General features: G+C 44.8%; 1 long non-coding RNA gene and 8 other non-coding genes across 9 annotated transcripts; 3 read left to right on the top strand and 6 right to left on the bottom strand.

Moving 5' to 3' along the window:
- Nucleotides 1-60,097: 60,097 nt before the first annotated feature.
- trnar-ucg (transfer RNA arginine (anticodon UCG)) lies at nucleotides 60,098-60,186 on the bottom strand. The gene is given in 2 exon segments: nucleotides 60,098-60,133; nucleotides 60,150-60,186. It is a non-coding gene; the product is annotated as a tRNA-Arg (tRNA).
- A 10,152-nt stretch (nucleotides 60,187-70,338) lies between these two features.
- Nucleotides 70,339-70,410, bottom strand: trnag-ucc (transfer RNA glycine (anticodon UCC)). Its single transcript has one exon. It is a non-coding gene; the product is annotated as a tRNA-Gly (tRNA).
- A 1,853-nt stretch (nucleotides 70,411-72,263) lies between these two features.
- On the bottom strand, nucleotides 72,264-72,345 carry trnas-gcu (transfer RNA serine (anticodon GCU)). The gene has a single exon. It is a non-coding gene; the product is annotated as a tRNA-Ser (tRNA).
- Nucleotides 72,346-84,396: 12,051 nt separating this feature from the next.
- trnam-cau (transfer RNA methionine (anticodon CAU)) lies at nucleotides 84,397-84,468 on the top strand. Its single transcript has one exon. It is a non-coding gene; the product is annotated as a tRNA-Met (tRNA).
- Nucleotides 84,469-90,903: 6,435 nt separating this feature from the next.
- LOC144486285 (uncharacterized) lies at nucleotides 90,904-97,702 on the top strand. Its single transcript, XR_013496241.1, has 3 exons — nucleotides 90,904-90,955; nucleotides 91,609-91,770; nucleotides 96,436-97,702. It is a non-coding gene; the product is annotated as an uncharacterized LOC144486285 (long non-coding RNA).
- A 3,808-nt stretch (nucleotides 97,703-101,510) lies between these two features.
- On the bottom strand, nucleotides 101,511-101,592 carry trnas-uga (transfer RNA serine (anticodon UGA)). The gene has a single exon. It is a non-coding gene; the product is annotated as a tRNA-Ser (tRNA).
- Nucleotides 101,593-110,954: 9,362 nt separating this feature from the next.
- On the bottom strand, nucleotides 110,955-111,036 carry trnas-gcu (transfer RNA serine (anticodon GCU)). Its single transcript has one exon. It is a non-coding gene; the product is annotated as a tRNA-Ser (tRNA).
- A 337-nt stretch (nucleotides 111,037-111,373) lies between these two features.
- On the top strand, nucleotides 111,374-111,445 carry trnaw-cca (transfer RNA tryptophan (anticodon CCA)). Its single transcript has one exon. It is a non-coding gene; the product is annotated as a tRNA-Trp (tRNA).
- Nucleotides 111,446-123,948: 12,503 nt separating this feature from the next.
- On the bottom strand, nucleotides 123,949-124,020 carry trnad-guc (transfer RNA aspartic acid (anticodon GUC)). Its single transcript has one exon. It is a non-coding gene; the product is annotated as a tRNA-Asp (tRNA).
- Between the last annotated feature and the right edge of the window lie 11,754 nt (nucleotides 124,021-135,774).

Genomic DNA, 135,774 nt, shown 5'->3' with positions numbered 1-135,774 from the left:
TGTTCTCTACTTTTCGACTGGAATCTTGAATTTAATGGAACAGTTGCCGTGAAAACTAACTTTGGGGCTCAGCAGGGGGATTACGGGGACTGTTTAATTGAAAAAATCGTTTTATTTTACACAAGAGAGACTCGGAGATCCCATGATCAGAACAGACACACTGACACAGTTAGAATAGTCTGACTCGCCCACCCCGTTCATACACTGTCTCTTACACAATATTCACACCGACACATTCACAGGACAAAACTTTCACCAAATGTAAGGCCCCAGACGGAATTTCTCCTCCTTTTAGCCTTTGAAATCATAGAAATAGAAATCATAAAAACCTTACAGCGCAGAAAGAGGCCATTCGGTCCATCGAGTCTGCACCGACCACAATCTCACCCAGGCCCTACCCCCATATCCCTACATATTTTACCCGCTAATCCGTCTAATCTACGCATCCCAAGACACTAAGGTGCAATTTTAGCATGGCCAATCAACCTAACCCGCACACCTTTGGACTGTGGGAGGGAACCGCAGCACCCAGAGGAAACCCACACAGACTCGAGGAGAATATGCAAACTCCACACAGACAGTGACCCAAGCGGGGAATCGAACCCAGGTCCACGGAGCTGTGAAGCAGCAGTGCTAAGCACTATGCTACCGTGTGGCCTGGTCCCACATTGTACCCACATAACCTTTGCTCCGGATTCCAGGGTGTTAGTTACAGTTCTTCACCTCAGTAACTGTTCTTCACCTCAGTGACACTCTGAGGCCCGCTTCCCGCAGATTGCCTTTGAATTCATTCATGGAATGTGGGCGTCGCTGTCTGGGTCAGCATTTATTGCCCATCCATAATTGCCCTTGGGAAGGTGGCCGTGAGCTGCCTTCTGTAACCGCTGGAGTCCATGTGGTGCAGGCCCCATCTGTTCACCAGATTCCGCGGCAAGAGCCAGTCATATCTGTTTTTTTTCCCAGTTATTATAGTGATTACAGATGTCATTGCGTTTCTTTCGGGTGAAAATATAAATTATCTGCTCTCGGAATCTCTGGATTTCCTGTTTTATTTGTTTCTCCTGCACTGACAGATAACAGTAAATCACACCCTCAACAACCAATGACAGCCAGTTAAATAATCATCCCACAGTCGCTGATAATGGAGTTTCTGACAGTGACAGACAGTTTCTGACCACCCTCCGATTGGGCCTGGAGGAAACCAGATTCACTGTCAGAGCTGAACTTTCTGCAAATTAACAGATACAGTGAAAAAAACACAGAAACGTAACATCGCAGCTGGAGGAGGCCATTCGGCCCTTCGAGCCTGCTCCGCCTTTCATTATGATCATGGCTGATCATCCAACTTAATCGCCTGGTCCCACATTGTACCCACATATCCTTTGCGCCAGTTTGCCTCAAGTGCTATATCTAACTGCTTTGAAAACATTCAATATTTTGACCTCAGAAATATCCATCTGTGTCCAAGGTAAAATTCAGTTTGAAGTTGCTGTCAGTGGAAACTTTCTTTCAATCAAAGAACATGCCTCAAAGCTAATCAATGAGTTCTCAGTCTGAAGCAACAGTAAACAGGTGGCAGCCGTCCTGAAAAATGAGACAAGCCAAGTTTAGTTTATAAACTGTACAATGGACACACCTGGAGCCTGATGAAATCAGCAACTAAGGTAGTTCTGTAATTATAACGAATGAAAATAAGGGCTGTTTGAGCAAAGTGAGTGATGGTGGTATAGTGGTGAGTCTCGCTGCTTTTCCTAAAGAGTTGATCAGGGTTCGATTCACGACCATCGAATTGGTAATTTATTTAGAACCTTATCCGCGGCATCTTGTGTTTTAAACCGAGTGGACAGAAACAGGACGAACGCAACATTTGACAGTCATGAAATAAAATGATGATTTCTCTTTTTCAGTTTTTATTCGGATGTAATTCGTTTCTGATGAAAAATTATTGAAATAGAAATACAAGTCTCTGACCTAATAAATGAATTCTCAGTCGGAGACAAAGATACAAAGTACAGGAACAAATTTTACCTCACACACTGTGCTCTGCACATTCCTGGTGCCGAAGGAAGTTAATATGAACGTTACTGAGGTGGAATCCAATAGGGTTTCCCCACGCAGGTTCGAACCTTGCTCGCAGCGATTATGATTGGAAATGTTTACGTCGGCTGCTTCACAGAGCCGCAAATCCCAGTGAATGTTTGGTATGAAGGTTTTGGATCTCCATCATGCTTTCAGCTGCATGTTTCCGGGCTGGGTGCAGCTGAGTGAACTTGGAAATGACACCTTAGTATCCCCGGGCTGGCATGGACAAGCTAGGCCGAATGGGTTCCTTGTGTGGCTGTTACCTTTCTTTGGTCCTTTCTATGGTTCCATGAGGAAAATAGCATGAACAGAATTTTTTACAAATCAGCATCAGGGGCACAAGGGCATGTCAGGGGAAGATTATTATGCAATGACACACAGAACATAAGAAATACATTTCATCAGAATATATTGAATGAATGAGAATTTCAAAATGCTGCTTCGATGATATGACATCGTGTTCATTCAAACACATTGCAACAAGCTGGTCATTACTGGGCGTTCTGTATTCCTGGTGACAACAGTTTGGGAATGGAAGGAGTCGGTTCACATCTGCACATTGTCAGGCCAATCTGTGTCTCAGATTGAGAGCTCCCATGACAGGCTTTCCTGTCCTCTCGCTCTGTGCTGTGGATTCTCCAGGATTAGTTGGAGTTTCCCAGTTCAGTAACGGTTAAAGTCTCTGAGGACGGTAATGCTCAGTGTCTGCTCCCGAGATTCAGGGGGCTGTCTCCAATCAGAGCTGTGCCGAGGTTAACCCAGAACTGGTTGAAATTATGATGTTGTTCACAAGCTGAATTCTATTTGATCAGATGAAGATACGGATTGTGTGCACTCAGTTACGAAGCAACAATATCCCGCCTTTATATTGAGTTAATGAGAGGGGTTCGAGTGATAGACAGACAGAGTGAGTTCGAGTAGTGAGATACCGACGGCTAGACAATGTATCAGTGACTGAAATCCTTGTAAATTCCGGCTTTATACAGAAAGATTCTCTTGGAGAAACAGAAGCTGCAGTCTCAGCTCTCACTGATATTGTCGCAGAGACACATTATTAATTCCACACTCAGGGACAGTGCTGCATTTTGACAGAAGAGATGGGGAGATTTTAGAAAGTGTGTCAGGGTCCTTGGGAGGGTGTAAATGTGATTTAGTGCATTGGACACAGCGATGAGGGATTTTAGCTGCAAGGTTTGGTGGAGAATCCAGAGTTCCTCTCGTTGAAGCAAACTCAATTGAGTGCGGCTCCAAGAGATGTGTAAAAGTGTATAACATATTGAACTAAGACGTGGAGATGCCGGCGTCAGTATTGAGTACTGAGGCTGTTGTAGCAATGTCGTCGTCGCGGGGGATGCTGGTGTAGAGCGCCATTGTCCATTGTGACGAGGAGTATTCCTCGTTCAACTACTCCATGGGTGTTGAGTTTCTGTAAGAAGTTCGTGGTGTCGCTTCAAAAGCTGGGGGTCCTTTTTCGATGGGTTTCAGGATGCCCTCGACTTAGCCAGAGAGGATCTCACACATAATCCTATTGCCTAATATTGAACTAAAGTACTCAGGCGGAAATTGTTGCTGTAACAGCTAGCAGAAAGATTTGGGAACAGTGAAGATTTAAAATGTATGGAACGCATAGGGGCATCGCACTTCAGAAGGAAGCATTCGGTCGATTGAGTGTGTATCGGCTCTCTGACAGAGCATCCCACTCTATCCCCAGGTAATTACCCCGATATTCCCCCTAACCCAAACATCCTGGGACATTGTACGACAATTTAGCATGGCCAATTCACCAACGCTGCACATCTTTGAGGAAACCCATGGGGACACTGGAAGAATGTGCAAACTCCACACAGACAGTGAATCACGGACAGATTTAAAAGCGGGTCACTGGCCCTGTGAGGCAACAGTGAAAGTGGTTGTGGATAAGGTAAGTTTATTTATTTGTCACAATAGGCTTACATTCACACTGCAATGAAATTACTGTGAAAATCTCCTCGTCGCCACATTCCGGCGACTGTTCGGGTACACTAAGGGAGAATTTACCGATTCACCGAACCTGCACATCTTTGGAGTGTTGGAGGAAACTGGAGCACTCAGAGGAAACCCACGCAGACATGAGGTGAAGGTGCAAACTCCACACAGACAGTGACCCCAGCCAGGAATCGAACCTGAGGCTCCGGCGCTGTGAGGGAGCAGTGCTAACCACTGTGCCGTCCCAAATAAATTAAACCAATGCGATAGCCGGGAGTCGAACTCGGGTCAACTGCTTGGGAAGCAGCTGCGTCACCACTACAGCAACATCACTCGGCCAGAAGAGCCGAGGAATGGATCAATCAAGTTCTCTACGAGGATGGTGGAAGCAGAGACGATCAATGATTTCAATGAAATAGTTTATCCATATTTGCTGCGGTGTGTCTGATCTATAGGACACCCTGCAGTAAGTCACCATGCTGATTTGGACAGCAGCGTCCTCCTTGTGACATGTACCACCAAGAAGGACGAGAGAGTCAGCAAAGTGGAAACGGCACCACGTTAAAGACAGAGTTTTTACCTTAAGGTAAAAATTACATAAGGTAAAAATTACAGCATTTGAGTGATTTTGCCCTGCCTCAAACAGTCATTTCTGAATGTTTCGCTGCTGTCAGAATATTAATTAATTATTTCTTGATACTTATTACTGAATTTAGCATTAATATTTCTCTTCTGGTTTCAAAGCATCGTTGAGGGCAGGAGACATTAAATGACAAAGGAGTTGATGGTATGATGCTAAGGTAAATGCACTAGTACTGAGACTATAAATGTGCATAATATTCCAAGAAATGTTCAAAATTGGGACAGAGATTCCACACTCAAAGAAATGCAACAATTTCAAAGGAGAATCATATAACCCCTGCAATGCAGAAGGAGGCCGTTTCGCCCATCAAGCCTGCACAGAAGACAACCCACCGAGTTTCTATGCCCGTAACCCCATGTATTTATCTTGCTTGTCCCCCTGACACGAAGGGACAATTATAACATGGCCAATCAACCGAAGGCACACATCCTTGGAGTGTGGGGGGAAACAGGAGCACTCAAAGGAAAGCCACGAGGACACAGGGAGAACATGTAAACTATACACAGACAGTCACCCTAGGCTGGAATTGAACCCGGGTCGCTGACGTTCTGAGGCAACAGTGCTAAACATTGTGCTACTCACCTGCCTTAAATTTGATTTTATTTGATGTTTGGTTTGATTTATTATTGTTACATGTATTAGTATATTGTGAAAAATATTTTTCTTTTATGCTATACACACAACTAATACCAATCATAGAAAAGGAAAGGAGAATGCAGTATTCCAGTCATGGCCAGGATGTAGAAAAAGATCAGTTAAATATAAGGTAGGTCGATTCAAGAGTTTGATGGTAGCAAGAAAGAAGCTGTTCTTGAGTCAGTTGACACGTGATCACAGACTTTTGCATCTTTTTCCCAACAGAATGTCGAAGACAGTATGTCAGGAGTTTGTGAGGTCCTTGATTATGATGGCTGCTTTTCTGAGGCAGCGGGATGTGTAGACAGAGTCAATGGATGGAAGGCTGGTGTGTGTGATGGACTGGGCTTCGTTCATGACCCTTTGTAGTTGCTTCCAATCTTGGTCAGAGCAGGAGCCTGTGATGCAACAGGAAATAATGTTTTCTATGGTGCATCTGTAAAAGTTGCTGAGCGTCGTAGTGGACATGCAGCATTTCCTTAGCCTGCTGAGAATATAGAAGTGTTGGGGGGCTTTGTTATAGCGTTGGCCTGGACGGACCAGGACAGGTTGTTCTTGATCTGCACACCTAAAAATTTGAACCTCTCGACCAAAAGAAAATGGCAGATTGATAACGGCAGAAAAAAGGGGACAAAATAGAAGGTCTGTGATTGTGTAGAGTACAAGAGAGATGAAATGCAAGAACTGGTGGTGCAAAACTACCATGAATAGAAAAAGAACGAGTGAAGATATCAAAGTAGTGCGTTGAGGAATTGTGCACCGAGGTTCATTGGAACACGAGAGAAGACGAAGGACAGAGAGATCAGAGTGAAAAAAAGCGAAGAATTAAAAAGATAGTGGACCAGAGTTCTGATCAGAAGTGGAGCCACAATTTTGGACTGAATGGAGGAATCCCACAGGGTTATTACACAATCTTTGTTTGGTCTCCACAATCCAGAGCAGAGCATGATGTAAACAGCAAATACGATTAATTTGAGAGACGAAACTGGCCTTTCATCTGGAAGTAATGTTCAAGGCGTTTACTATGAGCAGATTGGATCGGATGAAGGGGGGGGGGGGCGGGGAGTGGGGGGGGGGGGGGGGAAGGGGGGGGCGTGGGGGGGGGGCGGAATTGCCTTAACTGATGGGAAATGGGTGAAGGTGTAAAGAGGAAAATCTCCACTCAGAAAATTGAAAGGACTGCAGAGGGGTGTGGAATTCTAGTGGTGGCAACGATCTAGAGTTGGCAGAAATGACAAAGGATGATGCATTAAATGAGAAGAATATTGGGGAACAAGGTAAAGTGAAGTTTGTTTATTTATTGGTGTCACAAGTAGGCAGACATTAACACTGCAATGAAGCTATGGTGAAAGTCCCCCAGTCGCTTCAGTCCAACACGTGTTTGAGTACACTGAGGGAGAAGTTAGCATGGCCAATGCACCTAACCAGCACATCTTTCGGACTGTTGGAGGAAACTGGAGCACCCAGAAGGAATTCACGCAGCCATGGGGAGAACGGAGTAACTTCAAACAGACAGAGACCCAAGTCAGCAATCGAACCCAGGTTCCTGGCGCTGTCAGGCAGCAATGTTAATCATTGCCCCACTGTGTCGCCGTGAGGACAAGGGGAAAACATCCATAGTTTTAGAGGCGAAGGGATGGGGATGAAAAACAGGAAGTGGGACAGAAAATCTTGAAATCCCTGTCAACCTCAGTGGGAGCAGATCATCTGGTGAGGAAACAGGAAAATGGATTACAATTGCTGGTGTGATAAGTTCCATATTCTCTCCTCACTGTTCAGATCCCTAAACTCAAATTCCACATGTAAGATTGATTTCTATAATTCTTTTTTCCAACATGTTATTTTGCTTATAAAGCTGACTGTCATATTGGGCAGAGTATTTATTTATTATTTATTATTTGATTTATTATTGACATAAGTATTAACATACAGTGAAAAGTATTGTTTCTTATGCGCTATAGAGACACAACATACCGTTCATAGAGAAGGAAACGAGAGAGTGCAGCATGTAGTGTTACAGTCATAGCTGGGGTGCAGAGAAAGATCAACTTAATGCAAGGCAAGTCCATTCAAAAGTCTGATGTCAGCAGGGAAGAAGCTGTTCTTGAGTTGGTTGGTGCGTGACCTCAGACTTTTGTGTCTTTTTCCCGATGGAAGAAGATGGAAGGGTCCAGGGTGCGTGCGGTCCTTAATTATGCTGGCTGCTTTGCCGAGGCAGCGGGAAGTGTAGACAGAGCCAATGGATGGGAGGCTGGTTTGCGTGATGGATTGGGTTACATTCATGACCTTTTGTAGTTCCTTGCGGTCTTGGGCAGAGCAGGAGCCATACCAAGCTGAGATACAACCAGAAATAATGCTTTCTTTGGTGCATCTGTAAAAGTTGGTGAGAGTCGTAGCTGACATGCCAAATTTCCTTCGTCTTCTGAGAAAGTAGAGGCATTGTTGGGCTTGCTTAACTATAGTGTCGGCATGGGGGGAACCGGGCCAGGTTGTTGGTGATCTGGACACCTAAATACTTGAAGCTCTCGACCCTTTCTACTTCGTCCTCGTTGATGTAGACAGGCGTATGTTCTCCTTTACGCTTCCTGAAGTAGATGACAATCTCTCATTTTGTTGACATTGAGGGAGAGATTGTTGTTGCCGCAACAGTTCACCAGATTCTCTCTCTCATCATTGTTTGAGATCCGACCCACTACGGTGGTGTCGTCAGCAAACTTGAAAATAGAATTGGAGGGGAATTTGGCCACACAGTCATGGGTGTATAAGCAGTATAGTAGGGGGCTGAGAACACAACCTTGTGGGGCAGCGGTGCTGAGGATGATCGTGGCGAAGGTGTTGTTGTCTATCCTTTCTTATTGTGGTCTGTAATTTCGGAAGTTCAGGATCCAGTCGCAGAGGCAGTGACTGCTTCGTGAAACACCTCTGTTCAGTTAATAAACATCACTCGGATTTCACAGTCTCCTGTCATTTTAATTTTCTACCTTGCTTTCTACTGCTCTTTCCATTCAGCCTCCTGCAATGTTCCGATGAAGCTTAATGTAATTTGCAGGAACAGAAACTCATCTCTCAATGAAACATTTTACAGCCTTCCAGACTCAGCACCGAGTCAAACAATTTCAGACATTAAACACAGCTCCATTTTGCTTCCATTTTTCTTTGCAGGTTTTGGTTTTTACCCTCATGTTTATTCTTGTTTTTGTTTTCACTTCCTTTTCAACACAAACTTGGTTTCTTTCCCTCCCGTTTAGACTTACCCCACCAACTTTTTTGTCATTTAAACATTGCTGTACTTCACCGTGTTTAGAAACAACAAGAGAACAGTTCATTCTCGATTCAGTGATGAGTGACGAATGAGAATTTATTGATGTTCTGACCGAAAATTAACATCTCCACCTTCTCCCTGTAATCCTGCACATTTGTCTTTTTCATGTCACAGCCTAATTCTTTTTAAAATGCTTCATTTGAACTTACCTTCATCACTCTCTCCGGCAGTGCATTCCACACATTAAGCATTCACTGTGTGAGAAAGGTTCTGTTTGTATTTCTATTCCATCCTTTGCTAATGGTGTTACATCTGCTTTCTCATCCTTGATCATTCCAAGAGTAGTTACAGTTTGTCCCTATCCACTCTATCCAGACGATTCGTGACATTTAATACCTCCATTAAATCTCCTTCAATTTTCACTTCTCCAAGGAAAACAATTCCAACGTCTTTGATCCATTTCATTAGTGAAGTTTCTCAGTCTCACAAACAATCTCATGAACCTTTTATGCACTCTCTCCAATGCCTTCGCATTCTTCCTAAAGTGTGGCTTCGAGACATGCTACAATACTCCAGCTGGATGTTTTAGTGTCTTACACCATTTGAACACAACCTCCTTGTTCTTGTACTCTATGACCCTGTTAATAAAGGGTAGAATTCAATATGCCTTATTAAACGTATCTTAACCTGTCCTGACCTGTTCAGTGACATATACACATGCACAACCAGCTCCGTCTGCTCCTGCACCTCATTGAGAGTTGTACCCTTTATTTTGTATCTCTATAATCTTCCCACCAGAATGAATCCCTTCACAATTCTCTGCTTTAAATTCCACCGGCGTCTTTCCCATTCATTCGAACAACTTAACTATGTCCTTTTTGAAGATTTGCACGATCTTCCTCAGAGTTCGCAACACTTCTAAGTTTCACATTATCCACAAATTCAGGAACTCTGCCCTGTACAACATTACCTAGATCACTAATATATGCTGATGCATTTTCATAGTATTTCTAGCTTGTGTGAATATACAAGAGATTCGCTGCAGGTTGAAGCGTTTAACGAAAAAATGAAGCGAATGTAAATATCTGTCTATATACTCCACGTAAAAGTCACAAATGCATTGGTGTTGATTTCAAGAGATTTTATTATCAGTATTAAGAGAAATTAGCAGAAAGTGATTTAGATCCAAGGACCTCTGGGCTATGGGCCCAGCACACTTCTGCTGTGCCACTCTGCTACAGCACTCTGACCTTTTGCTGCCTATTAATGTAGCGAGAGAAATATTCATTGCTGTATTGTTATTTAACCCAACACCAGTGTATCGTGCATTGTTGACCTTGAGAATGACTGCTGCAGTCCCTGAGGTGTAGGTACCGCCACAGTGCTCGTAACCTAATAGTTTTCGGGAGGTTGTTCCAGGATTTTGCGACAGTGAAGGTAGTGACATTTTTCCAAGCCAGGATGGTGAATGCCTTGCAGGACAATTTCTAGGTGCTGGTGTTCCCATGTATCTGCTGCCACTGACCTTCTAGACGGTAGCAGTCGTGGGTTTGATTGTGCTGTCCAAGGAGAGTAGATGAAGAAAAACTGTTCCCATTGGCAGATTGGAGAAGGATCGTTTTTAATATGCTGAGAGTTTAGGACCTGGAATGCACTGCCTGAGCGTGTGGCAGAGACAGCATCAAATCAGGATTGTCAAAGGGGAAAGGAATTAGCACCTGAAGAGAAAGGATTTGCAGGTTTTTGATACAATGACTGGGAAAGGGTCGAGATGAGTTGTTCTTGTCCAGGACAGCACACAGACAAAGGGTGTAATGGTCTCTCTCCCTCTCTTTTGTATCTATTCTAAGATTCTACAGGTGCTGGACGCATTCTGTCTCCGATACAAAATAAGTGTGTGATATTCATTATAAATCCATCTGAGACACTTTGCAAATCTGTACTCATTCTACCCGGAAGATATCGAATTGAAATTGGACCTTTTGGTGCACTTAGTACATGATTCCACACGATCCTCTGCTCAAATCTTTAATGTAACATCATCTGCTTATCTCTGAATTTCATTCTCCATCGTCTCATTACCTAGATTTTCCTTCAATACAGCTGAACTAATCGAGTCAACTGCTCCAGCCTATAACAAGTTCCAAATTAAACCGACTACATGGGAAAGTACATTAATATTGAATTCTTTATGGGATTTTATGCTGACATCCAATCATTAATTCCTGTTTGATCTGCCTCTGCAACAGGGACAGTTCATGTAAATATCTTCCTCTCGTTTGCAGTTCCGGGTTGCGGCCAGTAGATGGCAGCACACACTGGTAGACCGAAGTTGAATGAGAAGTTTCACAACACCAGGTTCAAGTCCAACAGGTTTATTTGGTGGCAAATGCCACTAGCTTTTGGAGCGTGCTGCTCCTTCGTCAGGTGGAGTGGGAGATGTGCTCACAAACAGGGCATACAGAGACACAAACTCAATTTACAGAATAATGATTGGAATGCTAATCAAGCTAATCAATGCTAATACAGCTTCATAGATAGAAACCCTACAGTGCAGAAAGAGGCCATTTGGCCCATCGAGTCTGCACCAAACACAATCCCACCCAGGCCCTACTCCCATATCCCTACTAATCAAGTCTTAAAGGTACAGACAATGCGAGTGGAGAGGGCATTAAGCACAGGTTAAAGAGATGTGCATTGTCTCCAGACAGGACAGCTAGTGAGATTTTGCAAGTCCAGGCAAGTTGTGGGGGTCACAGATAATGTGACATGAACCCAACGTCCCGGTTGAGGCCATCCTCATGTGTTCGGAACTTGGCTATCGGTTTCTGTTGGAGGGATAGACAGAGACAAAGTCTGCTCGGCCAGATAATGCATCAGTGTCAAAAATCCTTGTAAATTCCGGCTTGGACAAACAGAAGCTGCAGTCTTAGCTCTCACTGATATTGTAGCAGAGACACATTATTTATCCCACAATCAGGAACAGTGCTGCTTTCTGCCAGAAGGGATGGGGAGCGGCGACAGAACATAGAAACGCTGTAGTTCCGAAGGAGGAAATTTAGCCCACTGAGTCTGGTCTGACTGCAATCCCACCCAGGCCCTATTCCCACAACCCCACACATTTACCCGGATCATCCCCCTGACACTATGCATTCAATCCCTCTGACATTTAGCGTGGTCAATCAACCTAACCCACACATATTTGGGCTGTGGGAGGAAACCAGTGCACCCGGAGGAAAGCCACGCAACGCGGGAGAAAATGCAAACTCCACACAGACAGTGATCCGTTGGCCGGAATGGAACCTGGGACTCTGGTACTGTGAAGCAGCAGCGCTAACCACTGTGTCAACCACTTTGCCGCAGTGGCATTCTGAATGGTCCAGTTCTAAACAGTGCGCAGGATCAGAGGGACCTGAGGGTCAGTGAGATCTTTGAACGTGAGAGGAGATTTTGAGAGATTCGATCGGAAACTGCACTGAATCCTTGGCTTCATCAATCGAGAAACTGAGTATAAAAACAGGGAAGTTATGCTCAATCTTTATAAAGCTCTGATCAACTGCAGCTGTTTTAGGATTGCACCCAGACCCGGGAACCACATTCTCGAAAGAGTGTGAGGGTCCATGGGAGGGAGAAAAGGAGATTTACCATTTTAGATCCAGCGATGAGGGATTTTAGATACAAGGTTTGGTTGAAGATTTCGAAGTTTCTCTCTTTGCAACAAAGAAGATTGAGTGGTGCAGTAAGTGACGTGTAAAAGAGTACAACATATTGAACTAAGGTACACAGGGGATGTTGCTGCGTTAGCTGCGAGCAGAGGGATTCTGGGGATCAGTAGTGAATGTTTAAGACAGGATGTGTCGGAGATATAGGATCCCTATAGTGCTGTATGAGGCCATTCTGCCCAGTGATTCTGCACCGACTCTCCGTCAGAGAATCCCTCTCCAACCGTGTCGCCACAAGTAATTACCCTACTAATCCCCCTGACACTAAGGGTCAATTTATTCTGGCCTATCCATCTAACCTGCATTGTTGAAGCTGGGAGGAAACCGGAGCACCCGAAGGAAACACAGGCAGACACGGGGAGAACATGCAAACTCCACACAAAGGGTCACCTGGATTCGAAACATCAGCTCCTTCTCTCCTTACAGACGCTGCCAGACGAGCTGAGATTTTCCAGCATTTTCTCTTTTGGTTTCAAACTCCACAAAGGCAGGCACCCAAGAATGTAAGAAGTGGACTTTAGTTTTCGCTGGTTACAGCAGCTGGAGATTTCCCTTCAATTTTCTGGTATCCGGAAACCAGCGGAGCATCCAAAAATAGAACTGACAATTAATATCACCACAGTAGTTATTCACATGGCGCTGGGACCCGCCGCTTTCATGCGTGTGCTAATGCCGTGGGCTAATGGATAAGGTGTTTGACTTCGGCGATCATGATGACGATAATATCAGAAGATTGCCGGTTTGTGTCCTGCCGCCGTCGCTTTATGCAGAAATTTTTTGGTGGTATTTCCGGAAAACCGTGATATGCCTCGTCAGCTGAAAGTTCTGCATTTATTGCCAACATTGCAGGGCGCCTTTTCAGAAAGTACTCCCTTGTTGTTCTGTTCATTCAATTTTCTCAGATCATTAATTTTTTGAGTTCCGAAAAATCAATCTTACCTGTGTGATCCTAATAAATTATTGATGCTCCAGAATAGAGCAACAGGCTTTGCAGCAATCGGTTTAGTAGAACTCTGTGGGGGGAATTCTAATCTCCTCAGGAAGAGGTTTAATAAGGACCTGAACGAACTGTTTTTGTTTACAGGGATGAAAGACTGCGCTGGTAATCCAGGGGCCCGCACTAATATTTGCGGACATGGAGTGAATTCTACCATGGCAGCTGGTGAAATTTAAATTCACTGATTTGATCAAAGGGGAATTGAAAACTGGTTTCAGTAATGGCCGCCTCGAAACTACCGTCGATTGTTGTAAAACCTCATCTGGTTCACCAGTGCACTTTAGATAAAGAAGTCTGACCGCCTTACCTGGTCTGGCCTACATGTGTCTCCAGACACAGAGCAATGTGGGTGACTCTTACCTGCCCTCTGAAATGGCCGAGTGAGCCACTCTCAGTTGAAGGCCAATTAGGGAAGGGCAACAAATGTTGGTCCTGCAGGTGACACCCACAGCCCATAAAAAGTAGTGTCATTGAGAACAAAGGAAAGACCTGGTAAAGTTTTGACTGCTTGCATCTTTCTTTTCTTGTAATCACAAGGCTGAGGTGTGGCCTGATGCTGGGCTTTAAATTAGTGAAAGCTTATTTAAAAAATCATTTCGATAAAATGGACCAGAGAAGGGCAGATAAGAATGTACCTTACCCTTTCATACATGTCGTTGATAGTTGGTATGTTCCTGGACTGCGTGGTTAGGGCTCTGAATAGTGAGGACGGATAATGGAACACATCACACCAACACTTCTGATCCATTTTCCTATTTCCTCAACAGATGATCTGCTCGCAATCGTGCTGATGTGGAGGTGCCGGCGTTGAACTGAGGTGGGCACAATAAGAATTCTCACAATACAAGGTAAAGTTGGAATCACAAGCTTTCGGAGATGTGCTCTTTCATCAGATGAGTTGAGGAGGTTGACAAACACGGCATCGATAGACACAAATACAATAGTACGATAATTACAGATTGGAGTGTGGACAATGGTTAGAATGCGAGTCTTTTCAGGTAAAGATATAGACAGCAAGGGTGGAGAGAGGGATAACCACCGGTTAAAGAGGTGTGAATTCTCTCAAATCAGGAGAGTTAGAAGGATTTTGCAAACTCAGAGAGTATGGTGAGGGTTGTGTGTCCTGTGGCTTGAACCCAGGATCCCGGTTGAGGCTTTCATCATGCATGTGGAAGTTGCCTGTCAGTTTCTTGCTCGGCGATTCTGCTTTGTCGTGTGCCATGAAGATACCCGAAGATCGGAGGCTGAGTGCCCTTGACTGCGGAAGTGTTGCCCGATTGGAAGGCAATACTGCAGCCTGGTGAGGCCGCACGCACTTTCCGATGGTCTAGTGATAAGGATTCGGCGCTTTTCACCGCCGTGGCCTGTATTCGATTCCCAGCCAGGCAAGCTACTTTCCATGCCCAAAACAAAGGAATTTCATTCCCAAAAGAAATTTGGTATGTAAGCTATGATTCTCACCAGCGTTTACAGATGCACCAAAGAAGCATTCTTCCTGAGTCTATCACAGTTTGGTATGGATCCTGCTCTGCCTAATACCGCAAGGAACTACAAAATGTTATAAATGTAGCCCAATCCATCACGCAAACCAGCCTCCCATCAATTGACTCTGTCGACACTCCCCGCTGCCTCGGCAAAACAGCCAGCATAATTAAGGACCCCACGCACCACGGACATACTCTCTTCCACCTTCTTCCGTCGGGAAAAAGATACCAAAGCCAGAGGTCACGTACCAACCGACTCAAGAACAGCTTCTTCCCTGCGGCTATCAGACTTCTGAATGGACTTATCTTGCATTAATTTGATCTTTCTCTCCACTCTATCTATGACTGTAACACTACGTTCTGCACTCTCTCCTTTCCTTCCCTGTGAACGGAATGTTTTATCTGTCGAGCGCGCAAGAAGCAATAATTTTCACTGAAGGCGAAAACATGTGACAAAAATAAATCAAATCAAGTGAAATGAAACAACTGATCAGATCACACCAGACTCTGGCGAAAGGCGTGTTTTTGCGCTGCAGGGATTACGTGGTTCTATGTTGCAGACACTGCTTGGAAATCTGTTTGGTTTTCGAATCCGTGGCCGAACCATGGACAGTAGAGCTTTAATTGAGCTTCTTAAAATTATCATCGGAGACAGAGAATAATTAACTTCAACTTCATGAGTTCAGAAACGGGTTGGAAACTTCGCTCATTTTCCGGTGGCTCACAGAAATATGCACCAATAAGATTTTAACTGAGGCAGCTTTGAGCAAATGTATCTATATCAAACAACTGATGAGATGGCCAAAGCCACAGAAATAATTTTTCCATGATCCTGTGAGATTGGGGGTGATATTTTCTGTTTTTGCTCAATCCGCACCTACCTCGGGCAATACAACAGACAATAGAATTAAAGAAAAGCATCTGAGCTGTAAAGCACTTTGGAAGTTCCAGCAGTTTGGAGAAAAAAAACGCATTTCAAGACAAGATAAAAGCAAAATACTGCCGCTGCTGGAATCTGAAACAACAAATGAAAATGCTGGAACATCTCAGCATGTCTGACATCATCTGTGGAGAGAGACGAGCTGAGATTGTCCAGATTGTTCAGATTTCAACACAGGCCGTCTTTCCTCCAGAATTAATAAGAACATGCAGTTTGAAATGAACGGCAAACGCACCTTTCTGTCTCCGCTTGATTCTTGTTTTTTTCATGCATCCATCTCATTCTCTTTCTTGCTAATCCAAAAGTCGGTTGGTGAAAGCCGCTGTTTGCTGCATTAAATGGGACTCTGTATTGGAGAAACGAACTGATCTCGTCCGAACTCAGTTGTCGCCCTAAAAGTGTAAGTGGCAAGTGTACAGTACGCAAAGCATCGCTTCTTCGTTAGTATAGTGGTTAGTATCCCCGCCTGTCACGCGGGAGACCGGGGTCCAATTCCCCGACGGGGAGCTTGTTGCATTTTTATTATGTCAAATTGTACACTCTGGTCGACTGAAGTTTGGACATCAGAGAGGGACACAACAGACAAAAATTGTTCACATTATATTGAACCTGGGACGGTGGAATTTCGAAATACTACATCTGTTGGCCATATCATTTTGAAATCTAGCCGTACCCTGCTTTCCTCTGTAATTAAATTGAATCATTTAAATTATGATAAATCAGCAAGGCTATGTTTTTTAAGTGAATGTATTAGTGCCGGTTGGCATTTTATTTTGAACCAAGTGGCATTTTGAATCACTGTTGTTTAGGATAGTAAGGATTGAATATCCAGCCTGCAGTCTGCATTGCACCTTTTGCTTGTACAGTGAGCATTAAACGCTTAGCACTCCCAGTTTCCTATGTGCCTTCACCCGACAACGTCTCCCTGCTCCGTCTCACAAGGCAGCCAACGTCGCACCTCCACTTTGTCTTTTGCCCATGGGAGGCTTATCGTGCCCAGTCCCCATTGTGTTTCACTTTGCTCAGTTATATTGCCCAGATTGCATCCAAAGAACAGTACAGTACAGCACAGGAAACAGGCCCTTCGGCCCTCCAAGCCTGTGCCGCTCCTTGGTCCAACTGGACCAATCGTTTGTATCCCTCCATTCCCAGGCTGCTCATGTGACTATCCAGGTAAGTCTTAAACGACGTCAGCGTGCCTGCCTCCACCACCCTACTTGGCAGTGCATTCCAGGCCCCCACCACCCTCTGTGTAAAAAAACGTCCCTCTGATGTCTGAGTTATACTTCGTCCCTCTCAGCTTGAGCCCGTGACCCCTCGTGATCGTCACCTCCGACCTGGGAAAAAGCTTCCCACTGTTCACCCTATCTATACCCTTCATAATCTTGTATACCTCTGTTAGATCTCCCCTCATTCTCCGTCTTTCCAAGGAGAACAACCCCAGTTTACCCAATCTCTCCTCATAGCTAAGACCCTCCATGCCAGGCAACATCCTGGTAAACCTTCTCTGCACTCTCTCCAGTGCCTCCACGTCCTTCTGGTAGTGCGGCGACCAGAACTGGACGCAGTACTCCAAATGTGGCCTAACCAGCGTTCTATACAGCTGCATCATCAGACTCCAGCTTTTATACTCTATACCCCGTCCTATAAAGGCAAGCATACCATATGCCTTCTTCACCACCTTCTCCACCTGTGTTGCCACCTTCAAGGATTTGTGGACTTGCACACCTAGGTCCCTCTGTGTTTCTATACTCCTGATGACTCTGCCATTTATTGTATAACTCCTCCCTACATTATTTCTTCCAAAATGCATCACTTCGCATTTATCCGGATTAAACTCCATCTGCCACCTCTCCGCCCAATTTTCCAGCCTATCTATATCCTGCTGTATTGCCCGACAATGCTCTTCACTATCCGCAATTCCAGCCATGTTCGTGTCATCCGCAAACTTGCTGATTACACCAGTTACACCATCCAAATCATTTATATATATCACAAATAGCAGAGGTCCCAGTGCAGAGCCCTGAGGAACACCACTGGTCACAGACCTCCAGCTGGAAAAAGACCCTTCGACCACTACCCTCTGTCTCCTATGGCCAAGCCAGTTCTCCACCCATCTAGCCACTTCCCCTTGTATCCCATGAGCCTTAGCCTTCTTAACCAACCTGCCATGTGGGACTTTGTCAAATGCCTTACTGAAATCCATATAGACGACATCCACGGCCCTTCCTTCATCAACCGTTTTTGTCACTTCCTCAAAAAACTCCACCAAATTTGTAAGGCACAATCTCCCTCTTACAAAACCATGCTGTCTGTCACTAATGAGATTGTTCTGTTCTAAATGCGCATACATCCTGTCTCTAAGAATCCTCTCCAACAACTTCCCTACCACGGACGTCAAGCTCACTGGCCTATAATTTCCTGGGTTATCCCTGCTACCCTTCTTAAACAATGGGACCACGTTCGCTATCCTCCAATCCTCAGGGACCTCACCCGTGTCCAAAGAAGCATACAGTTCCAACTTTTCTATTCTCCATTAATAATAAATGAATAAATAGAACCATCCCTTGATTAAACACTGTCAGCTTTTAGCGGGTGAGTTTCATGAAGTGCTGTGTGTGATGCCCGCCTTTATGCTTCTGTACAAATTCAGTCAAAGGAAAATTACCCAAATATATATTTAATTCTGCTTCTCACTCACAAAGAACTGAATGGGTGACAGATACAGTTTCAATAGTAGCTTTAAAAGGTAGAGAATGGAATTACAAATTTAAAATCCAAGGGCGACATCAATGCCTGAAGTGGTTTTCAGGCTGTGGCGACGAGAATAACAATGCACATTCTCAAATTTGGATAGTTCAAAACCATAGAATGAAGCCTCCATTGTGGATGAAGGGAAACTTTAAACTGTGCAGCTGTGCTGTGCTTCAGGAGCTTGTTTTCCAGAAATCTCCATTAATCGAAAATGCTGCCTCATCCGCTGAGCATTTCCAGCATTTTCTGTTTTTGTTTCAGATTTCCAGCTTCCAGCTTTGCGTTGTGTTCTGTGCAGCTGTTTCACTGGAACAGGGAACAGGCTCTGATCAGCCCTGTGACAGATAGAGTAGAATGTGTCTCCCGACTATCAAGCCTGCGAGATTTGCTTCCAAGCTGTACAGGAGAATGAGGAAGAGAGAAAGGGAGGATCATTCTGTGATGGACACATTTCCTGTATAAAGCTATATATTTCCACAGCTGTCTCAACAGACATAAGATGTTCCAACACGAGTTGCAATCAATGAAGTTCCTCTTCACAGTTCTTGACGCTTTAACTATGAGATTATTGAACTTAAGAATCGTTTCTACATTGTCAAAAATCCATATATGGACAAGTAAAATACGCTCCTCGCATTCGGCTCTGTGGCGCAATGGATAACGCGTAAGACTTCAAAATAATGGTAAGTTAGGCATTTAAAGCTTGTGGGTTCGAATCCCACCAGAATCCGACTTTTGATCAGATTAGTGGCAAACAGTTTGCTGTTTCATTGATGTGATTCAGCTTCGGCACCGACATTTCCTGCTCTGCCATCTCTCCGTGCTGTTTCTGTTAACTCGGCTCCCAGGGAAACACTGACTCGAGAATAAATCGCAAACGCCGGGGGCTTTCTTTAAGTTTGATACAACGTTCGCTGGTTGGGTAGAAATAGTAACTTCTTTTTCAATTAGATATTTCACTTCTTTTGGAAGATAAAAAAGATTAAAGAACACACACGCAACAACACAATTTATAAATAGCTGCAATCAATAAATAAATATCAGTGCCCTGCAACAACATTCTGATGTATCTGCTGCGCTTGTCCTTCCAGGCTGTCGTAGTCGTGGGTTTGGAAGCTGCTGGCAAAGGAGCCTTGCTGAGTTGCTGCAGTGCATCGTGGAGATGGTGCCCACTGCTGTAGTGGAGGGCGTGAATCTTTATGCGTGGGAAGCGAAAGAAGTGGGAAGCTTTGTCCTGGATGGTGCCAAACGTCTGCAGTGCTGTTCAAACCGCACTCACCCAGGCAAGTTATCTCAGGAAACCAAATGCTCCTCTTTACTCCCACAGTCCAAGGATGAGCAGGTGGGTGGATTGGCCATGCGAGATTGCTCCTTGGTCTTCAAGGTGCTTGTATAGGTAGATTAGCAGGGTGGATGTGTGGCGCCGCGGGGATAGGTCCTGTGTGCGATTCTCTGTTGGAGAGTCGATACAGACTCGATGGGAAAAATGGTCTCCTTCAGCACTGTTGAGATTGTATGATTGTAAGGCCATTCGACTGTGTTAGAAATTCCCTGAGGAAAAAAAATGGAAAGCTGTATTTGTAGAATTTACAACATTGGGTTTATTGCAGGTTATTGTTTTCTCTGCAAGATGATGAAAATACCTGAATCATGTAAATAAATAGTAGACATATTTGTGGGGAGTCTTGAAATATGTATTTGTTTCATCTTTGTAGATCATCCACTGTAAAGGTAAAGACAATATTGACGAGCAAGGGTGGGACATTGTGACTTGCACAATTGCACTGATCACTTGAAAGGACTCAAGGTTCTCGCTGGGATTTGAAACCGGGATCTACCTGTTTACGAGGCTGGTGCATTGCTCTATTTGCTCAAGTCAACAAAGAGCCAATTCCCACCCTTCGTGTTCCTTGCAAGAAGGCGCTATGATTGAGAGGTCTGAGCAACATGAACTATGCAATTGGAGGGTTTCATCCTGGTGACAGGAATATTTCTCCACAGCTGCTTTCGGAGCTGCTGAATATTTCCAGCATTTCCTGTTTCTGATTTTGTACCTTCATTACAGGAGTTCATTTACTGACAACCCAAAACTTGTCTCTTGGACGCAGCACCAGAGAGAGCTTTTCTGTGATCTTCACGCAGACAAGTTCACCCTTCACTTTCCTACACACGTGCTTTAAAATCGACTGTTTTTACACTGAACACCCTGCGGCATTGATTACAGAATCATAGAAGCCCGATAGTGCAGAAAGAGGCCATTTGGCCCATTTGCCTCCAAATCTCACCCCACCCTCCATCCGCACACCAGAGTCTCAGTGGTACAAGTGTATCGGAGGAATTCACAAAGACAAGGGATCACCGTGTTTATGAGGGAATATAAAGGATTAATCCAAACTCACAAACAGACTGATTATGTGCGAATCTCTCTCTCTCTCTCTCTCTCTCTCTCACACACACACACACACACACACACACACAGCCATGGCAGTTGGTGAAATTTGACATCAATGAAAACATCTGGATTTAAAAGTCCAATGACCACGAATCGATATTCATAAAATAACACAGCTGGTTCACTAATGTCCTTTAAGGAATGATCTGTTACCTGGTCTGGACCTAAATGTGGCTCCCCGACCCACAGCAATGTGGTTGACCCTGAGCTGCCCTCTGAGGCCACCTATCAAGCTGCTCAGTTCAAGGACAATTTAGGATGGGCAATAATTGCGGGCCCAGCCAGCGACACCCACATCCCAGGAATCAATAAAGAAAATTAATCAGTGATTTAAAATGAGGGGATACAGAAAGTCAGTGTCAAAAATTGACAGATACAGAATTAATTTATAAACTATTTGACAGTTCCGGAAGCTGACAGTCAGAACAAGTCACTTGTACACGCACAGTTCAGCTGACAGAATCAGAAAGATCCCAATCCTCATTGAGCAGCAAACAATGCGAAGCACAGTCTGAATACAGACAGGCGCACCACAGAAAGCATTAATTCTGGTTGCATCACAGCTTGCTGTGGCTCCTGCTCTGTCCAAGACCGCAAAAAAACCACAAAGTGTCGTGAAAGAAACCAGTCCATCACGCAAACCAGCCTCCCATCTATTGACACTTCCCGCTGCCTTGGAAAAGCAGCCAGTTTTATCATGGAGTGACGCACCCTGGTGCCCATCGAGGAAAAACTACAAAAGTCTGAGGACAGGCACTAACCAACTAAAGAACAGTTTCTTCCCTGCTGCCATCAGAATTTTGATTGGACTTATCTTGTAGTAATTTGTTTTTTCTCGACACGTTGCTATGACTGTAACACTACATTGTGCACTCTCTCCTTTCCTTTTATATGTATGGTATGCTTTGTCTGCACAGCTTGCAGTAAACATTACTTTTTACTGTCTATTATGTGACAATAATAAATCAAATCAAATAAAATCAAAGATTATGACACAGAAATAAAGGTAAAGCCGCCGTAGTTGCCAATGACCAGAGGCTGCTTTCCCCCTCAATGGGGAGAGCTTACTGGTGGTGATTTAGCCCAAGGGTTACCACACCTCATGCGAGGGGCAATGCTGGGAATATCTAACGTGCGATCTAATAGTACATCTGGATTTTGTTTGCAATAAATTTGTATCAACATCTTGATTTTGTTTTTAAATCCGAGGATAGTGTCCGACTCTAACAACCTGTCCTGCCACCTTCAATGATTTATACACAGGTTCACACATTTCCCGCTGTCCCTGCATCCCCATTTGGAATTATACCCTTTATTTTATATTGTCTCTTTGCGTTCTTCCAACCAAAATGAATCACTTCATTCTTCTTGCCACGTGCCCTCCCATTCCACCAGCATGTCTGTGTACTTTCGGAGTTCTATTGGAATTTCTGCAGCTCTTTTAACAACCACAGGACTCCTCAAAACATTTCACTGACAATGAAGTATTTTCGAAATGTAATCATTGTTGAATTGCTGAGCTTTTGAACTGTCTGTTCGACGAGGTCAGAAATTCCCATGTGGGGATTCGGAATAACGGCTCATGGTGTGTCTCTGTGGCGCAACCTGTAGCGTGTCATGGTCTGGTGAGACATTCAAAGGTAAAGTTTAAAGAAATCAGCTGTTAATAAACTTGCTGGCGGTTACAGCTGCGATGGTCGAGTGGTTAAGGCATTTGAAACCCAATGGGGTTTCTTCGCGGAGGTTCAAACCCTACCTGCAGCGAATGTGTTTGAAGCTGTTTATTCTCTTTGATCACTTCCAGAGGACAGGTCACTGACTGAAAAATGGATCGTTATTCCTATTGGACTTCGCGAAGGTATCGAAGAAATATTGACTGAACTGTTGGAAAAGAAGACAATTACAATATCTGTTTGATTTCTATCATTTGAGAGCCAATCGTGGCTCTGGGAGAGGAAGGGGTGAGGGCAGAGGTGCGGGAGATGAATGGGACACGGTTGAGCGCCCAGTCAAACACCGAGGGTGGGGATGGAGTCACCCTGGTTTCAGGAAGCTGGAGTCCATGTCAGGAGCGCTGCTTTGGAAAGAAGCATTAGGGGAAAAGTTGCGACAGAGGTACAGAAGCCAGGAGAATGGGGATGGCGTCCTTACAGGGCGCGGGGAATGAAGATTTGTACTCGACGTGTGAGTCGGTAGGGTTTTAATTACTGGTGGTCAGTCTGTGTAGAATTGGAAACAGAGAGGTCAAGGAAGGGTAGGGAAGCGTCAGAGATGGACCATGTGAATGTGCGACGGTGGAAACTGGAAGGAAAGTAGCTTTTTTTTTGTCCAGGTGCAGACGAGAGCAGGACGCGGCACCGATACAGTCATCGATGCAGCCGATTAATTTCGCTACTTTCCATGCTGCTATGTAACAATTGCAGGTTCGAGTCCTTTCTCTTTATACAGAAATCTGGTGGAACCTCCTGAAAACCGAGCTCTCGCCCGTTAACTGAAATCCACCGTTAGTTCCAAACAGAATTACTTCCCTTGTAACTTTGTTCATTTAACTCTCACTTATCTTTGTATTTTTAGATTAGAACTATTCCACAATGTATGTTTGATCTGGATAAATTGTTAATGTTCCAAACTACAACAAAATGATTTGCATCAATCGGCGAATTGAAATTCTGCGGCGGGAATTCTAATCTCCTCAGGAAGAGATTTAATGCTGAGCTGAATGAACTGTTTTTGTTTGCAGGGATGAAAGGTGATGTCACTGGGCTGGTAATCCAGAGGCCCGCGCTAATCTTTGGGGACACAGAGTAAATCCCACCATGGCAGCTGGTGAAATTCAAATTCACTGATTTAACACATAGGCACATGGATAGAAAACAGAAACAGGAGAAGGCCATTCGGCCCAAACAAACCTGGAATTGAAAGCAAGCCTCAGAAATGGCGGCCTTGAAATTTCCGTCGATTCTTTTCCCACAGAAAACATTTGCACAGAACAACAGAGAAGATTTCACACAAAGGGAAAACTTCTGCTCAAGACGGATCATATTTACAAACCAGGAACACATTTACAGAACAGGGTAATTTGTCAGAACCACAGTGAAGATCTGTCAACGACAGATTCACAGTTCCAAACAGAGAGATCAGATACACAGCAGAGAGCACAGTTACACAACAGGAAAGATATTTCAAAACAGGGCCTATCTTTGTGTAACAGAAAATCCCTTTTCATATATAATCAGCTTTTCCATCTCAGTATCTTGCTGGTTTGCTCGAAGCTTTTCTGTCTCTCATTGTGTGTGTGTCCTAATAGTCTTTTACTGCTGTTCTGTCTGTCTTTCTCTGTCTCTTACATTCGGGGTGATGTTATGTGTTATTATCCAGCCATTGTGAACTTCCCAACACGTGGGCCTTGTTTGAAATAAAAAGAGACAGTGAATAGTTTCCTGGCTCGCGGGCAGCAGTAATAAGCAGAGTGGCGCAGTGGAAGCATGCTGGGCCCATAACCCGGAGGTCGATGGATCAAAACCGTCCTCTGCTATCACGTACTCACTGCATCAAGAAGAAGCGTTCTGCTGCTGCCCAAGGGCAAATCTGGGTTTTCTCGACAGTAAATTTACCTCATCACCTTGATTTCCATTAACGAGTAGCACAGCGTATTTGTCTCAGTTGGTTGGACAGTTTATTCAGCCAGCAGCGCGGGATCAATTCCAGTATCGGTTGAGATTGTTCATGAAGGCCGCGCCTTCTCAGCCTTGCTCTTCGCCTGAGGTGTGAATTCTCCGCTCAAATCACCACCAGTCAGCTCTACCCATTGATGGCTCCCAGAAACAACTGGGACTGTGTACCTTGCTTCAATTTTACAAACAATGGACGAATCATATCTCTGACACATTGTTTAAATATGAAAGCGTGCAAAAAATAAACTGAACATGCGAACTGGATCATCCCAAAAATTTCATTTGGATCATAGTTTTGGAATTTGTCGTTTCAGGAACAATCGCAAAGAACCAAAATCCAAAGACATGCGCAGAAAAGCTCCATCATTCGAACATGCAGCCCGTTACTCTGAAGTCAGACGCTCTACCGTTGCGCTACAAACTCACAGCATTGGCTGCTTTTTACATCAGGGTCATGTTCGGTGAATTCAAAACCAAACCGGGACCAGAGAGGTTAACTGCCTCTCTCTTTACGTTCTCTGGATTTACATCAAATGGAAAAGTAACAGCGAATCAAGATTAACGAGAAAGCAGAAATGCAACATTTTCCTGCGGGAGAAATGTGTTCTTTGTTACGGATGTTAAAACATTTGGGGAGCAATCACTGCATGACGAGGTAGCCGAGTGGTTAAGGCGATGAACAGAATCCATTGTGTTCTGTACGCGTGGGTTTGAATCCCATCCTCGTCGGTAGTGGATTTGTTCTATCGCCTTATTGCCTGTGAACTGATGATTCGTTCAGCGTATTGAGGATCACGGAACCAAATGAAGCTTGGACACACAGGCTTGAGGGGTGAATAGTCCAGAACAATTCGACGTTCCCATATTTCCAATCCGATGAGGAAGCTCGAGCTGACATTCAATTCAGGACACCAGTTTTGGACAGGAGTAAACTTGTGGTTTCAGAACCTCCAAAGCAGACGCCAGCTTCATTTGCGGCCCGAAAAGCAGATTTTGTCTTGCTCAGCCATGAGAACTAGTGCCGTATTAGCTGGGTTGGCCATGCTACAAAAGTCCCTCAGTGTCAGGGGACACTGTGAGGTTACGAGGATACAGGCTGGGCGGGATTGTTGTCGGTGCAGGCCCGATGGGCCGAATGTTCTCGTTCTGCCCTGTCGGCATTCTATGAAGTTCGAGGCGGCAGCTTCACTTCTCCGAGAGCATTGATACGCCAGTTCCTAATTTCTTCAAACTTTACCTAAAAAGCCAACTTCGATGAGATTCTGACCCACAACTTTTGAATGTTTCACCAGACAACCTTCTCTCTTCCACCTTCTTCCATCGGAAAAAGATACAACAGTCTGGGGTCACCTACCAACCGACTCAAGAACAGCTTCTGCCCTGCTGCCAGCAGACCTCTGAATGGACCTCCCTTGCATTAAGTTGATCTTTTTCGACACCCTAGCTATGACAGGATTTATTCCCACTTGGAAATAAGTGGACGTATCAGTGAGAGGCAACATGGTTTTGTGAAGGGGAGGTCGTGTCTCACGAACGTGATCGACTTTTTCGACGAAGTGACGAAGATGACTGATGAGGGTAGGGCAATGGATGTTGTCTACATGGACTTCAGTAAGGCCTTTGACAAGGTCCCTCATGGCAGAATGGTGCAGAAGGTGAAATCAGAGGTGAGTTGGCAAGGTGGATACAAAACTGGCTCGGTCATAAAAGACAGAGGTTTGCAGTGGAAGGGTACATTTCTGAATGGAGGGCTGTGAAAAGTGGTGTTCATGATGTGGAGATGCCGGCGTTGGACTGGGGTAAACACAGTAAGAGTTTTGTGGAGAGGGCGGCGTTGACCTGGGGTAAACACAGTAAGAGTGCAAGTGGTGTTCCTCACGGATCAGTGCTGGGACCTTTGCTTTTGTAATATATATATAAATGATTTGGAGGAAAATGTAATTGGATTGATTAGTAACTTTGCGGACGACACAAAGGTTGGTGGATTTGCGGATAGCAATGAGGACCATCAGAGGATACAGCAGGATATAGATCGGTTGGAGACTTGGGCGGAGAGATGGCAGATGGAGTTTAATCCGGACAAATGTGAGGTGATGCATTTTGGAAGGTCTAATACAGATAGGAAATATTACAGTAAATGGCAGAACCCTTAGGAGTATTGATAGGCAAAAGGATCTGGGTGAACAGGTACACAGTTCACTGAAAGTGGCAATGCAGGTGGAGAAGGTAGTCAAGAAGGCATACGGCATGTTTGCCTTCATCAGCTGGGGTATTGAGTTGAAAAACTGGCAAGTCTTGTTGCAGCTTTATAGAACCTGAGTTAGGCCCCACTTGGAATATAGTGTTCAATTCTGGTTGCCACTCTACCAGCAGGATGTGGAGGCTTTGGAGAGGGTACAGAAACGATTTACCAGGATGTTGCCTGGTATGGAGGGCATTAGCTATGAGGAGAGGTTGGAGAAACTTGGTTTGTTCTCACTGGAGCGACAGAGGTTGAGGGGCGACCTGATAGACGTCTACAAGATTATGAGAGGCATGGACAGAGTGGATAGTCAGAAGCTTTCTCCCAGGGTGGAATAGTCAATTATTAGAGGGCATAGGTTTAAGGTGCGAGGGGAAGGTTTAAAAGAGATGTACGAGCAGATTTTTTGCAGAGAGAGTGGAACTCGTTGCCGGGGGAGGTAGTGGAAGCAGATACGGTGGTGACTTTTAAGGGGCGTCTTGACAAGTACATGAATGAGATGGGAATGGAGGGATATGGTCCCCGGAAGGGTGGAGGTTTTCAGTTAAGTCGGGCAGCATGGTCGGTGCAGGCTTGGAGGGCCGAAGGGCCTGTTCCTTTGCTGTAATTTTCTTTGTTTGTTGTTTTTTATTATTTGTTCTATGATTCTTCATTCTGCATTCTCTCCTTTCCTTCTCTATGAACGGTATGCTTTGTCTCCACAGCGCACAAGAAAAATACTTTTCACTGTATACTAATACATGTGACAAGAAGAAATCAAATCAAATTAAATAAAACAATGATGAGAAGTCCTACATGGCATTCCTTGCGCCACAGATCCGCAGCTGCAGCGCTCATACTGCAACAAAGAGTGATCAGAGCAGAAAGTGGATCTTGCTGAAATAATAGGAAAATTCCAATTGGTTTCAGTTCAACATTTAAGCAAACGAGCAAATAAACGCGACACGTCCTGATAGGGAAAGGGTATCGTGGGGAAAAAAATCCGCCGTGGGGGCGGGGGGGGGGGGGGGGGGGGTGGCGGGGGGGGTGGGTGGCGGTGGGGTGGTGGATGCTGTTTTTGTGGTCTACATTGGGACAAACAACGTTATCTCTGTGAAATCGATTCTAAACATGAAATGTTCACTGATTTCTCATGATTAACTATAATCCTCTTTTACTAACATTGGCAAGACGAGGAAAAAGGACTAGGTTGGGGATTATCAGGAACGAGAAAATAAATTTAAGAACAGGTCCTCAAGGGTTATAATCTCTGGATTATTACCCGAGCCACATAAAAATTGGTATCGGGGTCATTGGCATAATGTAAGATTCACTGGACTGAAGCCTGGGGCTGATCATAGGTTCAAGGTGACGGGGTGGGGGGGGGGGGGGGGGGGTGGCGGCTGCGGGGGAGGTGTAACACGGGTATCAGAAGGACGTATTTTACGCAGAGGGTGGTGGGGGCCGGGAATGCGCTGCTGGGCAAGGTGGTGGAGGCGGACACACTGGGAACGTTTAAAACTTATCTAGATAGCCACATGAATGGAGTGGGAATGGAGGGATACAAAATAATGGTTTAGTTTCGACCAGGGAGTGGCGCGGGCTTGGAGGGCCGAAGGGCCTGTTCCTATGCTGTATTGTTCTTTGTTCTTTGTTCTTTTTTCTTTGTTACGAGGAGTGATTAGACAAATGAGGGCCTTTTTCTCTGGGGTTTGATTGCATTTTTCAGGATTTGATGGTGGGGGTCAATAGAACATAGAACAGTACAGCACAGAACAGGCCCTTCGGACCACGATGTTGTGCCGAGCTTTATCTGATACCAAGATCAAGCTATCCCACTTCCTATCATCCTGGTGTGCTCCATGTGCCTATCCAATAACTGCTTAAATGTTCCTAAAGTGTCTGACTCCACTATCACTGCAGGCAGTCCACTCCACACCCCAACCACTCTCTGCGTAAAGAACCTACCTCTGATATCCTTCCTATATCTCCCACCATGAACCCTATAGTTATGCCCCCTTGTAATAGCTCCATCCACCCGAGGAAATAGTCTTTGAACGTTCACTCTATCTATCCCCTTCATCATTTTGTAAACCTCTATTAAGTCTCCCCTCAGCCTCCTCCGCTCCAGAGAGAACAGCCCTAGCTCCCTCAACCTTTCCTCATAAGACCTACCCTCCAAACCAGGCAGCATCCTGGTAAATCTCCTCTGCACTCTTTCCAGCGCTTTCACATCCTTCTTATAGTGAGGTGACCAGAACTGCACACAATATTCCAAATGTGGTCTCACCAAGGTCCTGTACAGTTGCAGCATAACCCCACGGCTCTTAAACTCCAACCCCCTGTTAATAAAAGCTAACACACTATAGGTCTTCTTCACAGCTCTATCCACTTGAGTGGCAACCTTTAGAGATCTGTGGATATGGACCCCAAGATCTCTCTGTTCCTCCACAGTCTTCAGAACCCTACCTTTGACCCTTTAATCCACATTTAAATTAGAGAGGAATGATTTCTGCTGGTGGGGGCTGGGAGGACCCTGAGACCTGGTTTGCGGGGAGGATGGGTAGAGAGAGAGAGAGAGAGGGTCAGCGTTTAACACCGGGAGACAGACCGGACAGGAGAGAAGCTGGGTAACCCTTGAGGCCGCTCCAAGTTTGGGAATCTTGGCCTCCCCCAAAAGGGAATCAGTGAATTGTTCACCCAAGATCGATAGCTTCTTGTTAACAGTGGTTATTAAGGGTGAGGGGGTAAAGGGGTGAAGGTGGAGATTGGAAACCAAGCCGTCTTCACCTTCTTGAATAACACAGCTGGCTCGAGGGACTGAAAGGACTTATCCAGCTCCCATGCCTTGCGAGCAGATATCTCACAGCACTTTGGGGGCTGCAGAAGGTTACAGAGATAGGGAGGATTGTAGTGGTTGGTGGAGGTAGGAGAGAAAACAATTGTTGTACTGTCTAGAAGAGGTTACAGAAAGTTGGAGGGGTGTAGGAGCTGGAGGCGATTATAGAGATAGAGAGGGTTGTAGTGACTGGAAGGCATTACAGAGATAGGGTGGTTCGTAGAGGCTGGAGGAGGCTATAGATATAGGGAGGGGCATACGGCCTGGAGGAGGTTACAGACATAGGGTGGGATGTAGGGGGCTGGAGGAAGTTACCAAGATAGGGAAGGTGTATGAGCTGGAGGAGGCTACCCAGATAGGGCGGGTGTAGAATGTGGAGGAGGTTACAGAGATAGAGAGCGGTGTAGGCAGCTGGAGGACGTTACAGCCATAAAAAAGGTTGGTGGGGCTGCAAGATGTTACAAATATAGGGAGGGTTGTAGGGGCTGGAGGAGGTTACAGAGATATTGTGATATAGATATAAGAACAAAGAACAGTACAGCACAGGAAACAGGCCCTTCGGCCCTCCAATCCTGTGCCGCTCCTTGGTCCAACTAGACCAATCGTTTGTATCCCTCCATTCCCAGGCTGCTCATGTGACTATCCAGGTAAGTCTTAAACGATGTCAGCGTGCCTGCCTCCACCACCCTACTTGGCAGCGCATTCCAGGCCCCCACCACCCTCTGTGTAAAAAAACGTCCCTCTGATGTCTGAGTTATACTTCGCCCCTCTCAGCTTGAGCCCGTGACCCCTCGTGATCGTCACCTCCGACCTGGGAAAAAGCTTCCCACTGTTCACCCTATCTATACCCTTCATAATCTTGTACAGGGATATAGATATGCAGAAATGACGATATTTTATTTCCGATTTTTCAAACAACAAGAGGAAATAGATTAATTCGCGATAAATTCGCTGGCAGTATTCCGATGGATTTAAAGTTAATCCCGAGAGAGGTATTAATGGTGGCCGATGTAACCCAGGATGCAGCGCGTTAATGAATACGATCTATCTCGTTCCGAATGGTTCACACTGCGCAGGCGCTATTTGGCCTCGCCCCGGAAGATCGTCCGTCTACGTGGGGCATGCGCAGTGCGGCTCCCGGAAGCTGAGCGGAACTGTGCAGGAGCTCCAACAGCGAGTCTCAGCTGCTCTCAGAGTCCGAATCAAAGCCACCGGGTGCGGCATCGCGAGACGGATGGTGCAGCGAGGCCATCCTCACCGTCCCACATGGAATAGTGTGAGTGAGAGGAAACAGAGTAGTGGTTAATGGTTGTTTTTCAGACTGGAGGAAGGTTTCCAGTGGAGTTCCCCAGGGCTCGGTGTGAGGAGCCCTGCTCTTCCTGATATATATTAATGACACACAGCTTGGTGTACAGGACACAAGCTCAACATTTCCACACGCCACCAAACTTGGAGGCATTGGCAACTGTGAGGAGGAAAGTGGGAAACTTCAAAAGGACACAGGCAGCTTGGTGGAATAGGAGTGGTGCAGTGGTTAGCACTGCTGTCTCACAATGCCAGGTTCAATTCCTGGCTTGGGTCACTGCGGAGTCTGCACACAATCTCTCTGTGTCTGCATAGGTTTCCTCCCAGAGTCTGAAAAACGTGCTCGTTTGGTGCATTGGTCATGCTTAATCCTCCCTCAGTGTACCCAATCAAGCACCGGAGCGTGGTGGCCAGAGGATTTTCACAAAAGCTTCATTGCAGTGTTAATGTAAGCCTACTTCTAACACTAATAAATAAACAAACTTTAAAACTGGCAGTGAGGAAACTTCCAGCACCGATTGCCCTGTGGCTGCCCCTGGGGGGGTCATGTCCGCTCTCAGTGCCTGGGCAAGTCAGTGTGTTGGATAGAGCGCTTTCTGGGGTGCAGGGAATTGTTTTTGTTCATTCACGTACTGTGGGTGTCGCTGGCTTGTTAGGCCATTTCAGAGGGGATTTAAGAGTCAGCCACATTGCTGTGTGTCTGGAGTCACCTGTTGGCCAGGGCAGGTCATGTAGGCAGATTTCCTTCCCGAAAGGGACATCAATGAATCAAATGGGTTTTTTACAGCATGGCCATCATTAGGCTTTTGATTCCAGATTTTTATTGAGTTCATATTTCACTCTTTGCTGTGGTGATATTCAGGTCCCATTGCATTACACTGGATCTCTGGATCACTAGTCCAGCGACAATACCACTACGCCATCATGTGGGAACTGTGGCTGCCATTGGCAGATATCAATAAGTGTTTTATTGCAGGATGATTGTCAGTGAGCTGAAACATGAACTCTGTTTCTCTCTCCACAGATGCTGCCTGAGCCCATGTGTGTTCCCAGAATTTTCACCTTGTTTCAGATTTCCAGTGTCCACATAATTCTACCGGTGAATCATTGCAGCTGTTGCTCAGAAAACTGAAGCCAGAAATAGACAAATTAAAAACCATTTTTAATCAGGGTGGATGTTGGACGTGGCAGTCAGTCGCTCACTTTCTGTGAAGGTATGTTCTTGTTGGCTGATTTTGAACTGGATTGTAAATTGAGGAGATGCTGATGGATTTGTGATAAAAGATCACTAACTGTTTCCTACACAGTGACAGAGACATTGCATGCTCACATATGATGGACAGAGAATCAAATCCACGCAGATGCAATATCAGACTGAGTTAATTCCACACTGAAATACAGTAACAGAGACTGACAGACACAGAGTGAGTCCCACACTGACATAAAATCAGAAAAGAAAATGGAGCAGGAGAAGGCCATTCAGCCCATTAGGCCTGCTCTGCCATTCAATAAGATCATTGCTGATCTGATTGTGCCTCAACTCCTCTTTCCTGCCTGTCCCCACAATGCTTGACTATCTGATAAATCAAAACTATGAATAACTCAGACTTGAATCTATTCAATGACCCAACCTCCACTTTCTCAGTAACAGTGAATTATCAAGATCATAAAGATCTATTGTAATTATCAAGATCACTTTTAGAGAATAACTTCCTCCTCATCTCAGCTAGATTAATTGGCGTAGCTTCAGGCCCTTACTCTCAGGAGCATAGGATATATCTCCTCATTGCATGACATTGTTTGTGAAGCAGGTTCAGGGGACCGAATGGCCTGCTGCTAATTGATTAAAATGTTTAGTGATGGTGGTATAGTGGTGAGCATAGCTGCATTCCCAGCAGCTGACCCGGCTTCGAATACCGGTCATCACAGTCTGTTGATCTTAACTCAGGATGTGGAGATGCTGGTGTTGGACTGGGGTAAACACAGTAAGAAGTTTAATAACACCAGGTTAAAGTCCAACAGGTTTATTTGGTAGCAAAAGCCACACAAGCTTTCGGAGCTCCAAGCCCCTTCTTCAGGGGAGTGGGAATTCTGTTCAACACCTGAACAGAATTGTTCCTGGGAATTCTCACCTGAAGAAGTGAAATTTCTTCACCAGTGAAATTCTATAATCTCCATTTAAATAAGAAACACTTTATTTTAAACTGTTTCCTCTCGTTCTAGTTTCCCCCACAAATGGCAACATCCCTCTCAGCATCTGCCCTGTCAAGCCCCCTCAGGATCTGATATGTTTCAGTAAGATCATCTCTCATTCTTCCCAACTTGCTTCAACTTTCCTCATAAGATAACTCCTTCATCTCAGGAATCAGCCCAGTGAACCTTCACTGAATTGCCTCTAATGCAAGTATATCCCTCCTTAAATAAGCAGATGAAAACTTTACACCGGATTCTTACTTGTTGTTGCACCAATGTCCTGTAGTTGTAGCAAGATTTCCATAATTTTAGACTCCATCCCTCCTGGAATTAAGGTCAACATTCCATTTGACTTTCCAATTATTTGCCATATCTGCAAATTAACATCCTGTGATTCATGTACAAGGACAGCCAGATATTTCAGGATTGCCATTTCTCTCCACTTAAACAATGTTCTTTTTTCCTATTCTTCCCACTAAACTGGGAAACCTTTTCCTACATTGTATCTTGCCTGCTAAATTTGTGCCCACTCACTTAACCTGTCTGTATCCCCTTGCAGACTCTCTGTGCCCTTCTCACAATCTGTTTTCCCACCTATCTATTGTCTCAAAATTGGGTGATGGTCTGTCCTTCTTCTGAGTCACTCATATTGATTGTAAATAGCTGAGAACCCAGCACTGATCCAGGTGGCGCTCAATTCGCTGCAGTTTGCTAAGTTGACAGTGACCCACTTCCATACAGTAAGAGACTGACAGACAGAGATTTACTTACATTATTACAGATTGACAGAGTGAATTCAAAATACAGTAACACAAATTATCAGTGTGTTAATGCCACACTAAAATACAGTAATGGAAACTAAGGTATAGAAACACAGACTGACAGAGGGAGTTAATTACACATTCAATTCCACCAAGAGAGACTGGGAAAGAGCTAATGCTGCATTTATATACAGTAACAAAGACTGACGGTGAATTCCACTCTCGCATGCAAAACAGAGCTGAACAGAGAGTTAATACCCCATTCACAGACAGCAATAGAGAATAACAGATACAGAATTAATTCCATCCTCACGTACACTAATGAAGATGGACAGAGAAGTAATGGCTGAAGTTGCTTGAGTTCCAGATGACCAAGGCTGCTCTCCTCTTTCATGAATAACCTCATCCAGTACAGGAATTGAACCCATGCTGCTGGCATCACTCGACATCACAAACCAGCCATCCAGCCAACTGAGCTAACTAACCAACCGATCAGTTAGTCTCTGTTTCTCTGTTTCAGTGTGAAATTACCTCTGTCCTGTCACTGGGGTCGGTTTGCTCAGTTGGCTGGGTGGCGGGTTTGTGGTGTGGAGTGACCCCATTCCCCAGCAGCAGATCCAGCAATGCTTCCTTCCTCGTTTGACCAAGAACATTCCGGTCAAGCAAATTCTGTTGAACACAATTCACAAATTCCCAGATATATGAATGTGTGAATTAGGAGCAGGCATAGGCCACTTGGCCCCTCCAACCTGCTCCACTGTTCAATAAGATAATGGCTGATCTGATTGTAATATCAAACCTACATTCCTGCCTACCCCTGATAACCTTTCACCCCCTTGTTAAACAAGACTATATCGAGCTTTGCCTTAAAAATACTTAAATGTTGCTTCTGCTTCCTTTTGTGGAAGAGAATTCCAGAGATTCACGACCCTCTGAGAAAAAATACTCTCCTCATCTCCACCTTATGTTTCGCAGTGACTCCTAGTTCTAGATTCTCCGACAAGAGGAAACATCTTCTCCATATCCACCCTGTCAATACACCTCAGGATCTTAAAGGTTAAGATCAAGGCACCTCTTACTCTTCTTTACTCTCGTGGATCTAAACCCAACCTCTTCAACCTTTCTTCACAAGACAACCCGCTCATTCCTGGTATTAGTCCATTAAACCTTCTCTAAACTGTTTCTAGCACATTTACATTTTTCCTTAGATATGGAGAGCAGTACTGTACACAATACTCCTGATGTGGTCTCACCAATGCCCTTACAACTGAAGCGTAAACGCCTTACTTTTGTCATCAATTCCCTTCACAATAAACAATAACATCCTATTAGCTTTCCTACTTAATTGCTGGACCTCTATACTTGTCTTTTACGATTCATGCACGAGGACAACCAGATCCCTCTGCACATCAGAGCTCCATAATCTCCCACCATTTTGATAATGCACTTTTTATTCTTCCTGCCAAAATGGATGGTTTCATATTTGCCCACATTATGTTCCATTTGCCAGATTTTTGTGCGTTAACTTCACCTACAATGTCCCTTTGTAGCCCGCTTGTGTCATCTTCACAATTTATTTTCCCACCTATCCATTGTGTAATCAGCAAATTTATCAACCTTACCTTCAGTCCCTTCATCCAAGTCATTTATATAAATTGTAAAAAGTTGAGGCCCCGGCACTGATCCCTGTGGCACATCATTCATATCCTGCAAACAAAAAAATATCCACTGACGCCAATTCGATTTCCTGTTACCGAGCAAATCCTCATTCCATCCCAATATGATACCTGCTACACCATGAGCTTTTGTTTTTCACAACAACCTTTCATATGGCAAGTTACCAAATCACAGAATTTCTACGGTGCAGAAGGAGGTCATTTGGCCCATCATGTCTGTACCGGAGCTTCATAGAAATGAATCATAGAAACCCTACAGTGCAGAAGGAGGCCATTCGGCCCATCGAGTCTGCACCGACCACAATCCCATCCAGGCCCTACCCCCCACATATTTACCCGCTAATCCCTCTAACCTACGCATCTCAGGGGCAATTTTAACCTGGCCAATCAACCTAACCCGCACATCTTTGGACTGTGGGAGGAAACCGGAGCACCCGGAGGAAACCCACGCAAACACGAGGAGAATGTGCAAACTCCACACAGACAGTGACCCGAGCCGGGAATCGAACCCGGGACCCTGGAGCTGTGAAGCAGCAGTGCTAACCACTGTGCTACCGTGCCGCCCACTTCTGGAAATCTAAGTACAGTACATCCAGCTTCTGGAAATCTAAGTACAGTACATCCAGCAGTTCCCCTTTATCCACAGCACATGTGACTCCTTCAAAGAAATCCAATCAATTGGTCAAACATGATTTCCATTGCACAAAACCACAATGGTTAAACAAAAGCCTGAATACTTTGAATGTTTCCAAGTGCGTTACATTAACATCTTTAATAATGGCTTCTAACATTTTCGGTCTGAGAGATATTTGGCAAACTGGCCTGAAGTTTCCTGCTTTCTGTCTCCCTCCCTTTTTGTATAAAGGAGTTGCATTTCCTATCTTCTAATTTAATTGAATCTTGCCAAATGAAGGGAACTTTGAACAATTGATGCATCGACTATCTCATTCGCCACTTCTTTCAAGACCTCAGGGTGCAGTCCAACAGCCCATGGACCCAACAATTGGCTCATACACTTCCCTGGTGATTGTAATTTTTGTGAGCTACTCCCACCCTTCAGTTTCCTGATTTACAGCTATTTCTGGGATGTTACTTCTATCGTGAAGACTCGTAATTGTTTAATTCATGTGTCATAGTACAGCTTTCCATTCAGTTCCCAAGACACACTTTCTATGGGACCAACATTCACTTTGTTAAATCTTTCCTTATTTAAATATCAACAGAGAATCTGACTATCCATCTTTATATTACTAGTTAGCTTTCTCTCAAGTTTTTCCCTCCTTATCAATCTTTTTGTCATTCTTTGATGTTCTTTATATTCTTTCCAATCTTCTGACCTGCCTCTCCTCTTTGCGCAAAGATGTCTCCTTTTTCTTTAAGATTAATATTTTCTCCAAATATTCTTGCTAACCACAGCTGACAGAGCCTTCCCATGTAATTTATGTTGTTCTTTGGAATGTATCTTTTGTTTGTATTTTGAAGTATCCCCTTAAATGTCTGCCACTCAGCCTCTATTGATCATAGAATCATAGAAACCCTCCAGTGCAGAAGGAGGCCATTCGGCCCATCGAGTCTGCACCGACCACAATCCCACCCAGGCCCTACCCCCACATATTTACCCGCTAATCCCTCTAACCTACGCATCCCAGGACTCTAAGGGGCAATTTTTAACCTGGCCAATCAACCTAACCCGCACATCTTTGGACTGTGGGAGGAAACCAGAGCACCCGGAGGAAACCCACACAGACACGAAGAGAATGTGCAAACTCCACACAGACAGTGACCCAAGCCGGGAATCGAACCTGGGACCCTGGAGCTGTGAAGCAGCAGTGCTAACCACTGTGCTACCGTACCGTGATCTTTCCCTTAAGCAACTTGCCAGTTCACTTTAACTAGCTCCACTTTTATGTCCTCATAATTGCCCTTATTTAAGTGTAAATACTCATCTTGAACTCAATTCTCTTCCTCATCCTGAATGTAAAGTCAATCATTTTATGATTACTACTACTTCAGGATGCCTTCACAATGAGATTATCAATCAGTCCTGTCTCATTGCACAATCCCAGCTCCAGTACAGCACCACTCTATAGTTCTTGTACATCTGTAATCTCCTTGCAGATTTGCTCCTCTGTCACTTTATCAACATACCTCCCTTTTTTCCCTTCTCTATCATTTCTGATCACTTAGTATTGAATAGTAAGCATGCAGCCCCCTCCATTTCGACACTTCTATCTGAATGTCATTGAATTGTTGTAGCGCCTACCGCCACTGATTATGCATCTGTTACACAGACACTGAGGCCTGCAGTCACTGGGGTTCCTTTGTGGCTGTTCATTATGATTATATACTGAGATTTAATTGAAGGCCTGTGTATTGTTCCCTCATTGTACTTGGGTTACAAAGAATACATTATTCCTGACAGGCAAATCATTGAACCAATCAAGGTTAGTTTGAAGTTTCTTCCACCTGAGTTGCAATGAACAGTGCAGCGAGTTCCTCACATGCAGTATGCATGTTCTCTCTCTCAGTGCATCAGTTCCACAGTCTCAGGCAACGGAACTAGTTCCAGAGACACATTTTCAATCCAACAATCAATCAGAGCAGGAGAAACAGACATTGTCTCCATGTCTTCCCAAGTCAGTACCACTGACAGGTTGATAGATAAATCCCAGTCCGAATTCTCAGCCGCTATCAGATTGTCAGTGTGTCTGTCAGACAATATGACAGAATTAGCTGCAATTCAATTAAATACCAGATAGAACTGAATGATAGTATAACCTGAGACACCAACTGTGATTAAAATAAGAATTCATATAAATTTGATGAGTAAAGATTGAGATATAGATCACAAACCGAACTAATGCCTCATAGTCTATGGCAAATATTCTATTCTTGCAGTGAAAACTGAGCTCAACATTCGAGTATCAACTCCTTACAAACAGAATGAATAATGAAGGCATCAATTTGAGTAATAAAATTTGAATAACACTTTATTTCACTTTGCAATGATTGTGAGATGAAAAGATCCATGCTCCGTCCCAATTGTGTCCAAATAGAAAGTGATTTAAAACTGAGTGAAACTCTCAATTATTTCATTAAAACCCACAGCATTAATGGTCTGTTTCTGTGCTGAAATTTCAACATGGAATAAACTCAGATTGTTAAACAGTCCCAGATCCTGAGGTTATGTAATGAATCCCACACTGTCAAAGCAGCAGAGACGACAGATTCAGAATCATTGTCAAGCACTTGTCCATTACCAGACACTGACTGATGCAGACTGTTACTGAACTCACTGACACTCCCTGAGCCTGATCCTGAATGGCACTAATCAGTCTGACACACGTATATGGTGCCACTGATCGTCAGAAATCAACACAAACCCACATAAACTGATGAAGGTGACCACGCACTACACACCCCATATTAAAGAATGGGAGTTACAGACCCACATTTTCAGACAGGTTTTCCACATTCCCACAGAGGATCTCTGATTTATAATAAAATAATCCCACTCTTAAAACTCCCACCAGGTCCTGACAGAAACAGAATGAATTGCACATTCACATACAGCAGAAGAATCTGATGTGCGTAATCAACACAGTCAAACACACAGAGAGACATAGTTGTTACACCATTGAAATAGGATTTTGGGCCTGTCACGTTCTGGCTCTCCAAGTGAGAACACACCTCGGGCCATTCATCTACCTCCTCCCCACATCTCTGTACATTCTTCATTTTCAATTCTTTCTTGAATCCCTCAATTGAAGCTGCCTCTCGTGCACTGTCAGGCCCCACATCCCCAGATCATAACCACTCGCTGCATGGCAAAGTTTCTCCTCCTGTATCCATTCCTTCTTTCCCCAATTCCCTCAAACCTGTTCCCTCTGCTTCTCAATCCTTCCAGCAGTTTCTCTCTGTCAACTCTGTCCAGACTCCTCATGATTCTGAATACTGTTATCAAATCTCCTCTCAACCTGCTCTGCTCCAAGGAAAGTGGTCCCAACTTCCCCAGTGTATCTCAATAATTGAAGTTCCTCATCCTTCACAATGTGACACACTTACATATGTTAGAGGCTACATATATTCATATGCAGAGCCCTGACAATTGATCCCAATCTCACAGACAGCACCACTTTCAAAAACAGCACTGAAGATAAACAGATGCAGAATTGGTGTCAAAGATTCCCAGATTTTGAGAATGATTCCCACATTCCCATTCAGTGCCAGTAGCTGACAGATACAGACTGAATTCCACTATCATATTGAGCAGCAGAGCACACTCAATGCCACAGACTGAAAGATATCCAGTCAAAATCACACTGATTCACACTGCCAGAGACTGACAAATACAGGATGAATCTCTCAGACAGTTGCAGAGACTGATAGGTACAGAATAAACCCAGTTCCCCAAATTGTGGCCGAGAAGGACAGCTACAACATTAATCCAAAACTGGCATATCATCGCAGGGAGAGAATGAATCCCGCGCTCACTCTCAGCCCCCACTAACTGGCAAATACACAATGAGTCTCCATCTGTCACATGCAGTCCCTGGGACTGAAAGATACAGAATGAACCCCACCTTCACAAACCAACATAGTGAGTAAATCCCACACACTCTGTATCAGAGTGAGTAAATCCCACACTCTCACTGTATCAGAGAGTGAGTAAATCCCACACTCACACAAAGTATCAGAGAGTGAGTAAATCCCACACTCACACACTGTATCAGAGAGTGAGTAAATCCCACACTCTCACACTGTATCAGAGAGTGAGTAAATCCCACACTTCACACACTGTATCAGAGAGTGAGTAAATCCCACACTTCACACACTGTATCAGAGAGTGAGTAAATCCCACACTCACACTGTATCAGAGAGTGAGTAAATCCCACACTCTCACACTGTATCAGAGAGTGAGTAAATCCCATACTCACACACTGTATCAGAGTGAGTAAATCCCACACTCATACACTGTATCAGAGTGAGTAAATCCCACACTCACACACTGTATCAGAGAGTAAGTAAACCCCACACACACACACTGTGTCAGAGAGTGAGTAAATCCCACACTCACACTGTATCAGAGAGTGAGTAAATCCCACACTCTCACACTGTATCAGAGAGTGAGTAAATCCCACACTCTCACACTGTATCAGAGTGAGTAAATCCCACACTCTCACACTATCAGAGAGTGAGTAAATCCCACACACACTCACACACTGTATCAGAGAGTGAGTAAATCCCACACTCTCACTGTATCAGAGAGTGAGTAAATCTCACACACTGTATCAGAGAGTGAGTAAATCCCACACTCACACACTGCATCAGAGTGAGTAAATCCCACACTCTCACACTGTATCAGAGAGTGAGTAAATCCCACACACACTCACACACTGTATCAGAGAGTGAGTAAATCCCACACTCACACGCTGTATCAGAGAGTGAGGAAATCCCACACTCTCACGCTGTATCAGAGAGTGAGTAAATCCCACACTCTCTCACTGTATCAGAGTGAGTAAATCCCACACTCTCACACTGTATCAGAGAGTGAGTAAATCCCACACTCTCACAGTGTATCAGAGAGTGAGTAAATCCCACTCTCACACTGTATCAGAGAGTGAGTAAATCCCACACACACTCACACACTGTATCAGAGAGTGAGTAAATCCCACACTCACACGCTGTATCAGGGAGTGAGTAAATCCCACACTCTCACGCTGTATCAGAGAGTGAGTAAATCCCACACTCTCTCACTGTATCAGAGTGAGTAAATCCCACACTCACACACTGTATCAGAGAGTGAGTAAATCCCACACTCTCACACTGTATCAGAGAGTGAGTAAATCCCACACTCACACTGTATCAGAGAGTGAGTAAATCCCACACTCTCACACTGTATCAGAGAGTGAGTAAATCCCACACTCTCACACTGTATCAGAGAGTGAGTAAATCCCACACTCTCACACTGTATCAGAGTGAGTAAATCCCACACTCATACACTGTATCAGAGTGAGTAAATCCCACACTCACACACTGTATCAGAGAGTGAGTAAATCCCACACTCACACTCTATCAGAGAGTGAGTAAATCCCACACTCTCACACTGTATCAGAGTGAGTAAATCCCACACTCATACACTGTATCAGAGTGAGTAAATCCCACACTCACACACTGTGTCAGAGATTGGGTAAATCCCACACTCTCACTGTATCAGAGAGTGAGTAAATCCCACACTCACACTGTATCAGAGAGTGAGTAAATCCCACACTGTATCAGAGAGTGAGTAAATCCCACACTCTCACACTGTATCAGAGAGTGAGTAAATCCCACACTCACACACTGTATCAGAGTGTGAGTAAATCCCACACTCACACACTGTATCAGAGAGTGAGTAAATCCTACACTTCACACACTGTATCAGAGAGTGAGTAAATCCCACACACACTGTATCAGAGTGAGTAAATCCCTCACACACACACTGTGTCAGAGAGTGAGTAAATCCCACACACACTGTATCAGAGTGAGTAAATCCCTCACACATACTGTTTCAAAGTGCCAGGGACCCAGGTTCCATTCTACCTTGAGTGATTGTGTGCTGTTTGCACGTCCTCCCCTTGTTTGCGCTTCCTCGCATGCTCCAAACGTTGGGTGGATTGACCATGCTGAATTGCCTGTTCGTGTCCCAAATGTTTTGGTTCGGGGGATTAGCAGGATAAATATGTAGGTTATCAAGATAGGTTCTGGGTGGGATGCTGTGTCAGAGAGTCGGTGCAGACTCGATGGGCCAAATGGCCTCCATCTGCACAGTAGCGATTGTATGACAGTTAAGGCTGAAATAGACAAATTTTGGTTTCTCAGAGAATCAAGGAGTAAAGTGGAGATGAAACCCACGATCTGAAACTCTCCAAGCAGCTGGTACGCCCACATCTGGAGCCTGCACTGACAGTTTGGAATCCACACTTTCAAAGAGAAATACAGCTGATAGAGAGAGTGCAAAGATGTTACCAGGAAAAGGGGAGGCATTTGGGGAATATTCTATGAGGGATTTAAGAGTTATTGGATTGCAATCTTTAGAGAATGCTGATTAATGGTTCAGTTCAAGTTGATAAATTGATACATTTTAATTTGACATGGAAGTATTCTATGAAAGATCTGACACTGGGAAGTTTCGAAGAACGAAAGGACCTTGGCATGTTTGTCCATAAATCTGGGAAGGCGGAAAGGCAGGTTAATAGGGTGGTGAAAAAGGCATATGTCACACTCCCCTATATCAATCGGGGAATAGATTACAAAAGCAAAGAGGTCATGATGGAGTTGTATAGAACTGTGGTGAGGCCAAAGCTGGAGCACTGTGTGCGGTTCTGGTCGCCACATTATAGGAAGGACATTGAGCGGGTGCAGAGGAGATTTACCAGGATGTTGCCTGGGATGGAACATTTAAGTTATGTTGGATAGACTTGGGTTTTTTTCATTGGAGCAGAGAAGACTGAGGGGCGACCTGATTGAGGTGTTCAAGATTATTAGGGGCATGGATAGGGAGCAGCTGTTCCCCTTAGTTGCAGGGTCAGTTACGAGGGGAGACAAATTAAAAGCGAGGGGTGGGAGGTTTGGGGGGATGTGAGGAAAAACCTTTTTACTCAGAGGGTGGTGATGGTCAGGAATATGCTGCTTGGAGGTAAATAAATAAATGAGCCATGATCGAATTGAATGGTGGAACAGAGTCAATGTGCCATGTGGTCAATGTCTGTTCTGAATTGCTGTGTCCTTGTTACTGGAAGAGACGGATCCATGGATACTGAGGGAAATAAGGGTGGAAATTGCAGAGGCAATGGCTATTTTTTTTCTAACCTATCTAGTTATAGGGGTGGTGCCAAAGGACTGGAGAATTGCAAATGGTAAACACACCTCTTCAGAAAAGGCTATAAGAATTAGTCCAATCAGTTTAACATCAGCAATGTGGAATATTCTCCAAATAACAACCTGAGATAAAATTAACACTCACTTGTGCTAATGTACATTAATTAAGGAAAACCCCAATGTAATTACTAAGGATGAATTGTACTTGATGAACTTGCTCGAGATTTTCATGAGGGTGATGGAAAAGGCAAGGGTTCAAATCCCAGTCCTGACATTGTTTGGGGGAGGCAGTGGCGTCGTGGACAAGTAATCCAGAGATCCTGGGTAATGCTCTGGGGAGCTGGGTTCAAAACCCAAAAGGGCAAGTGGTGAAGTTTTAATTCAAGACAAATCTGGAATTAATTGTCGATTGTCATAAAACCCCATCTGGTTTACTAATGCCTTTTAGGGAATAAAATCTGCTGGGCAGGAGGAGTGTATTTGAATCAGCAAGTCTCGAGGTAACAAAAGCATGGATGAGGGTTTCAGGTACGGGTGAGTTCAGGTATTATCAACAATGTGTGAAGTTACACAGCTGGAAACAGGTGATCTTGATGCAGGTGTTCAGAATCTCATTTCTGTGTCTAATGATGTGCCAAGATTATGAAGGTTTGTTTCAGCCTCGACAGTGACCAGGGAGAGTGATGGAGTCATTGACTGGGAATGGAATTTGTGGTGGGACCTTTGGTCTTCTAGATATTTAATGGGGAATTCTCTGCTTATCTTGTACAGGATGTCGGATAAACAATCTAATAATTTAATAAGTGGGTTTGGTTCTGAGAGGTGATGGTGAGGTAGAACTGGTGATATCAGCATACATGTGAAAACTAGTACTGTTCTTCAGATAATGTCACCGAGGGGTAAGGTCTAGAAATAGGACGGAGCCAAGGATAGCTCCTTGGGGGATTCAGGAGGTAACAACACAGGAGTGGGAAGAGAAACCATTGCGGGTGATATTGTGCCTATGACCAGAAAGATAAGAATGGAACCAGGCGAGTGCAGTCTTACCCTGCTGCACAATCCCTCCTCATCCTTCTCAACCTGTCCATGCCTTTGACATGGTTGGCTGCACCATCCTGCTCCAATACCTTCCCACTGTCAGGTCAGTGTGCACAGCAGATGAAGATGTTAATGTACCTGACATCCTTGGGAAACGAATGATGAATGAAGGGCTGGGCCTCAGTAAACGGGTGTAGAGAAGGCCGAACTTCTCAATCATCTTCATCTCGGGCAGCAGCCCCTCCATCTCTGTGTGTGTGGTGAGATCAGTCCATTCTGCTCAGTCAGGAACACCCAGACTGACTGTAAGAGAGAGAGGCTGTAACGAGAACAAAACAATGGAGGAGATCCATTCAGAGTAACCAAGCCCTGGACCCAGACAGAGCACAGGAAGATCCCAGTATTTCTTCCTGGCCGATGCAGAGTGAGTTGTTCTAACCTGGTGTGGCACTGAGCCCCACACACACACCATAGGAGGAACCCAAGTCTCTCTGCTGATTGGTCTGACTACACGGGGTTTGCAGCGCCGCCACTGCTGAGATTGGGGAACTGCAGCGTGACATGTTTACATAGGAAGCCGCCATTTTTAACACTGAGCTGCGGATTGACAGCCGGGCAGGACAGGATTCCCGCTGCCAAAAGCCTTCACCCATCCGGAGTCCCCCCGCTGGCTCAGGATCCGGGCCCGGGGACTGAGGCCACTGGCCGGACATTTGCCGCCGCCCGGTGTCTGATGAGTCCAGTATAATCCCCACCCACTGTCCAATCACAGTCACCGGCCTGTGTCCGACAACTAAGGCAACTAATCAGCATTTGGGACATCCCTGTGATCCAATAGACGCTCTGCGCTGATTGAGTGACAGCTGCATTATCCAATCAGTGAGCTGCGTCTGTCTAATGTGCGCGAACAATGGAAATTACGCTTAATTCTGACTAATAGCAGAGTCATGATGTGGAGATGCCGGCGTTGGACTGGGGTAAACACAGTCAGAAGTCTCAACGTCAGGTTAAAGTCCCAACAGGTTTATTTGGTGGCAAACGCCACTAGCTTTTGGAGCGTTGCCCCTTCATTAGGTGAGTCGGAGTTCTGTTCACAAACATGGCATATAAAGACACAAACTTAATTTACAGAATAATGGTTGTAATGCGGGTCTTTACAGGTACTCGAGTCTTAAAGGTATAGACAATGTGAGTGGAGCGAGGGTTAAGCACAGGTTAAAGAGATGTATATTGTCTCCAGCCGGGACAGAGGACAAACACGGGACACGGCGGACAGAATACCCTTCGTCGTCCAGTACTTCCCCAGAGCGGAGAAGCTACGACATCTTCTCTGGAGCCTTCAACATGTCATTGATGAAGACGAACATCTCGCCAAGGCCATCCCCACACCCCCATTTCTTGCCTTCAAACAACCGCACAACCTCAAACAGACCATTGTCCGCAGCAAACTACCCAGCCTTCAGGAGAACAGTGACCACGACACCACACAACCCTGCCACAGCAACCTCTGCAAGATGTGCTGGATCATCGACACGGATGCCATAATCTCACATGAGAACACCATCTCCCAGGTACATACACTTGCAACTCGGCCAATGTTGTCTACCTGATATGCTACAGGAAAGGATGTCCCGAGGCATGGTACATTGGGGAGACCATGCAGGCACTACAACAATGGATGAATGAACACCGCTCGACAATCACCAGGCAAGTGTGTTCTCTTCCTATTGGGGAACACTTGAGCGGTCACGGGCCTTTGATCTTCGGGTAAACGTTCTCCAAGGTGGCCTTCACGACACACGACAGCGCAGAGTTGCTGAGCAGAGACTGATAGCCAAGTTCCGCGCACATGAGGACGGCCTCAGCCGGGATCTTGGGTTCATGTCACGCTATCTGGACCCCCTGCGACTTGCGTGGGCTTGCAAAATCTCACTAACTGTCCCGGCTGGAGACAATACACATCTCTTTAACCTGTGCTTAACCCTCTCTCCACTCACATTGTCTGTCCCTTTGAGACATGATTATCTGTAAAGACTCGCATTCCAACCATTATTTTGTAAATTGAGATTGTGTCTTTATATGCCCTGTTTGTGAACTTAAATGCCACTCACCTGACGAAGGAGCAGCGAGCGCTCCGAAAGCGAGTGGCTTTTGCTACCAAATAAACCTGTTGGACTTTAACCTGGTGTTGTGAGACTTCTTACTGTAATAGCAGAGAGACGTGCTTCGCTCAACACCCCACCACATTACAATTCACATCAGTCTGAGCCAATCGAAGAACGGCGCTGTAACACAGACACCAATCGCAATGCGGCGGTATTTTTCGACTCCAGCAGCATCCCTCCCAGCCCAGCGTCATTCAATTCAATCCGCGGCTGAAACCAATGAGAAATCAGAGAGCTGGAGGCAGGGAAAGAATCCTTAAACCAGGACCGCTATTAGAATTACCGTTGTACAACTCTAATTTACTGATGCTCGTTAAAGCAACAACAGGACTGGTGAAAGTCAGAGCGTGACAGAAATAGAACTCGGGGGAAAGGAAGGAGGAAATAAGTGGAGGAAACGCGATAGAAATGGAAGGGGAGGAAAACAAAATCGAGGCAGTGAGGTTTCGAGAGCAAATTTTCGAGCTGAGTCCCAGAGAACTGTGACACCCGGTTCAGTGTGAGACCCTGCAGACTTCAGGTGGGGAGGAATGAGCTCAGTAGTTATCAGATGCAGAGGGAAAACAAGGAGAGATGTCAAGCACAATGTGGGCGTGTGTTTAACTGAGCAGCCCGCTCTTCTATTGGTCGGGATCAGCGGCATCATTTCCATTGTTCGCTCCCATTCCAGAGGGACAGCGCTCACTGATTGGATAAAGTAGCTGTCACACAGTCAGCGCAGACCGTCCATTGGATAATGGAGCGGTCCCACAGTCCGATTGGTTTGTCCAGCTGTCAGTCACAGTCCGGTGGCTGTGATTGGTCAATAGGTCGGTAAAGAGGGCAGAGGTGACCCAGGGCCGATCAGACACCGCGCGGAGCGGCAGCAAATGTCCGGCAGGTGGCTTCAGTCCCCGGGCCCGGACCCTGAGCCCGCGGCGGGGCTCCGGATGGGGAAGGGTTTTGGTAGCGGGAATCCCGTCCCGCCCGGCTGTAAATCCGGAGCTCAGGGTTTCCAATGGCAGCTTCCTGTGTAAACATTTCACGCTGCAGTTCCCCAGCCTCAGCAGCACCGGCGCTGAAAACCTCCTGGAGGCAGACCATTCAGCACAGAGACTGGGATCTTCCTGTGCTCTGTGTGAGGGGCTCAGTGCCACACCGGGTTAGAACACCTCACTCTGCATAATCAGTCAGTCTGGATGTTCCTGACTGAGCAGAATGGCCTGATCTCGCCACACACATTGAGATGGAGGAGCTGCCACCGAGATGAAGGTAAATGAGAACTCCAGCCTTCTCCACACTTGTTTTCTGAGGCCCAGCCCTTCCTTCATCATTAGTTTCCCCAGGATGTCAGGTACTGACATCTTCATCTGCTGTGAACACTGACTTGACAGTGGGAAGGTATTGGAGCAGGATGGTGCAGTTAACCATGTTAAAGGTGTGGAGAGGTTCAGAACAATGAGAAGGGATTGTTCAGCTGTGTAAGACTGCACTCACCTGGTTTCGGTTTTATCTTTCTGATCAGAGGCAGAATATCAGCTGCAATGGTTTCTCTTCCCATTCCTGTTCTGTTAACTTCCGAATCCCACAGGGATCTATCCTTGTCTCCCTCCTATTTCTCATTTGCACCTTACCTTTTTGTGACATTATCTGAAAACACTGTTGCTTTTCACATGTATGCTGATAACACGCAGCTCACAATCACCACTTACAACCAATCTCATGTTATGAAATTATTAGACTGCTTATTCGACATCCAGTACTGGATAAGCAGAGAATTCCCCATCTGAATATTCGGAGGACAAAGTTCCCACCACAGATTCTGCTCCAAGTCACTGACTCCATCTCTCTCTCCCTGGTCACTGTTTGAGGCTGAAGTAAACCCTCATAACCTTGGCACCTCATTAGACTCGGAAATGAGATTCTGAGCACGTACCTACTCCTTCACCAAGATCACATATTTCCAGCTGTGTAACATCACACATAGTCGATAATGCCTCAACTCACCCGTATCTGAAACCCTCATCCATGCGTTTGTTCCCTCGTGACTTGTCCATTCAAGCATTCTCCTGGATAAACTCATATTCACCACCAATTAGTTGATTCACAACTCTGCTTCCCTTATCAGAATTCACTCTAAGTCCGGTTCAGTCTGCAACTCCTAATCGCTGCGTGGTCTCAATGTTAAAATTCTCCTCCTTGCTTTCAAAACCCTTTATGGCCTTACCCCTCCCAATCTCTGCCTCCATCTTTCTTTCTTCCTTCCACCTCTACTCCCTTCTTTTATTCAAGAAAAGGAGTAGAAATAGCCCTGGAAATTATAGACCAGTGAGTCTAACCTCAATGGTTGGTAAGTTGATGGAGAAGATCCTGAGAGGCAGGATTTATGAACATTTGGAGAGGTATAATATGATTAAGAATAGTCAGCATGGCTTTGTCAAAGGCAGATCATGCCTTACGAGCCTGGTTGAATTTTTTGAGGATGTGACTAAACACATTGATGAAGGAAGAACAGTAGATGTAGTAAATATGGACTTCAGCAAGGCAGTTGACAAGGTGCCCTATGCAAGGATTATTAAGAAAGTGAGGGGGCATGGGATCCAAGGGGACATTGCTTTGTGGATCCGGAACTGGCTTGCCCACAGAAGGCAAAGAGTGGTTATCGATGGGTCATATTCTGAATGGAGGTCAGTCACCAGTGGAGTGCCCCAGGGATCTGTTCTGGGACCCTTACTCTTTGTGATTTTTATAAATGACCTGGATGAGGAAGTGGAGGGATGGGTTGGTAAGTTTGCTGATGACACAAAGGTTGGAGGTGTCGTGGATAGTGTGGAGGGATGTCAGAAGTTGCAGCGAGACATTGATAGGATGCAAGACTAGGTGGAGAAGTGGCAGATGGAGTTTAACCCAGATAAGTGTGAGGTGAATCATTTTGTCAGGTCAAATCGGATGGCGGAATATAATATTAATGGTTGGACTCTTGGCAGTGTGGAAGATCAGAAGGATCTTGGGGTCCGAGTTCATAGGACGCTCAAAGCAGCTGTGCAGGTTGAGGCTGTGGTTAAGAAGGCGTATGGTGTACTGGCCTTCATCAATCGAGGAACTGAGTTTAGGAGTCGTGAGATAATGTTGCAGCTATATAGGACCCTGGTCAGATCCCACCTGGAGTACTGTGCTCTGTTCTGGTCGCCTCATTACAGGAAGGATGTGGAAGCCATAGAAAGGGTGCAGAGGAGATTTACAAGGATGTTGCCTGGATTGGAGGGCACGCCTTATGAAGGTAGGTTGGGTGAGCTCAGCCTTTTCTCCTTGGAGAGACGAAGGATGAGCGGTGACCTGATAGAGGTATATAAGATGTTGATAGGTATTAGAAATCATAGAAACCTTACAGTGCAGAAGGAGACCATTCGGCCCATCGAGTCTGCACCGACCACAATCCCACCCAGGCCCGACCTCCACATATTTACCCGCTAATCCCTCTAACCTACGCATCTAAGGACTCTAAGGGGCAATTTTTAACCTGGCCAATTAACCTCACCCGCACATCTTTGGACTGTGGGAGGAAACCGGAGCACCCAGAGGAAACCCATGCAGACACGAGGAGAATGTGCAAACTCCACACAGATGGTGACCCAAGCCGGGAATCGAACCCAGGTCCCTGGAGCTGTGAAGCAGCAGTGCTAACCACTGTGCTACCGTGCCGCCCCATGTTAAGGTCACTTGGTATTGATCGAGTATTGGTTCAGGTATTGGTCGAGTGGACGGTCAGAGGCTTTTTCCTCGGGCTGAAATGGGTGCCACAAGAGGACACAGGTTTAAGGTGCTGGGGAGTAGGTACAGAGGAGATGTCGGGGTAAGTTTTTCCACTGAGAGGGTGGTGGGTGCGTGGAATGGGCTGCCAGCAACGGTGGTGGTGGTGGATTCGATAGGGTCTTTTAAGAGACTTTTAGATAAGTACATGGAACTTAGTAAGATAGAGGGTTATAGGTAAGCCTAGTAATCGCTAAGGTAGGGACATGTTCGCCACAACTTTGTGGGCTGAAGGGCCTGTATTGTGTTGTAGTTTTTCTATGTTTCTATAGCTATCCCGTTCCTTTTTTTGCCTTCCCATTTCCACTCCTCCCAATTTCCGCAGCCCTGCTGTGGATTTAATTGACATCAGTGAAATGTAGTCGCTGAGTTTCCAACATCAGGAACTACATTTTGAAAGCACTGCATTGTCTGTGATATTCCTCTGCAAATGGTCAGAGTGCTGACCATTTGCAGCTCCACCAAGTCCCCCTCCCACCCCCCGGCCCCCTCTCCGACCCTTCCAGAATGGGTTGCTCTGAAATTTCAGAAATTCCCTGCGATGATTCTCGCTTCCCAATTCCTGAAATTCCCACCACTTCTCCCAGCCTCATCCTATCTCCAAACACCTTGTCCTGGAATACACTGACCCTTAAGAGAAAGAAGACACGATATGGAGTTGTGATAAATGCAATAAGTTTTATTTCAGAGTGCAGCCCATTTTTCAGACAGCAGTAAGTCAGGGTCAGGGATTAGTGGACAGAGCAAATCAAATAGGAGACTGTTTCCAAAGAAGGAAGATTTCATTCAGTGAGAACTTGGAGAGCTCGAGCTGCTGCGAATCCATCCCTGTATCTTTCACGATATTGGAACGCAACATAGTGGCTTGACGGATTTTGGGAAAAGAGACTCCTCCATTTCCTTACAGGCCTCTTCACGAATTTGTCCTCCAAACTGATCGCAATTCTCCTTGTCCACTACAATGCAAAATGAAAAGTGAATGGAGAGATGGTTTTGCACACAGAGGGAGAGAGAATAATGTGAAAGTCTCGTTACTGATCCTGTCACTGTGACTGGGCCTGGGCGGCACGGTAGCACAGTAGTTAGCACTGCTGCTTCACAGCTCCAGGGACCCGGGTTCGATTCCCGGCTTGGGTCATTGTCTGTGTGGAGTTTGCACATTCTCCTCGTGTCTGCGTGGGTTTCCTCCGGGTGCTCCGGTTTCCTCCCACAGTCCAGAGATGTGCGAGTTAGGTTGATTGGCCAGGTTAAAAATTGCCCCTTAGAGTCCTGAGATGCGTAGGTTAGTGGCATTAGGGGTTAAAATATGTGGCGGTAGGGCCTGGGTGGGATTGTGGTCGGTGCAGACTCGATGGGCCGAATGGCCTCCTTCTGCACTGTAGGGTTTCTGTGATTTCTGTGACTCCGGATCAGACATCAACCTTAACTCTTTTATATTTAATATAAGCCCACACTTCCCTTCCTCCCCTCGACTAGTACACACTCACTCTCTGCCCTGAAGGACAGTCCAAGGGATTTTCCTCAGAGCAGACCCCACCACACCCACAATCTAAGAGCAGAGGGAGACATAAAAGATCTGACATTAATAGAGAACCAGTCTCATAGGTAAATTCCTTGAATGTTCAGTCACTGAACATGTTTACCAGTAGGAGAGTCAAATTGAGCCCTTGAAGCCCTTGAAGTCAGAACGGGCGGGCTCAGCGACAGAAACACAATCAGCAAGAAAAGAGTTTTCATCATCTTCAGTGGAGTTCCTCAGAAAGCTGGAACAGAAATCTTCTGTACCTAATCTCGGGGAGTTTGCAGTTTTTATAGTCACACACATGGGGAGTGACTCTGCTGTCTGAATGTATTAGAGGACAAAACGCGTATCCCTTCCTGCCACATCCTCATTTCTACAAATGTAGCCTTTAAGCAAGAATTCTCCGTGCTATTAACACCTGCAAGCTGGCCAGCAGTTTTACATGGCTGGTAATCCAGCTGGTCTGCCTCTCTTAAAGGCGAGCTAGACTTATTGTCTGGAAGCTGTTACTGATTTGCAGAGATTGTGAAATGGAGGAACACAGGAGAGTGAGAGAGAGAGAGAGCTCCTGGCGTCGTGGATGCTGCAGTTCAGGGCTCGGCGGGAGGGGAGAGTTCACAACTCTGCGGATATGCTGGGGTGGGAGGCACTAAAATAGCACCATCAGAAGGCAGTTAGGGATGTCTAATTCATAGGAACCCTATAGTACAGAAAGAGGCCATTCAGCCCATCGAGTCTGCACCGACCACAATCCCACCCAGGCCCTATCCCCATATAGTTTACCCGCTAATCCATGCATCCCAGGTCACTAAGGGGCAATTTTAGCATAGCCAATCAACCTAACCCGCACATCTTTGGACTGGGAGGAAACCAGAGCACCCGGAGGAAACCACGCAGACACGAGGAGAATGTGCAAACTCCACACAGACAGTGACCCAAGCCGGGGATCGAACCCAGGTCCCTGGAGATGTAAAGCAGCAGTGCTAACCACTGTGCTACCATGCCGCCCTTGTGGTCTAAGCAGAGGTTTCTAAGTATTCATCATAATTTCCCTGTTTTTGTACCCGATGATCCCCTTTGTGAAGCCCCAAAAGCCCAATTGTTTTGCTGTTAACCCCCTCAATACATTCTGCCACCTTGAAAGACCATTGTACAGAAATCCGCTACGTCCCAAAGACCCTGAACACTCTTCTGAACTGACTTCCTCTCCTCTACATTCTTTCCATAATGCATCACCTCACATTCCTCTGTATTAAATATTTAGTGCAGACTTTTAAATGATTCCTTTCCCATTTACTCCTGCACAGCATTTCAATTATTGACTGGACTGTATTTCTTGAGTGAAATAGATTTTTCCTGAAGTCTATACATCTTCATTTAAATAATTCTCAATGTTGTTCTCTCTCTTTGTTTGTTAATATTATTTTCCAGTTCATCTTTCCAAGTTGGATTCCCAGCACCTAACAAGAAGTTTTTTCAATACATGACATTGTGCTTTCCCTGACTTCACTCTTTTTCAATCATTATAATCAATGGGTTTGCTTGTGAGTAATAATGCCTCGATTTTCAGTGAAACTTTAATGTTGTTCTCTGCTCTCCTCACTGGAAGCAGCTGGAGGCAGCCCTGAATTCTCTTTTAACCTTCAGAGGTTCTGGGGGAGAAATGCGGCTTGAACACAGGGTAAATCCCCAATTCCAGTTTTCAACTTCCCTTCCCTCTCCCTCACTCATTCCTTGCTTTGAAATCTCTACGGATTATCATACTGTGAATTTCACTCATTCCCTAGCTTTGTTGAAACAGTTTCCTCGAACGTCATTCTAATATTTGTTATCCTGCAGGACGTTTTTGTTCGTGTTATGTAACCAGGATGTGCTTTACCCTTCCCTGAGGCAATAGTGTGCTGTATGGGAAAAGCTCCACACATCTGAAGCAATTCCCTGCCAACCATTAAAATGTTTTTGATGAATTTGGAAAATTGATCATTTAATTCAGTTACAGAGATATGCAGTCAAAAATAAAGTTATAAAAAGCAAACTTTATAAGATACACCGGACAGAATACTTCACAGGTGTAAGGACATTCAAACACATCTGAAATGGGAACAGGAATAGGCCGTGAAGCCTCCGGAACCTGCGCTGATACTTAATATGATAATGACTGGTCTTCTATCTGAAGTCAACCTTCCAGATACACCCCTTATCCCTTTATCCTCTTGGTATCCAAACATCTATCATATTGTCTCCTAAATATACCCAATGCCTGAGCGTCTACAATCATCTGGGATAGGAAACGCCAAAGAGTCACAGTCATTTCAACAATAAATTTTCCTTGATCTTTGTTACTAATGACTGATCCTTAATATAAGAATGAGTCCTGTGGTTCTACATTCCCCATGCAGCACATATCCATAAGTGAGTGGCTATATCTCCCACATAGGATGGAATAGAGTTAGTTCTGGAGATCGGAAGGCAGAACTGCAGAAAAACATTGGAATGAAAAGCAAAGGTTCCTCTCGATTTCATCCCTATCTTGTTGTACTTGAAGCCATGGATGGAGCCTGGAACATTCAGGCAGCTCATTTCAAACAGGAAATGGAGAAGCTGGATTCATCAGAAAGCAATGTGTTAGACTGCAGGCTGGGTTCAAGTGGAAAGGTTTGTTTTCACACTGACCTGAAACAACATCAATTTTATTTTTTAGGGTAGACATGGGTAGAGAGGGGAAAGAAACAGATTGAAAGGAAACAGACATTGTGAAGACAGGATTACGGAGAGTGGAGAAGAAAGACAATGGGACAAAGAGAAAGGAAGAGAAATTCTTAATGAGAGAAGAGAGAATGAATGAGCGGGATGAGGTAGAGAAAATTAAGAGGGAAAGAGGAGGTAGCAGGGGATGCAGAAGCCAAAAGATGGAGAATGCAGAAGCAAGAAGGGAAAATGAGAATTGAATGAAAAGCAAGGGTCAGAGAATAGAAAGTGGGATGACTCGAGAATAAGCAGAGGGGGAGAAATGCTGGAAGGCTGAAAGGAAATGAACTAGGAGTGGCACAATCAGAAAGAGAGATAGAGCAGAGACAGAGATGAGGGGCTTCACCTTAACTTGAGGAAAATGTTTCCTTTAGGATTCATTCAGCTGAAGAATTAGTTTCTTTTTCTCTATCGAATTTCATCCTATATTCAGCTTATCATTACCAAAGATTGTCTCTTCATCTGCGAATGTTTAGAGGCGACAATACTCTTCGACACAATCGGTCCTCATAGAACCATAGAAAATTACAGCTCAGAAACAGGCCTTTTGGCCCTTCTTGTCTGTGCCGAACCATTTTATGCCTAGTCCCACTGACCTGCACTTGGACCATATCCCTCCACACCCCTCTCATCCATGAACCCGTCCAAGTTTTTCTTAAATGTTAAAAGTGACCCCGCATTTACCACTTTATCTGGCAGCTCATTCCACATTCCCACCACTCTCTGCGTGAAGAAGCCCCCCCTAATATTCCCTTTAAACTTTTCTCCTTTCACCCTTAACCCATGCCCTCTGGTTTTTTACTCCCCTAGCCTCAGCGGAAAAAGCCTGCTTGCATTCACTCTATCTATACCCATCAAAATGCCCTTCTCTGGCCCATTTTATCGAAATGAAATTTTTCAAAATCTTTCACTAATGTAAAGCCCAGAATCAGGCCACCCCTCAGCCTTGTTATTACAAGAAAAGAAAGATGCAAACAGTCAAAACTTTACCAGGCCTTTCCTTTGTTCTTAATGATTCTTCTTTTTATGGGCTGTGGATTTCATCTGCAGGACCAACATTTGTTGCCCTTCCCGAATTGCCCTTCAACTGAGAGTGGCTTGCTCGCCCATTTCAGAGGGCAGGTAAGAGTCACCCACATTGCTCTGTGTCTGGAGACACATGTGCCCAGACGAGGGAAGGAGGGCAGACTGACTTATCTAAAGTGCACTGGCGAACCAAATGAGGTTTTATAACAGTCGACGGTGGTTTCAAGGCGGCCATTACTGAGGCCAGTTTTTCAATTCCAGATTGATCAAATCAGTGAATTTAAATTTGACCAGCTGCCACGGTGGGATTCACTCCGTGTCCGCAAAAATTAGTGCGGGCCTCTGGATTACCAGCGCAGTGACATTGCCTTTCATCCCTGTAAACAAAAACAGTTCATTCAGTTCATTATTAAACCTCTTCCTGAGGAGAATAGAGTCCCCATCCCACAGAATTCTATTAAACCTATTGCTGCAAAGCCTGTTGCTCCATTCGGGAGCATCAATAATTTATTAAGATTACACAGATGAGATTGATTTCTTAGGAGCTCAATAAATTAATGATATGAGAAAATTGTATGAACCAAACAACAAGGAAATACTTCCTGAAAAGGCGCCCTGCAATGTTTGCAAGAAAATGCATAACTTACAGCTGATGAGTAACATGGTGGTTTTCCGGATCTTTTCAGTATAAAGTGATCGCCACAGGACTCTAACGTACAATCTTCTGATATCATCATCATGATCACCGAAGTCAGACGCCTTGTCCATTCGGCCACGCGATCAGCACATGCATTAATGCAGCGGGCGTTAGCGCCATGTGAATAACTACCATGGTTATATTCATTGTCAGTTCTATTTTTGGATGTTCCGCTGATTTCCAGATAGAACATAGAACATAGAAAGCCACAGCACAAACAGGCCCTTCGGCCCACAAGTTGCGCCGATCACATCCCCACCTCTAGGCCTATCTATAGCCCTCAATCCCATTAAATCCCATGTACTCATCCAGAAGTCTCTTAAAAGACCCCAACGAGTTTGCCTCCACCACCACCGACGTCAGCCGATTCCACTCACCCACCACCCTCTGAGTGAAAAACTTACCCCTGACATCCCCCCTGTACCTACCCCCCAGCACCTTAAACCTGTGTCCTCTCGTAGCAACCATTTCAGCCCTTGGAAATAGCCTCTGAGAGTCCACCCTATCCAGACCCCTCAACATCTTGTAAACCTCTATCAGGTCACCTCTCATCCTTCGTCTCTCCAGGGAGAAGAGACCAAGCTCCCTCAACCTATCCTCATAAGGCATGCCCCCCAATCCAGGCAACATCCTTGTAAATCTCCTCTGCACCCTTTCAATGGCTTCAACATCTTTCCTGTAATGAGGTGACCAGAACTGCGCGCAGTACTCCAAGTGGGGTCTAACCAGGGTCCTATAAAGCTGCAGCATTATCTCCCGACTCCTAAACTCAATCCCTCGATTAATGAAGGCTAGTACGCCATACGCCTTCTTGACCGCATCCTCCACCTGCGAGGCCGATTTAAGAGTCCTATGGACCCGGACCCCAAGGTCCTTCTGATCCTCTACACTGCTAAGAATGGTACCCTTCATTTTATACTGCTGCTCCATCCCATTGGATCTGCCAAAATGGATCACCACACACTTATCCGGGTTGAAGTCCATCTGCCACTTCTCCGCCCAGTCTTGCATTCTATCTATGTCTCGCTGCAACTTCTGACATCCCTCCAAACTATCCACAACACCACCTACCTTGGTGTCGTCAGCAAACTTACCAACCCATCCCTCCACTTCCTCATCCAGGTCATTTATGAAAATGACAAACAGCAAGGGTCCCAGAACAGATCCCTGGGGCACTCCACTGGTCACTGACCTCCATGCAGAGAAAGACCCCTCCACAGCCACTCTCTGCCTTCTGCAGGCAAGCCAGTTCTGGATCCACAAGGCAACAGCCCCTTGGATCCCATGCCCTCTCACTTTCTCAAGAAGTCTTGCATGGGGGACCTTATCGAACGCTTTGCTGAAGTCCATATAGACCACATCCACCGCTCTTCCTTCGTCAATGTGCTTGGTCACATTTTCAAAGAACTCAACCAGGCTCGTAAGGCACGACCTGCCCCTGACAAAGCCGTGCTGACTACTTTTGATCATACTAAACTTCTCTAGATGATCATAAATCCTGTCTCTCAGGATCCTCTCCATCAACTTACCAACCACTGAGGTTAGACTCACCGGTCGGTAATTTCCCGGGCTGTCCCTGTTCCCTTTCTTGAATATAGGGACCACATCCGCAATCCTCCAATCCTCCGGAACCTCTCCCGTCTCCATCGACGATGCAAAGATCATCGCCAAAGGCTCCGCAATCTCCTCCCTCGCCTCCCACAGTAACCTGGGGTACATCCCATCCGGTCCCGGCGACTTACCAACCTTGATGCCATTCAATAGTTCCAACACATCCTCTTTCTTTATGTCCACATGCTCGATCCTTTCTGTCCTCCGCAATCCAGCAGTACAACCACCCAGATCCCTTTCCACCGTGAATACCGAGGTAAAGTATTCATTAAGCAGCTCCGCCATTTCTAACGGTTCCGCACAAACTTTTCCCCCTTCACCTTTTAAGGGTCCTATGCCTTCACATCTCATCCTTTTACTCTTGACATATTTGTAGAAAGCCTTGGGATTCTCCTTAATCTTACCCGCCAAGGTCTTCTCATGACCCCTTCTCGCTCTCCTAATTTCCTTCTTAAGCTCCTTCCTACATCGCGTATACTCCTCTAAATCCTTAACACCTCCTAGCTCTCTGAACCTGCTGTACGCCTCTCTTTTCTTATTCACCAGGTTCATCACAACCTTCGTGCACCACGGTTCCCGTACCCTACCAACACCCCCCTGTCTCATCGGAACGTTGTCATGCAGAGCTCCAGACAAACATTCCTTGAAAATCCTCCACTTTCCTTCGGTACTTTTCCCCAAGAATGCCTCCTTCCAATTTACCCGTCTAATTTCCTCCCTGATGACACTGTATTTCCCTTTACTCCAGAGAAACACTTTCCTAGCCTGCCTGACCCTATCTCTTTCCAATGCTATCGTGAAGGAGATAGAATTATGATCGCTATCCCCAAGATGCTAACCCACCGAGAGATCCTCCACCTGTCCAGGTTCATTAGCCAGCACCAGATCAAGAACAGCCTCTCCTCTAGTAGGCTTATCCACATACTGTGTCAGGAAACTCTCCTGGACACACTGAACAAACTCCTCAGATACCAGAAACTTGAAGGGAAAACTCCAGCTTCTCTCACCTGCGGAAAACTAAAGTCCACTTCTAACATTCTTGGGTGCTGTCTGTGTGGAGTTTGAAATCAAAAGAGAAAATGCTGGAAAATCTCAGCAGGCCTGGCAGCATCTGTAAGGAGAGAAGGAGCTGACGTTTCGAATCCAGATGACACTTTGCATGGAGTTTGCACGTTCTCCCTGTTTCTGCCTGGGTTTCCTTCAGGTGTTCCGGTTTCCTCCCAGTTTCAACAACGTGCAGATGAGGTGGATTGGCCAGACTATATTGACCCTTAGTGTCAGGGGGATTAGCAGGGTAATTACGTTGTGGTTACAGGGTTGGGGAGGGATATTCTGTGAGAGAGCCGGCGCAGAATCAGTGGGCAGAATGGCCTCCTACCGCACTGTAGGGATCCTCTGCCTCCTACACAGCCTGCCTTAAACATTCAACACCTATTCCCGAATCTCCATGCTTGCAGTTAATAGAACCATAGAAAACCATAGAAAATTACAGCTCAGAAACAGGCCTTTTGGACCTTCTTGTCTGTGCCGAACCATTTTATGCCTAGTCCCACTGACCTGCACTTGGACCATATCCCTCCACACCCCTCTCATCCATGAACCCGTCCAAGTTTTTCTTAAATGTTAAAAGTGACCCCGCATATACCACTTTATCCGGCAGCTCATTCCACACTCCCACCACTCTCTGCGTGAAGAAGGCCCCCCTAATATTCCCTTTAAACTTTTCTCCTTTCACCCTTAACCCATGCCCTCTGGTTTTTTTCTCCCCTCGCCTCAGCGGAAAAAGCCTGCTTGCATTCACTCTATCTATACCCATCAAAATCTTATACAGCTCTATCAAATCTCCCCTCAATCTTAGAACCATAGAACCATAGAAAATTACAGCTCAGAAACAGGCCTTTTGGCCCTTCTTGTCTGTGCCGAACCATTTTATGCCTTGTCCCACTGACCTGCACTTGGACCATATCCCTCCACACCCCTCTCATCCATGAACCCGTCCAAGTTTTTCTTAAAATAGAACCATAGAAAAATAAAGCGACCGCGACAGGACTCGAACCTGCAATCTTCTGATATCATCATCATAACCACCGAAGTCAGACGCCTTATCCATTAGGCCACGCGGCCAACACGCTCCAAGGAATAAAGTCCCAACCTATTCAATCTCTCTCTGTAACTCAGCTTCTCAAGTCCCGGCAACATCCTTGTGAACCTTCTCTGCACTCTTTCAATCTTATTTACATCCTTCCTGTAACTAGGTGACCAAAACTGTACACAATACTCCAAATTCGGCCTCACCAATGCCTTATATAACCTTACCATAACACTCCAACTTTTATACTCGATACTCCGATTTATAAAGGCCAATGTACCAAAGGCACTCTTTCCGACCCTATCCACATGTGACGTCACTTTTAGGGAATTCTGTACCTGTATTCCCAGATCCCTCTGTTCAACTGCACTCTTCAGAGTCCTACCATTTACCCTGTACGTTCTTCTTTGGTTTGTCCTTCCAAAGTGCAATATCTCAGAATTGTCTGCGTTAAATTCCATTTGCCATTTCTCAGTCCATTTTTCTAGTTGGTCCAAATCCCTCTGCAAGCTTTGAAAACCTTCCTCACTGTCCACTACACCTCCAATCTTTGTATCATCAGCAAACTTGCTGATCGAATTGACCACATTGTCATCCAGATCATTGATATAGATGACAAACAACAATGGACCCAACACCGATCCCTGTGGCACACCACTAGTCACAGGCCTCCACTCAGAGAAGCAATCCTCCACAACCACTCTCTGGCTTCTTTCATTGAGCCACTGTCTTATCCAATTTACTACCTCCCCATGTATACCTAGCGACTGAACCTTCCTAACTAACCTCCCATGAGGGACCTTGTCAAAGGCCTTGCTGAAATCCAGGTAGACAACATCCACCGCCTTCCCTTCATCCACTTTCCTGGTAACCTCCTCGAAAAACTCTAATAGATTGGTCAAACATGACCTACCACGCACAAAGCCATGTTGACTCTCCCTAATAAGTCCCTGTGTGTCCAAATATTTGTAGATCCTATCCCGTATCACACCTTCGAATAACTTGCCCACCACCGACGTCAAACTTACTGGCCGATAATTTCCCGGATTTCTTTTGGAAGCTTTTTTAAACAACGGAACAACATGAGCCACCCTCCAATCATCCGGCACCTCCCCTGTGAATACTGACATTTTAAATATGTCTGCCAGGGCCCCTGCAAGGTCAACACTAGCTTCCCTCAAGGTCCGTGGGAATACCCTGTCCGGTCCTGGGGATTTATCCACTCTGATTTGCCTCAAGACAGCGAGCACCTCCTCCCCTTTAATCTGTAAAGGTTCCATGGCCTCCCTACCAGTTTGCCCTATTTCCGTAGACTCCATGCCCGTTTCCTCAGTAAATACGGATGCAAAAAAACCATTTAGTATCTCCCCCATCTCTTTTGGTTCCATACACAGTCTACCACTCTGGTCTTCAAGAGGACCAATTTTATCCCTCACTATCCTTTTGCTCCTAACATACCTATAGAAGCTCTTTGGATTTTCCTTCACTCTGTCTGCCAAAGCAACCTCATGTCTTCTTTTAGCCCTCCTGATTTCCCTCTTAAGTAGCTTCTTGCACTTTTTATACTCCTCGAGCATCTGATCTGTTCCTTGCTGCCTGTACATTTCATACAACTCTCTCTTCCTCTTAATCAGTGTTACAATCTCCCTCGAGAACCAAGGTTCCTTATTCCTATTTACTTTGCCTTTAATCCTGACAGGAACATACAAACTCTGCACTCTCAAAATTTCTCCTTTGAAGGCCTCCCACGTTCCATTTACATCCTTACCAGAGAACAGCCTGTGCCAATCCACACTTCCCAGATCCCTTCTCATTTCATCCAATTTGGCCTTTTTCCAGTTCAGAACTTCAACCCGAGGACCAGATCTATCCTTATCCACGATCAGGTTGAAACTAATGGCATTATGATCACTGGATCCAAAGTGTTCCCTCACACTCACATCCATCACCTGCCCTAATTCATTTCCCAATAGGAGATCCAATATCGCATCCTCTCTAGTTGGCCTCTATATACTGATGTAATAAATTCTCCTGAACACATTTTACAAACTCTACCCCGTCTAAACCTTTAACATTATGCGAGTCCCAATCTATATGTGGAAAATTAAAATCCCCTACTATCACAACTTTGTGTTTCTTGCAGTTGTCAGCTATCTCTCCGCTGATTTGCTCCTCCAATTCTCGCTGACTATTGGGTGGTCTATAATACAAGCCCATTAATGTGGTCATACCTTTCCTGTTTCTCAGCTCCACCCATAGGGCCTCTGTAGACAAGCTCCCTAATCTATCCTGCCTGAGTACCGCTGTAACATTTTCCCTGACCAACAATGCCACCCCCGCCCCCCCACCTTTTATCCCTCTGCCTCTATCCCACCTGAAACATTGGAACCCTCCTCTGCCTCTATCCCGCCTGAAACATTGGAACCCTAGGGGTTAATGTCGTAACTTCCCCTATGTACCTTAGTTCAATATGTTTTTTACATGTCTCTTACACCACTCAATCTCATGTGCTGCAAAGAGAATACACTCCAAATTATCCAACGAAACCTTGTAGCTAAAATCTCTCATCACTGGATCCAAACCAGTAAATCTCCTTTTCTCCCTCCGAAGGACCCTCACACAATTTCTAAAGTGTGGTTACCAGGTCTCGTTGTGATTCTAAAACAGCCGCAGTTGATCCGAGCTTTATAAAGATTGAGCATAGCTTCCCTGCTTTTATATTCAGTGTCCTCATCGATGAAGCCGAAGATCCAATCCACTTCCCGAACAACTCTCCCAAGATCTCCTCTCACGTTCAAAGATCTCTCTGAACCTCAGGTCCCTCTGATCCTGCAATCCTGTGTAGAACTGGACCATTCAGAGTGGCAGGGTGGCACAATGATTGACACAGTGGTTAGCATATTGCCTCACATAATTAGTCCCGGGTTCCATTCCAGTTCACTGTCTGCTTTGAATTTGCATTTTCTCCCCATGTTGCATGTGTTTCCTCCCTGGATTCCCACACACAGTCCAAATATGTGCGGGTTAGGCTGATTGACCATGGATTGAATGCATAGTGTCAGTGGGATGAGACGGGTAAATGTGTGGGGTTATTTGAATAGGGCCTGGATGGGATTGTAGTCAGTACAGACTCCTTCTGTACTGCAGGAGTTCTATGTTCTGTTGCCTCTTTCCATCCCTTCTATCAGAATGCAGCACTGTTCCTGACTGAGATGAATAATGTGTTAATGAATAATGCTCAGAATGCAGCTTCTGTTTCTCCAAACCGGAATTTACAAGGATTTTTGGTACTGATACATTATCTAGCCGAGCAGACTCTGTCTCTGTCTATCCCTCCACCCCCTCTCATCAACTCTATATGAAGGCTGAACATTGTTTAGCGTCTAAATGTACATAATGTGTATCTTCATCTGATCAAATAGAATTCAGCTTGTGAACAAGATCATCATTTCAACCAGTTCCGGGGTAACCCAGGCACAGCTCTGATTGGCTGCAACCCCCTGAATCTGGGGAACTGACACGTTGAACATCGCCGGCCTCAGAGGCTTTAACAGTTACTGAGCTGGGAAACTCCAACTAATCCCCGATAATCCACAGCACAGAGCGAGACAGGAAAGCCTGCCCTGGGAGCTGTCAATCTGAGACACAGTTTGACTTGTCAATGTGCAAATGTGAATATTGTGTCAGAGAGAGTGTGCTAAAGGGGCGGCTGGGTTAGACTAATGTTACTGTGTTTGTGTGTCCGCCCTCAGCGCCGCATTTCGCCGTCCTTCTTGTGTCAAATCGCAAGATTTCCTGGCATAGGATCGCGCTGTTCCCTTGCTCAGGTCTGAAGGGAAAATTTAATGGAAAATATTCGTCGACTGCAAGATTTCAGTTGGCAAACGGAGAATAAGTCAGCGCTGGACTGAGAGAGCGCGATCAATGCAGCAAAGAGACTGGTTGAAATGGAAATTGCTGCCCGGAATTCGGATGGAACTTTCTCAACAGGAAATATTCGGATTTCGGTCACAGAAATGATCAGTCAAAGAATGTGAAGTGTCAAGTTTTAATTGTAATGGGATAGATTGTGAGGAGAGACAAACACAGAGAGGCTGGAGAAGCGGAGAGCTGACAGCAGCTTGTCTCTGCTCCGTCCGCTCTCTGTCTTTAAATTGCTCTGTACCGCCACCACTGGTTTCATTTCGGATCCAGTTCAGGCTCTCACACACATTTTCCACACACTCTCGGATGTCATTGTTTAAAAAGGGCTGCAGGGAAAAGCCTAGGAATTGCAGGCCAGTGAGCCTCACATCTGTGGTGGGTAAGATGTTGGAAGGTATTTTGAGAGAAAGGATCTACAGGCATTTAGTGACGCAACGACTGATTAGGGACAGTCAGCATGGCTTTGTGAGTGGAAAATCATGTCCCACAAATTTGATTGAGTTTTTTGAAGGGGTAACAAAGGACAGTGAACTTGATGTTGCCTACATGAACTTTAGCAAGGCCTTGACAAGGTACCACATGATCGGTTGTTGCATCGGGTTCAATCTCACAGAATCCAGGGTCGCTAAATGGATACGAAATTGGCTCGATGACAGAAACCAGAGGGTGCTTGTAAAGAGCTGTTTTCAAACTGGAGACCTGTGGCCAGCGGTGTGCCTCTGCAATCGATGCTGGGTCCGCTGTTATTTGTTATTTATATTAATGATTTGGATGAGAATAGAGGAGGCACGGTTAGTCAGTTTGCAGATTACACCAAGATTGGTGGCATAGTGGAGAGTGAAGAAGGTTATCTCGGATTGCAACGGGATCTTGATCAATTGGGCCAGTGGGCTGACGAATGGTATATAGAGTTTAATTTAGATAAATGCGAAATGATGCATTTTGATAGAATGAACCAGGACAAGGCTTCCTCAGTTAATGGTAGGGCGTTGGGGAGAGTTACAGAACAAAGGGATCTCGGGGTACAGGTTCATATCTCCTTGAAACTGGAGTCACAGGTGGACAGATTGGTGAAGACGGCATTCAGCATGCTTGGTATCTTTGTCAGAACATGGAATACAAGCGTTGGGATGCCTTGTTGAAGTTGTACAAGACCTTGGTAAACCTACACTTGGAATACTGTGTACAGTTCTCGTTACCCTATTATAGAAAATATATCATTAATCTCGAAAGAGTGCAGAAGAATTTTACTAGCATCCTTGTAAATTTTACTAGCATCTTTACTAGCATCTAAGACTATTTCCTCGGGTGGATGGAGCTATTACAAGGGGGCATAACTATAGGGTTCGTGGTGGGAGATATAGGAAGGATATCAGAGGTAGGTTCTTTGCGCAGAGAGTGGTTGGGGTGTGGAATGGACTGCCTGCAGTGATAGTGGAGTCAGACACTTTAGGAACGTTTAAGCGGTTATTGGATACGCACAAGGAGCACACCAGGATGATAGGGAGTGGGATAGCTTGATCTTGGTTTCAGATAAAGCTTGGCACAACATCGTGGGCCGAAGGGCCTGTTCTGTGCTGTACTGTCCTATGTTCTATCTAACGGGACTTGATGGTTTGAATTATAAGGAAAGGCTGAATAGATTGGGACTTTTTTCTCTGGAGCGTAGAAGGCTGAGGTATGATCTTATAGGGGTCTGTAAAGTAATGAGGGGCATAGATTAGCTAGATAGTCAATACATTTTCCCAAAGCTCGGGGAGCCTAAAACTAGAGGGCATAGGTTTAAGTTGAGAGAGGAGAGATACCAAAGGGTCCAGAGGGGCATTTTTTTTCATACAGAGGTTGGTGACTGTCTGGAATAAGCTGCCAGAGGTAGTAGTAGAGGCGGGTATAATTTTGTCTTTTAAAAAGCGTTTAGACAGTTACAGGGGCAATATGGACATAGAGGGATATGGGCCAAATGCGGGCAATTGGGACTATCTTAGGTGTTTTAAAGAAAAGGGCGGCATGGACAAGTTGGACCGAAGGGCCTGTTTCCCTGCTGTAAACCTCTATGACTCTATGACCCTGTCATCTTGTCGGCTTGGTGCATATTGTACCAGAAATATATCATGTGCGTAAACAAGACAACAACTGGTTTCTGAACGAGCTGTCCAGCTCGGTTCAATCTGTCAGAAATTATTGGACGTCTTTTAAAGCAACATCGGTTTATTTGCAATATTCTCTAATCTCTGAATATATACCATCAATTTGTCGCTTGTGTATGGAATCCTGGGAAAAGCGAGCACTTAATCCAGACATCTTGAAGTCAATTCTAACATGGAATTTCCACTGATGTCTTATTATTCTCAGGAATCCTCTTTCACTAACGTTCCAATATGACTATTCCTCCCTATTTTTCACGTGCTCCTTCCATTCCCAAACTGTTATCATCAGGAATACCGAACGCCCAGCTTGTTGCAATATGTTTGAATGAACACGATGTCATTTCATCTTAGCAGCATTTTGAAATTCTCATTCATTCAATGTATTCTGGTGAAATGCATTTCTTATGCCATTACGTAAGAATCTTACTCTGACATGAGACCTTGTTTTGCTCTTATGCTGCTCTGTTTCTTTCCTCTCACGTCATGATTTTTCTCATGAAAGTTACAGCACAGAAGCCATTCGGCCCATCTTGCAGATGCCAGCTGAGAACACCCTGGCGCCCATTCCAATACCAACTTCCTGGACCCGGCCCATAGCACAGATCCAGATCTTCATCGAAAAAAACCCATGAAAATCACGATTTATTCTCGTGTGCTGCCCTGGAGAAGTCAATTAAACATTTCAAATGGCTAGCACTGCGGGCAGGTTTCCAACCTGCGCGCGGAATCCCCACTCTGTTTCCAGTCCAACACCTTAACTGCTCGGCCACCGCAGCGGTTTATCTGAACGAATGATGGAACCACTTCAGAAACGTTCATAGTAACTTCATCAGGCATCTAGATTATGCAGAGCACAGTGTGTGAGCTGAAACCTGTTCGCCTCCCTCTTTTTGGTGTCTTTATCTTTGATTGAGAATTCATTTATTAGTTCAGAGACATTTCGTCTATTTCAATATTTTTTTTTCAGTATAAAGAAATTGAAGCCGAATTTAACATCCGAAAAAAAATCACATTAAGTCCATTTTAATTCACAACCGGCAAACATTGCTTTCGAACTGTTTGTGCCCACATGCTTTGAAACGCAAGAAGCCGTGGATAAGGTGACAAATGATGAATACAATGGGTGGGAATTGAACCCGGGTCAACTGCTTGGAAAGCAGCAATGCTCACCACTATACCACCATCCCGACCAACTGCACCCGCTCCAAATAGATTCACAAAATTTCTGAACAAACAAGCGCAACTGAGCTATGACAATCTCTGAAAGCAATATATTACCATCTCTTCAAGAATCAATTTGCTGTAACTAATTCAATATGAACCGTTTCAATGTCAGCCCTACGCATGGCCAGTTCTCAAACAGGCATTGACTGGTGAGAAGTTTTAATGTTATCAGAGAACAGTCATCAATATTCTCAGGAAAGTGAAACTGCCATCCCGAACTTCATAGAGTACGAACAGTACAGAAGGAGGCCATTCGGCCCATCGATCCTGTGCCAACAAAATGCAGGCCCTATCCCAGTAACCCCACGTATTTAACATGCTAATGCTCCTGATACTAAGGGCAATATAACTTGACCATTCCACCTAACCCGGCGCTAATTTTCATGGCGGAACGGCCGATTCTGGAAAGACAAAATCTGCCACTAGTGCCGCAAATGAAACCAAGTCTGCTTTGGAGCTTCTGAAACCACATGTTTTCATAGTGGCAACTCCTACCCAAAGCTGCTGTCCTAATTTGAATCGGTTGTCAGCTCGAGTTTCTCATTTGGATGAAGAATACGGAATGGTGCTGGACTATTCACCCTTCAAACCTGTGGAACTCTGTGTCTTACCTTCACTTGGTCCCTGATCCTCAAAATAAGTGATCAGTTCACCCTCAATCAGTCAAGTCGGAGACAGAGTTTCAAATGTCATAACAATAAAGATGGAATGCAAATCGATTTGTGCAGAGATATTAAACATTGACGTCGCTGGTCAGGATGGCCGAGCGGTCTCAGGTCACAATCTCTGCTGGAGGTGACAGTTCAAATCTCACTCCTGACCTTAATTTTTCATTCGCGAGGCACCATCCAAACCCAAGAAATCTCTCACCTGGCAGCACAAGGGCAGCAGACGCAGAGAAACAACGACCCGCTCTAAGTTGCACTCCGAAACCCGCATCATCTTGACTTGGAAACATATTGCTGTTCCAATGGGTCACAATCCTGGAAATTCCTCCCGAACAGCAGTGCATGTGCTGACACCACATGGACTGCAGTGGCTACAGAATGAATTCATCGCCAATTACTCAAAGATAATTAATTTGGATAATATGTGCTTCCCGGGTCAGCGACACACATATCCCGTTTAAATGAAGTATTTTAAATAAATCACCTCGCGCCACAGAATGGCCTGCAGAGGAGAAAACTGTGTGTATGAATCACACCCTGAACACGGCTACTTTTATAGCAAATGTGGGTCTGAAAACAGTAAATGGAACCAGCTCAAGATAAACCGCTTAACGTTTAGCGGAAGAGTTTCACTGAGTGATGTGGGCAATTCCCTCTGATGTGTTCAATGTCAGGGGAAGGCAGATTTGAAAGGTTTACGGGGAAATCGGTGCAGTCTCAATGGGCCGCTGTAGGATTCAATTATTTTTCTTTCATGAATCTATCCGAGATCCCATAGCATCTGTGGAGAGAGAAACGGTCGTTCCCGTGAAATGTCTGCATTCGGAATGTGAACTGTCTCTATTTTCACAGTTACGTTCCAGATCTGGGCGTATCTCTTTTTTCACAAATACTCCTGAACACATTTTACAAACTCTACCCCGTCTAAACCTTTAACAGTATGCGAGTCCCAATCTATATGTGGAAAATTAAAATCCTCTACTATCACAACTTTGTGTTTCTTGCAGTTGTCAGCTATCTCTCCGCTGATTTGCTCCTCCAATTCTCGCTGACTATTGGGTGGTCTATAATATAACCCCATTAACGTGGTCATACCTTTCCTGTTTCTCAGCTCCACCCATAGGGCCTCTGTAGACAAGCTCCCTAATCTATCCTGCCTGAGTACCGCTGTAACATTTTCCCTGACCAACAATGCCACCCCCCCCCCCCCCCGCCTTTTATCCCTCTGCCTCTATCCCGCCTGAAACATTGGAACCCTCGAACATTGAGCTGCCAGTCCTGCCCTTCCTGTAGCCAAGTTTCACTAATGGCTATAATGTCATATTTCCATGTGTCTACCCACGCCTTCAGCTTATCTGCCTTACCCACAATACTCCTGGCATTGAAATAGACACACCTCAAAAGATTATTTCCACCACACTCAACCCCTCCATTTGTGATTTTGCTTGAACTAACCTGTCTTTTTACCCCTGCTCCACTATCTGCTCTGGCACTCTGGTTCCCATCCCCCTGCAAATCTAGTTTAAACGCTCCCCAATAACACTAGCAAATCTCCCTGCAAGTATATTGGTCCCCTTGTAGTTTAGGTGTAACCCGTCTCTCTTGTACAGGTCCCACCTGCCCCAGAAGATGTCCCAATGATCCAAGAATTGGAAACCCTGCCCCTGCACCAGTTCCTCAGACAAGTTACAGCACAGAAGCCATTCGGCCCATATTGTCGATGCCAGCAGAGTGCCCGGTCTTTATAGAAAGAGCCCACAGTAAATTACAATTCAATATTACGGGCTGCCCTGGAGAAGCGAATTACACATTTCCAATCTCGCTCATTGCGCAGAGTTTGAACCTTCGCGAGGAAACGATGGTTTTGAGTGCAACGCCTTAACCACTCGGCCTTCGCAGCTGCTTATCTCTCAAAATGATGTAATCACCTCAGCAATGTTCACGTTAACTTCATCAAGCATCAGGATTGTGCAGTGAACAGTGTGTGAGCTGACATGTGTTCCTCTATTTTTACTTGGTGTCCTTATGTTTGACTGAGAATTCATTTATTAGATTATTCTTCTATTTCAATATTGTTTTCAGGATAAAAAAATTGAAACCGAATTCTCCGTCCGAAATAAATAAAATTAGAACGGGAAGCGTATTTCTCGGCAATTGCCGCGTTCGAGTTTTATTTGGTCCACATGCCTTGAAACACAAAATAAAGTCATAACTACATTACCAATGCGATGGCTGGGAATCGAACCCGGGTCAACTGCTTGGAAGGCAGCTATGCTCACCACTATACCACCATCGCTCGCTATGTCTGACTGATGGTTATTTACATTTGTTATAATTACGGAACTGCCTTAGTTGCCGATTTCCTCAGACACCTGGTGGTCCTGACGCACATTTTGTAAACTGAAATTGTTCACTCTTGTTTTTTGGACAGTTTAAGCCTACATTTTAACATTGTACCTGCCTGAGAACTCATTGAATAATTTTGAGGCCTGTTCTTTCAGTTAAAAAAAGTCTCCAATCAAAGCAAATTTAGATTCCAAGTCGAATGCCTGAACCACCCTTCAATCGGAGCTGTTTATTGGCCAGTCGATGCAACGACCTCAGTAACGTTCATATTGACTTCATCGGGATTATTGCGATCACAGTCAGGGAGGTCAACTGTGTTCGGTTCCCTTTACTTTATATCTTTGTCTCTGACTGAGAACTCATTCATTAGCACAGAGACTTCTTCCTCTGTTTCAATATTTTTTTTCTGCAGAGAGAATTTGAAGCGGAATTTTCCGTCCGAATAAATAATATTTAAAAGGGACGTCCATTTTGTTTCATTTCCAGCAAATGCTGCGTTTGAACTGTTTTTGACCACATGATTTGAAACGCAAGAGGCCGTGAATAAGGACCTAAGTACATAACCAGTGCTACGGCCGGGAACCGAATCCGGGCCAACTGCGTGGAAAGCAGCCATGCTCACCACTACACCACCATCGCTTGCTCTGTTAAAGTGATTGTTATTTTCATTAGTTATAATTACGGAAGTACTTTCGTTGCTCACGAAGGTGTGTCCACAACACAATTTGTAAACTGATCTTGGCTGTCGCGTTTTTCTGCACAGTTTAACCCCCCTTTTCACTGTTGTTTCTGACTGAGAACTCATTGAATAGCTTTGAGGCCTATTCTTTCATTGCAACGAAGTTTACACAGGAAGCAAATTGAAGAAATATTTCCATGAACAACTCATGAATAATGAGAATCGTTAGTGAATTTCATTTGAGGTGTCCTGTTCTGTACTGTTCTGACCTGCGATAGCGAATTAAATAGGTCACCAATGTGATGGCCAGGACCCTTGATCAAATGCTCACACAGTCACCACCATCGCCCACTTGACTCTTGGAGCTGCTGCTGCCCACAGAGGTGGCCAAGCAAGAGGCACAGGTGTTGACAAACTGCACCCGCTCCAAGTAGATTAACAAAATTACAGAACAAAAAAAGGAACTATGACAGTCTCTCTGAAAGCATTACACCACCTCTTAAAGAATCAATTTGCTGTAACTAATTCAATATGAACCTATTCAATGTCAGCCCTATTCCTTGCCAGTCCTCAAACAGGCATTGACTGGTTAGAAGTTTATATCTTATGCGAGAATAGTTGGGCATATTCTCAGAGAAGCGAAACTGTCGCCCCGAACTTCATAGAATCCCTACAGTCCAGAAGGAGGTCATTCGGCTGATCGAGCCTGCGCCATCAGCAATCCCATGCAGGCCCGTAACCCCACATATTTAACATGTTAATGCTCGTGACAGGAACGGGCAATTGAACAAGACCATTACACCAAACCCGGCACTAATTTTCATGGCGGAACGTCCGATTCTGGAAAGACAAAATCCGCAACTGGTGCCTCAAATGAAGCTAGAGTCTGTTTTGGAGCTTCTGAAACCACATGTTCTCCTGTTGGCAAACTCCTGCTCAAAGCTTGAATCAATTGCCAGCTGGAGTTTCTCATTTGGATGAGCAATATGGAATGGTGTTGGATTATTCACCCCAAATACCTGCAGAACTCGGTCGAAACTTCACGTTTGTTCGGAAAACTCAAAATAAGTCATCAGTTCACCCTCAATCTCTGGGTCAATACGAAGACGGAGAAAATGCATCTACGACGAAGATGGGATTCGAACCCACGCGTGCAGAGCACAATGGATTAGCAGTCCATCGCCTTAACCACTCGGCCACCTCGTCATGCATTTACATTGCCCCAAAACAGCTCTTGTGCTCTTAAGACCCGTAACAAGAAGACATTTCTCCCGCAGGACAATGCTGTGTTCCTGCTCTCTCATTAATCTCGGTTCGTTGTTACTCTTTCATTCGATGTAAATCCATAGGAAGTAAAGAGGGAGACAGTTAATTTCTCAGGCCCCTCCAGGTCAGAGGGTTCCGTGTTTAATTCACATCAGGCTCCTGGAGGATTTCTGCAGTTGGTCTTTGGAATCTGCATCCGGGGAAAGTTGATTGTTTGCAAATGTTCGCGAAATGATACATTTCAAAATTATGATGAAATGATATTTTAGGGACACCTCCGGTTTCCACGAGCAGGTCATATTTTTGCTATTTGTAAATTTAAAGCAACGTCCACGGTCCGAGATGATTCAGCGAACATCTCAGGGGAGAGCGAACTGACTTCTGGTGATTAACATCTCAGGCGGGGAGCAAGGCTGAGAAGGCAGGGCCTGTATCAATAATCTCAACCGATACGGGAACTGATCGGGGGCCGTTGGCTGAATCTGCTATCCAGCCAACTGAACAAAAACTGGGACAAATGCGCTGTGCCACCCACAGTAACACAAATCAACATGACGAAGCAAATTTGCTGCCGAGAAAATACAGAGTTGCTATTGGACAGCAGCCGAATATGCCTTTTTGATACGAAAGAAAACACGATAGCAAAGGGTGGTTTCGATCCATCCACCTCTGGGTTACGGGCCGCTTCCTCTGCGACACTCTGCTCCGAAACGTAATCGCTTCCTGCCTATTACTGTTGCGCGGCAGTCCGACAACTATTGATTTAAAACAAAACCCTCCGTGGTGGGACGCACACCCTGGCTGGAGAATAACACATCACATCACCTCGAGTGTAACAGATAGAGAAAGACACACAGAAAAGCAGTAAGAGACTATCAGGATACACGCACAATGACAGACAGAAAAGGTGCCGAGCAAACCAGCAAGATACTGAGATGGAAAACATGAGTATTTATGAAAAGCTGTTTTCTGTTACACAAAGCTAGGCCCTGTTTTGAAATGTGTTTCCTGCTGTGTAACTGTGTTCTGTGCTTTGTAACTATTCTCTCTGTTGTGGAACTGTGACTCTGGCGTTGACAGATCTTCCTTGTGGTTTTGTCAAATTATTCCCTGTTGTGTCAATGTGTTCCCTGTTGTGTAAATGTGTTCCCTGTTGTGTAAATATGATCCATCTTGTGCAGAAGTTTTCTCGGTTCTGTAAAGGCGTGTCCTGTTGTGTGACATGTTCTCTGTTGTTCTGTGATGTTGTCTCTGGAAAACAATCGACGGAAATTTCAAGGCCGCCATTTCTGAAGCTTGCATTCAATTCCAGCTTTATTTGGGCCGAATGGCCAACTCCTGTTTCTGTTTTCTATCCATGTTTCTATGTATTAAATCCGTGAATTTGAATTTCACCAGCTGCCGTGGTGGGATTTACTCCGTGTCCCCAAATATTAGTCCGGACCTCTGGATTGCCAGCCCAGTGACATAACCTTTCATCCCTGTAAACAAAAACAGTTCATTCAGCTCATTATTAAACCTCTTCCTGAGGACATTAGAATTCCCTCCACAGAATTCCCATTGGCCGATTGATAACAAAGCATTTTGTTCGAGTTGGGAACATCAATCATTTATCCAGATCAAACAGATATTGTGGAATTGTTCGGATCAAAAATTCTAAGATAAGTGAGAATTAAATGGACAAAGTTACAAGGAAAGTAATTCTGAGACAGCTCCCTGCAATTTCTGAAAGAAATAGTGGATTTCAGTTAACAGGTTCGGTTTTGAGGAGGTTCCATCAGATTTCTGTACAAAGTGACTGGGTTGGAAACTGTAATCTTCAGATAGCATCACAAAAGGCACCGTTCGGCTCCGGTTACGGGCCTGAAAGTGAGTGATTTTTGTGGAGTATGTGGAATATTTCTTGTTCCAATCCTGTTCAGCCACCGCCAACGCCTCCACCCCCATCCGCCGCCCCACCCCCGCCACCCGCTCTTCCCACCCCCCAACTCTTTTTCCGTTACATCGATGACTGTATCGGTGCTGCTTCCTGCTCTCATCTGCGTCTGGAAAAAATTGCTATTTTGCTTCCATTTTCTACCCTCGCATTTTCGCATGGTCCAAATGCGACACTTCCCTACCCTTCCCTGACCTGTCTGCCTCCAATTCTAGATAGACTGACCACCAGTAATTAAAGCCCCACCGACTCACACGCCGAGTACAGATCCTCATACCCCGCTCCCTGTAAGGACGCCATCCACATTCCCCTAGTTTGTTCACCTCAGTCGGAACTGTTCCCCTGATGCCTCTTTCCAAATCGGCGCTCCTGACATGGACTCCAACTTCCTGAAAGCAAGGTGCCTCCACCCCGACCCTCAGTGTTTGGTTGGGCGCTCAACCGTGCCCTATTCATATCCCGCACCTCTAAGCTCACCCCTTTCACCTCGCAGAGCCACGATCGGCTCCCAAAATACAGAAATCAAACAGACATTGTTATCGTCTTCTTTTCCATCTGTTCACTCAATATTTCGCCGATATCTTCACAAAATCCAATAGGAATGGCGATCAGTTTTCCAGTCAGTGATCAGCCCTCTGGAGGTGATTAAAGAAAATGAACAGTTTCATCCACTCTCGAACCCCTGGGGGCTCGAACCCGCGCGGTGAACCACATTAGATTTTAAATCAAACGCCTGAACAATTCGGTCATCGCAACTATAACCAACATCTAACGAACCAGTTTATGAACAGCTGATTTCTTCAAAGTTTACCTTTGATTGTCTCGCCAGACAATGACGAGGAATCCAACACACTATCCGTTTCGCCACAGAGCCACACCTGGTGCACTTATTCCCCATCCCCATATGGGAATGTCTGACGTATCGAACAGACAGTTCAAAAGTTCAGCAATTGGACAATGACTATATTTCAAAAATCCTTTATTATCAGTGAAATGATTTGGGACGTCCTTTGGTTCTGAAAAGAGCTACAGAAATTCCAGTCGAACTCCGAAACGACACAGACAGCTTAGTGGAATGGGAGGACATGTGGCGGATGAAGAATTAAGTGATTCATTTTGGTGGGAAGAACGCAAAGAGGCAATACAAAATAAAGGATATAATTCCAAAAGGGGAAACAGGAACAGCGGGAAATATATGGACCTGTGTACAAATCATTGAAGGTGGCAGGGCAGTTTGTAACAGCCGTATATTATCCCCGGATTTAAAAACAACATCAGGATTTTGATACAAATTTTCTGCAAAGAAAATCCAGATGTACTATTAGATCGCACATTAGATATTTCAAGCATTGCCTGTCGCCTGAGGTGTGGTAACCCTTGGGCTAAATCGCCACCTGTAAGCTCTTCCTTTTGAGGGGGAAAGCAGCCTCTGGTCATTTGCAACTACGGCGACTTTACCTTTATATCTGTGTCATATTATTTGATTTTATTTGATTTGATTTATTCTTGTCACATGCATTAGTACACAGTGAGAAGTATTGTTTCTTACATGCTACGCAGACAAAGCATACCATACATAGCAAAGGAAAGGAGAGAGCGCACAATGTAGAGTTACAGTCACAGCAACATGTAGAGAAAGATCAAATTAATACGAGATAGGTCCAATCAAAATTCTGATGGTAACAAGGAAGAAGCTGTTCTTTACTTGGTTCGTGCCTGCCCTCAGATTTTTGTATCCAGTTCTCGACAGAAGCCGGTGGGAGATAGTCTGTCCACGGTATGTGGCTGCTTGATGAAACTGGCTGCTTTTCCAAGGCAACGCGACGTGTCAATGGATGGCAGGCTGGTTTGCGTGATGTACTGGCTTTGTTTAGGACACTTTGTAGATTTTTTGCGGTCCTGGACAGAGCTGGAGCCGCACCAAGCTGTGATGCAACCAGAAGGAATGCTTTTTCTGGTGCATCTGTCTGTATTCAGAATGTGTTTTGCATTATCTGCTGCTCAATGAAGATTGGGATCTTTCTGATTCTATCAGTTAAACTGCGTGTAGAAGTGACTTGCTCTGACTGTCAGCTTCCGGAACTGAAACATGGTTTCTCAATTAATTCTGTCTCTGACAACCTTTGGTACTGCAACTGAGTTTCTGTATCCCCTCATTATGACTCATCGACTTATTTTGTTTATTCATTCCTGGGATGTGGGTGTCGCTGGCTGGGCCCGCATTATTGCCCATCCTAAATTGCCCTTGAACTGAGCGGATTGATAGGTCACCTCAGAGGGCAGCTTAGAGTCACAAAAGTTGCTGTGTGTCGTGGGCCCCATTTAGGTCCAAACCAGTTAAAATATTCATTCCTTAAAGGACATTAGTGAAGCAGTTGTCTTCCTTTTGACAATCGATTCATGGTCGTCAGACTTTTAATCCCAGATGTTCTTAATTGATGAAATTTCACCATTTGCCTTGGTGGTGGTGGTGGTGGTCTGTGTGTGTGTGTGTGTGTGTGTGTGTACGTGAGAGAGAGAAATTCTCACATAATCAGTCCGTTTGTGAGTGTGGATTAACCTTTTATATTCCCTCACAAACACTGTGATCCCCTTGCTTTTGTGAATTCCCAAGAAGCATTTGTACTACTGAGGCCCTGGTGGTCGGGTGGAGGGTGGGGTGAGGTTTGAAGGCAATGCCGCAGGGTGCTGAGTATGGAAGCAGCCGATTTTAAAGCTTGTGTGTTGGAAAGTGAAGAGTGAACTTGTCCGTGTGAAGATCACAGAAAAGGTATGTCTGGACCTGCGCCCTCGAGACAAGTTTTGGGTTGTCAGTAAATGAACTCCTGTAATGAAGGGACAAAATCAGAAAGAGGAAATGCTGGAAATATTCAGCAGCTCCGAAAGCAGCTGTGGAGAGATATTCCTGTCGCCAGGATGTAACACTCCTATGGATACTTCACGTTGCTCAGATCTGACACTCTCAACACCTTCGTGTAAGGAACAGGGAGGGCGGGAATTGGGTCTTTGTTGATTTGAGCAAACAGCGCAATGCAGCAATGAGAAGGTCCTCAGCCCCCGGCAGCTTGGGAAAGGATGGGACTCAGATACAGGACTCTGGTTGGGGTTCAAAAATAGAAAAATACATCGAGTTATAAATGTAATGACAATAAAGGTGGAATTCAGATCGACTTGTGCAGAAATTTTGCGCTTTGGCGATGTAGTTAGGTTGGCCGAGCGGTCTATGCCGCTGCGTTCAGGTCGCAGTCTCTTCTGGAGGCGTGGTTTAAATCCCACTCCTGACAGTGATTTTTCGTTCGCGAGGCAGCATCCAAACCCACGAAATTTCTCACCTGGCAACACAAGGGCAGCTGATGCTGAGAAACAACGACCACCTGTCAGTTCCACTCCGAGACACACTTCATCCTGACTTGGAAATGTATCACCGTTCCCCTGGCTGGCTCACAATCTTGCAACTCCCTCCCGAACAGGAGTGTATATGCACATATACCACATGGACTGCAGCGGCACCAGAATGAATTCATCGCCAATTACTCAAAGATAATTAATTTGGACAATAAATGCTTCTCGCGCCAGCGGCACACATATCCCGTATGAATAAAGTACTTTTTAAAAATCACCTCGTGCCACAGAAGGAGCACATCTGCCTTCAGAGCAGAAAACTGTGTGTGAATCAGATCCTGAACACGGCTACTTTTATACCAGATGTGTGTCTGAAAACAGTAAGTGGATCCAAGCTCACGATGAACCTCTCAATGTTTAGTGGAAGTGTTTCACTGAGTGATTTGTATGATTCCCTCTGATGTGCTTTCTTTTGTGAATTCCTAAGGAGCACCTCCCCTGAGACCCTGGTGGGCGGGTGTCGGGGAAAGGCGGATTTGAAAGGTTTACAGGGAAATCGGTGCAGTCTCGATGGGCCACTGTGGGATTCAGTTATTTTTCTTTCATGAATCTTTCCGAGATCCCATAGCATCTGTGGAGAGAGAACCGGTCATTCCCGTGAAAGGTCTGCATCTGAAATGTGAACTATCTCTATTTTCAGAGGTACGTTACAGATCTGGTAATATCTCTTTTTTCACTCATACCACCAGATCTGGAATGTATTTCCAGCATTCTGCTGTACCCACGAAGAGCAGGATCAGGCTCTGTGGCTTAGTTGGTTAAAGCACCGATTTACTAAACTAGAAGATTCTGGATTCAGATCCTCGGATTCCTTTCCAGTTAACTTTGCAACTGCGTAAGTCGCAATATCCATTTCTTGCTTGTCAATGTTGTCTTTCCCTTCACAGTGGATAATCTACAACGATAAAAAATACATAGTTCGAGAGTCTCCACAAATATCTTGACTATTTATTGACCTGATCCAGGTACTTTCATCATCTTGCAGTAAAAAAACTTTTAATTTGCAATGAATCCAATTCTCCAAGTTCTACAAACATAGCGTTCCATTGTTTTCTCAGGGAATTTCGAACAGAGTCAAATCGCCTTAGAATCACACCATCCCGACAGTGGTGAAGGAGACCATTCTGCCCATCGAGTCTGTACCGACACTCCGACAGAGAATTGCACACAGGACCTATCTCCGCAGCGCCACGCATCCACTCCGCTAACCTACCTATACAAAGACCTTGGGGACCACGGGGCAATCTAGCATGGCCAAATCCACCCAACCTGCTCATCTTTGGACTGTGGGAGGAAACGGGAGCACTTGGTTTCCTGAGATAACTTGCCTGGATGAATGCAGTTTGAACAGCACTACAAAAACTTGGCACCAGCCAGGACAAAGCTTCCAACTTTATTCGCTTCCCATGCATAAAGCTTCACTCCCCCACTGCAGACACAAAATGGCAGCAGTTTGCGCCATCTACAAGATGCACTGCAGCAACACAGCAAGGCTTCTTTGCCAGCACCTTCCAAACCCACGACCACCGCAGACGAGAAGGACAAGCGCAGCAGACACATCAGAATAACACCACCAGGTTTCAGGGCACTGATATTTATTTATTGATTGTAGTTATTTATAAGTTGTTGTTGTTGCACGTGTGTGTTGTTTAATCTTCGTGATCTTCAAAAGAAGCGAAATATCTAATTGGAAAAGATGCTACTGTTTCTAACGCAACCAGCGAACGTCGTGTCAAACTTTAAGAAAGCCCCCGGGGTTTGCGATTTATTTTTGAGTCAGTGGTTTCCCTGGGAGCCAATAAACAGAAGCAGCATGGAGAGATGGCAGAGCAGGAAATGTCGGTGCCGAAGCTGAATCACATCCACGGAGCAGCAACCTGCTTTCTACTAATCGGACCCCAAGTCCGATTCTGGTGGGACTGAAACCCACAACCTTTGAATGGCTGACTTGCCATTATTTAGATGTCTAACGCGCTACCCAAAGCGCCACATGCTGGAAGTTTGCTTTACTTGTCCATGTATGGAATTTTGACAATGTGGAAAGTTCAACAATCTCGTAGTTAAAAAGTCAAGGACTGTGAAGAGGGACTTTATTGATTGCAAGTCATGTTGCTACATCTCATGTCTGTTAAAACAGCTGTGGGAATACAGACCATTTTGGCCTTTGTACATGAAATCTGTCCATCACAGAATGATCCTCCCTCTTTCTCTTCCTTATTCTCGTGGACAGCTCGGAGTGTAATCTCACAGGCTTGATAGTCGGGGGCACATTCTACTCTATCCGTCACAGCGCTGATCAGAATCTGTTCCCTGTTCCAGTTAAACACCTGCACAGAACACAACGCAAAGCTGGAAGCTGGAAACCAGAATCAAAAACCGAAAATGCTGGATATGCTCAGCAGGTGATGGATGAATGGAGATTCCTGTAAAAGAGACCTTGGGGTACAGGTTCATAGCTCCTTGAAAGTGGAGTCACAGCTGGACAGAGTGGCGAAGAAGGCATTCGGCATGCTTGGTTTCATTGGTCAGAACATTGAATTCAGGAGTTGGGACGTCTTGTTGAAGTTGTACAAGACATTGGTAAGGCCACACTTGGAATACTGTATACAGTTCTGGTCACCCTATTATACAAAGGATATTATTAAACTAGAAAGAGTGCAAAAAAGATTTACTAGGATGCTATCAGGACTTGATGGTTTGAGTTATAAGGAACGGGAGGATAGACTGGCACTTTTGTCTCTGGACTGTCAAAGGCTGAGGGGTGATCATATAGAGCTCTATAAAATAATGAGGGGCATAGATCAGCTAGATAGTCAATATATTTTCCCAAAGGTAGGGGAACCTAAAACTAGAGGGCATCGCTGTAAGGTGAGAGGGGGAGATACAAAAGGGTCCAGAGGGGCAATTTCCTTCACACAGAGGGTGGTGAGTGTCTGGAACAAGCTGCCAGATGCAGTAGTGGAGGCGGGTACAAATTTGTCTTTTAAAAAGCATTTAGAGAGTTACATGGGTAAGATGGGTTTAGCGGGATATGGGCCAAATGCGGGCAATTGGGACTAGCTTTGGCGTTTTGAAAAAAAGGCGGCATGGACAAGTTGTCCGAGGGCCTGTTTTCATGCTGTAAACCGCTATGACTATATGACAAGCCGCTGAAGCACAGCACAGTTGCACAGTTTAAAGTTTCATTTCATCCACAATGGATATTCCATTCTAGTATTTTGAACAATTCAAATTGAAAATGTGCATTGTTATTCTCGTCGCCACAGCCTGAAAACAACTCCAGGCATTGATCTCTCCCTTGGATTTTAAATTTGTAAATCCATTCTCTATCTTTTAAAGCTACTATTGAAACTGTATCCATCACCCGCTCATTTCCTTGTGAATGAGCAGGAGAATTGAAGATATATTTGGATAATTTTCCTTTGACTACATTTGTACAGAAGCATCAAGGTCAAGGAGGGAACCACACACAGCACTTCATGAAATTCACCCACTAAAAAGTGACAGTGTTTAATCAAGGGATGGTTCTATTTATTCATTTATTATTAATGGAGAATATAAAAGTTGGAACGTTGTGCAATCTGGGCATTGTAACTGAGCAAAGTGAAACACAATGCGGACTGGGCAGGATAAGCCTAGCATGGGCAATGGACAGAGTGGAGGTGCGACGTTGGCTGGCTTGTGAGACGGCGCAGGGAGATGTTGCAAGGTGAAGGTACATCGGAAAATGGGAGTGTAAAATGTTGAATGATGAATGTGCAAGTAGAATGTGCAATGTAGACTGCAGGCTGGATATTCAATGGGTTCTGTGATGGGTGAATAGACTGTGGAATCTTGGCATGGTAAAGGTGCAATGGGGATTAGGACGGGTAAAGGTGTATCCTTTATTTTATATCACCTCTCCTCGATCTTCGGACCAAAATGCATCACTTCACACTTCCTTACATTAATTAAATTGTATCTGTCACGTGTCTGCCCATTCCACCAGCCTGTCGATATCTTCTTGCCGATTATCAATATCCTCCTCACTAAAAATCATAATATTTTCAAATTTTGCACCACTGACAAATTTTGAGTTCGAAAACTAAGCACCCAGATATCGGTCAGTAATTTCTATCAAGAAAAGCAAATTTCTCTCTATATAATATCCCCAATCAGAAATAGGTAAAACTTTCTGAAAAATATGCTTTAATAGGTTTGTACTAATAATTAAACTGTTGCTGAATGAAATTCTAACTAAGCTAATGATTCAAATGCCATTTGGTTCCAAATAAAATGCCAACCGGCACTAATACATTCAATTATAAGCATAGCCTTGCTCATTTATCAGGATTTAAATGACGAATACAGAGGGAAGCAGCGTACTGGTAGATTTCAAAATGAAATGGCCAAAAGATTTAGTATTTCTAAATTCCGCAGTCCTAGGTTCAATATGATGTGAACAATTCTTGTCTGCTGTGTCCCTCTCTGATGTCTGAACTTCAGCCTACCAGAGTGTGCTGACATCCACTGGCCGCAATACAGAACTGCAGTAGAGCGGAAAAATGCATCTTAACTGTCGCTGTTGCAGAGACAGATCAAACAGGAGTTAATGATTGGATATCGGCATTACATTCCATAGAGAAATCAATATTGATGTACTTTTAAATGCAGTCAGTATAACTTCGAATTTGCTATTACCTGGAGCAGTTGAGTCGACTAGCACAGATGTACGAAAGGAAAATCTCGGTAATGAGACGATGGAGAATGAATTTCAGAGATAAGCAGATGATGTTACGTTGAAGATTTTTAGTAGAGGATAGTGTGGAATCATGTATTAATTAGAACAAAAGGCCCTGTTTCAATTATGTACCTTCCAGATAGAATGTGTACAGATTTGCAAAGTCTCTGAGAGAGATTCATAATGAACATCACACACATAAGTCGCACCAGAGACAGAGCGATACAGAATGAGTCCAACACTCATACACCTCGAATCTTAGAATGGATACAGCAAAGAGAGGGAGACCATTCGGCCCTTTGTCTCTATGCTGGTCTGTACAAGAACAACTCAGCTCATCCCTTTCCCGTCCTTGTCTCATAACCCTGGAAATCCTTTCACTTCAGGTGCTGATTCCATTCCCCCTTGACAGCCCTGATTTGATGCTGCCTCTGCCACCCTCTCAGGCAGTGCATCCCAGGTCCTAAAAACTCTGCACATTAAAAGCCATCCTTCTCTCCTCAGGCAATGGGAGCAATATTTCTTCATCTACTCTTCTTTGACTGCACCCACAAGCCCACCACCTCTACCAGGGTAGAGGCAGAGAGATTCTTTCCACTTAGAAAGGAAATAAGAACTTGAGAACACAGCCTCAAAATAAGGGGGAGTCAGTTTAGGACAGAGTTGAGGAGGAACTTCTCCTCTCGGAGGGTAGTGAATCTCTGGAATTCTCTGCCCATTGAAGCAGTGGAGGCTACCTCGTTAAATACGTTTAAGTCACAGGTAGATAGATTTCTGATCAATAAGGGAATTAACGGTTTTGGGGAGCGAGCGGGTAAGTGGAACTAAACCACTATCAGATCAGTCATGATCTTATTGAATGGCGGGGCAGGCTCGAGGGGCTAGATGGCCTACTCCTGCTCCAATTTCTTATGTTCTTACCATCTCGAAGGACAGCGGCAATAGATACATGGGAACACCAGCACTGCAAGCTCCCCCTCAAGTCACTCACCATCCTGACTTGGAAATACATCGCGGCTCTTTCGCTGTCAGAGTGGCAAAATCCTGAAAGACTGTATGGCGAACAGCACTGTGGCTGTACCGACACCTCATGGACTGCAGCCGTTCAAGAAAGCAGCAAACCATCACCTTCCGAATGTCAGTTGGGGATTGGCAATGAATGCTGGCCCCTTCAGTGATGCCCACCTTTCGAAATGAATAAAACAAATAAACAATCGCAACTACAACCGGAGACAGATAGATACAGAACAAATCTCACTCACGTGCATGTGTGGATACAATCTGAATCCCCCAATCACATTCACTAACAGAGGGTAAAATACAGTCGAAATTGGGCGATCGTTATCCAGTTGCAGTTTAACCAGAGTTTTATACAAGAATAGAGAACATCTTAACACAACGTGCAACATTTTAACCCAATATGGAACATTATGAGACCAGTTAATCATCTTTCTGCCGAACAGAAAACATCTTCACGGAGAATATTTTCACACAACACGGAACACGTTTTCAGAGCAGGGCATATATGAACAGAACATTTAAAAAAAGTACACAACATGGATCATATTTATACAACCGGAAAGATATTGAAAGCATCAGGGAAACATTTTACACAACAGCAGAAAGCACCTCTCAACAACAGAGAGCAGAGGTACACAGCAGGAAATATATTTACAAATATGTACTTGCAACAGAAAATTCCTTTAAAAATAGAGATCGATTTTCCAATTCTGTGCTTTGCCGGTTTCCCATCACCTTTGCCTGTCGTTACGTGTCCAGACAATCTCTCTTACTGCTATTGTGTGTTTTTCTCTGTTTTATTCTCGCTTTGATGCAGTGGCTGAGCGTCCTGACACTGGAACGTGTATTAAATGATACAGTAGCGAAAATCTGCCTGACTATATTGATAGGCAGCAGCAATGCCCCTTGCCGGAGCAGAGTGGCGCAACGGAAGCGTGCTGGGCCCATAACCCAGAGGTCGATGGATCGAAACCATCCTCTGCTATTCCTATTATCACTGACAATGAAACGACTTGTGGCTTTTCCGTGGAGTCGGCAGACAGGTATTTACATCGGCTTCTCTTTTCTCCAAAAAACTTCAATCTGCAGTGAATCAATTTTATATGCAAGAAAGCATACGAACGGGTAACATCTTAACACAACATGCAACAATTTACTGACAGAAACATCTTCACGGAGAATCTTCTCAAACAACATGGAACACATTTGCAGAGCAGGGGCCATATTAACAGAATCGAAAAAACAACATTTACACAGCCGGAAACACAACAGCGGAGCATCTTACACAACAGCAGAAATCATCTCTCAACAACAATTGAGACAGTTACATGGGTAAGATGGGTCTGGAGGGTATGGGGCAAACACGGGCGATTGGGAATCGCTCGGTGGTAAAACACTGGGCGGCATGGACAGGTTGGGCCGATGGGGCTGTTTCCATGTTGTAAACCTCTATATCATAGAGCACAGCAGGAAAAACAGTGAAACACTTTGCACAACAACAGTGAACATCTTTGAACAGCAGGGAGCACAGTTACACAGCGGGAAATGTATTTATAAACATATTTACAAGAGAAAACTCCTTTCAAACATCAGTGATCAATTCCGTGACTGTCGTTACACGTGAACAAACAACCTCTTTGGCTGCTTTTGTGTGTGTCTTTCTCTGACCCTTTATTCTTGGTGTAATGCAGTGGAATTGTGTAGCCAGACTGAGCCTCCTGACACTGGTGATGGTGTTAAACAAAAGTGTGGAAGTGAATATCTGACTGATTGCATTGATAGGCAGCGGGGGTGGGGGGTAGGGTGAGGGGGAGGAGGAGAGGGGGGAGGGAGGAGTGGGAAGGAGGGAGGGGGGATGGGGAGAAAGAGAGGGGAGAGGGGAGTGGAAGGGGGAGGGGGAGAGGGAGGGGGAGATGGGAGGGGGAGGGGGAGCGGGAGGGGAAAGGGGGGAGGGAGCAGGGGAGAGGAGGGGGCGGGGGAGGGGGGAGGGCGAGGGGGGAGGAGGGGAAGGCAGGTGGAGGGGGAGGGGAAGGAGGGGGAACGGGGGAGGAGGGGGAGGGGGAGGGAGAAGGGGACAGGGGTCGTGGGGGAGGGGGGAGGGGGGAGGGGGGAGGGGGCGGAGACTGGGGAGCGGAGGCGGGCGGGGGTGGGGGGGCGGGTGGAAGCGAAGATGGACTTTCTGTAGCAGAGTGGCGCAGCTGAAGAGTACTTGGCTCATAGCTCAGAGGCCGATGGATCGAAACCATCCTCTGTTACTTCCTCTTAACAATAATAACAAAACCACTTGACTACAATTCTGCAGAATTACGTGGAATATGCAGGCAGGTATCTGCATTGGCTCCTCTTTTCTGTTATAAGCCTCAACCCAGTTTGATATGCACACAAGGTGTAGATACTGTGAACATGCACCAGGATATATTAGACAGAGGTGATGGTGCACAGGGCACAATTTCAGAATTTGTGGACAATGTGAAACTTGGAAGCATCGTGACCTGTGAGGAGCCTGGTGTAAAACTTCAAAAAGTACATCGGCAAGTTGACGGAATGCGTGGACAAGTTACAGATGAAATTCAAAGCTGAGAATTGTGAAGTGATTCATTCTGGTAGGAAGATTATAGAGAGACAATGAAAAGTAAAAGGAAAACAGTTCCAAAGTATCGAATCCATTTCATTAGTAACGTTTCTCAGTCCTACAACTCGAAATGAGGTGCAATAGTACAACTCTAACATAACACCAAATTACTGCGGATGCTGTCATCTGAAACCAAAAGAGAAAATGTTGGAAAATCTCTGCCGGTCTGGCAGCATCTGTAAGGAGTGAAATGAGCTCGTGTTTCGAGTCCAGATGACCCTTTGACAAAGGGTTATCTGGATTGGTTTACTGCCAATTGGTAACTTCCTTAAAGTCAATAATAATCCATTCAAAATATCCGCATATGTATTTTACAATCATAATTACTCATTTGAATGAAATTACTGCATCTCACATTGCTTCTTGTTAGATCATAAACGTATTTAAAAGTCATTTAACTGAATGCTGCGAGTTGTATCCATGCCTTAATGTCTACTGGTTTAAATATCTTACCACTCCATCAGGGGTTCCACTTACAGGTATTAAATGTCATGAGAAGTCTGGACAGAATGGATAGGGACAAACTGTTCCCACTTGTGGAATGATGAAGAATGAGAGAGAACAGATTGAACATCATGAGCAAAGGAAGGAATAGGAAGACGAGGAAAACATTTTTCACACAGTGAGTGTTTAAAGTTTGGAATACACTGCTGGAAAGTGCGGTGGATACAGATTCAATTGAAACGTTCCAAAGGAATTAGATTGTTATCTGCCGCGTTACAGGGAGAAGGCAGAGATGCTCATTTTCTGTCACAACTCCTCACATAATTTCTCATTCATCATTCATCACTGAATCGAGTGTGAACTGTTCTCTTGTCGTTTCTAAACAAGTAGAATTGCAGCACTGATTAAATGACAAGACAGTTGGTGGCCTAAGTCACTGGAGAGTTAAAAAATTACAAATATGTGTCTGAAAGGAGATGAGGATGGCACAGTGACGGAATTTGAAATAAAAACAGAAAATGCAAGAAACCTCATGCAGGTCTCGCAGCATCTATCGGGGGAGAAACAGAGTTAATGCTTTTGGTGTCCGTGACTCTTCTTCAGAGTTGAGGAGAGTTTGAAATGTGACGGATTTAAAATGTTCTCGAGAATTCGGAGCACAATCTGGATTATTCATTCAAGCAATTACAAAGGCAAATGGCATGTTTGGTTTTATTGCACGTGAATTGGAGGACATGAAGAAAAGTGTCTTGCTACAATTGTACAGGAGTTTATGGAGACCACATCTGCAATGCTGTGTGCAGCTGTGGTATCCACATTTGAGAAAAGATAAGCTTGCATTAGAGGCGGTACAGAGAAGGTTCACTACATTACCCCCTGGAATGAGGTGGTTGTTCCATGTTGAGAGGCCGAGTGAATTATTCTGAGAGACCCTAGAGCTCAGAACAATGTGTTGATGCTGAGTGAATGATTCCATTGCTGTCCTCTGGGCAGACGAGTGGCAGATGAAGTAAAAGTAAAGAAAAGTAAAGTTAAAGTAAAGTTTATTAGTCACATGTAAGGCTCACATTAACACTGCAATGAAGTTATTGTGAAATTCCCCAATTTGCCACAGTTGGGCACCTGCGCGAGTCAATCACCTAACTAGATGATGTTCAATGCACAGAAGTGTGAGTTGATTCATTTTGAGAGTGTGGAGAAATAAATGGAGAAACACTTAAGGAAATGCAGGAAAAAAGGGATCTCGGTTTCTCAGTAGAAAAGTCATTAAAGGTGGTTGGGCATGTTGAGAGAGCAGGTAATAAAGCAAATGACACCCTATGTTTTATTGGAAGATTGAATACATGAATAAGAAGATCATGTTGAGATTTTAAATACACTAGATAGGCCTCACCTGGAGCACTGAGTCCAGTGCTGGGCACCACACTTGAAGAAGTTTGGAGGGAGTGCAAAGGATATTCACATGAATGATTCTGTTGACAAAGATTTGTAGCAATGAAGATCGATTGAGAAGTTGGGTATTTTTCCTCACGGAAGAAGTCTGTGAGGACCTGTGGAGGGAAACGTAACATTGAGGAAGCAGGTGTGCTGCAGAAGGATTTGGAAAGGCTGGGAGAGTGGGCAGAGAAATGGCAGAAGGAAAACAATGTGGGAAAGTGTGAGGTTACGCACTTTGGAAGGAGGAATGGAGGCACAGATTACTTTTTAAATTGTGAAATGCTTAGGAACTCAGAAGCACAAAGGGACTTGGGAATCCTTGTTCAGGATTCTCTTAAGGTAAACGTGCAGGTTCAGTCGGCAGTTAGGGAGGGAAATGCAATGTCGAGAGGGGTGGAATAGAAGAGCACGGATGTACTTCTGAAGCTGGCAAAGGCTCTGGTCAGACACCGTGTGGAGTATTGTGAGCAGTTTGGGCACCGTATCTAAGGAAGGATGTGCTGGCCTTGGAAAAGGTCCAGAGGAGGTTCACAAGAATGATCCATGGAACGAAGAGCTTGTTGTATGAAGAACGGTTGAGGACTCTGGGTCTGTATTCGTTGGAGTTTACAAGGATGAGGGGGGATCTTATTGAAACTTAAAGGATACTGGGGGGCCTGGAGAGAGTGGACACAGAGAGGATGTTTCCACTTGTAGGAAAAACTACAACCAGAGCACAACCTCAGACGAAAGGAACGTTCCTTTAAAACAGAGATGAGGAGGAATTTCTTCAGCCAGAGAGTGGCGAATCTATGGAAATCTTTGCTGCAAAAGGCTGTGGAGGTCAGGTCGTTGAGTGTATCTAAGACAGAGATAGATAGATTCTTGAGTAATAAGGGGATCAGGGGTTATGGGGAAAAGACAGGAGAATGGGAATGAGAAAAATGGCGGAACAGATTCGATGGGCTGAGTGGCCTAATTCTGCTCCTATGTCTTATGGTCTTATGGAAGAGAAATAAGGGTGGCTTTCGCACTGCTGCTGCAGAATGACAGAGACCTGGACTCAATTCAGGCCTTGGGTGACTGTACGTATTTTTCACATTTTCTCTATGTCCACGTAGCTTTCCTCTGTGTGCTCTGGTTTCCCCCCACACTCCATTGATAGGGTAAGTGGATTTACCATGCTAAATTTACCCTTATGTCTCCCAGTATGTTTAGATTAGGAGGATTAACAGGATAAATATGTGAGGTTGCGTGGATAGATCAGAGAATCAGTGCAGACTCAATGGGCCGAATGGCCACCTTTTGCAATGGAGGGATTCAATGATAGAGTTTTTTATGTTCCAGTCAAGCGTTCATCAAGAACCAGGGGGAAAATTTCAAAATAAGTGTCAAAATTGCACAGATTCAGTTCCTAATGTATACATCTTTGGAAACTAAAGGAACATTTCACATGGCCAATCCACCTAAGCTGCACATCTTTGAATCGTGGGAGTCAACCAGAGCACCCAGAGGAAACCCACGGGGGAGAATGTGCAAAATTTGCACAGTCAGCAAAGGCCAGGAGCAAACCCGGGTCTCTGGGGCTGTGAGGCGGGAGAGTGGGATTAGGTAGCATGCAATTTCAATAAGGCAGTGTAGACTTGATGGACCAAATGGGCTGTTACGGCATTGTAAAGATTCTGTGGTTTGGAATCTAAAACATGATCCTATTGAATGGAGCAGCAGGCTTGAGGGGCCAAGTGGTCCACTTCTGATCCGATTTATTGTGCTGCTGTGTCCAGATAGCTGCTAATTGATTTCTCATCATTAAATCAGAATTTACTCCAGATACCGTTAATGCATCAACCCTGTGCTCAGTGACAAACACTGACTCGTGGTTAAGCAATGTCTCAATTTTAATATTCTTATCCGTGTTTCCAAAACCCTCCATGTCCTCAGTTCTTCCTCCCTTTCATCAACTCCAGCATAACAATCCTCTGAGATATCTGAGCTCCACTGATTGTGCCCTCATGGTAAGAAGTCTCACAACATCAGGTTAAAGTCCAACATGTTTATTTGGTCGCAAAAGCCACGAGCTTTCGGAGCGCTGCTCCTTCATCACGTTACCTGACTTACCTGATGAGGGAACAGCGCTCTGAAAGCTAGTGGCTTTTGCGACCAAATAAAACTGTTGGACTTTAACCTGGTGTTGTTAGACTTCTTACTTGGTTCACTCCACCAGTGATATTCGTACTTTCAGCTCTCTGGGTTTCAGCTCTGGAATACCCTGTCTAAAAGCCCCTGGCTCCCAGCTTGCTTTCCTCTCGTTCATTTCTGTCGCCTGTTCCCTTCATTTCTTTCCTCCTTCCTTTCCCGCGGGTTCCAGCTTTTGCATCCTCTGACTTTCCGCAGTCCTTTTGCCGCTTTAACTGCCATCAACGAATTATAATTGTACAACTATAATTGTGTGAGCGGTTCCACTTTAAGGATTCTTTCCGCCTCCAGCTCTTTGATTTCTCATTGGTTTCAGCTCCGGATCGAATTGAATGACGCAATGACGCTGGGCTGGGAGTGACGCTCACGAGTTTGTTTGTTTGGTTTGACCTAAAAATAGGGCAAATATCAACGATAACCCACTACCATCGGACCGGCAGTCGCGCACGAGCGGCACAGTCCGATTGGACACTGCGTTACGATTGGCTAGAGAAGATGTCAATCACATTGTGGGGCTGTTGTTGTTAGCAACGCGGTCTGCGATTGGTTACAATTGGGAGCATCATTTTTAATGGTCTCGAACTTCTGACTATGGAACCCATTGATTGGATAACGCAGCTGTCACTCAGTGGGCGCAGAGCGGCCATTGGATAATCGCGATGCGTCAATTTCCGATTGGTTTTCCCAGCTGTCGGTCGCAGGCCGTTGGTGGGGATTTACCCTGGACCCATCAGACACCGCGCGGAGCGGCAGCAATTGTCCCGGCACTGGCTTCAGTCCCCGGGTCCGGATCCATCCACAGCGGGGCACCGGATGGGTGAAGGGTTTTGGTAGCGGGAATCTCATCCTGCCCGGCTGTAAATGGGGTGGCACAGTGGTTAGCACTGCTGCCTCACAGCGTGGGGAGCGTGGGTTTCCTCCGGGGGCTCCGGTTTCCTCCCACAGTCCAGAGATGTGCGGGTTAGGTGGATTGGCCATGCTAAACTGCTCCTTCGTTTCATGGGGACCAGCTCGGGTCAGTGCTGGGGGTAGAACCTGGGTGGGATTGTAGTTGGTGCAGACTCGATGGGCAGAATGGCCTCCTCCTGCACTGTCGGATTCTATAAATCCGCAGCTTAGTGTTTCCAATGGCAGCTTCCTGTGTAAACATGTCACGCTGCAGTTCCCCCGTCTCAGCAATAGCGGCACTGCCCTAAAAAGAGGGCAATAGCGGCACTGCAAACTCCCTGGAGTCAGACCAATCAGCACAGAAATTGGGATCTTCCCGTGCTTTGTGTGTTGGGCTCAGTGTTACAGCAGGTTAGAGCAGCTCACTTTGCAGAGGCCACGGTTAGATACTGGGATCTTCCTGTGCTCTGTTTTGGGATGGGGCTTGGTTACTTTGAGTGAATCTCCCTTATTGTTTGGTTCTAATTACAGCCTCTCTCTCTCTTACAGTCAGTCTGGGTGTTCCTGACTGAGCAGAATGGCCTGATCTCACCACACATATTGAGAGGGAGGAGCTGCCGCTCGAGATGAAGATGATTGAGAACTCCAGCTTTCTCTCCACTCGTTTACTGAGTGGGCCTTCATCCATCATTAGTTTTCCCAGGATGTCAGGTACATTAACATCTTCACCTGCTGTGCACACTGACCTGACAGTGGGAAGGTATTGGAGCATAATGGGGCAGTCAACCATGTCAAAGGTGTGGGTAGGTTGAGGGAGATGAGGAGGGATTGTTCAGCTGGGTAAGACTGCACTCGGCTGGTTCCATTCTTATCTTTCTGGTCATATGCAGAGTATCACCTGCAATGGTTTCTCTTCCCATCCTGTTCTGTTACCACCGAAATCACCTAAGGATATATCCTTGGCTCCTTCCTATTTTTCATCTACACCTTACCCCTCAGTGATATTATCTGAAAGCACAATGTTAGTTTTCACATGTCTGCTGATAACACCCAGCTGTACCTCACCATCACCTCTCGCAACCAATCCCCTGTTATTAAGTTATTACACTCCTTCTCCGACCTCGAGTACTGGCTAAGCAGAGAATTCCCCCAATTAAATATTTGGAAGACCAATGTTTCCACTACAAATTCTGTTCTCAGTCACTGAGTCCATCTCCCACTGTCAATGTCCGAGTTTGAAACAAACCCTCATAATCTTGGCACCTCATCAGACTCGGAAATAAGATTCCAACCACATATCTGTTCCTTCACCAAGATCACCTATTTCCAGCTGTGTAACATCACACAGTGTTTGTAATACCTCAACTCACCCATCCCTGAAACCCTCATCCATGCTTTTGTTACCTTTAGACGTGACAATTCAAACACACTCTGGCCCAGCAGAATTCCTTGCTTAGAGGACATTAGTAAACCAGATAGGGTTCAATGACAAGCGACAATTAGATTTTTGATTGCAGATTCATAGTGAATTCAAATTTCATCATCTGCCATAATATCCACATAATACTACATCTGCCATGTAGATGCCCACACACTCAGCCTGTCCAAATCACGCTGGAGGATCTCTGCATGCCCCTCAAAGCTCACCCTCCCACACAATTGCATCATCTACATATTTGGAGATAATACATTTATCCCGTGTCCAAATCATTCAGATATAATATGAACAGTTGGGGTCCTCGCGCAGATCCCTGCGGTACCCCACTAATCACTGCCTTCCACTTGGAAAAATACCCATTTATGCCATCTCTTTGCATCCTGTCTGTTCATCAGCTTTCTATACATTACAAGGCACTACCTGCAATCCCATGTACTTTAATTTGATATAGTAGAGAGGTGGCACAGGGGTGAGCACTGCTGTCTCACAGCGCCAGGGACGCGGCTTCGACTCCTGGCTTGGGTCACTGTCACTGTGAAGTCTGCACGTACATCTATGTACGTCTGCATCTATGTGGGTTTCCTCTGGGTGCTCCAGTTTCCTCCCACAATCTGAAAGATGTGCTAGTTAGGTATATTGGTCATGCTAAATTCTCCCTGAACAGGTAGCAGAGTCTGGCGAGTGGGGGATTTTCACAATAACTTCATTGCAGTGTTAATGTAAACCTGCTTCTGACACTAAAAAACAAATTAACCTTTAAAACTTAAGAACGTCATGTGAGACCTTGTCCAAAGCCTTCTGAAAGTCTAAATAAACCGCATCCACAGGTTCTTCCTGGTCAACTCTCCTAGTTACATCCTCAAAGAATTCCAGTCGTATTGTCAAGCGTGATTTCCCTCCCTTAAATCCATGCTGATTATAACCCTGCTTTCCAAATGCTTGATGATGGACTCCAGCAACTGCCCTCTGACCGGCGTTCAGCTCACTGTTCATTGGTTCCCTCTTTCTTTTCTGCCTCTGTTCTTGACGTCCAACAGGTTTATTTGGTAGCAAATACCATTTGCTTTCGGAGCGCTGCTCCTTCGTCAGATGGAGTGGAAATCTGCTCTCAAACAGGGCAAACTGTGGCCTGTTTGAGAGCAGATTTCCACTCCATCTGACGAAGGAGCAGCGCTCTGAAAGCTAATGGCATTTGCTACCAAATAAACCTGTTGGACTTTAACCTGGTGTTGTTAAAGCTGTTACTGTGTTTACCCCAGTCCAACACCGGCATCTCCACATCATCTGTTCTTGAATACAGGGTTTAGATTAGTTACCTCTCTATCCTCTGAAGGTGCTGACTCTGGCTGGGTTCAGTTCCACACTCACTGGTTCCTCCCTCTCTCCTGAAGATGCTGACTCTGGCTGCATTCAGTTCTGCACTCACTGGTTTCTCTCTCTCTCTCTCTCTCTTGAAGATGCTAACTTTGGCTGGGTTCAGTCCTACACTCACTGGTTCCTCTCTCTCTCTCTCTCTCTCTCTCTCTCCTGAAGGTGCTGACTCTGGCTGGCTTCAGTTCTACACTCACTGGTTTCTCTCTCTCCACTGAAGGTGCTAACTCTGTCTGGATTCAGTTCTAACTCACTGGTTTCTCTCTCTCCACTGAAGGTGCTGACTCTGGCTGGATTCAGTTCTACACTCACTGGTTTCTCTCTCTCCACTGAAGGTGCTAACTCTGGCTGGCTTCAGTTCTACACTCACTGGTTTCTCTCTCTCCAACGAAGGTGCTGACTCTGGCTGGATTCAGTTCGACACTCACTGGTTCCTCTCTCTATCTCTCTCTCTACTGAAGGTGCTGATTCTGGCAGGGTTCAGTTCTACACTCACTGGTTTCTCTCTCTCTATTGAAGGTGCTGACTCTGGCTGCGTTCAGTTCTAACTCACTGGTTTCTCTCTCCCTCTCTACTGAAGGTGCTGACTCTGGCTGGGTTCAGTTCTAACTCACTGGTTCCTCTCTCTCTCTCTCTCTGTTGAAGGTGCTGACTCTGGCTGGGTTCAGTTCTAACTCATTGGTTCCTCTCTCTCTCTCTCTCTACTGAAGGTGCTGACTCTGGCTGGATTCTGTTCGGAAGCTGGAAATCTGAAATGAAAGCAGAAAAGCAAGCTCAGCAAATTGTGCAGCATCTGTTTAGAGAGAGAAACAGAGTTAGTGTTTCAGGTCTGTGACCTTTCATCAGAACTTGAAAACATAGAAACTGGGAAGAGGAGTCGGCCATTCAGCCCTTCGAGTCTATTCCATCATTCAATGTGATCATGGCTGATCCTCTATCTCAATTCCATGTTCTCATTTTTCCCAATACCCCTTGATGCCAGTAAAATCTAAAAAAAACCTCTCTCTCCTTCTTGAATATATGCAGTGACTTGGTCTCCACAGCTTCTGAGGTAGAGAATTCCACAGATTCACCACCCTATGGGTGAAGAAATCTCTCCTCCTCTTCTTCCTAAATGGTGAACCCCGTATCCTAAGACTGTGTCCTCTTGTTCTACATTCCCCAACCAAGGAAAACATCCTTCCTGCAGCTAATCTGTCCAGCCCTGTTAGAATTTTATGTTTTAATCAGATCTCCTCTCACCCTGTCCTTTCTGTTTTTCACACCAAAATGTAGAACTTCACGTTTAGCCGCGTTGTACTGCATCTGCCATGTGTTTGGTCACTCACTCAAGTTGTCCAAATCACCTTGAAGCCTCCATGCATTCTCCTTCAACTCACAATTCCGCCAGTTTTGCGTTGTCAGCAAATGTGGAAATGTTACGTTTGGTTCCCTCATCAGGTCGTACATGTTTGAATACGCGCTGAAAAATGATAGATGCTGATGGCCAGTACATACACGAGGGGCTGAATGGCCTCTATCTGTGCTGTAAAATTCTATGACTATGACCTCTTAAAGAAGTCATTCATTGGCTGTCCTTTGGGAACTCCTGACATAATGATTTGTTTGATAGAAATGAAGATCTCTTGTCTTTTTTCTGGTGTCTTACACTTTGCTCCTTGCTTCCTGACTGGAATCTCCAAACTGGGGAAATTGTGGATGTGGTGACATCACCCTGTTGGGGATGAAGCTATTGTCACAGGGTCCTGTGTTGTCAATATACCAACCCGTTACCATAGTTACCCAGTTTCACTGGATGTTGACAGAATATTTACCATTGATTTGGTGTTCTACCTGCCAGCTGTTCATACGGAATACAGATGTTGTGAATGAGCATTGTCCACCTCCACTTACAGCAATGATAGTGACAACCTGCATCGTTTCCGGATAGGGCTGGAGTCATAGTCATACAGTCACAGAGATTTACAGCTGGAAACAGGCCGTTCAGCCCAACTCATCAATGCCGCCCAGGCAAAATTGTAACCACCTCTGCTGCTATCTCTGACAGCTCGTTCCAGACTCCACCCTCTGTGTTTCTCCCCTCTCACTTTAAACCTATGCTCTCCACTTTTAGACTCTCCTATCTTTGGGAAAAGATATTGACTATCTTGCTGATCTATGGCCCTCATTATTTTATAGACCTCTATAACATCACCCCACGCCTCCTACACTCCAGGGAAAAAGTCCCAGTCTATTCAGCCTCTCCTTATAACTCAAACAATCAAGTCCCGGTAGCATCCTAGTAAATCATTTCTGCACTCTTTCAAATTTAATAATGGTCTTTCTATAATAGGGTGACCAGAACTGCACACGGTATTCCTAGTGTGGCCTTCCCAATGTCTTGTGCAACTTCAACATGATGTGCAAAATCCTATGTGAGGATAAATGGGCCAAGACATTGCATTGCCATTCCTATAGTTGTTAATGAAGTGAAAAAGCCGGTGTTTAATGAAATGCCCCAGGTGGAAATCTGCTCGAATGTGGCAACACTGCAAAATCCTCAATTATTGTTGTTTCTGCTCAACCAGCCCCAGAAGCTTGGAAGATGGAAGTCCCCGATTGGTCTGAAGTTGGAGGTGAAGAGGAGCCAAGTTTCAACCACTTGCTGACAAACATCAAAAGGCAGCTGCTTTGGAGCAAGGCGATCCTCGAACAGGCCACTCAGAGTAGCCAAGACCCTGGAACATCATCGCTGCTGGAGAACAGAGAAGATGTGAGGCAAGGCAGGATGCTCGAGTGGTCAAAGATGGGACTGAATCATTGGTGGAGACTCCTACTCCAGTTCTGACTCCTTCTGGCATTGATGGACGGTTTGAAGTGGAGGAAATTAGTCAGGATGGAAGTGGTGATGAGATTCACAGTTATTCCCTCAGGCTGAGAGACCATTTTTAAGGCAATATGTGCAGCAACTCCACTCTGGGGTGGGTGTCAGATCAGCTCACCAGACGGAAGGAGGACTGGAGCACAGATGAGGCCATTCAGCCCCAATACTTTCTTAAACGCTCTGCTGTGTAGTTCAAAAACTGAAAGTCCAGGATTCAAGCCATGTTACGCAGGCGACTGGGAAAAGCATCATTGGATTAATCAGATCAGTGGCCCATACTGGAAAGACTCAAAGCCCAGCAGAGAGATGTCAACATGAATTTTCACTTTTAATGTCTCTTCTTTACTCTGAACAATTTGTTGTGTTTGTATAATTATCTTAAATATTACACATTAAAACAAATACTCGGAATATTTAGCATTGCCAGAGAAGTGTAACCAGGAACAGTGCCCTGTTCATTCAGTTTGGGGAACACTTCCTGAAAGAGGAAGATTGGGACATGACAGCTTCTCCCTGTCAGCTCCTTCCACTTCCCTCCACAATCCTGAACACCTCTATCAAATCTCCTCTCAACCTTCTCTTCAACAAAGACCCAAATTCTCCAATCTCCCGATGCAACTGAACTTCTTCATCCCTGGACCTCGCCCAGAGATTCATTGCAACCTTTTTTATGCCTTCCCCTCTTTTCTAAACAGTGCTGTCCTGCAGATAATGCAACACTCCAACTGAGGCCAAACCAGGGTTTTATACAGCTTTCCCATAACTTGCTTGGTCTTGTAAACTGTGCCCCTATGTATAAAGCTCACAATCCCAAATACTTTAAGAACCACACTCTCAACCTGTCACCGAAACAGCAAGTATTAGTGTCACAGGTCCCTTGTTCCTGCATGCCTTTACAATTGTATCATTTTTTTCATATTGTCTCTCCCTTTACTTCCCACTGAAATAAATCATTTCACACTTCTCTGCTTTAAATTGGTCTCGTCTCACTAATCCACAAGCTGTCGAAGTAACTTTGAGCTTCAACACTACCCCCTCACAGTTCACAATGCTGTCACGTATTGTGTAATTACCACAGTTTGAATATGTGCTCTGTGCAGCATTGCCGATGTCTCTAATATGTATCAGGAAGAGCAGGATTCCGAACACCAACCCGCCGGGAATCCCACTTTAACCGACCTCCATTCCAAATAAAAACATTTCCCACTGCTGTGTTTCCTGTCACTCTGTCAGATTCCTATCCATGTTGCTGCTGTGCCTTTTATTTTATCAGCTCCAAATGTTACCACAAGTTTGCTGTGTGCCCCTTTATTTATAAAATGCTTTTTGGCAGTCCATGTTCACATTTACCACATTCCCCTCATCAACCTTTTCTGTTACCCTCATTAAAATCTTAAGCAAGTAAAATATGATTCCCCTTTAATCATTATGTACGTGTTTTCCTTAATGTACATCAGCACAAGTGAGTGTTAATTTAATCTCCAGTGTTTGGAGAATATTTCACGTTGCTGAGGTTAAACTGATTGGACTTTAGTTGGCTTATCCTCACAGCCTTTTCTGAAGAAGTGTATTTACCATTTGCAATTCTCCAGTCCTCTGGCACCACTCATATAACTCACTCGGATAGAAAACTTTTAACCATTGCCTCTGCAATTTCCACCCTTTTTTTCCCCTCAGTATCCATGCTTGTGTCTTGTCCAGTCACAAGAACACAGGAAATAAGGGCAGACATTTACTATGTGGCTCATCAATAATGTTAAACCATTCAAAACAATTATGGTTTATATGTCTTTATTGCCATGCAGTGCAAAGCACATAGGCACAGTATTAAAACAAGAACAGCAACATCATCAGACAATACATAGATAGACATCACACTATATTTCTGACAAGTTTTCTAAAAAGTCACTACATTTTCAGCATTCCTAACAAATTCATTTAAAATATCAGCAGTTCTATTGGGGAGAAAACAAACTGACTATTATGATGTGAATCAAATTTCTGTAGTTGATACTGACGATCATCAAAAATATGGTAACTCCGAATAAAGAACTTTTCAAGCTTGGGTAATAAGGTCATGTATCAATTTATAAATTTGAACTAAAAGATAAATCAACCTCTTGAAAGGTTGCAATCCAATAATTCTTAATCCCTCACTAAGTATTCCCCTCATGCCTTCCATTTTCCTGGTGACACAGCTTTGCACTCTTTATATCAGCTGTATATCTTTTTGAAAGTGTGGGTTCCAAACTATGGATGCAGACTCCAGGTGTGGATATACCAGCTGCTTATGGAGTTTCAGATCTTGGGATTGAACTCCACTTTACTCCTCACTCCCTTGATTCCCTGAGAAACCAAAATTTGTCTATCTCAGCCTTAATTGTGTCATAGACTGTCATAACCTGCAGTGTAGATGGAGGCCATTTGGTCCATTGAATCTGCACTGACTCTCTGACAGAGCATCCCACCCAGAACCTATCCCGGTAACCCCACATATTCTGCTAATCCCCCTAACCAATATATTTGGGACACTAACAGGCAATTTAGCATGGTCAATCCATCTAAACTTTGGAGAATGGGATGAATTGCAAACATGGGGAGGATGTGCAAACATCATACAGGCAATCACCCAAGGTGGAATTGAACCCGGTTCCCTGGTGCTTTGAGGCAGCAATGCTCACCACTGTGCCACCACTAGTGTATTCAACAATGGAGCATGTCAAAGGATCACAACCCAATGAGTGCAGAAATGTATTCTCATGTCAGTCCGAAATGATCTGATCCTTACACTGAGCCAGCTTCCGCAATCTCCCAATGTCCACAAAATCAAACCCCTTCAGAATCTTGTATGTTTTAATGTTTTGCCTCTCATGCTTGTGAATCACAGAGAATACAGACCCAGTTTACGAAGGGTCACATCATATGAAACCCTTTCACCCTCGTGGACCAATTTACTGACCCTTCATTAGTGATTGAAGCATAATGAGAAAACCCTTTCCCACAGCGAGTAGTTCAGCTCTGGGATGCATTGTCTGACAATGTGGTGATGCAGCTTCAAGTGAGGCATTCAGAAAGGAATTGGATTGTTAAAGTTACACCAGCAGAGTGGCACTGGTTAGCGCTGCTGCTTCACAGCGCCAGAGACCCATGCTCAATTCCTCCATGGCTGACTGTCTGTGTGGAGTTTGCACATTCTCCCTGTATCTGCATGGGTTTCCCCAGGTGCTCCAGTTTCCTCCCATAGACTAAAGATGTGCAGAATAAATGGATTAGACATGATATATTGCCCCTTAGTGACCCAAGATGTGTAGAGTAAGAGGGTTAGCCATGGGCGAAAGATGTTCTGCCAGAGAGTCAGTGCAGATGCAATGGGCAAATGGCCTCCTTTTACACCGTGGATTATGCGGGATCCAATGGATACTCAGTGCTTCCATTTGTGAAGCCAAGGATCCCATCCACTTTGCAAGCGACTGTCCTAAACTATCTCACTTTCAAATATCTTCCTGAACCTACTCCCTCTGAGCCTGCACACAGTTTTGAACTGGACCATTCAGTTTATTTTGCCTCTCCCCATCTCTTCTGTCAAAAGGCAGCACTGTTCCTGAGTGTGGGATTAATAATGTGTCTCTTCCACAGTATCAGTGAGAACTGATACTGTAGCTTCTGTTTCTCCAAGAGAATCTTTCTGACTAAAGCTGGAATTTACAAGGATTTCTGTCACTGAGACATTGTCTGGCCGTCTGTTTCTCACCACCCTAACTCACTCTGTCTCTGTCTCTCCCTCCACCCACTCTCATCCACTCTATATGAAGGCGGGATATTGTTGTTTAGTGACTGAGTGCACACAATCTGTACCTTCATCTGATCAAATAGAATTCAGCTTGTGAACAATATCATCATTTCAACCAGTTCTGGGTTAAATCAGGCACAACTCTGATTGGCTGCAGCCCCCTGAATCTGGGGAGCAGACACTGTGAGCATTGCTGGCCTCAGAGGCTTTTACGGTTACTGAGCTGGGAAACTCCAACTAATCCCTGAGAATCCACAGCACAGAGCGAGAGGAGAGGAAAGCCTGTCCTGGGAGCTATCAATCTGAGACAGTTTGACCCTGTCAATGTGCAGATGTGATCCTGCTCCTTCCATTCCCAAACTGTTATAATGAGGAATACAGAACGCCCAGTAATGACCAGCTTGTTGCAATGTGTTTGAATGAACACGATGTGATAACATCGAAGCAGCATTTTGAAATATTCATTCAATGTATTCTGATGAAATGTATTTTTATGCTCTGTGTGCATTCTTATGCCATTGCATAAGAATCTTCCTCTGACATGAGACCGTATTTTGTCTTTGTGCCTTGATGCTGCTTTTAAAAGAAAATGTTCATGTTATGAATTTTCTCATCGAACCACAGGAAGAATTACAGAAAAATAACAGCACAGAAGGAAGCCATTGAACCTATCCTGCCATGCCAGTCCAAGGACACAGCAAGAAATCTCACAACACCAGATGAAAGTCCAACAGGTTTATTTGGTAACAAAGCTTGCTGCTCCTTCATCAGGTGAGTGGGAGTTCTATTCACAACAAAGACACAAATTCAATTTACAAAATAATAAGGACACCCAGGTGTCCTTTCCAAGCCCATCTTCCTGCACCCAGCCCGGAGCCATGCAGCTGAATGCACGATGGAGATCCAAATACTAAATGCCAAAACTTTGCGAACCTTCTTGGAGCCAGTGGCTGCCCTGAAGCAGTAGAATTAATATTGCAAATCACACCCGCTGCGAGCAGGGTTCGAACCTGCGCGGGGAAACCCCATTGGATTTCAAGTCCAACGCCTTAACCACTCGGCCACCGCAGCTGCTTATTTGCTGTTGTGATGTAATCGCCTTAGCAACATTCACAGACCTTTATCAGGCACCGGAATGATGCAGAGCACAGCGTGTGAGTTGAAATCTGTTCGTCTCCTTTTAATTTGTATCTTTGTCTCTGATCCAGAACTCATTCACTAGTTCAGACTTGTTATTCTTTTTCAATAACCTTTCATTAAAATCAAATTGAACCCGAATTCTGCATCCGAAAAATAAAGTCCACTTCATTTCAGTCAAATGGTGCGTGCAAACCGCAAGAGGGCGCCGATAATGTCCAACGTACATTACCAATGCGATGGCCGGGAATCGAACCCGGGTCAAGGCAGCTATGCTCACCACTCTCCCACCATCGCTCACTCTGCGTAAGCAGTTGTTATTTTCATTAGTTATAATTACAAAACTACCTTTGTTGCTGATTTCAGCAGACACCAGGTGTGTCCTTGGCCCATTTTTTAAACCTGAACTTCGCTTGTCTCGTTTCTCTGGACAGTTTGAGCCACCTTTTTGCTGTTGTTTCTGACTGATAAGTCTGATTCGATTTGCAGTTCATTTGAACAAAGTTTCCACTGAACGGAAATTGAAGCTGGATTTTATGTTAGAAACACATGGATGATGAGAATATTTGGTGATTTTTTTTAGGAGTGTCCCCCTTCTGTTCTGACCAGAGATAGCTAATTAAATAAGTCAAAACTCTGGGTCAGGAACTGACCCTTGGTCAAATGCTCGCACAGTCACCACAACACCACCTGGCTCTGTCACCCCCTCTGTATTTATAGAACGAATACACAAGCAATCAAGTGGCAGAGAAATCACAGCTTAGAGAATTATATAACCGACATTCCCGTTCTGGGAGTTTTACACTTTCCGATAGATCGGGGTGAGCAGGGTCGCCCAATCAGAAAGCAGGTCCTTGGGACATGGAATTTGATTAATATCATGTTTTGCAATCATGTTAATCGGTCAGAACCATGTTGATGTTATTTCACTCCAATCCATGAAGGTTTGATTGAATCGTGACCTTGTTGCACACCTTGCGGTCAGCCAGGAGATGGCAGCAGGGAACAATAATTTGGATTTGCTGTTTGTGTCACTAAATCGAGTCATGGAGGTTCACAGCATAGAAAAAGGCCCTTCGGCACAACATGTCCATGCCGCCCAATTTTTGCCATTAAGTTCGTCCCTATTGCCCGTGTTTGGTCCATATCCCTCGATATCCATCTTACCCATGTAATTGTCTAAATTCTTTTTAAAAGACAAAATTGTACCCGCCTCTACGACCTCTGGCAACTCGTTCCACACACCACTCTGTGTGTGAAATAAATTGCCCTTCTGGACCCTTTTGTATCCCTCCCCTCTCATCGTAAACCTATGTTCTCTAGTTTTAGACTCCCTTATTGTGGGGAAAAGCTGTTGGCTATCTACCTTATCTATTTCCTCATTATGATATAGGCCTCTTTATATCACCTCTAGGTCTCCTGTGCTCCAGGGGAAAAGAAAGTTCCAGTCTATCCAACCCCTCCTTATAACTCAAACCATCAAATCCTGGTAGCTTCCTAATAAATCTTTTCTGCACTCTTTCTAGTTTAATATCCTTCCTTCCCATAATAGGGTGACCAGAACTGTGCACAGTACTCCAAACGTGGCCTTACGAATGTCTTGTACAATTTCAACAAGATGTCCCAACTCCATGTTCAATGTTCTGACCACTGAAACCAATCATGTCGAATGCCTTCTTCACCACCCTGTCCACATGTGACTCCACTTTCAAGGAGCTATGAACCTGTACCCCGAGATCTCTTTGTTTTATAACTCACCCCAACGTCTTACCATGAACTGAATAGGTCCTGTCGTGGTTTAATCCACCAAAATACATCACCTTACATTTATCTAAATCAAATTCCATCTGCCATTCATTGGCCCATTGACTCAATTGATCAACATCCCACTGCAATCCGAGGTAACCTTCTTCATTGTCCACTCTGCCACCAATCTTGGTGTCATTTACAAACGTACTAACCATGCCTCCTAAATTCTCATCCAAATCATTAATATAAATGATGGGGTAGGATGAGTGACTTTGCGGATGGCATAAAGATTGGCTGGGTGGTGAAAGGGAGGCTGAGTTTCTTAGTCTGCAAGAAGATATAGACAGGATAGTCAAACGGGCGGATAAGTGGCAGATGGAATTTAACCCCGAAAGATGTGAGGTAACACACTTTGGAAGGAATAATTTGGCAAGGAAGTATTCAATGAAGGGCATGGCACTTGGAAGTTCTGTGGAATATAGGGACATTGGCGTGTTTGTCCATAATCTCTGAAGGTAGAAGGGTATGTTAGTAGGATGGTGAAAAAAAAATGGGGCACTTGTCTTGAACAATCGGGGCATCGATTGCAATAAAATGTCATGTTGAAGTTGCATAGAACTTTGGTGAGGCCACAGCTAGAGTACTGTGTGCAGTTTTGGTCGCCACAAGATAGGAAGGATGTGATTGCACTGGAGGGGATGCAGAGGAAATTCACCATGATGCTGTCTGGGATGGAACATGTAAGTTCTGAAGGGAGATTGGGTAGGCTTGGATTGTTTTTTTTAGAGCAGAGAATACTGAGGGGGGACCTGATCGAGGTGTACAAAATTATGAGGGCATCGACAGAGTGGATAGGAAGCAGCTGTTCCCCTTGGTTGAAGGGTCAGTAAAAAGAGGACATAGGTTCAATGTGAGGGGCAGGAAGTATAGGGTGGTTGTGCGGAAAAACATTTTTACCCAAGCGTAGTGATGGTCTGGAATGCGCTGCCTTGGAAGGTGATGGAGGCAAGTTGCCTCACATCCTTTAAAAGTATGTTGTCAGCAATTGGCATATCATAACATTCAGGCCTATGTGTCAAGTGGTGGTGGATGCGATTCGACTGGAGGTCAGATGCTTCTTCCGTGTCAGAGCAGACTCGATGGGCCGAAGAGCCTCTTCTGTACAGCATGATTCTATTATTCTATTAACAAATTCACTATGAACCGTATCAATGTCAGCCATATTCCTTGCCAGTTCTCAGACAGGCACTGATTGGTTCGAAGTTTGTTTCATTTTCCAGGATCCAGCTCAATTAAATAAATGTATTTCTTCTGCTCTGTGTGTCATTAATAAAAATCTTCCTCTGACGTGAGACCTTGTTTTGTCCTTGTGCCCCTGTTGATGCCTTTGTCATTCTACTCATGCTTTGATTTTCCTCATGTCACCTTAGAAAGAACCAGAGAAATGTAACAGCACCGAAGGAACCCATTCGGCCTATCTTGTCCTTGCCAAACTGAGGACACTCAGGTGTCCTTTCCAAGCTCACCTTCTTGTTATGCAGCTGAAAGCATGCTGGAGATCCAAATAATTCATTCCAAAAAAATAGGATTTGCAACTCTGTGGCTGTCTAAAGCATACATTTCCAATCACACTCGCTGGCAGCGGGGCTCGAATCTGCACGGAGAAACCCCATCGGGTTTCAAATCCAATGCCTTAACCACGTGGCCACAGCAGCTGCTTATTTAACAAATGAAAGCAAATCACTGCGGATGCTGGAATCTGAATCCAAAAGAGAAAATGCAGGAAAATCTCAGCAAGTTTGGCAGCATCTGTAATGAGAGAAAAGAGCTGACGTTTCGAGTCCAGACGACCCGTTGTCAAAGCTTTGACAAAGAGTCATCTGGACTCGAAACGTCAGCTCTTTTCATTCTTTACAGATGCTGTCAGACCTGCTGAGATTTTCCAGTATTTTATCTTTTGGCAGATCTTATTTGTCAGAATAATGTAACCACCTCAGTAACGTTCATATTAACTTCATCAGGCACCAGGATGGCGCAACGCACAGTGTGCGAGCTGAAATTTGTTCCTCTACTTTTACTTTGAGACTTTGTGTCTGGCTGAAAATTCATTTATTCGGTCAGAGACTTGTTTTTCTATTCCAATATTTTTCATCAAAAAATAATTATGTCCGAACAAAAAATGAAAAAGGTATCTGCATTTTATTTCATTCCTGTCAAATGTTTCGTTCGCCCTGTTTTTGTCCACTCAGTTTAAAACACAAGAGGCCGTGGATAAAGGTTCAAAATAAATGACCAATGCATTGGCCAGGAATCAAACCTGGGTCATCTGCTTGGAAGGCAGTTATGCTCACCCCTATACCACCATCGCTCACTCTGCTTAAACAACCGTTATTTTCATTAGTTATAATTACGGAACTTCCTGAGTTGCTGATTTCATCAGATACCAGATGTGTCCATAGCACAGTTTGTGAACTGAACTTGGCTTGTCTCGTAGTTCTGGACAGTTTAGGCCACCTTTCTTTTTACTATTGTTTCTGACTGAGAACTCATTGATTAGTTTTGAGGCCTTTTCTTTCATTTAAACAACATTTCAGCTGAAAGCAAATTGAATGTGGATTTTCCATTAGAAACACAGCGATGATGAGAATTTTTAGTCAATTTTATTTTAGGAGTGCCCACCTACTGTTCTGACCTGCGATAGATAATTAAATGAATTACCACTGTGATGGCCAGGAACTGACCCTTGGTCAAACGTTCGCACAGTCACCATCATCACTCACCTGGCTCTGCCACCCCCTCAGTCTGAAAGTCCAGCTCTGACAGTGAATCTGGTCACCTTCGGGCCCAATCGGAGGATGGTCAGAACATGTCTGCCACTGTCAGAAACTCCATTATCAGCGAGTGGGGGATGATTATTTAACTGGCTGTCACTGGTTGTTGAGGTTGTGATTTACTGTTACCTGTCAGTGCAGGAAAAACAAATAAAACAGGAAAATTGAGAGACTCCGAGAGCAGTTAATTTGTATCTTCACCCTAAAGAAACACAATGATGTCTGCAACCGCTATAATAACTGAAAAAACAGATATAACTGGCTGTTGCCGCGGAATCTGGTTTACAGATGTGGCCGTACACCCCATGGACTGCAGCGGTTCCAGGGGCTTCCAGCGGTTCCACCTTCCCAAGGGCAATTAGGGATGGGCAACTAATGCTGACCCAGACAGCGACACTCACATTCCATGAATGAATTCAAAGACAATCTGCGGGGAGCGGGACTCAGAGTGTTTAACAATTACTGAGGCGAAAAACTATAACGACGCCCCCGGGATACAGAGCAAAGGCGAAAAGGAGGATAAATTCCGTCCTGGGACCTTACAGTTGGTTAAAGTTTTGTCCTGTGAATGTGTAGGTGTGAATATTGTGTCAGAGAGAGTGTATGAAAGGGACGGGCGGGTCAGACTAATCCAACTGTGTTTGTGTGTCTGTTCTGATCATGAGATCTCCGAGTCTCTCTTGTGTAAAATAAAACAATTTTCCAATCAAAGATTCCCTTAATCCCCCTGCTGAGCCCCAAAGTTAGATTTCAAGGTAAATGGTTCGCTAAATTGAAGATTTCTGTGGAAAAGTAGAGAACATGTCAGCTATCGCGTGTGAGAGCGCGATCAGTGCAGCAGTAAAACGGGTTTCAGTGGAAAATGGAGTTCTCAGTTCGAGTTGAACCTATTCAACAGCAAACATTCGTGTGTCAGAGACATGAAGGATGTGAGCTGGATCTCTGGAGAGGCGGAATTTCATTGGAATGGGAGAGTTTGTGAGGAGAGAGAAACACAGAGAGGCTGGAGGAGCCAGGAGCTGACAGCAGCTTGTCTCTGCTCCGTCCGCTCTCTGCCTTTAAGTTGCTCTGTGCCGCCACCACTGGGTTCATTTCGGATCCAGTTCTGACTCTCACACAGATTTTCCACACACTCTCGGATATGACTGCAACTGCAGCCGCCGAAACGGCTCCTCCAGACGCTCCCGCTCAAGTGAAGTCTCCGAGGAAGAAGAAGGCGGCTCCCCGACCTGCGGCAGCCGGTCCCAAGTTAGGCGAGCAGATCCTCAATGTTGTGGCGGGTTGCAGCGATCGCAAGGGGATGTCCCTGGCCGCGATAAAGAAAGCTTTGGCTGGCAGCAGAGTGGATGTGGGGAAGCGCGTCTCCCAGATCAGGTTAACGATCAAGAGGAAGGTGGAGACAGGGTCTCTGGTACAGACAAAGGGACAGGGCGCCTCCGGCTCCTTCAAACTCGCTCAGAAGGAAAGCCCGGGGAAAATGGGAAAGAAGGTGAAGATACCAACAGCCAAGAAATCTTTAGTAAAGAAAACAGCGGCCAAGAAGGTGACAACAAAGAAAGCAGCAGCCAAGAAACCCGCAGCCAAGAAACCCGCAGCAAAGAAAATTCCAGTGAAGAAATCAACAGTGAAGAAAACAAGCAGCAAGAAGGCGGCAACTCCAAAAAAGGCGGTGAAGAAAGCAGTCCTGAAGAAAAAGTCTCCTGTGAAGAAGGTGACGGGCGGAAAGTCTATCAAAAATGTGACTAAATCGAAGGCCAAACCCAAAGTGAAAGCAGCAAAAGCGAAGAAAGTGTCAGGAAAGAAGTGAAGCAACCCGAGCAAATTGTAAACCTCTGAACCCAAAGGCTCTTCTCAGAGCCACCCACAACTCTCAGGAAAAAGCTGATCCCGCAAGAAAATGATTCCTGTCCCGCGGCCCGGCTCATTCTCAATAGAGATCATTTCAAATTCGGTCTAAAGCAAAACACAACAGATGCTGAATTTCATTTGTTCAATCGCCACTTTCTCTCTTAATAAAGATGTCTGGTAGATTCAGTGTGAGACAGTAACACTGGCGGCTAAACACCGCATTCGCGCCTCATTTTTAACCGAATCCCTGCAGTGCAGAAGGAGGCCAATCGTCCCATCGAGTCTGCACCGATCTCAATCCTTCACCCGCCCACCAGTGTATCAGTGGTATAATTATTTCGTAGGAATTCGCAAGGGCAAGGGGATCACAGTGTCCGTGTATGAGTATAAGGGGTTAATTCACACTCACTGAAAATGAGTGAATCTCTATCACTCTCTCTCTCTCTCTCTCTCACACACACACACCCACACAACCTCTCACAGACCAACACTCACACATCTCCCACCACGACAGATGGCGAAATTCAAAATCAATTAAAATATTTGGAATTAATGGCCTTGAATCAACTTTCGTAAAAAAAGACAACTGAAGCACTAATGCTCTTCAGGGAAGGAATTCTTACCTGGACTGGCTTACATACAACTCCCGACCCACAACAATGTTGTAGGCCCTCGGAGGTGGCCTACCAAGCCACTCAGTTCAAAGGAAATTTGGAGACCTTGGCCTTGTGGAATCATCGCTGAAATCTGAAACTTAGCTCGTATTCTGGGGACCCGGGTTCAAATCCTGACAAGGCAGTGGAATTTGAATTCAATAAAAAATATGTGGAATTAAGGATCTCCTGATGACGATGAAACCTTTGTCGATTGTTGTATTAATCTATCTGGTCCTCGAGGGACCAAAATCTGCCGTCTTTACACAGTCTGGCCGACATGTGATTCCAGAGCCACAGCAATGTGGTTGACTCTCAATTGCCCGCAGGCAACTAGAGTTGGGCAATAAATACTGGTCAGCCAGTGGCACCCATGTCCCATGAATTAATTTTCTTTAAAAATGCAAGCCCAGTCAGCGACGCTGAAAAAATGCATTGAAGATTCAGAATGAGGAGATCCATCAACTCGTTTACAATCCCAGAGTTTGCAAATACAGAATGGATTCCAAACTAATTTACAGTTCCGGGAGCTGACCGCCAGAACAAATTGCTTCCACACGCACAGTTCTACCAACAGAATCAGAAAGATCCCAATCCTCGAAAATCAGCGGATAATGCAAAACATATTCTGAATATGGCACAGATATAAAGGTAAAGTCACCATAATCCCAAATGACCATCCGCTGTTCCCCATCTCAACAGGGAGAGCTTAATGGTGTTGATTTAGCCTCAGGATTACTACACCTCAGGCGAGGGGCAAGGCTGAGAATATCTCACAGCACATCTGCATTTTCTTTGCCGTAAGTTTGTATAAACTTCTTGTTTTCAGTTATAAACTGGAGGATACTGTATGTTTTATTAACGGCTCTTAAAAACTGTCCTGCCACCTTCAATGACATATACACATGTCCAAATGTGTCCTGCTGTTCTTGCACCCCCTTTTGGAATTAAATCCTTTATTTTATATTGTCGCTTTGTGTCATTCCCACCAAAATGAATCACTTCATTCATCATCTGCCACATGTCCTCCCATTCCACCAACCTGTCTGTGTCGTTTCGGAGTTCGACTGGAATTTCTGTAGCTCTTTTCACAACCATAGGACGTCCCAAAATATTTTAATGATGATAAAGTATTTTTGAAATGTAATCGCTGCCCAATTGCTGAACTTTTCAACTGTCTGTTCGACGACATCAGAAATTGCCAGATGGGAACGGGGAATAGTTGCTGCAGCAATGTCTCTGTGGCGCAAAGAATGGCATTTTTGATTTGATTTCATTTGATTTATTATTGTCACATGTGTTAACATACAGTGCAAAAGTATTGTTAAAGTATTGTTTCTTGTGCAGTATATAGACAAGGCATACCATTCACAGAGAAGGAAACAAGAGAGTGCAGAATGTAGTGTTACAGTCATAGCTAGGGTGGAGAGAAAGATCAACTTCATGCAAAGTAAGTCCATTCGAGGTAAGTCTGTGAGTTCGGAAGTTCAGGATCCAGTCGCAGAGGGGGGTGCGGAGACCCAGGCCACAGAGTTTGGAGATGAGTTTCGTGGGAATAATGGTGTTGAAGGCTGAGCTGTAGTCAATAAATAGGAGTCTGACATAGGTATCCTTGTTATCTAGGTGTTCCAGGGTTGAGTGCAGGGCCAGGGAAATGGCGTCTGTTGTGGACCTGTTGCGGCAGTGGGTTGTGAAATGTTCAAAGGTTGTGGGTCCGAATCTCATCGGAGTCAGCTTTCTGGGTAAAATTTGAAGAAATTAGGAACTGGTGTGTCAATCTTCTCAGAGAAGCGAAACTGACCGCCTCGAACTTGGAGGACATTCGGCCCATCAAGCCTACACCGACAACAATCCCACCCAGAATGAATCCCCGTGACCCCATATGTTTACCATATGTCAGCCCCCTGACACTAAGGAGCTATTTCGCATAGCCAAACCAGCTAATGTAGCACTAATTTTCATGGCTGACCTGCCGATTCCGGAAAGACAAAATGTGCCACTGGCGTCTGCTTTGGAGCTTCCGAAACCACATGTTGACATGGTGGCAAACTCGTGTGCAAAGCTGGTGCCCTGGATTTGAATTGACTGTCAGATCGAGTTTCTCAGAGAATGAGAATTATGGGAATTTGGAATTGTTCTGGACGATTCTCTCAAGCCTGTGTGTTCAAGCTTCATCTTGGTTCCGTGAACCTCAAAACACTGAACGAACCATCACCAACGAGGATGGGATTCGAACCCACGCGTGCAGAGCACAATGGATTAGCAGTCCATCGCCTTAACCACTCGGCCACCTCGTCACGCAATGACTTCTTACCAAGCTTTGACAAAGGGCTCGAAATGTCTGGGCTTGAAATGTCAGCTCTTTTCTCTCCTTGCGGATGCTGCCAGACCTGCTGAGATTTTCTAGCGTTTTCTCTTTTGACTTCTCACCAAACCAGGGTGTTTTAACACCCGTAACAAAGAACATATTTCTCCCACAGGATAATGCTGTGTTGCTGCTTTCTTGTTAATCCGGTTCGCTGCTACTCTTCCATTCGATGTGCAACCACAGAAAGTAAAGAGACAGTTCCATTCCCTGGTCCCAGTTTTGAATTCACCGAACATAACCCGGATGTAAAATGCAGCAAGCAGTCTGAGCTTGTGGCGCAACGGTAGCGCGTCTGACTCCAGATCAGAAGGTTCCGTGTTCAAATCACGTCAGGCTCATGAAGCTTTTCTACGTCGGATTTTGTATCTGGGTAAAATTGACATCTTGGTAAAGTTGATTGTTTGCAATTGTTCCCGAAATGACAAATTTCAAAACGATGGTAGAAATGATATTTTAGGGATGCTTCCGGTTCGCATGCTCAGTTTTTGCACAGTTTTATATCTGAAACAATGTGTCAGAGTTGTGAGGTGTTCATTGCTTGCAAATATAAGCAAGGTCCACAGACTCAGAGGTTTCTATGGGTCATCAAAGGAGACAGCTGACGGGTGGTGATTTAATAGGATGATTCACACCTCAGGAGAGGAGCAAGGCTAAGAAGAATCTCAACCGACACAGGAATTGATCCCCTGTTTTTGGCTGAAAAAGCTATCCAACCAACTGACCTAAACAGTTATTTGATGAAAGGACAACTCTCCGAAAGCTCATGCTACCAAATAAACCTGTTGGACTTTCATCTGGTGTTGTGACACTACTTCCTGTGAACCTGGGACATATGCGCGGTGTTCCCCGTTAATGAAAATCAAGATGATGAAGCAAATTTACTGTCGAGAAAACCCAGATTTGCCTTTGGGCAGCAGCCGAATGTTACGATTTGATGTTGGTCAGAACATGATAGCAGATGATGGTTTCAATCCATCGACCTCTGGGTTATGGGTCCAGCCACTCTGACCCGAAACGTTGTCGCTCCTTGCCTATTCCTGTTCCTGAGAGGAAACTATTCATTGTATTTTTATTTCAAACAAGACCCACGTGTTGGGAAGCGCACCCTGGCTGGACAATAACACTTAACATCAGCCCGAATCAAACAGACAGAGAAAGACACACAGAGAAGCAGTAAGAGATGATCAGGACACACACAGAGCGATAGACAGAGAAGGTACCGAACAAACCAACAAGATACTGAGATGGAAAAATTGATTATGTTTGAAAAGGGATTTTCTGTTACACAAAGATAGACCTTGTTTTAAAATGTATTTCATGTAAGTGTAACTGCACTCTCTGCTGTGTAACTGTTGTCTCTGTTGTGAAACTGTGTCTCTGCCGTTGACAGATCTTTGCTGTGGTTGTGTCAAATTCATCCTTGTTGTGTAAATATATTCATAAGACATGGGAGCAGAATTATGCCACTTGGCCCTTTGAGTCTGCTCCACCATTCAATCATATATTTTTCTCATCCTCATTCTCCTGCCCTTTCCCCATAACCCATGATCCCCTTATTAATCAAGAACCTATCTACTTATGTCTTAAAGACACTCAATTACCTGACCTCCACAGCCTTCTGCAGCAAAGAGTTCCACAGATTCACCACGCTCTGGCTGAAGAAATTCCTCCTTACCTCTGTTTTAAAGAATCGTCCCTTTTGCCTGAGGTTGTGCCCTCTGTATCTAATTTTTCCTACGAGTGAAAACATCCTCTCCACGCCCACTCTATCAGGGCCTCGCAATATCCTGTAAGTTTCAATAAGATCCCCCCTCATTCTTCTAAACTCCAAGGAATACAGATCCAGAGTCCTCAACTGTTCCTCATACGCCAAGCTCTTCATTCCAGGGATCATTCTTGTGAACCTCCTCTGGACCCTTTCCAAGGCCAGCACATCCTTCCTTGGATATGGGGCCCAAAACTGCTCACAATATTCCAAATGGGGTCTGACCAGATTCCCGGTTGTGTAAATATGAGCCATCTTGAGCAGAATTTTTATTTTCTGTTCTGCAAAGGTGTTTCATGTTGTGTGAAATGTTCTCTGTTGTTCAGTGAAGATGTTTTCTGTGGGAAAACAATCAACAGGAATTTCAAAGCCGCCATTTCTGAGGCTTGGTTTCAAGTCCAGACTTATTTCGGCCGAATGGCCTACTCCTGTTTCTGTTTTTGATCAATGATTCTGTGTATCAAATCAGTGAATTTAAATTTCACCAGCTGCCATGGTGGGATTTACTCCATGCCTCCAAAGATCAGTGCGGGCCTCTGGATTACCAGCCCAGTGACATAACCTTTCATTCCTGTGAACAAAGACACTTCATTCAGCTCATTATTAAACCTCTTCCTGAGGAAATTAGAATTACCTCCACAGGATTTCAATCACCCAATCGATACAAAGCATTTTGCTCTACTTGGGAACATCAATAATTTATCCAGATCAAACAGATATTGTGGAATTGTTCAGAGCTAAGATTATTTTAGAATTGTATTAACAAAATAGCAAGGACGTACATTCTGAGAAAGCACCCTGCAATGTTTGGAAGAAAATGTGGATTTAATATGATGTGGGAGATCGGTTCCCAGGATGCTCCACCAGAAATGACCGTGACAGAACTCAAACCTGCAATTTTCTGATATCATTACTACAAACACCAAAGTCAGACACTTTACCCATAAGGCCATGCAGTCAGCTCATAACTACTGCAACCTGATGTTAGTACCATGTGAATAAATACTGCGAAAATATTCTTTTCGTTCTATCTCTTGATGATCCACTGATTCCTAGATCCCTGAAAATACAAGGGAAAGCTCCAGCTGCCATACATTGTATTTTTTGATGTCAAAAGAGCCTTTCACTCTGTGAGTTGCGAAGATTCATGAAGCATGAGGGATGGAGTATTAATGTATGATTATAAGAGCAGCAAAACAATGTTGGAGCTGTACAAAACTTTGGTGAGGTCATAGTTGGAGCACTGAGTGCAGTTCTGGTCAAATCACTGGAGAAAGGATATGATTGTACTGGAGAGGGTGCAGAGGCCATTCACCAGGATGTTGACTGGGATGGAGAATTTGAACGATGGAGAGAGACTATATAGGCTCGGGTCGTTTTCTTTACAGCAGAGAAGGCTGAGGGGAGACCTGATTGAGGTGTATAAGATTATGAGGGTTATGGAAAGGGTGGATAGGAAGCAGCTGTTCCTCTTAGTTGCAGGGGTGATTCCAAGGAAGCAGAATTTTAAGGTGAGGGGCAGAAATTTAGAGGGGATTTGAGAGAAACATTTTTTCATCCAAAGCATGGTCAGAGTCTGGATTGCAATGCCTGGAAAGGTAGTAGAGGTGGGAAAACTCACTAATTTTACAAAGTATGTGGATGAACACTTGAAATGTCATAACTTTCAATGCTACGAGCCAAGTGCTGGAAGGTAGGAATACTTGTAGATTTAATGTAGGTTTGTTGGTGCAGACTTGATTGGTCAAAGCGCCTCTTCTGTACTGTATGACTCTTGCTTTTATCCTCAGACTTGGCTTCTCACGGACATGTGTCACCACCTTCTCCCCATGGTGGTACAGTGGTTAGCACTGCTGCCTCACAGCGCCAGTGACCCGGGTTTGATTCTCGGCTTGGATCACTATCTGTGCAGTGTCTGCACGTTTCCCTGTGTCTGCGTGAGTGTTCTCCGGGTGCTCCATTTTCCTCCCACAGACCGAAAAATGCACTTGTTAGGTGCATTGACCATGTTAAATTCTCCCACAGTTTATCCGAACAGGCGCTGGAGTGTGGCGACTAGGGAATTTTCACAGTAACTTCATTGCAGTTTTAATGTAAGCCTCCTTGCGATGTGAATAAATGAACCTAAAACACTCCACAAATACATGCAGTCAGTGATCCTAACCCAGTGAACCAACACAACCCCCGTTCAGTAAAAACTGCAGCCAAACAAGGTTGTGTCATTGCACCAATTCTCTTTTCCATTTTCCTCACTGCAACACTGCACCTGTTCAACCTGCACCGTCCTGATGAGAGAGACAAAATCCCTCTTCAGTAATTGAGCTCCAGGCTGCAGGTAAAGCTTGTGCGTGTGCGAACTCAGAAACTTACCCCCAGCTCACTGAGCATTCCGTCTGAGAAGCAGATGAGACTTTAGTTTGCAACATGCAGAAAACTAAAGATCATTTCCACCATTCCCGACTCGGAAACACCCCCAGAAACAGCATCTCCACATCATCGATTCACTCCACCAGTGATGGCTACGCTTTCAATTCTCAGGGACTCAGCTCCAGAATTCCCTCTCTAAACCTCAGTGCCTCCATCTTCCTTCCCTCTCCTTTCATTTCTATCGCGTTACCTACATTTATTTCCTCCTTCCTTTCCCCCGAGTTCTACTTCTCTCTCGCTCTGTCTTTCACCAATCCTGTTGTTGCTTTAACTATCGTAAGTAAATTAGAGTTGTACAACGGTAATTCTAATAGCGGTTCCGCTTTAAGGATTCTTTACCCGCCTCCAGCTGACTGATTTCTCATTGGTTTTAGCCGCGGATCGAATTGTATGACGCAATGACGCTGGGCTGGGAGTGACGTTGCTGGAGCCGAACATCAGCGCCGCATTCCGATTGGGGTATGTGTTACAGCGGCGTTCTTCGATTGGTTCAGGCCGATGTCAATCGTGATGCGGGCGGGTGTTGTGTGAAGCATGTCGCTCTATTGGTCAAGATAAAAACGTCATTTCCATTGTTCGCGCACATTTCAGACAGACTGAGCTCACTGATTGGATGATGCAGCCATCACTCAATCAGCGCAGAGCGTCTATTGGATAACAGAAATGGCTCAATTTCTGATTGGTTTTCTCAGCTGTCGGTCACAGGTCGGTGACTGTGATTGGACAGAGGGCGGGGGTACACACTGGCCCCATCAGACACCGGGCGGCGGTAAATGTCCGGCCAGTGGCTTCAGTCCCCGGGCCCAGATCCTGAGCCGGCGTTGGGGCTTCGGATGGGGGAAGGGTTTTGGCAGCGCGAATCCCGCCCCGCCCGGCTGTCAATCCGCAGCTCAGGGTTTCGAATGGCGGCTTCCTGTGTAAACATGTCACGCTGCAGCTCCCCAGTCTCGGCGCTGCAAACCCCGTCACACCAATCAGCACAGAGACTGGGATCTTCCTGTGTTCTTGTGTGGGGCACAGTGCCACACCGGGTTAGAGAACCTCACTGCATAGGCCAGGGATAAATACTGGGATCTTCCAGTGCCCTGTGTCTGGGGCCAGGGCTTGGTTACTCTCAGTGGGTCTCCCTCATTGTTTGGTTCTAATTTCAGCCTCTCTCTCTCTTGCAGTCAGTCTGGGTGTTCCTGACTGAGCAGAATGGCCTGATCTCACCACACACATTGAGATGGAGGAGCTGCCGCCCGAGACGAAGATGATTGAGAACTCCAGCTTTCTCTACACTCGTTTCCTGAGGCCCAGCCCTTCATTCATCATTAGTTTCCTCAGGTTGTCAGGTCCATTAACATCTTCATCTGCTGTGAACACTGACCTGACAGTGGGAAGGTATTGGAGCAGGATGGTGCAGTCAACTATGTCAATTGTGGGGGACAGGTGGAGAGATTGTTCAGCTGGGTAAGATGGCATTCCCCAGCTCCATTCTTCTCTTTCTGGTCTTAAGCACAACATCACCCGCAATGGTTTCTCTTCCCACTCCTGTGCTGTTACCTCCCGAATCACCCAAGGATCTATCCTTGGCCCCCCACAAGGCGCAGTGACTCTTTTCCACCATTCAGTTCGACCATGACTCATTTATTTATCTTGATTGCCACACAGTCACAGTATTAAAAACAAGAACGGCAACAACATCAAACAATACATAAATAGAAATCACACTATGTTTCTGACAGGTTTTCCAAAAGTCACTGCATTTTCAGCATTCACCACAGAATCAGGCAACGCTTTTGAAATATCAACAATTCTCTGTGGGATAAACAAATTGACTATTGAGACATGAACCAAATTTCTGTAGTTTATTATGACACACAAAATACAGTAACTGTGAGTAAAGAACTTTTCAAGCTTGGGTAGTAAGGCCATGTATCACAGAATATTACAGTGCAGAAGAGGCCCTTCGGCTCATCAAGTCTGCACCGATGCATGAAATGCTCTGACCTGGGCACCTAATCCCACTTGCCAGCACTTGGCCCATAGCCTTGAATGTTATGGCATGCAAAGTACTCATCCAGGTACTTTTTAAAGGATGTGAGGCACCCCGCCTCCACCACTTTCCCAGGCAGTGCATTCCTGACTGTCATCACCCTCTGGGTAAAAACATTTTTCCTCAACTCCCCCCTAAACATCACACCCCTCAATTTTAACTTGTGTCCCCTCGTAACTGACCCTTCAACTAAGGGGAACAGCTGCTCCCTATCCACCTTGTCCATTCCCCTCAATCTTAAACACCTCAATCAGGTTGCCCCCTCAGTCTTCTCTGCTTCAACAAAAACAACCCAAGCGTATCCAACCTCTCTTCATAACTTAAATGTTCCATCCCAAGCAGCACCCAGGTAAATCTCCTCTGCATCCCCTCCAATGCAGTCACATCCTTTCTATAATGTGGCAACCAGAACTGCACACACAATTCCAGCTGTGGCCTCACCAAAGCTCTATACATCATTGATGCACTATCAATTACAACGCGGAGACTTCTGAGAGTGAGGGAAAACTAATAGGCTTTTATTCACTGAGAACAGGAGCACACCCTTTTAGCTGACCTTGTCTGAACTGAGGCAAGAAGGAGGGACCATCACCTTTATACCCCACTCTGGGTGGAAAGGGAGGGGTCCCAGGTGGAAAGGGAGGAGTCTCGGGCCAGGTGCAGCATGGGTGTGTCCAGGTACATACATGTAGTAACAGTGGTTCACCACAATCATGACCTCTCTGCTTTTGTAATCTATACCCCGATTGATAAAGGTGAATGTGCCATACGCCTTTTTCACCACACTATTAACCTGCCTTTCTGCCTTCAGAGATCTATGAACAAACACGCCAAGGTCCCTTTGTTGTTCGGAACTTCCCCGTACCAGACCTTTCATCGAGTACTTCCATGTCAAATTAAAATGTATCAAATTATAAACTTGAACTGAACCATAAATCAGCCTTCTCTAAAGATTGCAATCCAAAATCTCTTAATCCCTCATAAAATATTCCCCACATTCCTTCAATTTTCCTGGTAATATGTCTTTGCAATCTATGAGCTGTATTTCTCTTTGAAAATGTGGATTCCAAACTGTGGATTCAGGCTCCAGATGTGGGCGTAGTAGCAGCTTATAGTGTTTCAGATCTTCAGCTTCAACCCCATTTTACTCCTTGATTTTTTGAGAAACCAAAGTTTGTCTACTTCAGCCTTAACTGTCATAGAATCCTTACAGTGCAGATGAAGGCCATTTGGCCCATCGAGTCTATACAGACTCTGACACAGCATCTCACCCAGAACCTATCCTGGTAACCCCACATATTTATCCTGCTAATCCCCCTAACCAATATATTTGGGACACTTAAGGGGCAATCTAGCATGGTCAATCCACTTAACATTTGGAGCATGGGAGGAAACACAAACAAGGGGAGGATGTGCAAACTTTAACAGACAATCACCCAAGGTGGAATTGAACCTGGGTCCCTGGAACTTTGATACAGTATCCGAGTGTGGGATTTACTCATCTGGTACAGTGCGAGAGTGAGGGATTTACTCACTGGATGATGCAGTGTGAGAGTGTGGGATTTCCTCTCTGTCTGATACAGTGTGTGAAGTGTGGGATTTACTCACTCGCTGATACAGTGCGAGAGTGTGGGATTTACTCTCTGTTCGGGTGTGAAGGTGAGGATCATTCTGTATCTTTTAGTTACGGGGACTATGCGACTGATGGAGTCATTCTGTCTGTGGGAGTGTTGGAGACTCATTGTGTATTTGCCAGTTAGTGGGGGCTGAGAGTGAGTGCAGGATTCATTCACTCCCTGGGATGATATGCCAGTTTGGGATTAATGTTGTAGCTGTCCTTCTCGGCCACTTTGAGGGGGCTGGGTTTATTCTGTACCTATCAGTCTTTGTAACCATCTGTGAGATTCATCCTGTATTTGTCAGTCTCTGGCAGTGTGAATCAGTGTGATATTGATTGAATATCTTTCAGTCTGTGGCATTGAATGTGCTCTGCTGCTCAATGTGATCGTGGAATTCAGTCTGTATCTGTCAGCTACTGGCACTGAATGGGAATGTGGAGATCATTCTCAAAATCTGGGAATCTTTGACACCAATTCTGCATCTGTTTAACTTCAGTGCTGTTTGTGAGAGTGGGATTAATTCTGTTAGTTGGTGGTCCTGTCTGTGAGATTGGGATCAATTGACAGGGGCCTGCATATAAATATATGCTGCCTCTGGCCTGTGTAAGTGAGACACATTGTGAAATATGAGGAACTTCAGTTATTGAGATAAACTGGTGAAGTTGGGACCACGTTCCTTGGAGCCGAGAAGATTGAGAGGAGATTTGATAACAGTATTCAGAATCATGGGGAGTCTGGACAGAGTTGACAGAGAAAAACTGTCCCCATTGTTGGATGGGTTGAGAAGCAGAGGGAACAGATTTACGGGAATTGGGAAAGGGAGGAATGGATACATGAGGAGAAACGTTTTCAAACAGCGAGTGGTTATGGTCTGGGATGTGGGGCCTGACAGTTCATGAGAGGCAGCTTCAATCGAGGCCTTCAAGAAAGAATTGGATTATTGCCTGAAAATGAAGAATGGGCAGAGATGTGGGGAGAAGGTGGATGAATGGCCCGAGGTGTGTTACTCACTTGGAGAGCCAGAACTTGACAGGCCAAAAATCCTCTTTCAGTCGTGTAACAAGTGTGTCTCTCTGTGAGTTTGACTATGTTGATTACGCACATCAGATTCTGGTGCTGTATGTGAATGTGGAATTCATGCTGTGTCTGTCAGCATCTGGTGCTGGATGTGAGTGTGGGATTATTTTAGTATAATTCAGTGATCCTCCGTGGGAATGTGGTAAACCGGTTTGAAAATGTGGGTCTGTAACTCCCACTCTTTAATGGGTGTGTGTTGTTAGAATGTAACCGGTGACAACATTGATTGGATGTAATGAGACAAATGGGAACAAGATGTAAGGGTCAGCTGACCCAGTGAACCATGGAACCAATTAAAGTGATGTAATAGTCAGCTGACCAGTTGATTCACTATAAATAAGGAACTGTGCAGAATTTTGGAGAGCTTGGATTGGCCCAGGCGAGACCCCGAGTTTGGAGTAATGATGCTTCTTTATCAAACCCTTTCTTTGATTTATAAGTTGGAGTAAGTTTTGTTGTATTTTCATTAGCTGCATTTTGAAGAGTTCCTTCTGAAGAAACATGTGCTGTTTGTGCACATTCGGCAGTCTATGTGGGTTTGTGATGATTTCTGACCATGTCAGTGGTACCATATATGTGTGTCAGATTGATTAGTGTCATTCAGGATCAGGTTCTGTCAGTGAGTTCAGTAACAGTCTGTCTCTGTCAGTGTCTGGTAATGAACATGTGCTCGAGAATGATTCTGAATCTGTCGCCTCTGCTGCTCTGACAGTGCGGGATTCATTACATAACCTCAGGCTCTGTGACTGTTTAACAATCTGAGTTCATTCCACGTTGAAATTTCAGCACAGAAACAGACCATTAATGCTGTGGGTTTTAATGGAATTATTGAGAATTTGGCCGAGTATTAAATCACTTTCTATTTGAACACAATTGGGAAGGACCATGGATCTTTTCATCTCACAATCGTTGCAAAGTCAAAGAAAGTGTTATTCAAATTTTATTAATCAAATTGATGCTTTCATCATTCACTCTGGTTGTAAGAACTTTATACTTGAATGTTGAGCTTAGCTTTCACTGTTAGAATACAATATCTGCCATACACTCTATGAGGCATCAGGTTGGGTATGTGATCTGTATCTCAATCTGTACTCATCAAATTTATATGTATTCTTATTTTAATGATCACAGTTGGTGTCTCAGGTTATCCTATCATTCAGTTGTATCTGGCATTTAATTTAATTGCAGCCAATGCTGCAATATTTTAGGACTGACACATTGACAATCTGATAGTGGGTGAGAATTTGGACTGGGATTTATGTATCTCTCTGTCAGCGGTACTGAGTTGGGGTGACATGGAAACAATGTCTGTCTCTCCTGCTCTGACTGATTGTGGATTAAAAATATATCTCTGGAACCACATCCAGTCCATGTTGGTTCTCCATGCAACAATCCAGTCAGTCTCACTCCCCTGCTCTATCCCCAGAGCCCTATCAGTTTATTTCCCTCAAATGTCCATCCCAATTCATCTTTCAAACTATTCATCATCTCTGCTTCCACCCTCAGAGGCAGCGACTTCCAGGTTGTTACTCGCTGCATGAGAAGTTCTTCCACACACATCCCCTCTCTGTCTCATCCCAAAACCTTCAACTTGTGCACCCTCGTCCTTGCATTCTCAGCGAATGGGATCAGCATTCCTTTGTCTACTTGATCTACACCTGGCATAATCCTGTCCACCTCTATCAGATCTCCCCCTCAGTCTGCTTTGCTCCAAAAAGATCAACCTCAGCTTCTCCAACCAAACCTTGTGGCTAAAAGCCTCATTGCTGAAACCATTCTGGTTAATCTCCTCTGCACCAGCTGAATGATCCTCACGTGTTTCCTCAAGGGTGCTGAGCAGAACTGGACTCAATACTGCAGCTGTGGTACAATCAAAACTTTCTAAAGGCTCAGCATAGCTTGCATGATTCTGTACTCAATGCCTGTGTCCTCATGGGGAGGTCACTCGTGTGGATGGGGAGGGTCTAAACTAACCTGGCAGGGGGATAGACATCAGTGTATAGAAGTAGAAAGGAGGAATATCTAGAGGAAGAAGTAGGGCCATATAAGATCAGAGTAGATGAAGAAGGAATCTAAGAGGAATACAAGGACAGGTTTAGAATGCATGTGTGTAATCACACAGTGTGGTGTATCAGGTTGGTGAGTTAGAAGCACAAATAGCCATTTGGGAATACAATACACTGGCAATGATGACAATGTGGCTTAGAAATGGAGTGAACCGGGCGATTGCTATTCAATACAATGTGAAGAGAACAGACAGAGAAGGGAAAAAGGTAGGTGTGGTGACAAAGAAATAGAGCAGCAAATCTGGAGGCAGATCAGGCATTGCAGATACAGAATTAATTCCATTCTCACACAGACTGACAGGAAGGTTGACTGCATGATCCAAGTGTCTGTGGGTAGTCACTTGGGTAACAGTGATCATTGTATCACAAGCTTGATATTAGCAACGAACAATCTAAAGTAGCACTTCTGAATGGGAAGAGGAGTAACTTCAACGGGAGGAGCTGGGATAGAGCGAGAGTAAAATGGAGCCAAAATCTGACAGGAAAAACTGTAACAGGACAATGGGTGATTTTTCAGGAGATGTTTCAGGTACAGACTCGGTACATTCCAATCAGGTTGAAAGGGAGGGGAACCAAAGCCAGAGCTGGATGATGAGGAAGATAGAAAATATAACGAAACAATGAAGAAGCCGCATGATGCATGTCAGAAGAATTCTTCAAATGAGAACCACTATACAAAGAGAACAGGAAGCAAATCTCGCAGGCTTGATAGTCGGGAGACACATTCTACTCTATCTGTCACAGGGCTGATCAGAACCTGTTCCCTGTTCCAGTGAAACATCTGCACAGAACACAACGCAAAGCTGGAAGCTGGAAATCTGAAACAAACACAGAAAATGCTGGAAATGCTCAGCGGATGAGGCAGCATTTTCGATTAATGGAGATTTCTGGAAAACAAGCTCCTGAAGCACAGCACAGCTGCACAGTTTAAAGTTTCCCTTCATCCACAATGGAGGCTTCATTCTATGGTTCTGAACGATCCAAATTTGAGAATGTGCATTGTTATTCTCGTCGCCACAGCCTGAAAACCACTTCAGGCATTGATGTCGCCCTTGGATTTTAAATTTGTAAATCCATTCTCTACCTTTTAAAGCGACTATTGAAACTGTATCTGTCACCCATTCAGTTCTTTGTGAGTGAGAAGCAGAATTGAAGATATATTTGGGTAATTTTCCTTTGACTGAATTTGTACAGAAGCATAAAGGCGGGAATCACACACAGCACTTCATGAAAATGACCCCCTAAAAGCTGACTGTTTAATCAAGGGATGGTTCTATTTATTCACTTATTATTAATGGAGAATAGAAAAGTTGGAACTGTATGCAATCTGGGCAATACAACTGAGCAAAGTGAAACACAATGGGGACTGGGCACGATAAGCCTCCCATGGGCAAAAGACAAAGTGGAGGTGCGACGTTGGCTGCCTTGTGAGACGGAGCAGGGAGATGTTGTCGGGTGAAGGCACATAGGAAAGTGGGAGTGCGAAGCGTTTAATGCTCACTGTACAAGCAAAAGGTGCAATGCAGACTGCAGGCTGCATATTCAATTCTTACTATCCTAAACAACAGTGATTCAAAATGCCACTTGGTTCAAAATAAAATGCCAACCGGCACTAATACATTCACTTAAAAAACATAGCCTTGCTGATTTATCATAATTTAAATGATTTAATTTAGTTACAGGGTACGGCTAGATTTCAAAATGATATGGCCAACAGATGTAGTATTTCGAAATTCCACCGTCCCAGGTTCAATATAATGTGAACAATTTTTGTCTGTTGTGTCCCTCTCTGATGTCCAAACTTCAGTCGACCAGAGTGTACAATTTGACATAATAAAAATGCAACAAGCTCCCCGTCGGGGAATTGAACCCCGGTCTCCGGCGTGACAGGCGGGGATACTAACCACTATACTAACGAGGAAGCGATGTTTTGCGGACTGTACACTTGCCACTTACACTTTCAGAGCGACAACTGAGTTCGGACGAGATCAGTTCGTTTCTCCAATACAGAGTCCCATTTAATGCAGCAAACAGCGGCTTTCACCAACCGACTTTTGGATTAGCAAGAAAGAGAATGAGATGGATGCATGAAAAAAACAAGAATCAAGCGGAGACAGAAAGGTGCGTTTGCCGTTCATTTCAAACTGCATGTTCTTATTAATTCTGGAGGAAAGACGGCCTGTGTTGAAATCTGAACAATCTGGACAATCTCTCTCCACAGATGATGTCAGACATGCTGAGATGTTCCAGCATTTTCATTTGTTGTTTCAGATTCCAGCAGCGGCAGTATTTTGCTTTTATCTTGTCTTGAAATGCGTTTTTTTTCTCCAAACTGCTGGAACTTCCAAAGTGCTTTACAGCTCAGATGCTTTTCTTTAATTCTATTGTCTTGTATTGCCCGAGGCAGGTGCGGATTGAGCAAAAACAGAAAATATCATCCCCAATCTCACAGGATCATGGAAAAATTATTTCTGTGGCTTTGACCATCTCATCAGTTGTCTGATATAGATACATTTGCTCAAAGCTGCCTCAGTTAAAATCTTATTGGTGCATAATTCTGTGAGCCACTGGAAAATGAGCGAAGTTTCCAACCCGTTTCTGAACTCATGAAGTTGAAGTTAATTATTCTCTGTCTCCGATGATAATTTTAAGAAGCTCAATTAAAGCTCTACTGTCCATGGTTCGGCCACGGATTCGAAAACCAAACAGATTTCCAAGCAGTGTCTGCAACATAGAACCACGTAATCCCTGCAGCGCAAAAACACGCCTTTCGCCAGAGTCTGATGTGATCTGATCAGTTGCTTCATTTCACTTGATTTGATTTGAATTATTTTTGTCACATGTTTTCGCCTTCAGTGAAAATTATTGCTTCTTGCGCGCTCGACAGATAAAACATTCCGTTCACAGGTAAGGAAAGGAGAGAGTGCAGAATGTAGTGTTACAGTCATAGATAGAGTGGAGAGAAAGATCAAATTAATGCAAGATAAGTCCATTCAGAAGTCTGATCGCCGCAGGGAAGAAGCTGTTCTTGAGTCGGTTGGTACGTGACCTCTGGCTTTGGTATCTTTTTCCCGATGGAAGAAGGTGGAAGAGAGTATGTCCGTGGTGCGTGGGGTCCTTAATTATGCTGGCTGTTTTGCCGAGGCAGCGGGGAGTGTAGACAGAGTCAATTGATGGGAGGCTGGTTTGCGTGATGGATTGGGCTACATTTATAACATTTTGTAGTTCCTTGCGGTATGAGGCAGAGCAGGATCCATACCAAACTGTGATAGACTCAGGAAGAATGCTTCTTGGTGCATCTGTAAACGCTGGTGAGAATCATAGCTGACATACCAAATTTCTTTTGGGAATGAAATTCCTTTGTTTTGGGCATGGAAAGTAGCTTGCCTGGCTGGGAATCGAACACAGGCCACGGCGGTGAAAAGCGCCGAATCCTTATCACTGGACTATCGGAAAGTGCGTGCGGCCTCACCAGGCTGCAGTATTGCCTTCCAATCGGGCAACACTTCCGCAGTCAAGGGCACTCAGCCTCCGATCTTCGGGTATCTTCATGGCACACGACAAAGCAGAATCGCCGAGCAGAAACCGACAGGCAAGTTCCACATGCATGATGAAAGCCTCAACCGGGATCCTGGGTTCAAGCCACAGGACACACAACCCTCACCATTCTCTCTGAGTTTGCAAAATCCTTCTAACTCTCCTGATTTGAGAGAATTCACACCTCTTTAACCGGTGATTATCCCTCTCTCCACCCTTGCTGTCTATATATTTACCTGAAAAGACTCGCATTCTCACCATTGTCCACACTCCAATCTGTAATTATCGTACTATTGTATTTGTGTCTATCGATGCCCTGTTTGTCAACCTCCCTCAACTCATCTGATGAAAGAGCACATCTCCGAAAGCTTGTGATTCCAACTTTACCTTGTGTTGTGCGAATTCTTATTGTGCCCACCTCAGTTCAACGCCGGCGCCTCCACATCAGCACAAGTGCGAGCAGATCATCTGTTGAGGAAATAGGAAAATGGATCAGAAGTGTTGGTGTGATGTGTTCCATTATCCGTCCTCACTATTCAGAGCCCTAACCACGCAGTCCAGGTACATACCAACTATCAACGACATGTATGAAAGGGTAAGGTACATTCTTATCTGCCCTTCTCTGGTCCATTTTATCGAAATGATTTTTTAAATAATCTTTCACTAATTTAAAGCCCAGCATCAGGCCACCCCTCAGCCTTGTGATTACAAGAAAAGAAAGATGCAAGCAGTCAAAACGTTACCAGGTCTTTCCTTTGTTCTCAATGACACTACTTTTTATGGGCTGCGGGTCTCACCTGCAGGACCAACATTTGTTGCCCTTCCCTAATTGGCCTTCAACTGAGAGTGGCTCACTCGGCCATTTCAGAGGGCAGGTAAGAGTCACCCACATTGCTCTGTGTCTGGAGACACATGTAGGCCACACCAGGTAAGGCGGGCAGACTTCTTTATCTAAAGTGCACTGGTGAACCATTTGAGGTTTTACAACAATCGACGGTAGTTTCGAGGCGGCTATTACTGAAACCAGTTTTCAATTCCACTTTGATCAAATCAGTGAATTTAAATTTCACCAGCTGCCATGGTAGAATTCACTCCATATCCGCAAATATTAGTGCTGGCCCCTGGATTACCAGCGCAGTGACATTGTCTTTCATCCCTGTAAACAAAAACAGTTCGTTCAGGTCCTTATTAAACCTCTTCCTGAGGAGATTAGAATTCCCCCCACAGAGTTCTACTAAACCGATTGCTGCAAAGCCTGTTGCTCTATTCTGGAGCATCAATAATTTATTAGGATCACACAGGTAAGATTGATTTTTCGGAACTCAAAAAATTAATGATCTGAGAAAATTGAATGAACAGAACAACAAGGGAGTACTTTCTGAAAAGGTGCCCTGCAATGTTGGCAATAAAGGCAGAACTTTCAGCTGACGAGGCATATCACGGTTTTCCGGAAATACCACCAGACATTTTCTGCGTAAAGCGACGGCGGCAGGACACAAACCGGCAATCTTCTGATGTTATCGTCATCATGATCGCCGAAGTCAAACACCTTATCCATTAGCCCACGGCGTTAGCACACGCATTAAAGCGGCGGGTGCTACCGCCATGTGAATAACTACTGTGGTTATATTAATTGTCAGTTCTATTTTTGGATGCTCCGCTGGTTTCCGGATACCAGAAAATTGAAGGGAAATCTCCAGCTGCTGTAACCAGCGAAAACTAAAGTCCACTTCTTACATTCTTGGGTGCCTGCCTTTGTGGAGTTGGAAACCAAAAGAGAAACTGCTGGAAAATGTCAACAAGTCTGGCAGCGTCTGTAAGGAGAGAAGGAGCTGATGTCTCGAATCCAGGTGACCCTCTGTGTGGAGTTTGCGTGTTCTCCCCGTGTCTGCCTGTGTTTCCTTCGGGTGCTCCGGTTTCCTCCCAGCTTCAACAATGCAGGTTAGATGGATAGGCCAGAATAAATTGACCCTTAGTGTCAGGGGGATTAGCAGGGTAATTACTTGTGACTACAGGGTTGGAGAGGGATTCTCTGACGGAGAGTCGGTGCAGAATCACTGGGCAGAATGGCCTCATACAGCACTATAGGGATCCTATATCTCCTACACATCCTGTCTTAAACATTCACTACTGATCCCCAGAATCCCTCTGCTCGCAGCTAATGCAGCAACATCCCCTGTGTACCTTAGTTCAATATGTTATACTCTTTTACACGTCACTTACTGCACCACTCAATCTTCTTTGTTGCAAAGAGAGAAACTTCGAAATATTCAACCAAACCTTGTATCATCGCTGGATCTAAAATGGTAAATCTCCTTTTCTCCCTCCCATGGACCCTCACACTCTTTCGAGAATGTGGTTCCCGGGTCTGGGTGCAATCCTAAAACAGCTGCAGTTGATCAGAGCTTTATAAAGATTGAGCATAACTTCCCTGTTTTTATACTCAGTATCTCGATTGATGAAGCCAAGGATTCAGTGCACTTTACAATCGAATCTCTCAAAATCTCCTCTCACGTTCAAATATCTCACTGAACCTCAGGTCCCTCTGATCCTGCACACTGATTAGAACTGGACCATTCAGAATGCCACTGCGGCAAAGTGATTGACACAGTGGTTAGCGCTGCTGCCTCACAGTACCAGAGTCCCAGGTTCCATTCCGGCCCCGGATCACTGTCTGTGTGGAGTTTGCATTTTCTCCCGCGTTGCGTGGCTTTCCTCCGGGTGCACTGGTTTCCTCCCACAGCCCAAATATGTGTGGGTTAGGTTGATTGACCACGCTAAATGTCAGAGGGATGGAATGCATAGTGTCAGGGGGATGTTCCGGGTAAATGTGTGGGGTTGTGGGAATAGGGCCTGGGTGGGATTGCAGTCAGGCCAGACTCAGTGGGCTAAATTTCCTCCTTCGGAACTACAGCGTTTCTATGTTCTGTCGCCGCTCCCCATCCCTTCTGGCAGAAAGCAGCACTGTTCCTGATTGTGGGATGAATAATGTGTCTCTGCTACAATATCAGTGAGAGCGAAGACTGCAGCTTCTTTTTCTCCAAACCAGAATTTACAAGGAGTTTTGGCACTGATGCATTATCTGGCCGAGCAGACTTTGTCTCTGTCTATCCCTCCAACAGAAACTGATAGCCAAGTTCCGAACACATGAGGACGGCCTCAACCGGGATGTTGGGTTCATGTCACATTATCTGTGACCCCCACAACTTGCCTGGACTTGCAAAATTTCACAAGCTGTCCTGTCTGGAGACAATGCACATCTCTTTAACCTGTGCTTAATGCCCTCTCCACTCGCATTGTCTGTACCTTTAAGACTTGATTAGTAGGGATATGGGAGTAGGGCCTGGGTGGGATTGTGGTCGGTGCCGGCTCGATGGGCCAAATGGCCTCTTTCTGCACTGTCGGGTTTCTATCTATGAAGCTGTATTAGCATTGATTAGCTTGATGAGCATTCCAATCATTATTCTGTAAATTGAGTTTGTGTCTCTGTATGCCCTGTTTGTGAGCACATCTCCCACTCCACCTGACGAAGGAGCAGCACGCTCCGAAAGCTAGTGGCATTTGCTACCAAATAAACCTGTTGGACTTGAACCTGGTGTTGTAAAACGTCTTACTAAACTTCGGTCTACCAGTGTGTGATGCCATCTACTGGCCGCAACCCGGAACTGCAACAGAGAGGAAGATATTGACATGAACTGTCCCTGTTGCAGAGGCAGATCAAACAGGAATTAATGATTGGATGTCAGCATTAAATCCAATAACGAATTCAATATTAATGTACTTTCCCATATAGTCGGTATAATTTGGAACTTGTTATAGGCTGGAGCAGTTGACTCGATTAGTTCAGCTGTATTGAAGGGAAATCTAGGTAATGAGACGATGGAGAATGAAATTCAGAGATAAGCAGATGATGTTACATTAAAGATTTGAGCAGAGGATCGTGTGGAATCATGTACTAAGTGCACCAAAAGGCCCAATTTCAATTCGATATCTTCCGGGTAGAATGAGTACAGATTTGCAAAGTGTCTCAGATGGATTGATAAGGAATATCACACACTTATGTTGTACCGGAGACAGAATGCGTCCAGCACCTGTAGAATTTTAGAATAGATACAAAAGAGAGGGAGAGAGACCATTACACCCTTTGTCTGTGTGCTGTCCTGGACAAGAACAACTCATCTCGACCCTTTCCCAAACATTGTATCATAAACCTGCAAATCATTTCTCTTCAGGTGCTAATTCCTTTCCCCTGACAATCCTGATTTGATGCTGCCTCTGCCATACTCTCAGGCAGTGCATTCCAGGTCCTAAACTCTCAGCATATTAAAAACGATCCTTCTCCAATCTGCCAATGGGAACAGTTTTTCTTCATCTACTCTCCTTGGACAGCACAATCAAACCCCCGACTGCTACCGTCTGGAAGGTCTAGATACATGGGAACACCAGCACCTAGGAATTGTCCTCCAAGGCACTCACCATCCTGGCTTGGAAAAATGTCACTACCTTCACTGTCGCAAAATCCTGGAACAACCTCCCGAAAACTATTAGGTTACGAGCGCTGTGGCGTTACCTACACCTCAGGGACTGCAGCAGTCATTCTCAAGGTCAAGTATGGACGATACACTGGTGTTGGGTTAAATAACAATACAGCAATGAATATTTCTCTCGCTACATTAATAGGCAGCAAAACTTCAGAGTGCTGTAGCAGAGTGGCACAGCGGAAGTGTGCTGGGCCCATAGCCCAGAGGTCGATGGATCAAAATCATTTTCTGCTAATTTCTGTTAATACTGATAATAAAATTTCTTGAAATCAACACCAATGCATTTGTGACTTTTACGTGGAATATATAGACAGATATTTACATTCGCTTCATTTTTTCGTTAAATGCTTCAATCTGCAGCGAATCTCTTGTATATTCACACAAGCTAGAAATACTATGAAAATGCATCAGCATATATTAGTGATCGAGGTAATGTTGTACAAGGCAGAGTTCCTGAATTTGTGGATAATGTAAAACTTAGAAGTGTTGCGAACTCTGAGGAGAATCGTGCGAATCTTCAAAAAGGACATAGATAAGTTGTTCGAATGAATGGAAAAGACGCCGGTGGAATTTAAAGCAGAGAATTGTGAAGAGATTCATTCTGGTGGGAAGATTATAGAGATACAAAATAAAGGGTACAACTCTAAATGAGGTGCAGGAGCAGACGGAACTGGTTGTGCGTGTGCATATGTCACGGAACAGGTCAGGACAGGTTAAGATACGTTTAATAAGGCATATTGAATTCTACCCTTTATTAACAGGGTCATAGACTACAAGAGCAGGGAGGTTGTGTTCAAATGGTGTAAGACACTAAAACATCCAGCTGGAGTGTTGTAGCCTGTTCTGGAAGCCACACTTTAGAAAGAATGCGATGGCATTGGAGAGTGCATAAAAGGTTCATGAGATTGTTTGTGAGACTGACAAACTTCACTCATGAAATGGATCAAAGACTTTGGAATTGTTCTCCTTGGAGAAGTGAAAATTGAAGGAGATGTAATAGAGGTATTAAATGTCACGAATCGTCTGGATAGAGTGGATAGGGACAAACTGTAACTACTCTTGGAATGATCAAGGATGAGAAAGCAGATGGAACACCATTAGCAAAGGATGGAATAGAAATACAAACAGAACCTTTCTCACACAGTGAATGCTTAATGTGTGGAATGCACTGCCGGAGAGTGTGATGAAGGTAAGTTCAAATGAAGCATTTTAAAAAGAATTAGGCTGTGACATGAAAAAGACAAACGTGCAGGGTTACAGGGAGAAGGTGGAGATGTTAATTTTCTGTCAGAACATTAATAAATTCTCATCATAGAAACCCTACAGTACAGAAAGAGGCCATTCGGCCCATCGAGTCTGCACCGACCACAATCCTACCCCCATATCCCAACATATTTTACCCGCTAATCCACACATCCCCGGACACTAAGGAGCAATTTTAGCATGGCCAGTCAACCTAACCCGCACATCTTTGGACTGTGGGAGAAAACCGGAGCACCCGAAGGAAACCCACGCAGACACGAGGAGAATGTGCAAACTCCACACAGACAGTGACCCAAGCCGGGAATCGAACCCAGGAGCTGTGAAGCAGCAGTGCTAACCACTGTGCTACCGTGCCACCCTCATTCGTCACTCATCACTGAATCGAGTATGAATACGGTGAAGTACAGCAATGTTTAACTGACAAAAAAGTTGGTGGGGTAAGTCTAAACGGGAGGTAACGAACCCAAGTTTGTGTTGAAAAGGAAGTGAATACAAAAACAAGAATAAACATGAGGGTAAAAACCAAAACCTGCAAAGAAAAATGAAAGCAAAATGGAGCTGTGTTGAATGTCTGAAATTGTTTGACTCAGTGCTGAGTCTGGAAGGCTGTAAAATGTTTCATTGAGAGATGAGTTTCTGTTCCTGGAAATTACATTAAGCTTCATTGGGACATTGCAGGAGGCTGAATGGAAAGAGCAGTATAAAGCAAGGTAGAAAATTAAAATGACAGGAGACTGTGAAATCCGAGTAATGTTTATGAACTGAACAGAGGTGTTTCACGAAGCAATCCCTGCCTCTGCGACTGGATCCTGAACTTCCGAAATTACAGACCACAATAAGAAAGGATAGACAACAACACCTTCGCCACGATCATCCTCAGCACCGCTGCCCCACAAGGTTGTGTTCTCAGCCCCCTACTATCCTCCTTATACACCTATGACTGTGTGGCCAAATTCCCCTCCAATTCTATTTTCAAGTTTGCTGACGACACCACCATAGTGGGTCGGATCTCAAACAATGATGAGAGAGAGAATCTGGTGAACTGGTGCGGCAACGACAATTTCTCCCTCAATGTCAACAAAATGAGAGATTGTCATCTACTTCAGGAAGCGTAAAGGAGAACATACTCCTCTCTACATCAACGAGGACGAAGTAGAAAGGGTCGAGAGCTTCAAGTATTTAGGTGTCCAGATCACCAACAACCTGGCCTGGTTCCCCCCATGCCGACACTTTAGTTAAGAAAGCCCACCAATGCCTCTACTTTCTCAGAAGACTGAGGAAATTTGGCATGTCAGCTACGATTCTCACCAACTTTTACAGATGCACCAAAGAAAGCATTATTTCTGGTTGTATCTCAGCTTGGTATGGCTCCTGCTCTGCCCAAGACCGCAAGGAACTACAAAAGGTCATGAATGTAGCCCAATCCATCATGCAAAGAAGCCTCCCATCCATTGGCTCTGTCCACACTTCCCGCTGCCTCGGCAAAGCAGCCAGCATAATTAAGGACCGCAGGCACCCTGGACCCTTCCATCTTCTTCCATCGGGAAAAAGACACAAAAGTCTGAGGTCACGCACCAACCAACTCAAGAACAGCTTCTTCCCTGCTGACATCAGACTTTTGAATGGACTTGCCTTGCATTAAGTTGATCTTTCTCCACACCCCAGCTATGACTGTAACACTACATGCTGCACTCTCTCGTTTCCTTCTCTATGAACGGTATGTTGTGTCTCTATAGCGCATAAGAAACAATACTTTTCACTGTATGTTAATACTTATGTCAATAATAAATCAAATAATATATGATAAATAAATACTCTGCCCAATATGACATATAAGCAAAATAACATGTTGGAAAAAAGAAATATAGAAATCAATCTTACATGTGGAATTTGAGTTTCGGGATCTGAACAGTGAGGAGAGAATATGGAACTTATCACACCAACAATTGTAATCCATTTTCCTGTTTCCTCACCAGATGATCTGCTCCCACTGAGGTTGACAGGGATGTCAAGCTTTTCTGTCCCACTTCCTGTTTTTCATTCACATCCCTTCCCCTCTAAAACTATGGATGTTTTCCCCTTGTCCTCACGGTGACACAGTGGTGCAATGATTAGCATTGCTGCCTGACAGCGCCAGGAACCTGGGTTCGATTGCTGACTTGGGTCTCTGTCTGTTTGAAGTTACTCCGTTCTCCCCATGGCTGCGTGAATTCCGTCTGGGTGCTCCAGTTTCCTCCAACAGTCCGAAAGATGTGCTGGTTAGGTGCATTGGCCATGCTAACTGCTCCCTCAGTGTACGCAAACACGTGCTGGATTGACGTGACTGGGGGATTTTCACCATAGCTTCATTGCAGTGTTAATGTCTGCCTACTTGTGACACTAATAAATAAACAAACTTCACTTTACCTTCTTCCCCAATATTCTTCTCATTTAATGCATCATCCTTTGTCATTTCTGCCAACTCTAGATTGTTGCCACCACTCGAATTCCACACCCCTCTGCAGTCCTTTCAATTTTCTGAGTGGAGATTTTCCTCTTTACACCTTCACCCATTTCCTATCAGTTAAGGCAATTCCGCCCCCACCACCGCCCCCCCCACGCCCCCCCACCCCCAACGACAACCACCCCACGCCCCCCTCCCCCCCTCCCCGCCCCCGCCCCCCTCATCCGATCCAATCTGCTCATAGTAAAACGCCTTGAACATTTCTTCCAAATGAAAGGCCAGTTTCGTCTCCCCAATTAATCGTATTTGCTGTTTACATCATGCTCTGCTCTGGATTGTGGAGACCAAACAAAGATTGTGTAATAACCCTGTGGGATTCCTCCATTCAGTCCAAACTTCTGGCTCCACTTCTGATCAGAATTCTGGTCTACTATCTTTTTAATTCTTCACTTGTTTTCACTCTGATCTCTCTGTCCTTCGTCTTCTCCCGTGTTCCAATGAACCTCAGTGCACAATTCCTCAACGCACTACTTTGATATCTTCACACGTTCTTTTTCTATTCATGGTAGTTTTGCACCACCAGTTCCTGCATTTCATCTCTCTTGTACTCTACACTATCACAGATCTTCTATTTTGTCCCTTTTTTTCTGCCGTTATCAATCTGCCATTTTCTTTTGGTCGAGAGGTTCAAATTTTTAGGTGTGCAGATCAACAACAACCTGTCCTGCTCCGTCCAGGCCAACGCTATAACAAAGCCCCCCAACACTTCTATATTCTCAGCAGGCTAAGGAAATTCTGCATGTCCACTACGACGCTCAGCAACTTTTACGGATGCACCATAGAAAACATTATTTCCTGTTGCATCACAGGCTCCTGCTCTGACCAAGATTGGAAACAACTACAAAGGGTCATGAACGAAGCCCAGTCCATCACACACACCAGCCTTCCATCCATTGGCTCTGTCTACACATCCCGCTGCCTCCGAAAAGCAGCCATCATAATCAAGGACCTCACAAACTCCTGACATACTGTCTTCCACATTCTGTTGGGAAAAAGATGCAAATATCTGTGATCACGTATCAACTGACTCAAGAACAGCTTCTTTCTTGCTGCCATCAAACTCTTGAATCGACCTACCTTATATTAAACTGATCTTTTTCTACATCCTGGCCATGACTGGAATACTACATTCTCATTTCATTTTCTATGATTGGTATACGTTGTCTGTATAGCATACAAGAAACAATATTTTTCACAGTATACTAATACAGGTAACAATAATAAACCAAACCAAAAATCAAATAAAATCAAATTTAAGGCAGGTGGGAAGCACAATGTTTAGCACTGTTGCCTCAGAGCGTCAGCGACCCGGGTTCAATTCCAGCCTAGGGTGACTGTCTGTGTACAGTTCACATGTTCTCCCTGTGTCCTCATGGCTTTCCTTTGAGTGCTCCTGTTTCCCCCCACACTCCAAGGATGTGTGCCTTCGGTTGATTGGCCATGTTATAATTGTCCCTTAGTGTCAGGGGGACTAGCAAGGCAAATACATGGGGTTACGGGGATAGGAACTCGGTGGGTTGTTTTCTATGCAGGCTTGATGGGCGAAACGGCCTCCTTCTGCATTGCAGGGATTATATGATTCTTCTTTGAAATTGTTGCATTTCTTTGAATGTGGAATCACTATCCCAATTTTGTACATTTCTGGAATATTATGCACATTTATAGTCTCAGTACTAGTGCATTTACCTTAGCCTCATACCATCAACTCCTTTGTCATTTCGTGTCTCCTGCCCTCAACGATGCTTTGAAACCAGAAGAGAAATATTAATGCTAAATTCAGTAATAAGTATCAAGAAATAATTAATTAATATTCTGACAGCAGCGAAACATT

The sequence above is a fragment of the Mustelus asterias genome, unplaced genomic scaffold, assembly GCF_964213995.1.
Source record: "Mustelus asterias unplaced genomic scaffold, sMusAst1.hap1.1 HAP1_SCAFFOLD_311, whole genome shotgun sequence".
Lineage (NCBI taxonomy): Eukaryota > Metazoa > Chordata > Chondrichthyes > Carcharhiniformes > Triakidae > Mustelus > Mustelus asterias.
Note: the sequence above shows the minus strand (reverse complement) of the source record. Positions and strands in the feature narration are given on the sequence as shown.